Source organism: Pongo abelii, chromosome 23 (assembly GCF_028885655.2).
Source record: "Pongo abelii isolate AG06213 chromosome 23, NHGRI_mPonAbe1-v2.0_pri, whole genome shotgun sequence".
Classification (NCBI taxonomy): domain Eukaryota; kingdom Metazoa; phylum Chordata; class Mammalia; order Primates; family Hominidae; genus Pongo; species Pongo abelii.
In genome coordinates, this window is record NC_085929.1 from 38,444,553 (window position 1) to 38,583,784 (window position 139,232).

General features: G+C 43.7%; 1 protein-coding gene, 1 long non-coding RNA gene and 1 pseudogene across 3 annotated transcripts; 2 read left to right on the forward strand and 1 right to left on the reverse strand.

The window, feature by feature from the left end:
* Positions 1 to 47,034: 47,034 nt before the first annotated feature.
* LOC100435125 (small ribosomal subunit protein eS17-like) lies at positions 47,035 to 47,475 on the forward strand (annotated as a pseudogene).
* Positions 47,476 to 50,817: 3,342 nt separating this feature from the next.
* Positions 50,818 to 121,366, forward strand: SLC5A1 (solute carrier family 5 member 1). Of its 2 annotated transcripts, XM_024239879.3 has the most exons (15): positions 50,818 to 50,952; positions 57,414 to 57,485; positions 75,447 to 75,551; positions 76,458 to 76,517; positions 76,984 to 77,088; positions 90,486 to 90,591; positions 91,698 to 91,778; positions 93,081 to 93,301; positions 93,542 to 93,677; positions 94,863 to 94,970; positions 100,180 to 100,330; positions 107,730 to 107,898; positions 110,397 to 110,612; positions 113,162 to 113,267; positions 118,335 to 121,366. In XM_024239879.3, the coding sequence occupies exons 1-15, from the start codon at positions 50,818 to 50,820 to the stop codon at positions 118,556 to 118,558; spliced, it is 1,995 nt and encodes a 664-aa protein (XP_024095647.1). In that variant the 3' UTR covers positions 118,559 to 121,366. The 2 variants fall into 2 exon arrangements, with proteins under 2 accessions (XP_024095647.1, XP_054399338.1); XM_054543363.2 differs by lacking the exons at positions 50,818 to 50,952; positions 57,414 to 57,485 and adding an exon at positions 68,570 to 68,628.
* On the reverse strand, positions 51,642 to 68,517 carry LOC129052645 (uncharacterized). Its single transcript, XR_008517736.2, has 4 exons — positions 68,235 to 68,517; positions 67,353 to 67,829; positions 61,861 to 61,914; positions 51,642 to 51,844 (listed from the first exon to the last, which is right to left on the reverse strand). It is a non-coding gene; the product is annotated as an uncharacterized LOC129052645 (long non-coding RNA).
* Positions 121,367 to 139,232: the final 17,866 nt, after the last annotated feature.

Genomic DNA, 139,232 nt, shown 5'->3' on the forward strand with positions numbered 1-139,232 from the left:
AAGAAAATTAGCCAGGTGTGGTAGCATTCACCTATAGTCCCAGCTACTTGGGAGGCTGAGGCAGGGAGATCACTTGAGCCCAGAAGTTTGAGGCTGCAGTGAGCTCTGATCACTCTAGCCTGGGAGATAGTGTAAGAGAGTGAGAGTGCCTGAACTCAAATTCCCCTCTTACTAGCTGTGTTAACTGGGACCAGTGCCTCAGTTTCTTCATCTGTAAAATGGGGATAATAATGGTATCTACCACTCTGGGTTGTTGTAAGGACTAAATGAGACCTCTCATGGTATGTTCAATAAGTATGAGTCATTATTATTAATTAAATACCACCGTTTGCCAGATAATATGCAATGGACTTTCAATGCAAAATTTTAATTCTCACAATAACCTATTGAGATAGGAATTTTAAAAATCCATGTTTTGTAGATGAAGAAACAGAGGCTCAGAAAGAGGAAGTCACAGAATCACACATTTACCGGTTGAGAGGTAGAGGTACTGGAAGTTAAGCCCGAGTTTGTCTGACTTTAATGCCTGTGCTCCTAACCATTGCACATTGCACTCCTCTGTAGATGTGACCTTGGAGTCCTGGCGTGGTAAAGTGAATCGGCTGCAGAGGCCTGTCAGAATTCAGAGGTCCTGCCTCCTAGAGCTTTAGCTTCCCTAATCCCGCAGAGACCCTCTCCAGAAAGGGTATCAGCAGCACAAAGGGTATCCCAAGATGAGGTGCACCCTGAGATCAGTCTTCCTTCCTCTGACTGGGAAGACTGGCAGTGGACTTGGGAGACCTTGTGAAATGTACAGCCTGGTGATCCACAACAACCTACAGACCAGAATTTTTATGACCAGTCATCACATTTCTCTCCAATATCTAGAACCTTTGGGTAGGATAAGAGACTTCAATTAAAACACAATCTTCCCCTTTGACCAATTACTCTTTAATTGTCTTCCCATTCACTAACCTCTGCCGATACCATGATAAGTAAGAGAAAATGACTTTTGAATTAGTTCATTGGTGACAAAGTCTTCTAAGGAAACAGTGTTTTATATATATATCCATAGATACACATGCACACACCTGCTCAGCTGCCCATGTGCAAACACGTGCCTGCCATGGAGTGTGTATCTACATAGGTCTACATATTCCCTAGAACACAAATAACCCTGCAAAGAACTTGCCACATGTGCCAGGGTTCTTATCTATCCAATTGTGCATACATAGCAAAAACAAACAAAAAAACCTAATACAACCACACACCCACAAAACAAAACCAAAATCCAAAGCCAAACCCCAAACCCATCAAATCCTCAGATGACTCTTAAGTTTGGAAGGGCAGACTAAGCAAAACATTAAGAATATTAGTTTCTGGCCAGAGGTGGTGGCTCACGCCTGTAATCCCAGCACTTTGGGCGGCCGAGGTGGGTGGATCACCTGAGGTCATGAGTTCGAGACCAGCCTGGCCAACATGGTGAAACCCTGTGTCTACTAAAAATACAAAATTAGCTGGGCATAGTAGTGCACGCCTGTAATCCCAGCTACTCTGAAAGCTGAGAGAGGAGACTCACTTAGAACCTGGGAGGCGGAGGTTGCAGTGAGCCAAGATCATGCCACTGCACTCCAGCCTGGGCAACAAAGGGAGACTCTATCTCAAAAAAAAAAAAAAAAAAAAAAAAAAAAAAGAATATTAGTTTCTATTCATTGAGTGCTCACTAAATGCTCAAAACTGTATTAAGCACTTTACATATACTGTCTCATCTAGTCTTCCTAACAACTCGTGAATCAGATATTAGCACTCCAATTGTTTCTCACAGAAGACTGAGGCTGTGGTAAAGTCCCAGTACCTGAAGGGATTATATGCACATCAGTCTTTTTTTTTTTTTAATTTTTTTATTTTACTTCAAGTTCTGGGATACATGTGCTGAACGGGCAGATTTGTTACACAGGTATACATGTGCCATGGTGGTTTTCTGCCCCTATCAACCCATCATCTAGGTTTTAAGCCCCACATGCAGTAGGTATATGTCCCTCCCCTTTCCTATTACCTCCTGACACATCAGTCTTTTTGATATAGCTTGCCAAGGTCACATAACTGGCAATTCACAGAAGCAAACTTTGATGTGCAGCTGTGTTCTGACTACAAAACCTTTGTTCTTAACCACTAGGATCTTAACCATTTGCGTTTTGTTAAGGAAAAAAAAAATCCAGTGACACTGGTTAAAGCACTGTAATGAAGACTTTTTTCAAGACCATCACGATAGGTATAGGAACAATGGGATATTGTAGTAGGAGGGAGAGAAATTGTGTTTAACTCTGAATATAGCATGAACAAGAGGGAATTAGTAGCCAAGGGGCAGGGTGGGGAGCCAGTGAATGGAAAATTACTAAGAGGAGGTATTGGGGGGAGTGGGATTCTGGCTAAACAGACCTAACAGGATTCCTGCTGAAGATAGGCCAGGGTGATCAGTCATTACCTGATGGATGGTAGAGGGTGAGGAACCTGATCAGATATTGAGGGTGATCAGGTATCAAGGGTACGGGTGTTTTTGCAAAACTGACTTAGTAGGATTCTTTGCTAAAACTGTATTTTATGAGGAAGTACACATATGTCGGCCTAGGAGAAGGTTCAGGAGCTTGATTAAAGTTTGGCCAAGGTTGGGCGCGGTGGCTCATGCCTGTAATCCCAGCACTTTGGGAAGCCGAGGCGGGCGGATCACCTGAGGTCAGGAGTTCGAGAGCAGCCTGACCAACACGGAGAAACCTTGTCTCTACTAAAAATACAAAATTAGCTGGGCGTGGTGGCGCATGCCTGTAATCCCAGCTACTCGGGAGGCTGAGGCAGGAGAATTGCTTGAACCCGGGAGGCAGAGGCTGTGGTGAGCCGAGATCGTGCCATTGCACTCCAGCCTGGGCAACAAGAGCGAAACTCCATCTCAAAAAAAACAAAAAAAAAGTTTGGTCAAGCAAACCATCTTTGTCAATTTTTATCTCAGGGTTAGAGAGAAGAAACAAATTTATTTTTACTTTTCTTATTATTTTTTGAGTCAGAGTTCACACTCCGTCACCCAGGCTGGAGTGCAGTGGTGCCATCTCAGCTCACTGCAACCTCTGCCTCCTGGGTTCAAGTGATTCAGCATCCTGAGTAGCTGGGATTACAGGCACACACCACCATGCCTGGCTAATTTTTTGTAGTTTTAGTAGAGAGGAGGTTTCACTATGTTGGCCAGGCTGGTCTTGAACTCCTGACCTCAAGTGATCCGCCTGCCTCGGCCTCCCAAAGTGCTGGGATTACAGACGTGAGCCACTGCACCTGGTGTGAATTTAATTTTTACTGAACAGCAGCGTGAGACATCTTCCACAGCCATCATCCTCAATTTAGAAGGAGCAGCTAGCTATTTTTAAAAAAATTGTAGCAAAATATACACTATATTAAATTTACCTAGTAAACCATTTTTTAAGTAAACAACTCAGTAGCATGAAGTACTTTCTTTTTAAAAATTATTTTCATTGATACATAATAATTATACATATTAAAGCTGGGCGTGGTGGCTCACGCCTGTAATCCCAGCACTTTGGGAGGCCGAGGTGGGTGGATCACAAGGTCAGGAGATCGAGACCGTCCTGGCTAACATGGTGAAACCCCGTCTCTACTAAAAATACAAAAAAATTAGGCAGCGTGGTGGCAGGCGCCCTGTAGTCCCAGCTACTCAGGAGGCTGAGGCAGGAGAATGGTGTGAACCCAGGAGGCGGAGCTTGCAGTGAGGCGAGATCACGCCACTGCACTCCAGCCTGGGCGACAGTGCGAGATTCCATCTCAAAAAAAAAAAATTACACATATTAAAGGGTTCATGTGGTATTTTGATACAGGCATACAATCTGAAATGATTAATTCGGGGTAATTAGGATATTCATCACCTCAAAAATTTTTTTTTTTTTTTTTTTTTTTGAGACAGAGTGTTACTCCAACACCCAGGGGCTGGAATGCAGTGGCATGATCACGGCTCATTGTAGCCTCAACCTCCCAGGCTCAGGTGATTCTCCTACCTCAGCCTCCTGAGTTCCCAGAACTACAGATGCTCACCACCATGCTTGGCTGATTTTTTTTTTCTTTTTTTTTTTTGAGACTGAGTCTCGGTCTGTTGCCCACGCTGGAGTGGAATGGCATGATCTCAGCTCACTGCAACCTCCGGCTCCTGGGTTCAAGTGATTTCCAGCTAATTTTTTTATTTTTACTAGAGACAGGGTTTCACCATGTTGGCCAGGCTGGTCTTGAACTCCTGACCTCAAGTGATCTGCCCACCTCGGCCTCCCAAAGTGCTAGGATTACAGGCATGAGCCATGAGCCACCGCGCCCACCCATGGCTACTTTTTTGTATTTTTTGTAGGGATGGGGTTTTGCCTTGTTGCCCAGGCTGGTCTTGAACTTCTGGGCTCAAGCAATCTGCCTGTCTTGGTCTCCCAAAATGCTGGAATTATAGGTGTAAGCCACTGTGTACAGCCTCACCTCAAACATTTATTGTTTGTTTGTGTTAGGAACATTTCAAATCTTCTAACTATTTTGCAAAATACAATAAGTTATTGTTAACTATAATCACCATATTGTGCTGTTGAACACTAGAAATTATTCCTTCCATTTAATTGTCCGTACCCATTAATCAACCTCTCTTTATTCCCCCTGCTACCCTTCCTGGCCTCTGGTATCTACCATTCTAGTTTCCACCTCCATGAGATACACTTTTCCTGCATATGAGGGAGAACATATATTTGTTGTCTGTGCCTGGCTTTTTTCATTTAACATAATGGCCTCCTGTTCCATCTATGTTGGTGCAAATGACAGGACTTTATTCTTTTCTGTGGCTGAATAGTATTTCATTGTGTATACATACTACATTTTCTTTTCTCATTTATCAGTTGATGGGCACTTAGGTTCCTTCCATATCTCACCTTTTGTGAGTACTGCTGCAATAAACATGGGTGTGCAGATATGTCTTTAATACGCAATTTCCTTTCTTTTGGGTATACACCAAGCAGTGGGATTGCTGGATCATATAGTAGATCTATTTCTTTTTATTATACTTTAAATTCTAGGGTACATGTGCACAACGTGCAGGTTTGTTACATATGTATACATGTGCCATGTTGGTGTGCTGCACCCATTAACTCATCATTTACATTAGGTATATCTCCAAATGCTATCCCTCCCCCCACCCCACGACAAGCCCCGGTGTGTGATGTTCCCCACTTTGTGTCCAAGTGTTCTCATTGTTCAATTCCCACCTATGAGTGAGAACATGCAGTGTTTGGTTTTCTGTCCTTGTGATAGTTTGCTCAGAATGATGGTTTCCAGCTTCATCCAGGTCCCTACAAAGGACATGAACTCATCCTTTTTTATGGCCGCATAGTATTCCATGGTGTATATGTGCCACATTTTCTTAATCCAGTCTATCATTGATGGACATCTGGGTTGGTTCCAAGTCTTTGCTATTGTGAATAGTGCCGCAATAAACATACGTGTGCATGTATATTTATAGTAGCGCGATTTATAATCCTTTGGATATATACCCAGTAATGGGATGGTAGATCTATTTTTAGTTTTTCAAGGAACTTCCACACTGTTTTCCATGGTGGCAATACTAATTTCCATTCCCAGTAGCTTTCCCCTTTCTTTGCATCCTGACCAGCATCTGCTTTTTTTTTGTCCTTTTGATAAGAAGCCATTTTAACTGGGGTGAGATGATATCTCATTGTGGTTTTAATTTGTATTTTCCTGGTGATTAGTACTGTTGAGTATTGAGCATTTTTTTCACATCTGTTGGTCATCTGTATGTCTTCTTTTTTCCTTTTTTTTTTTTTTTTTTTTTTTTTTTAAAGACAGAGTCTTGCTATGTTGCCCGTGCTGGAGTTGAACTCCAGCACTCAAACCATCCTCCCACCTCAGCCTCCTGAATATGTATGTCTTCTATAGAGAAATGTCTATTCATATCCTTTGAATGGTATTAAGTACTTTCATGAGGTTGTACAACCATCATTACTATTTCCAGAACTTTTAAATCATCCCAAACAGAAACTCTGTATCCATTGAACAATTCAACCTCCCATTACTTCCCCTTCCCCTAGCTCCTGGTAACCACTAGCCTATTTTCTGTCTCTGTGAATTTGCCTGTTGTAGGTACCTCATATAATGTTGAATATTTTCAAGATTCATCCGTGTAATAGCATGTAATGAGGTGTAATATGATTGGATCTTGCAATGAGGTGATCCTGAGAGGCATTATCTGACTGGATCCTGATCTGGGTTGATACCAGAGCTCCATCTGATTGGGTCCTGGATCCTGCTATGAGGTATCCACTTTTATTTATTTTTTTAAAGACAGGGTTTCACTCTGTCACCCAGGCTGGAGTGCAATAACGTGACCATAGCTCTGCATAACCTTGAACTCCTAGGCTCGAGCGATCCTCCTACCTCAGTCTCCCAAGTAGCTAGGACTACAGGTGCATGCCACCACACCCAACAAATTTAAAAAAAGTTGTAGAGAGGGGTGTCTCACTATGTTATCCAAGATTCTTTCAAACTCTTGGGCTCAAGTGATCCTCTTGCCTTGGCCTCCCAAAGTTCAGGCATGAACCACTGTGCCCAGCCAGTGTCTGCTTCTCAATTGAGTCCCTGCTCTTGGGTCTGAGCAATTAGATTCCCCCTATAGTTACACACTTGGTTCATCTGGACACACTCAGGTTACGTGACCTGACGGTCCGTGGCAACTGAAAAACAACTCACAACTTTGTTACATAAAAGTTGAACCAGATTGGGAAAAAAAAAAGGAAAAAAAAAGTTGAACCAGATTGGTCCAGTGTGGCTACATCTCAATAAGTGCATGTTGAATCAAAGAAGGAACTAAACCAGACTTGAAAAATTATAAAGTCAAGGCAAGTTTCCTTCTGTTTTTTTTTCTAATGCCTTTCGCCACCTCTGTGATGCCCTCTTTTCTTTCCCTCTTCTTGTTTCTCCAAGAAAACATTCTTAGGACAGGACCTAATGAGTGGAGCAGTAGAAAGAACCCTGGACCGGAATCAGGATACCAGGGTTTCACCCTGGCTTTGTCACTGGATAATCCTAAATTATTCTCTCAGGGATTATACTCCCCATGAGTAACAGAAGAGGGTTTGCTTGGCTAATCTTTAGGTTTCTTTCCGGTTTTGGCTTTCCAGATTTCAGGCTACACTCAGACTAAGATGAGAGGGTTATTTCTTCCAAGGGTATTTTGCAATGAAACACAGGACAGAGGAAGAAAGGGAGAATGGTGAAATTCTAGGCATCCTCATGTGGCTGGGAGAGGTATTTTTCAGTCATCATGCACCCTAGGAAAGTAGAGGTAAGGCAGATCCTTATCCCAGCCCCTGAAACCTGCCAACTGGTAAATTCAGCACTGACTCACACTCAAGGAAGTAGCAGAGGACACTGTGGAGCAATTCCTGGGAGCAGGGCCTCTTGCCTGATTGGTGTGAATCCCTGTGGGCAGCTGGTATGAATGGGTCCGGTCCTGGACACTCCCTGGGACTTCATTAGGAATTAGTAGGCCTTTTGGGTAAATTGGTCATTGGAGAGGCAGGAGAATTGGGGTTTAGTCCTGAGTCTGTCACTTGCCAGTTGTGTGGCTTGAACAAGTCTTTTCTCTCTGTGCATCAGTTTCTCCAAAAGGAGTTGGACGCTATGGCCTCCCTCCACACTTTGGCTACCTGAACCTTCCAGTTCCTCAGACACATCATGGCCTTTTCATGTTCTGGGCATTTGTTCACCTGGAACACTCCCTCAACTCCATCTCCTACCCAACTCACCTGATTCACTCCTTCATGGCATGTCCTTCAGGTCCAGGCTACCTCCATGTGAGAGAGTATTGAGTGGAATACAATGTGGAATGGTGGGGACTGTGGAAAACTGGAGACTATATTCCGCTGAAGCTATTCAAGTATTTAAAAATTATTTTCTATTGTAGTAAATACATATAATATACAATGTAGTATCTTTTTTTTTTTTTTCTTGTGAGATAGTATCTATCTCACTCTGTTGCCCAGGCTGGAATGCAGTGGCATGATCATAGCTCACTGCAACCTTGAACTCCTGGGCTCAAAGAATTCTCTCACCTCAGCCTCCTGAGTAGCTGGGACTACAGGTGTATGCTACTATGCCTCGCTAATTTTTTTTTCTTTTTGTAGAGATGGGGAGATGGGGTCTTGCTATGTTGCTCAGGCTGGTCTTGAACTCCTAGCTTAATGATCCTCCCACCTTGGACTCCCAAAGTGTTGGGATTATATGTGTGAGCCACTGCACTCAGGCTTCACACTTACATACTCTTAAACACTTCAAAATTCTTCAAATCTGTGTTCTTGTTGTGAGGTAGACCTAGAAGTCTCAAATGCTTGACCTCATGATCCGCCCACCTCTGCCTCCCAAAGTGCTAGGATTACATGCTTGAGCCACCATGCCCGGCCATGCTAACATGATACTTAATGGTGTTCTTATAAGATCAGGAACAATACAAGGATGCCCACTCTTGCCACGTCTATTCAACAGAATACTGGAAGTCCTATGGAAGTCCTGGCCAGAGCAATTAGGAAAGAAAAATAAATAAAAGCTATCCAATTCAGAAAGGTAGGAATTAAATTCTCTGTTTACAGATAACATGGTCTTATATATATAAAATCCTAATGACTCCACCAAAAAACTATTAGAACTAATAAATTTAGTAAGTTGCAGGATGTAAAATCAACATATAAAACTTAGTAGCATTTCTATAAGCTAACAATGAACTATCTGAAAAATTGATAAAACTGTCCCATTTACAATTGCTACAAAAAACAAAACACTAATAAATTTAACCAAGGAGGTGAAATATCTGTACACTAAAAACTATAACATTTAAGTGTTCTCACCACAAAAAATTAAATATATAAGACAATGGATATGTTGACTAACCTGATTTAGCTGTTCCACAATGTGTGTGTGTGTATGTGTGTGTATATATATGTGTATATATATATCAAACAACATGTTATACACCATAAATACATACAATTTCTATCGTCAATTACATCAATAAATGAATAAATAAATAATCATAAAGACCAGAAGATATTGGAATAACATTTTCCTTTTTTTGAGATGTACTCTTCCTCTGTCTCCCAAGCTGGAGTGCAGTGGCACTATCTTGGCTCACTGCAACCTCCACCTCTCAGTTTCAAGTGATTCTCCTGTCTCAGCCTCCCAAGTAGCTGGGATTACAGGTGCACACCACTAGTAGAGACAGGATTTCACCATGTTGGCCAGGCTGTCTCAAACTCCTGTCCTCAATGATCTGCCTGCTTTGGCCTCCCAAAGTGTTGGGATTACAGGCGTGAGCCACCACACCCAGCTAGAATAACATTTTAAATGGATGAAAAAAAGGAACCACCAATTCAGATTTTTTTTTTCTTTTATTGTAATTATTATTATTATTATTATTATTATTATACTTTAGGTTTTATGGTACATGTGCCCAATGTGCAGGTAAGTTACATATGTATACATGTGCCATGCTGGTGCACTGCACCCACCAACTTGTCATCTAGCATTAGGTATATTTCCCAATGTTATCCCTCCCCCCTCCCCCCAACCCACAACAGTCCCTGAAGTGTGATGTTCCCCTTCCTGTGTCCATGTGTTCTCATTGTTCAATTCCCACCTATGAGTGAGAATATGCGGTGTTTGGTTTTTTGTTCTTGCGATAGTTTACTGAGAATGATGATTTCCAATTTCATCCATGTCCCTACAAAGGACATGAACTCATCATTTCTTATGGCTGCATAGTATTCCATGGTGTAGATGTGCCACATTTTCTTAATCCAGTCTATCATTGTTGGACATTTGGGTTGGTTCCAAGTCTTTGCTATTGTGAATAATGCGGCAATAAACATACGTGTGCATGTGTCTTTATAGCAGCATGATTTATAGTCCTTTGGGTATATACCCAGTAATGGGATGGCTGGGTCGAATGGAATTTCTAGTTCTAGATCCCTGAGGAATCGCCACACTGACTTCCACAAGGGTTGAACTAGTTTACAGTCCCACCAACAGTGTAAAAGTGTTCCTATTTCTCCACATCCTCTCCAGCACCTGTTGTTTCCTGACTTTTTAATGATCGCCATTCTAACTGGTGTGAGATGGTATCTCATTGTGGTTTTGATTTGCATTTCTCTGATGGCCAGTGATGGTGAGCATTTTTTCATGTGTCTTTTGGCTGCATAAATGTCTTCTTTTGAGAAGTGTCTGTTCATGTCCTTCACCCACTTTTTGATGGGGTTGTTTGTTTTTTTCTTGTAAATTTGTTGGAGTTCATTGTAGATTCTGGATATTAGCCCTTTGTCAGATGAGTAGGTTGCGAAAATTTTCTCCCATTTTGTAGGTTGCCTGTTCACTCTGATGGTAGTTTCCTTTGCTGTGCAGAAGCTCTTTAGTTTAATTAGATCCCATTTGTCAATTTTGGCTTTTGTTGCCATTGCTTTTGGTGTTTTAGACATGAAATCCTTGCCCATGCCTATGTCCTGAATGGTATTGCCTAGGTTTTCTTCTAGGGTTTTTATGGTTTTAGGTCTAACATTTAAGTCTTTAATCCATCTTGAATTGATTTTTGTATAAGGTGTAAGGAAGGGATCCAGTTTCAGCTTTCTACATATGGCTAGCCAGTTTTCCCAGCACCATTTATTAAATAGGGAATCCTTTCCCCATTTCTTGTTTTTCTCAGGTTTGTCAAAGATCAGATGGTTGTAGATATGTGGCATTATTTCTGACGGCTCTGTTCTGTTCCATTGATCTATATCTCTGTTTTGGTACCAGTACCATGCTGTTTTGGTTACTGTAGCCTTGTAGTATAGTTTGAAGTCAGGTAGCGTGATGCCTCCAGCTTTGTTCTTTTGGCTTAGGATTGACTTGGCGATGTGGGCTCTTTTTTGGTTCCATATGAACTTTAAAGTAGTTTTTTCCAATTCTGTGAAGAAAGTCATTGGTAGCTTGATGGGGATGGCATTGAATCTGTAAATTACCTTGGGAAGGATGGCCATTTTCATGATATTGATTCTTCCTACCCATGAGCATGGAATGTTCTTCCATTTGTTTGTATCCTCTTTTATTTCCTTGAGCAGTGGTTTGTAGTTCTCCTTGAAGAGGTCTTTCACATCCCTTGTAAGTTGGATTCCTAGATATTTTATTCTCTTTGAAGCAATTGTGAATGGGAGTTCACTCATGATTTGGCTCTCTGTTTGTCTGTTATTGATGTATAAGAATGCTTGTGATTTTTGCACATTGATTTTGTATCCTGAGACTTTGCTGAAGTTGCTTATCAGCTTAAGGAGATTTTGGGCTGAGACAATGGGGTTTTCTAGATATACTATCATGTCATCTGCAAACAGGGACAATTTGACTTCCTCTTTTCCTAACTGAATACCCTTGATTTCCTTCTCCTGCCTAATTGCCCTGGCCAGAACTTCCAACACTATGTTGAATAGAAGTGGCGAGAGAGGGCATCCCTGTCTTGTGCCAGTTTTCAAAGGGAATGCTTTCAGTTTTTGCCCATTCAGTATGATATTGGCTGTGGGTTTGTCATAAATAGCTCTTATTATTTTGAGATACGTCCCATCAATTCCTAATTTATTGAGAGTTTTTAGCATGAAGGGTTGTTGAATTTTGTCAAAGGCCTTTTCTGCATCTATTGAGATAATCATGTGGTTTTTGTCTTTGGTTCTGTTTATATGCTGGATTACATTTATTGATTTGCGTATATTGAACCAGCCTTGCATCCCAGGGATGAAGCCCACTTGATCATGGTGGATAAGCTTTTTGATGTGCTGCTGGATTCTGTTTGCCAGTATTTTATTGAGGATTTTTGCGTCAATGTTCATCAAGGATATTGGTCTAAAATTCTCTTTTTTTGTTGTGTCTCTGCCAGGCTTTGGTATCAGGATGATGCTGGCCTCATAAAATGAGTTAGGGAGGATTCCCTCTTTTTCTATTGATTGGAATAGTTTCAGAAGGAATGGTACCAGCTCCTCCTTGTACCTCTGGTAGAATTCGGCTGTGAACCCATCTGGTCCTGGACTTTTTTTGGTTGGTAAGCTATTGATTATTGCCATAATTTCAGCTCCTGTTATTGGTCTATTCAGAGATTGAACTTCTTCTTGGTTTAGTCTTGGGAGGGTGTATGTGTTGAGGAATTTATCCATTTCTTCTAGATTTTCTAGTTTATTTGCATAGAGGTGTTTGTAATATTCTCTGATGGTAGTTTGTATTTCTGTGGGATCGGTGGTGATATCCCCTTTATCATTTTTTATTGCATCTATTTGATTCTTCTCTCTTTTTTTCTTTATTAATCTTGCTAGCGGTCTATCAATTTTGTTGATCCTTTCAAAAAACCAGCTCCTGGATTCATTGATTTTTTGAAGGGTTTTTTGTGTCTCTATTTCCTTCAGTTCTGCTCTGATTTTAGTTATTTCTTGCCTTCTGCTAGCTTTTGAATGTGTTTGCTCTTGCTTTTCTAGTTCTTTTAATTGTGATGTTAGGGTGTCAATTTTGGATCTTTCCTGCTTTCTCTTGTGGGCATTTAGTGCTATAAATTTCCCTCTACACACTGCTTTGAATGCATCCCAGAGATTCTGGTATGTTGTGTCTTGGTTCTCGTTGGTTTCAAAGAACATCTTTATTTCTGCCTTCATTTCGTTATGTACCCAGTAGTCATTCAGGAGCAGGTTGTTCAGTTTCCACGTAGTTGAGCGGTTTTGAGTGAGATTCTTAATCCTGAGTTCTAGCTTGATTGCACTGTGATCTGAGAGACAGTTTGTTACAATTTCTGTTCTTTTACATTTATTGAGGAGAGCTTTACTTCCAAGGATATGGTCAATTTTGGAATAGGTGTGGTGTGGTGCTGAAAAAAATGTATATTCTGTTGATTCGGGGTGGAGAGTTCTGTAGATGTCTATTAGGTCTGCTTGGTGCAGAGCTGAGTTCAATTCCTGGGTATCCTTGTTGACTTTCTGTCTCGTTGATCTGTCTAATGTTGACAGTGGGGTGTTAAAGTCTCCCATTATTAATGTGTGGGAGTCTAAGTCTCTTTGTAGGTCACTCAGGACTTGCTTTATGAATCTGGGTGCTCCTGTATTGGGTGCATATATATTTAGGATAGTTAGCTCTTCTTGTTGAATTAATCCCTTTACCATTATGTAATGGCCTTCTTTGTCTCTTTTGATCTTTGTTGGTTTAAAGTCTGTTTTATCAGAGACTAGGATTGCAACCCCTGCCTTTTTTTGTTTTCCATTTGCTTGGTAGATCTTCCTCCATCCTTTTATTTTGAGCCTATGTGTGTCTCTGCACGTGAGATGGGTTTCCTGAATACAGCACACTGATGGGTCTTGAGTCTTTATCCAATTTGCCAGTCTGTGTCTTTTAATTGGAGCATTTAGTCCATTTACATTTAAAGTTAATATTGTTATGTGTGAATTTGATCCTGTCATTATGATGTTAGCTCGATGTTTTGGTCGTTAGTTGATGCAGTCTCTTCCTAGTCTCAATGGTCTTTACATTTCGGTATGATTTTGCAGTGGCTGGTACCGGTTGTGCCTTTCCATGTTTAGCACTTCCTTCAAGAGCTCTTTTAGGGCAGGCCTGGTGGTGACAAAATCTCTCAGCATTTGCTTGTCTGTAAAGTATTTTATTTCTCCTTCACTTATGAAGCTTAGTTTGGCAGGATATGAAATTCTGGGTTGAAAATTCTTTTCTTTAAGAATGTTGAATATTGGCCCCCACTCTCTTCTGGCTTGTAGGGTTTCTGCCGAGAGATCCGCTGTTAGTCTGATGGGCTTCCCTTTGATGGTAACCCGTCCTTTCTCTCTGGCTGCCCTTAACATTTTTTCCTTCATTTCAACTTTGGTGAATCTGACAATTATGTGTCTTGGAGTTGCTCTTCTCGAAGAGTATCTTTGTGGCGTTCTCTGTATTTCCTGAATCTGAATGTTGGCCTGCCTTGCTAGATTGGGGAAGTTCTCCTGGATAATATCCTGCAGAGTGTTTTCCAACTTGTTTCCATTCTCCCCATCACTTTCAGGTACACCAATCAGACGTAGATTTGGTCTTTTCACATAGTCCCACATTTCTTGGAGGCTTTGCTCGTTTCTTTTTATTCTTTTTTCTCTAAACTTCCCTTCTCGCTTCATTTCATTCATTTCATCTTCCAGGGCTGATACCCTTTCTTCCATTTGATCGCATCGGCTCCTGAGGCTTCTGCATTCTTCACGTAGTTCTCGAGCCTTGGTTTTCAGCTCCATCAGCTCCTTTAAGCACTTCTCTGTATTGGTTATTCTAGTTATACATTCTTCTAAATTTTTTTCAAAGTTTTCAACTTCTTTGCCTTTGGATTGAATATCCTCCCGTAGCTCGGAGTAATTTGATCGTCTGAAGCCTTCTTCTCTCAGCTCGTCAAAGTCATTCTCCGTCCAGCTTTGTTCCGTTGCTGGTGAGGAACTGCGTTCCTTTGGAGGAGGAGAGGTACTCTGGTTTTTAGAGTTTCCAGTTTTTCTGCTCTGTTTTTTCCCCATCTTTGTGGTTTTATCTACTTTTGGTCTTTGATGATGGTGATGTACAGATGGGTTTTTGGTGTGGATGTCCTTTCTGTTAGTTTTCCTTCTAACAGACAGAACCCTCAGCTGCAGGTCTGTTGGAGTACCTGGCCGGCCGTGTGAGGTGTCAGTCTGCCCCTGCTGGGGGGTGCCTCCCAGTTAGGCTGCTCGGGGATCAGGGGTCAGGGACCCACTTGAGGAGGCAGTCAGCCCGTTCTCAGATCTCCAGCTGCGTGCTGGGAGAACCACTGCTCTCCTCACAGCTGTCAGACAGGGACATTTAAGTCTGCAGAGGTTACTGCTGTCTTTTTGTTTGTCTGTGCCCTGCCCCCAGAGGTGGAGCCTACAGAGGCAGGCAGGCCTCCTTGAGCTGTGGTGGGCTCCACCCAGTTCAAGCTTCCAGGCTGCTTTGTTTACCTAAGCGAGCCTGGGCAATGGCGGGCGCCCCTCCCCCAGCCTCGCTGCCGACTTGCTGTTTGATCTCAGACTGCTGTGCTAGCAATCATCGAGACTCCGTGGGCGTAGGACCCTCTGAGCCAGGTGCGGGCTATACTCTCCTGGGGCACCGTTTCCTAAGCCCGTCGGAAAAGCACAGTATTCGGGTGGGAGTGGCCCGATTTTCCAGGTGCCGTCTGTCACCCCTGGAAAGGGAACTCCCTGACCCCTTGCGCTTCCCGAGTGAGGCAATGCCTCGCCCCTGCTTCGGCTGGCGCACGGTGCGCTCACCCACTGACCTGCGCCCACTGTCTGGCACTCCCTCGTGAGATGAACACGGTACCTCAGATGGAAGTGCAGAAATCACCCGTCTTCTGCGTCGCTCGCGCTGGGAGCTGTAGACCGGAGCTGTTCCTATTCGGCCATCTTGGCTCCTCTCCCAGATTTTTTTAAATAAAGATAGGGTCTCACTATGTTGCCCAGGCTGGTCTCAAACTCTTGGTCTCAAGCGATCCTCCTGCCTCAGCTTTCCAAAGTGCTGAGATTACAGGCATAAGCCACCATGCCCAGCCAACCCACAATTTTATATCCAGTAAAAATATTATTCAGGAAGAAGGTGAAATAAATATATGCTCAAGCTACGGAAAAGTTACAGAAATTTGCCAGCAGACAGATGCTTGGCTCACTGCAACCTCCGCCTCCTGGTTTCAAGTGATTCTCATGTCTCAGACTCTGAGCAGCTGGGATTACAGACGTGTGCCACCACACTCGGATAATTTTTTTGTATTTTTAGTAGAAACGGGGTTTCGCCATATTGCTGGGATTACAGGCGTGACACCTGGACAACAGAGCAAGACTTCGTCTCAAAAAAATTTGTATATATGACTTTTGTATATATATAAAATATATCTGTATATGTAAAATTATAAATTGTCTAGGGAGTTGCAATGTATATGTATTTAACACAGATTACACCTATAACATAAAAGAAAAAGAGTAGATAAATCTATATGGTGGTAAGTTTTCTATCCTTTACTAAATTAAAACAGACTGTGAAAAGTATGGTATGTATATTATAATATCTAGAAAATTCAACATAAAAAAAGATATCAATTCTCCCAAATTCTCCCAAAAACATTACCTATAGATTTAATGCACTTCCTCCAACATTTTATATAGACAAAAATAACCTCATTCAAAAATTTATAGACACAGACCCTAGAATAGCTAAAACCAAACAAAACAAAAAACCAGTCTTAAAAGAGAACAAAGTGGGAAGAAACACTCTACCTGATATGAAGGCCTAACTATATAGCTAAGTAATCAAGGGGGTGTGGTACTGGCAGAGGTATAGTGTAGAGATTAATGTAACATAACAGACAACCTGAAAATAGGCCCACATAAATATGCCCAATTGATTTTTGACAATGGTGCAAAAGAAGGAAAGATAGCCTTTTACACCTCTTCAACAGATGGTGCTGGAGGAAATAATAAGCTATTATAACAAGGTTACAGAATACAAGGTTAATATACAAAAAGTTAATCACTTTCTTATATACCAGAAAACAAGTAAAATTTAAAATTAAACACATAATACCAATTTATATCAGCACCCCAAAATGAAATACTTAGGTATAAATCTAACAAATTATGTACCAAGAACTGTATGAGGAAAAGGACAAAACTCTGAAGAAAGAAGAACTAAATAAATAGAAAGACTCAATATTGTCAAGATGTCCAATTCTTCTAAGCTTGATCTATAGATTCAATGCAATCTCAATCAAAACCCAGCAAGTTATTTTGGGCTATCAACAAACTGATTTTAAATTTTATATGTAGACAAAAAACCTAGAATAGCTAACATAATATTGAAGATGAAGAGGACTGGCACTATAAAGCCATAGTAAACAAAACAGTATAGTGTCATGTGCTTCCACTTATATGCATTTTTAAAGCACTAAAAACTGGGTGAGCACAGTGGCTCACGCCTGTAATCCCAGCACTTTGGGAGACCGAGGCAGGCAGATCACTTGAGGCCAGGAGTTCAAGACCAGCCTGGCCAATGTGGTGAAACTCTGTCTCTACTAAAGATACAAAAACTAGTCGGGCATGGTGGCGTCCCGAGTAGTCCCAGCTAGTCGGGAGGCTGAGGCATGAGAATCGCTTGAACCCCGGAGGCGGAGGTTGGAGTGAGCCGAGATAGTGCCACTGCACTCCAACCTGGGCAACAGAGTGAGACTCTGTCTCCATAAATACATAAATAAAGCACCAAAAACTTTATCAATGTGTGTATGTGTTTTATGGATAGACAAAGACAGAAATAGAAGGTTCATGGGTGCAAACATATGTAGAAATGCAGTATAAAATGACCATAGGGATGATAACTGGTAACTTCAAGATAATAGTTACCTCCAGAGAGGGAGAAAGAAAAGTTCAAAAGCAGAATGTTAATTAAAGCTATACAGTGGAATTAATTGTTAAAAAGGGCAGAGAGATCTAAACTAAAAGGCACACACAAATAAGTAAAATACAAGGAGTGTGATAATGTCAGAACAGATGAAAACAGAGACAAAGAGAGAGAATAATGGACCTGAGAAGCTCCAGGAAGATTTCTTGGAGGGGGCAGCTTGGAACTGAGCCTTGAAGGTGGGTAGGATTTCCGAAGGCTGAAATTGGATGAGGGAGAGATGAGCAATGGCACAGAGATGTGGACAGAGGCAATTGGAGAACACCAGGTCATACCAGCTAAGGTGAAGGTGGGAAGAAAAGCAGGTGAAGGGGTCCTCCCATGGGTAAGAGGAGTGTTACACTCTTTTTTGCTGGAAGGCTTCCCAGAAGGTATTATGAGCAACCTGAAGGCCAAGACTCAACTTTTCATGACCCCATTGCACATATGATAGTACTTTACATATACATATACCAAACATCATAAAAGGATTGAATGAAAGCAATGTCATCTAAGGGGAAAGAGGAGTTTAGGATTCCTAGAGTCTTGTAATAGAGTCGGATTGCAATAACCAGATTATTGTCTCTATTGTGCCTCTTACAAAGAACTCATAAGAGGGAACCTAGGGTGTAGCAGAAAGATGAGGGAAGTCCATACCTATAAAGCTGGGGTTAGGATTTTGAGCCCCGCCCTTTCTAGTGTAACACACTGCCATGATCTTAGAAGCACTGCAAGGAAACAAAATTATTTGTAACTGTTTGAAATCTCATAGAACTTGAGATAGGATAGTCAGTTACATCATCTATTAAAATTGTGGGCCGGGCCCAAGGCTCCCAGCATCTTGGGAGGCTGAAGCGGGAGGATTGTTTGAACCCAGGAGTTCAAGGGCAGCCTGAGCAACATAGTGAGAACTCATCTCTACAAAAAATTTTTAAAAATGAGCCAGGTGTGGTGACATACACCTGTAGTCCTAGCTACTCGGGAGGCTGAGGTGGGAAGATCACTTGAGCTGGGGAGGTTGAGGCTGCAGTGAGCCGAAATCATGCCACTGCACAGCCTGGTTAGTGGAGTGAGACCCTGTCTCCAACCAACCAACCAACCAACCAACCAACAAACAAAAACTAAAAAGAAAAAGAAGGCTGGGTGTGGTGGTTCATACCTGTAATCCCAGCACTTTGGGAGGCTGAGGTGGGTGGATCACCTGAGGTCGGGAGTTCAAGATCATCCTGACCAACATGGAGAAACCCCGTCTCTACTAAAAAAAAAAAAAAAAAATACAAAATTAGCCGGGCAAGGTGGCGTATGCCTGTAATCCCAGCTACTCAGGAGACTGAGGCAGGAGAATCACTTGAACCTGGGAGGTGGAGGTTGCAGTGAGTTGAGATTGTGCTATGGCACTCCAGCCTGGGCAACAAGAGTGAAACTCCATCTCAAAAAAAAAAAAAAGAACTGCTTTTGTCATATCCTATAAATTTTGGTATGCTGTGTTTCCATTTGCATTTGCCTGAAAGTTTCCCCTTTATTTGAGCCATTGATTGTTCAGAAACATATTATTTAATTTCCATGTATTTGTGAATTTTCTGAAATTCTGTTATTGATTACTAGTTTCATACCTCTCTGGCCAGAAAAGATACATATTTGATAGGATTTTAATCTTAAATTTGTTAAAACTTTTCTTATGACCTAGCATGTGCTCTATCCTGAAGAATGTTCTATGTGCACTTCAGAAGAATGTGTATTCTATTGCGGATGGGTGGAACATTGTGTACATTTCTATTAGGTACTTTAGGTATATAGTGTTGTTCAAGTCTAGTGTTTCCTTATTGATTTTCTGTCTGGGTAACCTATCCATTATTGAAGGTGAGGTACTGAAGTCTCCTACATATTGTTGCATTGCTGTCTATTTTTCCCTTCAGATCCCTTAATGCTTCTATCTAGGTACTGTGATGTTGGGCACATATATATTTATAATTGCTGTATCTTCCTACTGAGTTGATACTGTTGTCATTGTATAACGACCTACTTTGTCACTTGTGACAGTTTATTTGTTTTTTAGATGGAGTCTTGCTCTCTCACCCAGGCTGGAGTGCAGTGGCATGATCTCAGCTCACTGCAACCTCTGCCTCCAGGGTTCAAGTGATTCTCCTGCCTCAGCCTCCCGAGTAGCTGGGATTATAGGTGCCTGCCACCATGCCCGGCCAAATTTCGTATTTTTAGTAGAGATAGGGTTTCACCATCTTGGCCAGGCTGGCACAAACTCCTGACCTCAGGCGATCCTCCTGCCTCAGTGTCCCAAAGTGCTGGGATTACAGGCATGAGCCGCTTGTGACAGTTTTTGACTTAAAAGTCTATTGTGTCTAATATCAGTTCCCACAGTTGATCTCTTTTGGCTACCATTTGCATGGGTTTTTTTCCATCTCTTCGATTTTAACCTGTATGCTCTTATATCTAAAATGAAACTCTTGTAGATAGCACTTAGTTGAATCTTGTTTTGTTTTTTTAAGTCCATTCAGCCACTATATGTCTTTTGATTGGTGAGTTTAATTCATTTACATTTAAAAGTAATTATTGTTAGGTAAGGACTTCTGCTGTCATTTTCTTGTTTTCCATTTTGTAGATTCTTTGTTTCTTCTCTCTTTCTTTGTGATTTGATGATTTTTTTGGTAGTGATATGCTTTGATTATTTTCTCTCAATATTTTGTGTATCTGTTATAGGTTTTTTGTGTTTACACTGAAGCTTGCATAAAATATAGTTATAACAGTTTATTTTAAAGCTGACAAAGTTTTTTTTTTTTTTTTTTGAGCCAGAGTCTTGCTCTGTCGCCCAGGCTGGAGTGCAGTGGCGTGATCTCGGCTCACTGCAACGTCTGCCTCCCAGGTTCAAGCAATTCTCCTGCCTCAGCCTCCCGAGTGGCTGGGATTACAGGCGCCTGCCACCACGCCTGGCTAATTTTTATATTTTTAGTAGAGACAGGGTTTCACCATGTTGGCCAGGCTGGTCTTGAACTCCTGACCTCAAGTGATCTGCCTGCCTCGGCCTCCCAAAGTGCTGGGATTACAGGCATGAGCCACCGTGCCCGGCCGACAAAGTTATTTTTATTCCCTTTTTAATTTTTATACTAGAGTTAGAAATAATTTATACATCACCATTACTTTATTATGTTATTATGTTTTTGACCATATATTTACCTTTACTAGCAAGTTTTGTACTTTCATATGCTTTCATGTTGATGTTTAGCATTTTTTCATTTCAACTTGAAAAACTTTATTTAGTACTTCCTATAAGGCAAGTCTAGTGGTGTTTAACCCTCTCAGTTTTTGTTTGTCTTTCCTTCATTTTTATAGGACAGTTTTGCTGGGTATGGTATTCTTGGTTGGTAGGTTTTTTTTTTTCCCCCCAGCACCTTTTATTTTTGTTGTTGTTGTTTTGAGACAGGGTCTTACTCTGTTGCCTAGGCTGCAGTGCAGTTGTGTGATCATGGCTCGCTGAAGCCTTGATGAAGGCTTGACTTCCTGGGCTCAGGTGATTTTCCCACCTCAGCCTCCTCAACATCTGGGACTACCGGCATGCACCACCACATCCAGCTAATTTTTGTATGTAGATATGGGGTCTCACTATGTTTCCCAGGCTGATTTTGAACTCCTAGTTTCAAGCAATCCTCCCATCTTGGCCTCGTAAAGTGCTGGGACTACAGATGTGAGCCACTGCACCCAGCCAGCACTTTGAATATGTTATCTCACTCTATTATGGCCTGCAAGGTTTATGCTGAGACATACTGACAGTCTCACGGGGATTTCTTTTTATGTGAAGAGTCACATTTATCTTGCTGCTTTCAAAATTACCTCTTTGTCTTTGAGTTTTGACAATACAATTATAATGTATCTTGATGTAGAACTCTTTAGGTTTAACTTATTTGGAGAATTTGGGCTTCATAAATCTGGATGTCAATTTTCCCCAGATTTGGGATTTTTTTCAGTGATCATTTCTTTAAATAAGCTTTTATGCTTATTTCTCTTCTCTTTTTGGAGGTGCCATAATGCACACATTGGTTCCCTTGATGTTATCCCACAAGTTTCACAGGGTTTCTTTACTCATTTTCATTCCTTTTTTTTGTTCCTTTGGATAATTTCAAATGACCTGTCTCCAAGTTTGCTGATTCTTTCTTTTGTTTGATTAAGTCTGCTCTTGCTGCTCTCTATTGGATTTTTCAATTCATTCATTGTATTCTTTTTTTTTGAGACAGAGTCTCACTCTGTTGCAAAGGCTGGGACTGCAGTGGTGTGATCACTCCAGCCTCGACCTGCTGGGCTCAAGTGATCCTCCCACCTCAGCCTCCCAAGTAGCTGGGACTACAGGTGTGTGCCACCACACTCAGCTAATTAAAAAAATTTTGGGGGCCAGGCACGGTGGCTCATGCCTATAATCCCAGCACTTTGGGAGGCCGAGGTGGGCAGATCACCTGAGGTCAGGAGTTTGAGATCAGCCTGACCAACACGGAGAAAACTGGTCTCTACTGAAAACACAAAATTAGCCGAGTCTGGTGGTGCACACTTGTAATCTCAGCTACTCAGGAGGCTGAGGCAGGAGAATTGCTTGAACCCGGGGTCGGGGGTGGAGGCTGCAGTGAGCTGAGATCGTGGCATTGCACTCCAGCCTGGGCAACAAGAGCAAAACTCCGTCTCAAAAAAATAAAATTTTTGTGTGTGTGTGTAGATGAGATTTCACTCTGTTGCCCAGGCTGATCTGAAACTCCTCAGCTCAAGTGATCTTCTTGCCTTGGCCCCCCACAGTGCTGTGATTACAGGCATGAGCCACTCACTGTGCCAGGCCCATTTTTAAATAAAATTTAATAACAAGGAAAATCTTCATTAAAAAGTGCTGAGTAACAAAAACAGGCTACGAAACTACATGTATACAGTTTGATCCCCAAATATGTATACTTGGTGTGTGTGTATGTACAAACAATAACATAAGTAAAACCTGTGAGGAAAATTATTAGTAGTGTTTACTTGGATGCTAGATAACTTAAAAATACTTTTCAATAATATTCATACTCCACACCACATAGAAACACTCAGGATAGTTTGAAATAAGTCAACATAGAAAAAGCAGAGATGAGGCCAGGCATGGTGGCTCACGCCTGTAATCCCAGCACTTTGGGAGGCCGAGGTGGGCAGATCACCTGAGGTTGGGAGTTCGAGACCAGCCTGGCTAACATGGCGAAACCCCATCTCTACTAAAAATACAAAATTAACTGGATGTGGTAGTGCTCATCTGTAATCCCAGCTACTTGGAAGGCTGGGGCAGGAGAACGGCTTGAACTCAGGAGGCGGAGGTTGCAGTGAGCCGAGATCCCGCCATTGCATTCCAGCCTGGGCGACAGAGTGAGACCACGTCTCAAAAAAAAAAGAAAAAGCAGAGATGAGATACAAAGTTAGAACAGGGAATTTTGACATTTTGGGTTTCTGGGTCCAGTCACATACAAATTCACCCCCATCACCCTTTTGCACAATTTTGTTGAGTATGCAAATATGTTACCCACACTTGGCTTTTTGTTTTGTTTATCCTTATGTAGGTTTAAACTGAGTTTCTATCACTTGAATTAAACTTGTGTAATTTTGAACCATCAAGTTTGTGGTGATTTGTTACGGCAGCGTAGAAAACTAATGCACCTGCCCGCCCTCCAGTTTCCCCTCACTTCCTTCTTGGAGCAGCGGGATGTTCAAGATGCTGCTTTTGCATTTGTGAATCACGATGTGGACTGTGATTGAGACCTGGTTTACTCTTTAGGACTATACACAACACTAGAACAATTAAAAAATGGAAAAAATGAACCAGATCTTCTGGTTAGATCATTTTGGATTGCATGATGCACATAATTCAGGTAAATTTTTTCATCAAGTAGAATGAGTTTTTTTTTTAAAGGAAGCAGCTAAATTAATACTGAATTGACAAAAGTTCACTATTTTTATACAATTTAATATTTTTACTTTCAATATGATTATTTCTAAATGTGATTTATTTGTTTTTCATCAGATGAATCACATTTATGCTCACTTAAAAATTTTATCCTTACTGGAATTGCTTATTTTTACCCTAAATTTAGTGATTGCTTCTGTTTCATGCCAGGTGTTCTGTGGATGGAATCTGAGGCCAGCTAGCTCAAAAACCAACCTCAAAAATCCTGTGGTCCCAACTGTTGGTGGGGAGTGGCCGGGGCTAAGGTGGGAGGATCACTTGAGCCCAGGAGGTGGAGGTTGTAGTAAGCCAAGATTGCGCCACTGCGCTCAGCCTGGGTGACAGAGCAAGACCCAGTCTCAAAAAAAAAAAGAAGTAGGGGTGCAAAATGAACAAGAAAAACATAGTCCCGGCCAGATGCGGTGGCTCACGCCTATAATCCCAGCACTTTGGGAGGCCACGGCAGGTGGATCACCTGAGGTCAGGAGTTTGAGACCAGCCTGGCCAACATGGTGAAACCCCGTCCCTACTAAAAATACAAAAATTAGCCAGGCATGGTGACGGGCACCTGTAATCTCAGCTACTTGGGAGGCTGAGGCAGGAGAATTGCTGGAACCTGGGAGGTGGAGGTTGCAGTGAGCTGAGATTGTGCCATTGCACTCTAGCCCGGGCCGACAACAGCAAAACTCCATCTCAAACAAACTATAATCCCTGCCTTTCAGGAGCTTAAAAACCCAAGCACGTACTTAATGGTCATGGGTTTTTTTTTTTGAGATGGAGTCTCGCTCTGTCACCCAGGCTGGAGTGCAATGGCATGGTCTCAGCTCACTGCAACCTCTGCCTCCCTGGTTCAAGTGATTCTCCTGACTCAGCCTCCCGAGTAGCTGGAATTATAGGTGCCCACCACCATGCCTGGCTAATTTTTGTATTTTTAGTAGAGACAGGGTTTCACCATGTTGGCCAGGCTGGTCTCGAACTGCAGACCTCATGATCCGCCGGCCTCGGCCTCCCAAAGTGCTGGAATTACAGGTGTGAGCCACTGCACCCGGCCATGGGGGGTTTTCCTTCGAGGATGAGAAAAATGTTTTAGATGGAGATGGCAGTTTCACAGCACTGTGAGTGTGCTAAGTGCCACTGTTCAGTTTACAATGGTTAGTTTTATGTTATGTGCATTTCACCTCTTTTTTTTTTTTTTTTTTGAGACAGAGTTTTGCTGTGTCACCCAGGCTGGAGTGCAGTATCATGATCTTGGTTCGTTGCAACCTCTGCCTTCCAGGTTCCAGTGATCCTCCTACCTCAGCCTCCTGAGTAGCTGGGACTCACCTCATTTTTATAAACAAATAAATAAAACATGCACACAGCACTGGACCAGGAGATGACCAAAATTAAATTCCCCACCCACGTAACTTCTTCCCAACCTGTTGACTGGCCCTAAAAGTTTCATGGGCTTCATTCATTGTTCAACGTGTCATTTAAAAAGGATTAAAAAGTGAATTTATTTCACCATCAAAAGAACACTCTCCCATCTAATGGCTAAGCCTGATAATTCTGCATTGAGAAACTCATTCATTCATTCATTCATTCATTTATTCAGAATATCCACTCTGCCAGGCACTGGGGTTGCAGACTTGAGTACAACACCATCTCTGCTTCAGGGGCCCTCTCGGTCAATCAGGGAAAGTTTACATGTGACATGCACACACGGTTCCCCGTGCAGGAATGCTTCCCTCTTACCCTTTGCTAGGCAAACTCTTGCAATCCTTTAATCTCAGCTTGAGAGCTTGAGTGTCTTCCGAGACACTTCCTAACCTGCACTACACCCCTAACCTAGATATCTCAAAGATCCCTGTTCTCATCCTTCCTAAACTTCTCCTAATTTTCAATTCACATGTATTTGTGTAACTATACTTTTAATATCTATGCTCCCCACTAAACTATAAGCTTCATGAGGACAGTGCCAGGCTATCTTAGCCATCACTGTGCCTAACACTGGGCTAGCACATAATAGATGCTGAATAAATATTAGCTGTGTGAATAAATGAATTAAAATAATGAACATAAACCACTATAATGTGATAAATGCTGTGATAGTGAGGCAAGGTGAGGCAGAACATGCTGAACTTGTTTAACATGTCTTGCTGAAGGAGGTAGAAAGAGAGGCAAAAGAGACAACCATTAAGAGAGAATATTTGCACTGAGTCTTAAGGGGTAAGTAGGAGTTTCTGAGTCAACACAGTTGGGAAAAGGTATGAAGATGTCAGAGCATGTGATATACGTATTCAGAGAACTGGAAGTGCTTGTGGTCTGCATGGCTGGGCAGAACAGCAGGAGATAAGGCCAGAGATGTGGGTAGAAACTGAACCACCAGGGAGGTTGGGCAGTTTGCTAAGCATACTGGAATTCATCCCATCGATCACTGAGGAGTGAGCCAGAAAAGCAAAGGTTTCTAATCTAAGACTCATGGATGGACCCCCTCAGAGGGGGTTTCAGACATTCATTTACCCCTAAAACTGTATGCACAATTGTCATATTTGTGTTTTCTTGCAAAGAGGGCCCATGGTTTCTATTAGATTCTCAGAAAGATCAGTGACCCCAAAATAGGTTAAGAACAACCACCAGCCAGGCACAGTGGCTCACACCTGTAATCCCAGAACTTTGGGAGGCAGAGGTAGGCAGATCGTTTGAGCCCAGGAATTCGAGACCAGCCTGGGCAACATAGTGAAACCCACCTCTACAAAAAATACAAAAATGAGCCATGTGTGGTGGCACACACCTGTAGTCCTAGCTACTCAGGAGGCTGAGGTGGGAGGACCATTTGAGCCCAGGAGGTAGAGGCTGCAGTGAGCTGTGATCATGCCACCACCACCTTCCTTGGGCATCCTAATTAGAAAATCCCACCCCCACCCCAGTCTGTGACTTTCATAGTACTCATAACAAAATATAAATGTATTGTTTATTTATTTGCTTACTTGTTTATTGTCTGTCCTCTCCACTGTAAGACAAGCTCTGTGAAGTCTAGGACTTTTTCTTATTCACTGCTCTATTTCCAGTGCCTAGCACACATGGCGTGGAACTTACAGAAGCTCAATAAATCCTTGTTGACAATAAATCTTATTGTAGGTATTTTTTTTCATTCTGGTAAAATACACATAACATAAAATTTACCTTCATAACCATCAAGTATCCACTTCAGTGGTATTAAATACATTCATACTGTTGTGCTACCATCTCCACCACCCATCCACAGAACTCCCTTCATCTCACAAAATGGAAACTCTGTACCGTTTAAACAATACATATTAAAACAATAACTCCCCAATCTCCCACCCCCGCCCTGCCCCAGTTGCCCCTGGTAACCACCATTCTACTTTCTATCTCTATGAATCTGACTAACTCTAGATACCTATTATAAATGGAATCACATAGTATTTGTTCTTTTGTCACTGGCTTATTTCACTTTGCATAATGTCCTCAAGGTTCATCCATGTTTTTTTTTTTTTTTTTTGAGATGGAGTCTCACTCTGTCGCCCAGGCTGGAGTGCAGTGGCGTGGTCTTGGCTCATTGCAAGCTCCGCCTCCCGGGTTCACGCCGTTCTCCTGCCTCAGCCTCTTGAGTAGCTGGGACTACAGGCACCTGCCACCACGCCCAGCTAATTTTTTGTATTTTTCGTACAGACGGGGTTTCAACGTGTTAGCCAGGATGGTCTCGATCTCCTGACTTCGTGATCTGCCCGCCTCTGCCTCCCAAAGTGCTGGGATTACAGGCATGAGCCACTGCGTCCGGCATCCATGTTAAAGCATGTGTCCAAATTTCCTTCCTTTTGAAGGCTGAATAATATTCCATTGTATGTATATACCACATTTTGCTTATCTATTCACCTGTTGATGGACAATTGGGTTGCTTTCACCTTTTGGCTACTGTGAATAATGCTGCTATGAATATGGGTGCATAGGGATTTTTAGTCCTTTTTGAAAGCAAGCTAATCACAGAATTGGTGGGTGGATGGACAGATAACATGGTTACATGGATGGATGATAAATGAATTGATGGGTAGGTGGTTGGATGGATGGATGGATGGGTAGATGAATAATAGATGGATAGATAAATGAAAGCACTCCAAACCGAGAATTAGGAGAGCTGTTTCCTGTCCTGGTTGTGATACTTTTCACATGTGTGACACACCAGGCATCAGAGATACTGTGAGGTAACAGTGATCCCATTGTAACAATGGCAGTAGTAGTGAGTTAAAAGGGGTTTCAAAATATTTATAAAGATGAGTAACTCTGTGATAATTCATGATCACAGTTGTCATGTGTCAGTAAAAGGATTGTGTACTAGGACTTAAGGTATTGCTGACTAAGGAGAATGGGGTTTCCCTGTGTGATAACCCTGGGAAAGAAGAGAGTGACTCATGTTGGGTAAAACCACATTGAGTACCAAATATAGAACAATTGGAACATTAGTCAAAAGAACATAAACAGTATCAATGAAAATTCAGGAGCTTGCGCCACAGAGGATACTGGCAGTGAATGAGTACAAATGCCAAAGAAGCTTGTATAAATGAAGAGTGCAGAGAGAGGAGATCTTGAGGATATTGAGCTCTGTGCTGAACTGGCCCACAGGATTTGCTCAAACATAGTCTCACCATCCATGGCAACTATAAGAACCAATCTCAACAGAAAAAGGAAAGAAAGCATAAAACTCATATCGAAGGAAATACAAATGGCACACAAACATATTGAAATATACCAAATCTCTCTCTAATAAGATAAACACAATCAAAACTACAGTGAGATACTATTTTTTACTTACTAGACTGGAAAAGATCATTAACAAATTCATGACACATTACGTTGTGAGAGGAAACATGTACTCTCACACATCACTGTGGGGAGCATCAATTGGTACCACTTGTAACAGTAATCTGAGAACATCTATCAAAATTATATCAAGAGAATGAGAAGATAAGCCACAAAGTGGGAGAAAATATTTGCAAAATATGTACCTGACAAATGACTGTTATCCAAAATATGCAAAAAACCTCTTAAAACTTAACAATAAGAACATTAACAACCTAATTTAAAAATGAGCAAAAATCTGAATGTCTAGACACCTCACCAAAGAAGATATATAGATGGCAAATAAACATATGGCGAGATGCTCGATGTTATGTAATTAGAGAACTACAAATTAAAACAAAAATGAGATGCCACTATACACCTATTAGAATGGCCCAAATCTAAAACTTGACAACACCAAATGTTGGCAAGGATGTAGAACAACAGGAACTCTCATTCACTGTGAGAATGCAAGATGGTACAGCTACTTTGAATAAAAGTGTGGCAGTTCCTTACAAAGCTAAACACAGTCTTTCTATGCATACAATCCAGCAATCGTGCTCCTTAGTAAATGAGTTAAAAACTTATGTCCACACAAAAACCTGCACATAAATATTTATAGCAGTGTTATTCATAATTGCCAAAACTTGAAGCAACCAAAATGCAAAATGTCCTTCAGCAGGTGAGTGGATAAATGTACTATGGTATATCCATACAACAGAATATCATTCAGTGCTAAAAAGAAATGGTCTATTAAGCCACGAAAAAGCATGGAAGAACCTTAAATGCATATTACTAGGTGAAAAAAGCAAACTGGAAAAGGCTACATACTACATCATTCCAACTATATGACATTCTGGAAGATACAAAACTACAGAGGCAGTAAAAAGATCAGTAGTTGCTAGGGGCTAAGTAGGGAGGATGGGGTGAATAGACAGAACACAGAGGATTTTTAGGGAAGAAAAGCTACATTGTGTATGATTCTATAATGATGAATGCATGTCATTGTACATTTGTCAAAACTCATAAAATGTACAACAGCAAGAGTGAACCCTAATCTAAACTACGGACTTTGGGTGATAACGAAGTGTAAATGTAGATTTATCAATTGTCAAAGGTACCACACTAGTGTTGGATGATAGTGGGAGAGGCAGGGCATGGGGTCGTCAGGGGTATATGGGAACTCTTTTTACTTTCCACTCAATCTTGCTCTGAACCTAAAACTGCTCTAAAAGAATAAAGTTCATTTTTTAACAATTATACATTCACATATCCTTTGACCTAACTATTTTACTTCTAAGAATGTATGCTACAGGCTGGACATGGTGGCTCATGCCTGTTATCCCAGCACTTTGGGAAGCCAAGGCGGATGGATCTCCTGAGGTCAGGAGTTTGAGATCAGCCTGGCCAACATGGTGAAACCCCATCTCTACTAAAAATACAAAAATTAGCCCGGTGCGGTGGTGTGTGCCTGTAGTCCCAGCTACATTGGAGGCTGAGGCAGGAGAATCACTTGAACCTGGGAGGTGGAGGTTGCCCTGAGCCAAGATTGTGCCACTGCACTCTAGCCTGGGCGATAAGAACAAAACTCCATCTCAAAAAAAAAAAAAAAAAAAAAAAAAGCAATTTATGCTATAGATTGGCTCATGTAAGGGCAAAATGACCTATACTCAAAGTTATTTATTACGGCACTATTTGTAATTGAAAAAGATTAGAAACAATATAAGTATCCATCCATAAAGCACTAGTATATATTCTAATACATCCATTTAATTGAATAATACTATCCAGCTATTTTTAAAAAGGAAAACTCTTGTGTATTGATATGGATTGATCTCAAAGATAGTTTGTTGGATTCAAAAAGTAAAGTGTGGCCAGGCGCAGTGGCTCACGCCTGCAATCCCAGCACTTTGGGAGGCTGAGGCGGGCCAATCACCTGAGGACAGGAGTTCAAGAATAGCCTGGCTAATATGGCGAAACCACGTCTCTACTAAAAATACAAAAATTAGCCAGGCGTGGTGGTATGCACCTATAGTCCCAGCTACTTGGAAGGCTGAGGCAGGAGAATTGCTTGAACCCAGGAGGCAGAGGTGGCAGTGAGCTGAGATTGCGCCACTGCACTCCGGCCTGGGTGACAGAGCACGACTCCGTCTCAAAAAAAAAAAAGTTAAGTGTGCAAAGCAACATATAGTATGCTAACATTAGTGTAGAACATGAGGAGGTAGAGGGAGAATATAAGTACATACTTGCTTATATGTACATTTAAAAATCTCTTGAATACACAAGAAATTGACAAAATTGATTGCCTTCAGGGAAAAAATTTGGATGACTGAGAGGCTTTCTCTCTATATATGCCTATGTACCTTACGAACCACGTGAATGTATTATTTACTGCATCAATAGATGGTAGGAGGAACGGAGGGGAAAAATGATAAAAAGGAAAAGAAGAAGAACGAACACAACTCTAGGATCACTGGCTATCCAAGCAGTAAGGGACCTTACTTACAAGCAATCTTCTAGCTTGACTCCATAATACATTCACTGACTCCACAAATACATCTTGAGTGACTCATATATGCCTGACACTTCCAGGTGCTATAGATAGCAAGATGCAAATGTATAGGGGTAAACAATCTAATGGAGAAAGACCTTACAGTTTATCAGTAAGAAACTGAAGCCCAGAGGAAGAACAGGCCTTGGCCAAGATAACCAGAGACTTGGTGGGAGAGCTAGGGCTGAAACCCAGGTCTACAGTCTGTGATTTTATTACCTATTCTGGGCTTAAAGTACAGCAAAGGAAATGGACTTGATAATGCAGTCAATGTTTATGAGCATAATGATAACTGAACCACAAAACTGGCTTTCCTCTCCTACATCTACTTTCTAATCATCATAGTCACAGCCAATGGAAAGACCTTTCAGTACTAATTAACACTATTTCATCCTCTATCTACAGAAACTATTATTTAGGAGTCACTATAAATAAATACGCATGCACACACACCTTTCTGAATGATGGTTCATCTATCCCTGCTGAGACACGAAAAATGGTAAGACAAAGCATTAAGGCAGATACTCAGAGAATGATCTTCTGTTTGGGAATAGGGAAAAGAACCGAATCCACTGTCAACTGTCTCTGATCCCTGGCATTTTCTAAGGGTCTTAGTCAAACTCCTCAACAGGGTTTTTCCAAGTTTGGGAAATCTTACCAGGAAGTAAGAAAAGAAAAGAGAAGTGTCATTCTCATTACCTTGAATGACAAAGAGCAACAATCAACAGCCTAGGGCGTAGCCTAATGTATCCAATTAACTTTGATTTCAGTATTACATAATACACATGAAAATGGAATCATATACACACAAACACATATATAAACACTCCTATAAATATATGCCCACTTAGACACATACACAAATATCAACTCCAAAACAGAATAAAAGTCTGAGATGATGAAAAGCCGTCAGTTCTAAAGCCATGATTATCTAAAATATGAAATCATAAAATCTCTGTCTTTGGAGTGATTCTATTATTGGAGAAGGGGCTGCCGATTGAACTCCAGCTTCAAATTGGCTCTAATGGGTAGGGGTAAAGAGGAATAGATCCTTGCTGAGATATCAGTTGCTGATGGGAGAGAGAAGATGATTCAGGGTTGTGCTTGAAAAGAGCAAAGAAGTCAAATTGAGATTTTTTTTATATGGACTTAGGCTGTAAGTCCCAGCACAGGGCCTTTTTTTCCCCCCTTTTTCTTAGAGATAGGGTATGGCTCTGTCACCCAGGCTAGAGTGCAGTGGCACAATCATAGCTCACTGCAGGCTCAAACTCCCAGGTACAAGTGATCCTCCCACCTCAGCCCCCCAAGTAGCTGGGACTGCAGGTGTGTGCCACCATGCCCACCTAATTTTTTTATTTTTTACTTTTTGTAGAGACAGTCTTGCTATGTTGCCCAGTCTGGTCTTGAATTCATGGCCTCAAGCAATCCTCCTGCCTTGGCCTCCCAAAGTGCTGGGATTACAGGCATGAGCCACTGCGCTCAGCCAAGCCTCATTTTTAATGGAAGACCACTTCTTCCATTGGCAAATGGGCAAGGCCCATTTTCTCTGCTTTCCAAACAGAAGTCATCCTGGGTCTCAGTTTAATCTCTTGTTTTGACTCATCCTGAGTCACTCACTGCTTGCTTCCCACTCCTAGTCCTTGAGAAAGCACCTGGTCTGCAATGGCTTCCTTCAGTGCAAAGTATACTCCAAAGTCATTGTTCCATGTGAAAAGGCTATGGGTTCTATGGGGCAAAGGCCTCTTTAAACTGCAACTGTTATTAACATTGTGATTACCCCCATATATGCCTGATATGGGAGAACTGCCTGTACTTCTTGAGCACAGGTAGCTGCTGGTGAGGGGCCTTGAGGGCCAGTTCCTTTAATACCTGAGTCAGGTTTTGGATTTCCACAACCTCCAAGAATAACAGACTCTTCACACATAAAAGGGTTAAGCGCATTCAACCAATCCCCTCATTCTGCAGTGAGGAAACTGAGACCCAAGGAGTAAGAGTGACTTGTCCACGTTTATGCCCTGGTCTCTGAGTTCCTAATCCAATGCTCTGCCATCTCGAAAAACATTGTTCATCATGCCTGTAATCCTAGCACTTTGGGAGGTCGAGCTGGGCAGATCACTTGAGCCCAGGAGTTCGAGACCAGCCTGGGCAACATAGTGAGACCTCATCTCTATTTTATCAAAAATAAAAATAAAAGAAAACATTGTTAAAAAAAAAAAAACTCCTGCAATTTCTTCTAAATTTTAACCTACATCTACCCTATGACTCAGCCTTTCCACTCCTAAGTATTTACTCGGGAAAAATGAAAACATATATCCACAAAAGACTTGTACATCAATATTCATAGTAGTTTTATTCGAAGTAGCCAGAAACTAGACACAACCCAAATGTTCATTAGCAGGTAAGTGGACAAACAAAATGTAGTGTATCAACTCAATAGAATACTACTCATCAATTAAAAAACAGAACAAGCTACTGATGCATACAATGTGGATGAATCTCATAGATACTGAATTGAGAAAATAAGTCAAACATAAAAGAGTACACACTGTATTATTCCATTTACATGCAGCTCTATAACAGGCAAAACTAATTAGTCTACGGTGATAGAAAACAGAGTAGTTGTGGGAGTCAGGAGAGGGATGATTGGCTGCAAAGGGGTATGAGAGAACTTTCTAGGGTTCTGTCAATGTTCTACATCTTGACTGAGATGGTGGTTATGTGGCTATATTTGTCAAAACTCACCAAACTGGGTATGGTGGTTCATGCCTGTAATCCCAGTACTTTGGGACGTTGAGGCAGGCGGATCACCTGAGCTCAGGAGTTCAAGACCAGCCTGGACAACATGGAAAAACCCCACCTCTACAAAAAAATACAAAAAAGTAGCCAGGCGTGGTGGTGTGCGCCTCTGGTCCCAGCTATTTGAGAGGCTGAGGTGGGAGAATCAATTGAGCCCGGGAGACCAAGGCTGCAGTGAGCCATGATCACACCACTGCACTCCAACCTGGGTGACAGAGGGAGACCCTGTCTCAAACAACAACAACAACAACAACAAAACCCACAAAACTATATATTGAGGAAAACATTCTTGTGTATTGATAACTGCCTCATTTTTTTCCCAGTGGCCACTAGTATTCCATGGTATACATGTGCAATAATTGATTGTGACATTTACCTACATATGGGCATTCAGGTTGTCTCCAGGTATTTTGTTTTGTTTTGTTTTTTTTGAGAAAGAGTCTCCCTCTGTTGCCCAGGCTGGAGTGCAGTGGCATGACCAAGGCTCACTGCAGCCTGGACCTCCTGGGCTCAAATGATCCTCCCACCTCTGCCTCCCCAGTAGCTGAGACTACAGGCACATGGCCACCAGTCCCAGCTAATTTTTTAATTTATGGTAGAGATGAGTCTATGTTGCCCAGGCTGGTCTCAAACTCCTCGGCTCAAGCGATCCTCTTAACTTGGCCTCCCCAGGTGTTCTTCGAGAAGAATGACAACTCTGTTGGTGAAAATACATGTGAACTAAATTGCAGTGAACTGAACTGAACCAAACTGAAACGTGGACAGTACCAGGTTGGCAAATATTTAAAATGATTCTTTAAAAATCACACAAAAATATGCTAGCATCACTAATCATTAGGGAAATGTGAATCATAACCACAATTAGATACCTTTTTACACCCACTAGGATGGCTATTTAAAAAAAAAAACAAACAGAAAACAACAAGTGTTAGTGAGCATGTGGAAAAGTTAGAACGCTTGTATGCTGCTGGTGAGATTGTAAAATGGTGCAACCACTGGAAAACAGTATGGCAGTTCCTTGAAAAATTAAAAATAGAACTACTATAGTATCCAGCAATTCTACTTCTGGGTATATATACTCAAAAGAATTGAAAGCAGGAACTCAAACAGATGTTTGTATACCCATATTCAAGATAGCATTATTCACAATAGCCAAGAGATGGAAATAATCCAAATGTCCATTGACAGGTGAACGGCTAAACAAATGTGGTATATACATACAATAGAATATTAGCCTTAAAAAGGAAGGAAATTCAGATACTACAACATGGATGAACCTTAAGGATATTAGGCCCAGTGAAATAAGCCAGACACAAAAAGACAATTTTTTTTTTTTTGAGACGGAGTCTCACTCTGTTGCCAGGCTGGAGTGCAGTGGCAAGGTCTTGGCTCACTGCAACCTCCACTTCCCAGGTTCAAGTGATTCTCCTGCCTCAGCCTCCCGAGTAGCTGGGATTACAGGCACCCACCACCACACCCAGCTAATTTTTTGTATTTTTAGTGGAGATGGGGTTTCAACATGTTGGCCAGGCTGGTCTCAAACTCCTGACCTCGTGATCTGCCCGCCTCAGCCTCCCAAAGTGCTGGGATTACAGGCATGAGCCACTGCACCCAGCCTAAAAAAAAAAAAAAGACAAATTGGTATGATTCCACTTATATAAGATACCTAGAACAGGCAAATTCATAGAGACAGAAAGTCAAATAGTGGTTACCAGGGACTGAGGGGAGGGGAGAACAGAGAGTTATTGCTTAATGGGTACAGAGTCTCAATTTAGAATGATGGAAAAATTCTGTACATAGATACTGATGATGATTGCACAACAATGTGTATGTACTTAATACCACTGAATTTTAAAATGGTTAGAATAGTAAATTTTATCTTATATATATTCTACCACAATAAAAAAAATTCCATCAAAATGAGTGTCATCTGGGACAGTCACCCCACAGGGCAGTTTGATGACATATATCAGTCTTAAAAATAATCAAGCCCTTTGATTAACATTCTGTACTAGGAATTTCTCATAAGAAAACAGATGAGTGTTAGAGGAACATTCATCTCAGCAATATCTACAGTAATACCTCTAGCTGCCCTAAATGTCCCAAAATACAGAATTTATTAAGTAAATATAAATATATTGTATTTATATATACAATTTATATATATTCTAGTATACAATTTATATATATTCTAGTATACAAATACTAGAATAATTTGTGGTCATTTAAAAATATGTTGTAGATCTACAAAATTCAATGCACAGTGCAATCCAGTTTTGCAAATATGTGATGCTTATTATTAATGTATGTAATATATAGCTATATTATATTTTATATATTTGTTTCTTTGTTTTTTGAGACGGAGTCTTGCTCTGTTGCCCAGGCTGAAGTGCAATGGCGCGATCTTGGCTCACAGCAACCTCTGCCTTCTGGGTTCAAGCTATTCTCATGTCTCTGCCCCCGAGTAGCTGGGATTACACGCACCCACCACCGCGCCCGGCTAATTTTTGTATTTTTAATAGAGAGATGGGGTTTCGCCATGTTGGTCAGGTTGGTCTCAAACTCCTGATCTCAGGTGATCCACTTGCCTCGGCCTCCCAAAGTGCTGGGATTACAGGCATAAGCCACCGTGCCCGGCCCTTTATTTTATATATTTTAAAGTCTGAAAGAACATATATTCCAAATGTTAACAGTGACAATTTCTCAAATGTGGTTTTAAGAATAAGACTTTCAGCCAGGCATGGTGGCTCACACCTGTAATCCTAGCACTTTGGGAGGCCGAGGCAAAATTTTTTGAGGCCAGTTGTTCAAGACCAGCCTGGAACATAGCAAGACCCCATAAAATTTTTTAAAAGAATAAAGCTTTTTTATTTTTGGCTTATCTATATTGCCTTCTTGGGTTTTTTTCCAAATAGAATAATATATTTCAGGCATAATTAGAAAAAAACAAGTGAATTTGGGCAGAACTCATATCTAACCGTTCTTTATAAAGCTGGATGTCAAAGAGGCTATCTGTGAAACAAGAGGTGACTCTACTGGCAAGTTTTGCTTTAGTTTGTTTTTTTCTTTTTTCTTTTTTTTTCATTCAACAAGAGGGTAACTTGACATTTGGCTTACCAGTTCAAGGCTGCAATTTTTATAATGCATTATACAGAGATGTACACCTCCATAGTATAGGTGTAGATGGGAGATGACAGTAGCAGGTGATTTTGTATTCTGAGTTTAATGCGTTTAGCAGTATCATCTTCTTCTTTTTTTTAGAGAGAGAGATGGGGTCTCACTCTGTCACCCAGGCTGGAGTGCAGTGGCAGGATAGTAACTCACTGCAGCCTCGAGCTCACCTGTAATCCCAGCTACTTGAGGGTTGCTCAAGTAATCCTCCCATTTCAGCCTCCTGAGTAGCTGGGATTACAGGTGTGTACACTGCTCCTAGCATTATCTTTGAAGAACCAAGAAAGGCTTTACAGAGGAAGCAACAGTAAAATGTACATTTAATATATAAAGCCTTTCTGACATGACAGAATGAATGCATGGGCAAAGGCAGGGGAACCTGAATGGTCCAGTCTGGATGGACATTTACTATATATTCATACAATTCAATAAACAGTTATTGGACATCTAAGTGCCACACATGCTCCTCTAGGCACTAGAGGTACAGCAGTGAAGAAAACAGTCCCTATTCTGATTCTAATTGTGAAAGATAGGTTTTAAAAAGCAAGCAAATGAGAACATGATATGTCCGGCAATAATAAGTGTTAGGAAGGAAAATAAAGCAGAATAAGGAGGTAAAGAGGGCCAGGAAGAAGAAAGGTGACCAAGGAGGGTCTTTCCTGATGGTGTCAAAGGAAAGAGGAATTAATTGAGCCACATGGATTTCTGGGAGAAAGGCCTCCTAGATAAAAGAGCAAGTACAAAGGCCCCTGAGGGCGAAGCATGAAGGGAATGAGAATGAAGGTTGGAGAGACAGACCTAGGACTGTGTGATTAAAGTCCTTGGATGCCAATTAATCTAGCCATAGGAGTTCTTCCAGGAATATAAAGACCAGAACACTGGACTAGGAATCAAGATTTCTGGAATTAAGTCCTGAGTCTGCTACTTACTTGCTTCGTGTCCTTGGACGAGTCACTTCAAGTCCCTGGGACTCAGTTTCCCCATGCATAAAATGCCAGCAATCATCTTTACTTATCTTCAGGTGAGGCTCAAAGAAAGGTGAAAGATGTGGAAGAGTTTAGAATGTGTGCCATTCTCTTCAAGGGGGAAGGAGTATGACTGTTATGCCCATACAAGGGCTGGGAGAACAAGGGACCCTCACCATGTGGAAGGAAGCACTCTAAAAGGAAGGTATTAAACAAGGGAGTTGGCTATCCTAAAACTGGGAAAAAAAAGAGGTATCTTGGGTACCCTGAAAATCACTTTGGAGCCCCCTCCCAGGGTCAGGCAGTATGAGAGGGACTGTCTTTAGAAACCTCCTTCCAAAAAAATGCCTACATGACCTGAAGGTGACTTGAAGCTCTCTCAACTGGCCACTTTGTGTTTGTGAGTGTGTGTGTGTGTGGGTGTGGGTGTGTGTGTGTGTGGGTGTGTGTGTGTTAAGGGACAGTCAGAGCCAGGACAAGTCCAAAGTGGTGAGGGAAGGAAACAGAGTATACAGGACAGTGGAGCAGGTCCAGGTAAGAAGGTGAAGTTCCGGACTTTGCACCAAACCTTCTCTCCCTTAGACCAAAGCAATGGTTCTCTAAGAGACCATTGTTAGAAGAAGAATAAAAGAGCTATCATTAATCAATTCCTTGCTAGCATTTATACAGCACTGCAGGAAGTGCTTTGCACACATTATCTCCTTTAATCCTCACAATACCCCTATGACATAGGTGCTGTCATCCTCAGTTTGTTGATAAGGAAACTGAGATTTAGAGAGATTAAGTAACTCGCCCAAGATCGCACAGCTAATGAAGGACATAACTAGATTTTGAACCCATTGCTCATAAATGCACATTAAAAATGTGCGTTGGCCAGGTGTGGTGGCTCATGCCTATAATCCCAGCACTTTGGGAGGCTGAGGTGGGTGGATCACTTGAGGTTAGGAGGTTGAGGCAGCAGTGAGTGGTGTTCACACTCCAGCCTGGGCTACAAAGTGAGACATGTGTATGTGTGTGTGTGTGTGTGTATGTATATGTGTATATTTTTTACATATATACGTATATATTTATTTACATATGTGAATATATTTACATATATTTTTTCAGACAGGGTGTCACTCTGTACATACACATACATATACATATACACATACATATACACACATATGTGTATATATATGCCCAGAGAGGGTGTCCTTGGGGAAAGAAAGAATAAAAAAACATCTGAGAAAGAACTCAAAACTCTGGCTTCCAGTCCTTGTTTCACCTGACTCACTGTGTCACCCTAACAAGTCCCTTCCCCTCTCTGCTTCTCAGCAACCTGCCTCCACCATCTTCCTAATTCCTCAGCCCATTGGCCTTTAAGCTTCTGGGATTCCTGCATCATGCTACTGGGGCCTCTTGCCACATCTCCAGCTGTATCAGACTCAGGTTCTGGATGGAACCTGAAGCCTTGATGGCCTGTGGGTGGAGGAACTGAGAGGAGACTCCGGGGAGTTGTCTAGATTTCTGACACTTTAGATCTCTCTCTGTGACCTTTTGCAAGTCCCATAACTTGAGCCTTATTGACTAGTGGGTTGGTACTTTGAGAAGTCAAGAAGCCACACACTCCCCTCTCCGGAGGTACACAATTTAGGCAATAATCTAAGTCATGCCAACATACCTCTGCTGCAAAAAATGCTTAAGGGAGCAGAGTAGCTAACACGGTTATTGTAGTTTCCTGACTATCCATGTGTAACAATATACACGGATACTCAGCTACCTCACAGAGGAGCTCAGAATCAGCTCACCACCCCAAGGAAGCCAGCTGGTCTGCACTTCCAAAATCTGCTTGCCTCAGTCACAACTTGCTCAGCATCTTTTGAAGACCAGGAAATTAGAGAGTACTTTGAACATAATCCCTGGAAAAGCCGCTAAACATGGCATAACTCATCCCCTACCTTTCACAAGTGGGACGGGGAGGCCCAGGGAGGCCATGTGACTCAGCTGGAATCAGAACTCAGGCCTTCTGACCCCATGCTGTTTCTTTGGCTCTTGCACGCGTTTCATCCCTTAGCCAATTTCTGGACCCCATGGAGTATTCCTTTGGAATGCTTCTTCTAGGCCAGGCCACATCATCCCTCCCTGGATTACTGCAACAGTCTCTTCTGGTCTCCCTCCTCCAAGTCTCTCCTTCCTTCACTCCATCCGGCATAATGAGCCATGTCACTCTCTGACCCAAAATTGTCAGGGGCTCCCCACATCCACTGAAGAAAACCCAAAGGCCCCAGCCTGACATTCAAGGTCCTCTACCACCTGGTGCCAACCTGTTTCTGGCTTCCCATCCCCCCACCTCCTCTCCTCACACATCCTTAGTCCAGCTCAGCTGGACTGGTTGCTGTTCCCAGGATCTCCCTTCTCCTGAATTTCATCAGTGCTGTTTCTTCCAATGAGTTTGCAGGACTACCTTGCCCACTGCCCCATCTGCCACCTTTACCTGTCCGAATCCTACTTGGCTTGGTTCAAATGCCCTCTCACCCCATTAAACTTCCTCACACTCCACTCCCAAAGGAAGAAATTGCTCCCTTCTCTGGACCCTCAAAGCACTATTCTGACCCTATTATGGGTGGATCTATATTAGGCCTTAGTATTTATGTACCTGTTTCCTCACCTAGCAGGATGCATTAGCAAAATACATAAACAACTGGTCTGTATGCTTCCCATAGGCCCAGTATGGTGCCTTTTGCTCACTGATTCATTCTTTCTTTCAGCAACAATTTCTTGAACAGAGGCTGGATGTGTTGCCTCACACCTATAATCTCAGAGTTTTGGGAGGCCACGGCAGCAGAATTGCCTGAGGACAGGAGTTTAAGACCAGTCTGAGCAAGATAGCAAGACCCCATCTCTCCAAAAACTTTTAAAAATTAGCCAGACATGGTGGTGCACACTTGCAGCCTCAGCTACTTGGGAGGCTGAGGCAGGAGGATCACTTGAGCCCAGTAATTCAAGACTACAGTGAGCTATGATCATGCCACTGCACTTTGGCCTGGGCAACACAGCAAGACCCTGTCTCTAAAAAATAAAAATAATAATTATTGAAGAGAGTTTTGGAGTCTGATAGACCTAAGTATGAGTCTAAGCTCTCTCACTTGTTAGTAGTATAAGTTTGAACAAATTAACCATTCTAAGACTTAGTTTTCTCCTCTGTAAAACAGGGGTCACAGTATCTATTTCACAAATTTATTGTAATGACTAATGATATAACATATGCACTGTGCTAAGCATATACCATGTTATCTCATTAGTATGTAATAGTATGAATAGTATTAACTACTAATATTGGCTTATTAATTGGATAATATTATCTCATTAGCATGTAATAGTATTAATAGTATTAACTATTACATATTGGCTTACTAATTGGATAACATAACAATCCAATTAATAAGCCAATATTACTAATAAATAATCATGCTCCTACTATGTGCCTGGAATTTCGAAGGGGCAAACTGGAAGAGCCAAACAGAAGGCACAACATAAGGAGCACAGAGGCAAGTTGGAGCACCACTGTACCCTGAAAACAGCTGGTGCTTGATAAGTTATTTGCCAAAGGAGAGGGAACCTGTGGTGGAAAGCAGAGCCCCCCGGGAGTCTCTGCCACTGTCATGACCTGTGACCTTGAGTAAGCCTCACCTCTTTCCTGGGCTCAGTGTCCTCAGATGATCCACTCATCTGCCCCAGTTCCGTAATTCCAAGACATAGGAAGTAACACTGGGCCTTTGGATGATGTTCCTTCATTCATCCAACTCAGGCAGGAGCATGTTTTTACCTGCTCAATTCAGGAGTTTGGCCTACAGAGGCTGGTACCACCCTCTGAAGAGGTCACACCTGTCTCTGAAGCAAGAAACACTAATCACTCTACAAGGTCCTGCCCCGTCATCCAGGCTGGAGTACAGTGATGCCATCATAACTCACTGCAGTTTCTAACTCCTGAGCTCAAGTGATCCTTCTGTCTCAGCCCCCTGAGTGCTGGGATTACAAGTGTGAGCCACTGTGCCTGGCCTGGTTTTTGTGTTTCTGGAATCCCAGCCTCACTGGCATGTTGACTGAAGCATGGTCAGCTGGCAGTGTGGGGGATGAGGCTCGCAGGTGAGTGCCGTGGTGAGGTCCTCAGCAGTGCCTGCAGGCCTGTGGGCCACCTCCTCTCAGGAGCTGCTTCTCTGCCTCATCTTACATTGCAGAGGGAGCTGAGTTCCATGGGGTAACAGTCACACTGAGACATGGCTCTCAGAGAGCCGACTTCTGCAGGTGCTGAGTGACATCTAACCTTCCCACTCCACCTGCTCTCATCCTGGGCTCTGAGTTTTCAGAAAATCAAGGTGTTTGGCAGACGATGATGCCTACATTACACTGCTGACTTTTGCCTGCATTTGTTATAATTAATGACTCACTGAAATGCCTCTCACTTTCGTACAGCTGGGTCCAAGTGTCAAACTGGAGGTGAAGTGGGAGAAGGGCTAGAGGGATGCTGGCTTTGGAGTAGCCTTAGAATCGGGACTAAGGCTTCACTTCTCCTTGCTGTATTCCCTCCTCTTCCTCCTCTCTGCACTAGTGGTACAGGCTTTGGTACAGGGAGTTGAGCGCCAGCTTGGCCATTTACCAGCCGAGGGATTTCGGTCAAGTAACTTAACCCTTTTGAGTCTCAGTGCTCTTGTCGGTAAAATGGGGATAGCAATAGGGTCATTGTGAAGACTGAAGCTGTACCACTTGTCACAAGACACAGTTCATATTCTTTTTTGTGTCTGTCTCCTGCTCTGTGAGGTCAGGGCCCCAGCTCAAGACTCCATCTTTTAGTCTAGATAAGGTGACAATAATAAGAAAGATAAAAGTGAATCATTTTATTGAGCATTAAATATGTGCTTGTCAGTGTGCTGAAACATTTTGCATATGCTCTCTCATTTATCTTAGATGTTATTATCTCCATTTTGCAAATGAGGTCCCTAGAAGTTAGATAATGTATTGTGAGGTTACCTAGATAATGAGAGGGTGAGCCAGAATTGCAGCCAAGTGTGCCCAACTGTGAAGCCCCTGCTGAGTCTACTCGGTGATGAGTGTCCAGGAAGAAGCTTGCTTCTCTACCAGAAATGATCATGTTCCCACTTTGTGCTTTTAGAAATGGTGGTGAGCAATAGAAAATGTCATCCCTGGGCCTGGCAGATATAGCAGGGGATGAAACTTAGGATGAAGTAAGGTTGATGTGCAACTATCCAGGGCTTATTGTCCCCAGTGAAACAGAGAATAGATGGAGGCCCAGAGAGCTTCAGGAGCCTGGTTAGAGTCAGAATTGGCACCAGGATCCTTCTTAAGAGACAAGTTGGTCAAATTCTGCCAAATTTGACAGGTGTGGAGATAGTTTCAGAGAGGGAAATGACTTGCCTAAGGCCAGAGGAACTGGCTCTTGAACCCAGGCCCCCGACTTCCAGCCAACACATTCTTCCTGTTGCCCCAGATTGAGGACAGTGTTGAGGCAGTTCCCTGTGAAGGGCTCTGGGGAAGGTAGGCTGGGTGTCTTGCAGCTTCTTACCCCATGGCTCCTCTCTGAAGCCAGTCTGGGATTTGAGGTCTAGAGGATAAGGCAGTTCCAGTAACCTGGGTTCTGGTTCCAATCCAAAGCTGACATGCATGGCAGGCACTAAGTAAGCCTCTATTACGTCAGATTTGATCTCCAAATTTGATCTGAGTAGAGGTGATACTCAGAGAACATAAAGGACTTGCCTAAGGTCACTCAGCATGTCAGGGGTTGAGCTGGGGCTCAGATCCACCAGAGGTCAACCTCTTATTGACTTCAGCTTTAGAGGAAGGGTCAGGAGCTCTTTGTCTCTTTCAGATTTCCATCCTCCCTCTTCACTGCCCCCATGCCTAGACATCAGCTCCCAAGGGTAACCTGAGGCCAGCTCAGTAGTTTCATTTTCTGGCCCCTCTCTTTACCTGGTAACTTTTCGGCTGTTACCCCTGGGCCTGGATTCACCCCCTCCGGCAGCTCCTTCCCCCACTTCAAAGCATCTCCAATTCTGCTTTCTCCAGCAAATCCTTCCCCATTCAGATGTCTGATTGTAATAGCCTGAATAATGGCTACTCAAGGATATCAAGTCCTAATCCCTGGTACCTGTAAATGCTACTGTATTTTGAAAAAGAATCTTTGCAAATGTGGTTAAACTAAGATTTTTTTTTTTTTTTTTTTTGTCACATGGAGTCTCATTCTGTTGCCCAGGCTGGAGTGCAATGGCGTGATCTCGGCTGACTGCAACCTCCACCTCCCGGGTTCAAGTGATTCTCCTGCCTCAGCTTCCAGAGTAGCTGGATTCCAGGCACCTGCCACCACGCCCGGCTAACTTTTGTATTTTTAGTAGAGATGGGGTTTTGCCATGCTGGCCAGGCTAGTCTCAAACTCCCGACCTCAGGCGATCCGCCTGCTCTGGCCTCCCAAAATGCTGGGATTACAGGTGTGAGCCACCGTGCCCGGCCTAAACTAAGAATCTTGAGATAAGGAGAGATCATCCTGGATTATCTAGATGGGCCCTAAATGCCAACAAAACTGGCTTTATAAAGGAAAGGCAGAGAGAGACAGACAGACACAGAGAAGACGGTGATGTGAAGATAGAGGCAGATTGTGACTCCACTCATATGAGGTACCTGGAATGGTCAAATTCAGAGAGGCAGAAAGTAGAACAGTGGCTTCCAGGGGCTTGGAGGAGGGGGAATGGGAAGTAAGCATTTAACAGGTACAGAGTTTCAGTTGGGGAAGTTTTGGAGATGGATGATGGTGGTGGTTGCTCAACATTGTGAGTGTACTTAATGCTACTGAACTGTACACTTAAAAATGGTTATTATGGTAACCTTTATGTTATGTTTACCCACCAGCCCCCACAGAGACAAAGATTGGAGTGATATGGTACAAGCCAAGGCATGCTGGCAGCCACTAGAAACTGGCAAGGAAGGATTGTCCCCTAGAACCTCAGTAGTGTGGTTCTGCTAACACCTTGCTTTCAGCCCAGTGAAACTGATTTCATACTTTTGCCTTCCAGAACTATGAGAGAATAAATTTCTGTTGTTTTATGCCGCTGAGTTGATGGTAATGTGTTACAGCAGCCACAGGAAACAAATATAGCTGTGTACTACCTAACAATGTTTCCGTCAATGATGGACCATACATGCAACAGTGATCTCATAAGATTATAATGGAGCCGAAAAATTCCTGACATTGTAGCTGTCATAGTATGGCAGCACGACACATTTCTCACATGTTTGTAGTGATGATGCTGGTGTAAACAAACCTATCGTACTGCCAGTCGTATAAAAGTATTAGAAAAATGTGGAACCAGCCCAAATGTCCATCAACCAACGAGTGTATAAAGAAATTGTGGTATATATATATATATATATATATATATATATATATATATATATGATGGAATACTACTCAGCCATAAAAAGGAACAAATTAATAGCATTCACAGCAACCTGGATGGAATTGGAGACTATTATTCTAAGTGAAGTAACTCAGGAATAGAAAACCAAACATCGTATGTTCTCACTCATAAGTGGGAGCTAAGCTATGAGAATGCAAAGGCATAGGAAAGATACAATGGACTTTGGGGACACAGGAGAAAGATGGGGAGAGGGGTGAGCAATAAAATACTACAAATTGGGTTCAGTGTATACTGCTCAGGTGATGGGTGTACCAAAATCTCACAAATCACCAATAAAGAACATACTCATGTAACCAAATACCACCTGTTCTTCAAAAAACTATGGAAATATAAAAAAGTGCATTTGCACATTAAAAAAGTATAACACATACAATTATCTATAGTATATAACACTTGATAATGGTAACCAATGACTATGTTACTGGTTTATGTATTTAGTATGCTTTTTTCATTGTTTTATAGTATACTCTACTTATAAAAAAACAGTTAACTGTAAAACAGCCTCAGGTAGGTCCTTCAGAATGTATTTCAGAGAAGGCATTGTTACCATAGGAGATGACAGCTCCTTGTTTGTTATCGCCCCTGAAGACCTTTCAGTGGGGCAAGATGTGGAGGTGATTCTGACCTTGTGTAGACCAAGGGTAATGTGTATGTTTGTGTCTTCGTTTTTAACAAAAAGTTGAAAATGTAAAAAAAAAAAATTTAATAGAAAAAAAGCTTATAGAATAAGGATATAAAGAAAGAAAATATTTTTGTACAGTGGTACAATGTGTTTGTGTTTTAAGCTAACTTATTACAGAAGAGTCAAAAAGTAAAACAAAAGATTTGTACAGTTAAAAAGTTATAGTAAATTAAGTTTATTATTCAAGAAGAAAAAGTATTTTAAAAATAAATTTAGTGAACCTAGGTGTCCAGTATTTGTAAAGTCTACAGTAGTGCACAGTACTGTCTTAGACCACATTCACTCACCATTCGCTTACTGACTCACCCAGAGCAGCTTCCAGTCCTACAAGCTCCATTCATGGTCAGTGCCCTATACAAGTGTACCATTTTTATTTATTTATTTTTTTGATACAGGGTCTTGCCCAGGCTGAAGTGCAGTGGTGTGATCATGGCTCATGGCAGCCACGACCTCCCAGGCTCCCTCCCTCCCTCCCTTCCTTCACACCACCATGCCTAGCTAGTTTTCCTTCCTTCCTTCCTTCCTTCCTTCTTTCCTTCCTTCCCTCCTTTTCTTTTTCTTCCTTTCTTTCCTTTCTTTCTCTCTCTCTCTCTTTCTTTCTTTTTATTTCTCAGAGACGGGGTTTCACCATGTTGCCCAGGCTAGTCTTAAACTCCTGGGCTCAAACAGTCCTCCCACCTTGGCCTCCCAAACTGTTGGGATTGCAGGCATGAGTCACTGCTCCTGGCTCCATTTATTATCTTTTATACTATATTTTTACTGTAACTTTTCTGTGTTTACATACACAAATCATTACCATCGTGTTATAGTTGCCTACAGTATTCACTACAGTAACATGCTCTACAGGTTTGTAGCCCAGGAGCAACAGGCTAGACCATACAGCCTAGGTGTGTAGGCTATCCCATCTAGTTTGGGTAAAGACACTCTATGATGTTCCCACAAGGATGAAACTTCCTATGACGCATTTCTCAGAACATATCCTGTTGTTAAGTGACATATGACTGTATGCTAATCGATAGCCTGCTTCTCTGGGCTTTCCACAACTGAACTCCCAATGAGAAAAAGGGAAAGAGCTCTTTTACCAAGGACCCGCCAACATGTGCCGCGTTCGCACCAAAACCGTGAAGAACGCGGCCCGGGTCATCATAGAAAAGTATACACACGCCTGGGCAACGACTTCCACACGAACAAGCGCGTGTGCAAGGAGATCGCCATTATCCCCAGCAAGAAGCTCCGCAACAAGATAGCAGGCTATGTCACGCATCTGATGAAGCGGATTCAGAGAGGCCCAGTAAGAGGTATCTCCATCAAGCTGCAGGAGAAGGAGAGCGAAAGGAAAGACAATTATGTTCCTGAGGTCTCAGCCTTGGATCAGGAGATAATTGAAGTAGATCCTGACACTAAGGAAATGCTGAAGCTTTTGGATTTCGGCAGTCTGTCCAACCTGCAGGTCATTCAGCCTACAGTTGGGATGAATTTCAAAACGCCTCAGGGACCTGTTTGAATTTTTTTCTGCAGTGCTGTATTATTTTCAATAAATATGGCACAACAACAAAAAAAAAAAAAAGGGAAAGAAGAAAAAATTATAGCAGCTCCCTTCATCCCTCATCTTTGCTGGTGTCTCATTGTCAATGAGGCCCCTTCACACCCATCATTTGAGAGAGTCATTGTGTCAATGCTGTATTACAGATGTTCAAAGGGAGGGTTGCAAATGCCAAGTGAGCTGTCAGTGGTCTACTCCTTGTTGGTAGCTGAGCTGAGAATCAAACTAGCCAAGTAGGTTCTCTCTTCAGCCCCTTTTTTCCCAAAACTCACAGACTCTGAACCTAGGCTGTTGATTTCTTTGTGTGACGAGAGTTCAGGAGCTGGCCATTCCACTGTGGGGTCCTTTGCCAAGAAGCACAGTTTAGCCAGTGAGAGGTGGACATTGTACCATTGGGTCTTCTGGGCAGAAGCTCCCAGGATGGTAGGAGAGGTGGAACCCCCAAGGGTCCTGGACAGATGAGTGTGGAGGGAGGAAGAAGAGACAGGACAGTTCCCACTTAGTGATGAGTCCTTACCCTGCATAATGCTGGGTTCTCCCTGCCATCTGTAGACACTAGTGACCTCAGAGTCATTTGAATATTTGTTCTTTTTCTGACAGTCAGGTATGGCTGTGGCTCTGTGGGCATCTCTTTTTAAATGTAGAACTCTCGTCTGACCACTGATTGTAAACCTATGTATACTTGGATAGGAAGGGGGCTGCTTCCTGCTCTCAGCTCTCTTTCCTTATCAGCCTCATCTTTCCTATGGCCTGAGTGTCTGGCTGGCTTTTTTCTTTCTTGGGTGTTCTGCTAACAAGGTCCCCTTTAGTGACCAGATCCTGGTTTTGATTGGCACCAATGAGGGCAAGAGAGAGTCCAACAGGATCCTACCAGTGAGCAGTGACCCAGCAGCTGAGGCCAGCTGCATGGGAGCAGGTGGGCATCACACTGTGTTCTCCTAGAAGCATCCATTCAGGGGAAGTCGGGCTTGAAGTGTCCCTTTAGAAGAGACCAATAAGGAAGAGAGATGGCAAAAGGGCCTCAGGCAGCCTGGGGAATGACTGTGGTAGGCAGTTTCTTACAGGTGACATGCTTTTTATATATGTTTATTTGTAGCCCCAGCTAGTCCCTCCCTAAATATTGTAACCCCTTCCCTACTCCTCATGCTTGTCATCTCCTGGAATGTCCCTCACTCCCACCTTACTTGGCCTATTCCTCCTTTTCTTTCAGGTCCCTGTTCAAACCAGAGCTTTCATAGATCTTACTCGAACCTCACCTTATCCCCAGGTCAAATTCCTTGGTAGGCATTTGGGGTATTAGTATTTCTCCTTCAAAGCATGTGTCACAATGGTAATTTCACAGGTAGTTGTCTCATCTTTGATGCTGATCTATCTCTGTCATTGGTCAGGAAGCTCTGTGAGGGCAAGAGCTGTGTGGGTCTTTTCATAGCTGTATTCCAGGGTCGGTACATATAATCTGGCACATAGAAGCTTCTCTTTTGTTGTAAGAATAAATGAATGAATGAATAGATGCATTTTCTGACCTCTACCTGGGCACCATCCTTTCCTTTCTTTTCCCATTTATGTTTGGCTCTACTAAAAGATCAAAGAATGACTCTGTCCCTCCTTTGAAGTCCTTTAGTACTTCCAGTTCTCTCTCCTGCTCGCTTCACTTTCTATGCCTTGTACTTTTGGAACTTGGCATGGTCTGGCTGCCTGCACCTGCACCTGGGTTCAGGGCTGGACTTTTCCTGTGGGTGGGTTCACTTCTAGACTAGAACAGAAGCTTCCTAAGGGCAGGGACTCTTCCTGGGATACATCCAGGTGAAAAAACTTGGCTGAATGCAGGAATGAATGAACACAGGCAAAAGGCGAGTTGCTCCAAGCTGCAGCTGACGGCTGAGCTCTAAGTCTTGGGAGGCATCCACAGCAGAGAGCCCCTGCTTTCAGGTTCCTTGGAAGAATTCCTGCTTCCTTTGGGCAGGCATCATACTGGCCCCAGGACATAGCCTTATATAGTTTGCAGTCCTGGGGGATGTGTGGGGGAAATGGGGAAGACCTGTGGGGATGCTGTCCAAATAATGATTCTTTGTCTGCAGCTTCAGTGGGAAGAACAGGTGCTGATACAGAAGGAGAGGAGGCAGACCTCTGAAGCATTGAGGGCAAAGGAACAAGATGCTCACATTTAGGCAGTGGGTGGTTGTCTAGCAGTGGGCAGGGAGGGCCTGAGGCAGACCAGAGCCTTGGCAGGGTTTCTGTGGTCCTCCGCCTCCCTGCACCTCCCCATCAGAGCAAGGCCCCCCTCTTTGGGAACAGCCACTTTTGGCTGCTCTGTGGCTTCTAGAGCCAGCCCCTGAGAATATCCTGCAACCCTCCCTCTGAACCCTGGCATGGGCTGCAGGGCCAGCTCTGCTGCTGGTTTCCTGTATGACTTTGGGCAAGTCATGCCTCCTCTCTTGGTCATCTCTGTTCTGAGCCCTGGCTTGCGGTTTAGACATGTGTTTCCAGATGGGTGAGCTGAGTCCCCAGGAAGGTCAGGGTTTGATGAACTCCTTGGAAAGGGTTCTCTAGTATCTTCCCTTCTGCTGCCTCTGGAGGGCCCTGCATCAATACTGGGAGAGGGACAGGGCAAGGAAATAGCTCCCGGTGAGATCCCTTCCCCCAGTCTCAGTTTCTTCCTCTTTACAGTGGGGGTAACAGTGGACCTGGGGGCTGCAGGCTGTGGAGGGGGAGTCAGGAATGTGGGTGGGTGGGTGGCTGTCCTCGTGGCCAAGAGATTAGGATTGTGCTGGTTTTTTTCCAGCGACACCCAGCAACTCTCTGTCCAATCAAGGATGTTCTCCAGGGAGAACAAGACGACTGATTCTTCAGAAGAGTGCTGCACCCATTTTACAAGCGGACAAGCCAAGTCCTTAGAAGGCATGGGACTGGTCCAAGGATGGGTGGCAGGTGATCTGAAGCCTCTAGGCCCCTAGCCCCAGGTGGCCTGTTCCCTCAATGGAGCCACTCCAGCTCTGGCAAGGGCAGGTGCGGTGGCGCTGCTGGTGCCTGCTGTGGGAGTACAGTGGGCCTTTGTGCCATGCGGGCACCACCCCCTGGCTGGCCCCTCCCTATTCGCAGGACAGCTCTTACCTGCCGGGCCGCCGCCCCAGCCAACAGCTCAGCCGGGTGCTCCTTCCTGGGCTCCACGCCCGGAGCTGTTTCCCGACGGTGCAGCCGCAAGGCATCGCAGGGGCCCCGCGCTACTGCCCTGCTCCCTCAAAGTCCCAGGTCCCCTCCCCCGGTGCTGATCATTAACCAGGAGGCCGTATAAGGAGCTAGCGGCCCTGGCGAGAGGGAGGGACGCAACGCTGCCACCATGGACAGTAGCACATGGAGCCCCACGACCACCGCGGTCACCCGGCCTGTTGAGACCCACGAGCTCATTCGCAATGCAGCCGATATCTCCGTCATCGTTATCTACTTCGTGGTAGTGATGGCCGTCGGACTGTGGGTATGCAGCGGGTCCTGGGATGCGGATGGGGAGCGTGCGCATGGAGGAGGAGCAACGGCCTCGCTGAGCTGCAAGCGGCAGTAGGCTTAAGTGTCGGTGGAGGGGAGAGGAAATGACTTGGAAGCACTTTAGGAGCACTCAGAGGCACAGCATTAAGGCAGGAGGGCAAGCAAGGATGAGCAGAAGTGAGAAGGGTGCCCAGGACAGCCTGCCCGGAAGGACCAAGGAGGATACTTGAGCCTGTGAGCAGAGAAGGAAGGTGGGGGTTTGAAGAGACCGCTGGAAAGTGTAAGGGGCAGGGAAGCGGCTGCTTAGAGCTACAGGGAGGGCTCTGGGGCTTGGGAGATGAGCCTCTAGCAGGTAACTACTGTCCTACCTTTTAGTCATCCAGTTTCAGATGGGAAAGAAATGGTGTGAAGTGGGAAAGCCACAGCCTCTGCCAGCCCCAGAGATGGGGATGCTGAGGTGGCAGACAGCAGGATGCTGACCATGCCCCCCTCCTGGGAGAGACTAACCCAGAGGCCTTGTGCATGAGGATCCCAGGGGCTGGAGCAAGTTAGAGATGAGAAAGATGGGTGGAAAAGGAGGAGGAGGAGGAGGAAGACCTGGGGGTGACTTGGCACTGGGGAGAGGGAAGTGTGTGTCTCCTTTTGGGACACTGGGGACACAACAAACCAGAGAAACTTGTTCTCAGCCACCTGGAACATGGACATTTCACTTATGACAGACTGTGGCACGCCCAACAACTAGAGGAGGAGATGTTTGAAAAGTGTGCAGGACCGACTGTGGTGGCTCACTCCTGTAATCCTAGCATTTCGAGAGTCCAAGGTGGGAGGATTGCTTGAGTCCAGGAGTTCGAGATCAGCCTGGGCAACATAGTGAGACTCTGTCTCTACAACAAATAAAAAAATTATTAAAAAAATATTTAAAAAGTTTGCAGATGTTCCAGCCACTCTCGTGATTGTTGTGGAGGTAGAGGTGATAAGCCCAGGGAGGCTGCTGTACTAGCTGATGATTGTGTTGAACTCTTTTGACTTAGAGGAGAGGGAGGTAGGCATGAATACTTCTGTGGACACAGAGCTTTTTCAGGGACAAAAGGAAGTGTCTTTTTTTTTTTTTTTTTCCCTTCCCCAAAGGAATTGTAGAAACTAGATGTGGCAGAATGCCTCCCAAGAGTCACATGGGGTCAGTATGGCTGACTTTTCCTCAATACTCTCAGCTTCCCAGACATAGTGGAAACTGACCAACTAGGAGCCAGGATACTCAAGTTCACTACTGGCTTTCACATGGTTCAAATCATGCAACGTTGGGTAACTTCCCTCAGCCTCCAGTTTACTCAACTGTAAAATAGGTACACTCTTATCTATTCTAATGACTCCCCCATGGTTGTGGTGAGGATACGCAGAGGTGAATCTGAAAGCTGTTTATGGACTCTAGGATTAAAAAAAACTACTGTTGTCATTTACCTTCAATGGTATGATCTGGGCTCTGAACAATGTTTATCCTTTTAAGTAAAATGGGCAGCAGTGGTCAGGTGGGTAGTGTATTTTTACAAAAGCCACAAGACAGGGAAGGCCAGAATGCTAATCCCCGTTTTACAGAAGAGGAAATTGAAGCCTCATGTGGTTGTGATTTGCCTAAGGTTACAATAGATGAAATTGTTCCTGAAACTCAGATCTCTTGACTCCTGATTTTTTATGGTACCAGGCACTCTGCCACTGTGACTGACTTCCTCCTCGCACTCCACCCCAGCTTATAAGTGCTGGAGCCAAGGTGTGAGCCCATCATCTGCTGGCTATACAGTACTGCGTGTTTCCCGGACAATCTCTGATAATATCGGTTCTCTTAACCAATCTCATTTTAGCCCTGCCAGTCCAGTAGGTGTTTATACTTTTTAAATGGTGTTTACATGTTTCAAGTATCTGTGAATCAGTATCACTTGTCCTGCTAAATGCTACTTAATAGCCTGTTTAGTATTTGTCTATGTTTAATCTTCCCCCATTAGACAGTGCCTCTGGACCCTGGTCATTTAATGCGTTGGATTTCTTCCAGTTTATCCTCCTCTGTCTGCTATTAAAGTGGCAAGAGTGGCTTGATTCAGGGGTGGCCATTCTGACTGCTTCACAATCTCTGGGCTGCACAGGCAGAATGGTCCAGGCCCATTGTGTTTCTTCAACTTAGAAAAGACCCACACAGTCAATGTCCCTCTGTCACCTTCTCCATGTCTTCCAACATTATTTGGTTCTGTTTTGTTCTTTTACAATTCTGCCTCCTCCAATCATATTTTAGGATTTCGCTCCTTACTTCTTCAGAGTTAATTTCCATTTTTCTTTCACCACTTATCAGTTTGTTTCTTAGGGAATTTTATATCCTTTTAAGCTGGATCTCTGACCTTATTCTTCCTGGAAGGGTTCATCAAGCTATCCTGAAATCCCCTCAAGCCAGGGGTTGTTCAACTCTGGCCCACGGGCCAAATCTGTCTCACAGCCTGTTTTCGTATGGTCCATAAGCCAAGAATGGTTTTTACACTTCTCAAGGGTTGTGAAAAAGAAATAATGACACAAAATATAAAGAATTTGCAGCAGAGACCCTGTATATTCCACAAAGCCTCAGTATTTACCATCAAGCCCTTTTTCTTTAAAGAAAAAAATTTACTGACCCGTCTTATGCAGTCATTTGAACTGATAGCATCATTGAATGATTGAATTGGAATGGTCCTTAGGGGAGCCCAACCTTTCTGTTTTACACATGAGGATCAGAGAGGGGGACCAGAAGTCATTCAGACGAATCAGTCCCAGAGCTGGGACAAGAATCAATGTCTTATGATGCCAAAGCCAATGCTCTTTCCACTGTTCTACCTTTCCCACTCCCCAAGACACTTGTCTTTCTGGGAATACTCTCTCCATGGTCCTTACTATCATTGCATTGTTGTGACAGTGTCCTGGTGGTGGTGGTGCTGAATTCCTTTGCTCTTTTTTTTTTTTTTAAGTTGATGTTTTTCTTTAGATCATTTGACAAAATCATCTTGACTAGCTGTCAACAGCCTTCACCTGAACACTTTCAGTAGAAACTCTCCCAAGTGGCTTTATTTCCATCTCTGGACAGCTCTGACAGGGAGGATATTCCTTTTTGGCTCTGGGCTCAGACCTGATGTCCTGGAACTTCTCTCATTTTGTCTGGTTGTGTCCTATGTGGGTCACACCAAGCATCACGTCTGTCCCACTTTACATTTCAGAAGACAACAGGCCACATTTGAGGCTTCTCTTCTCCAGGCCCAACATCCTCAGGTTCTTAAGCTGTTCCTCATCTGGACAGAGGCCTAAAGTTCTTCCTTTCTGCTCAATGATATTTGTATTCCGTGGAGATAGAACCCAAGTAAACCCCAAACCACAACATTGTAGGTCAGTAATTGTCCTTCTTTTACCCCAGCAGCTTGGAGTTGTGAGTTCATTCTCTTCTAGTTGTAGAGTGGACAGGTGAATGTTAACACTGTGGTTTACAAAGTGGTGTCTGGAACTTTAAAGTTCTCCTTTGAGCATCTCGTGCTCACAGAACAATGATTTTCTGTGCACAAAGCATTATGCCCAAAGCATTATGTGAAATTAAAAATTTGTAATATGGTGACACAAAGTAAAAAAAAATTGTAATGGCTGTGAACAAGGCATAAGTGAAGTCATCTGGGTGTTCACAGACTTTCTTTTGGAGAAGGGAGGAGGCTGTAGGGAAGGAGGAGGTTTCCATGGGGGAGTGTCAGGTAGGGTTTCATGGGGGAAGTGGATTTTGAGGGGCCTTGAAGGATGAATAGGTAGAGTCTGGGCTTGCATAGATGAGGGGATGAAAATTCCAGAGAAGAAAAGACTTGGTGCATACACACCTCTCTTCACCTTTTGTCCATCCCCATCATCTTTCCTGAATTATTTCAGCTCCCCACTCTAGTCTCTGCCCTCATATTCTTCCTCTAAGCTCTTCATTTCTGAGACCAACTGGGGATATCAATCTTCTTCAACTTCACAGTGACCTTCAGAATGGCTTTCTTTGGTCAGTTGCTACAGACTGGGTCCTTGGGAATTTTTTCTGTTTTGGCCCTTAGCTACCTTTTCTGATTCTTAGGTCTCTTGCTATTCCCAAAAAAACTACTACAGAGGACTTCACAGTATCTCCTATGGGAGGAAGAACCCTGCCAGGAGTCCAGAAGGACCCAAGCCATGCTCTCCCGGGTACTGCCCAGCACATGGGGGTGCTCAAGAAATCTATGTTGACTGATGGGACACAATAATGGCCCTGCTTCCTAAAGGACTAAGTTCAATACATCGTTGCAGACTGAGCACCTAGCAAAATGTTATCTGTCTCAGGCATGTTTGATGAATAAATTACAAGTGTCTAAGTGCCTGAGATGTCACCATCAGGGGTTAATGCCTTTGCAATAGTGATTTGGAATAGTGATGCTTTTTAGCCTCAGTGGTCACCTATGAAAATGCAGACATCGGCTGAGCGTGGTGGCTCATGCCTGTAATCCCAGCACTTTCGGAAGCCGAGGCGGGCAGATCACCTGAGATCAGGAGTTCAAGATCAGCCTGGACAACATGGCAAAACCCTGTCTCTACAAAAATTAGCCAGGCGTGGTGGTGTGTGCCTGTACTCCCATCTACTCGGGAGGCTGAGGCATGAGAATTGCTTGAACCCAGGAGGCAGAGGTTGCAGTGAGCTGAGACTGCACCACTGCACTCCAGCCTGAGCAACAGAATGAGACTCCATGTAAAAAAAAAAAAAAAAAAAAAAAGGTGCCACCTCTGACAGGGTTAAGTCACTATCAGCTACTAACATTATTAGCAAGTGTCCGCTGAGAGAAGCCAATCATAGAAGAAGAGGGAAGATGGCCAGGGGCCAGGAACAGAGGTGCTGACCCCATTTTCTGCTGGAGGACTGGCCCTGGGTCTGAGCTGGACCAGAAATAATCCGAAGGTTTAGAGGCAACATCCCAAGGGATCTGTGGGAGGAGCTGGTCATCATATATTGAAGATACATGTCATTTTTCTCCTCATGAACCCTCAGTGGCTCCCTACTGCCTATGCAATAAAGTCTGCACTTTTTAGCCTGGCGTTTGAGAGTGGGTGTTCTGCCCCACTTCTCACCACTCTCTCCATTCAAATGCCTCTGCCAGGCTCACCAGGTAACACTGTTCGCCATTCTCTCCTTCTCCACGCTGGGTGAGGTTCCACCTCTAGATCTGCTGTTCCTGGAATCTTACCACATTCCTCCCTCTTCTCTATTAAAATTCCACTCTTTCTTCCATCAAGATTTGCTGAAATACTGCTCTCTCTGTAAGCCTTTCCTGGCTCCCTGGTCTGACAGAGTCCTCTCCTTCCCCTATACTAATACAATAGTCATGATATATTGGCTAGGTGCGGTGGCTCACTCCTATAATCCCAGCACTTTGGGGGGCCAAGGCGGGCAGATCACATGAGGTCAGGAGTTTGAGACCAGCCTGGCCAATATGATGAAACCCGTCTCTACTAAAAATACAAAAATTAGCTGGGCGTAGTAGCTCATGCCTGTAGTCCCAGCTACTCAGGAGGCTGAGGCACAAGAATTGCTTGAACCCAGGAGGCAGAGAGAGGTTGCAGTGAGCCAAGATCATGCCACTTCACTCCAGCCTGGGTGACTTGAGTGAGACTCTGTCTAAAATATATATATATATATTTTAATCATTATATGTATATATATATATATATATATATATATATATATATATATGATGATTCCAGCAACCTGCTACCTATACCCTCAGAGAGGAAAGACTTGAATTTGTCTGGTCTTTTAATTAATATTTAGTACAAATGCCTTGCATTCTTAGAGCATTTTTTCACTTTTCTGGTAACAAAGATATAATTCACATCCCATGTGGTACTTTTTAAAACTATGGTATTTCTTTTTCTTTTTTTTTTTTTGAGATGGGTGTTGCTATGTTGCCCAGGTTGGTCTTGAATTCCTGGGCTCAAATGATTCTCCCACCTCAGCCTCCTGAGTAGCTGGGATTATAGGCACATGCCACCATGTGGCTGTAATCCCAGCTACTCAGGAGGCTAAAATAAATATAGCATTCATTAGGCACCTCAATATGCTTGTAAGAAAGGCATAAAAAGTTCCATTCCCGCCGTTTAACAGACAAGCAAGCAGATCCAGGTGGAGTGACTTGCTGGAAGCGATACTGGAAGCTAATTTCGCACTAGCTCTAGAGTAAGCTGTATGTATCTTCTGAGCTTCAGTTTCCTTGTCTGTCAAATGTAGGTTCCTGGCTCCTTCATCTAAGTCTTTTGAGGCTGCAGGGGAAGAAGGAATGTGAAAGTGTTTCAGAAAGTGGAGTGGGTAGAAGAAGGTGCACATATGGGGAGGTATGTCCTTTTGGTTGGCAAGGGCACTCTTCTAGTTTTCGATTACATTTTTGACCCTTTTCTCCTCAGGCTATGTTTTCCACCAATCGTGGGACCGTTGGAGGCTTCTTCCTGGCAGGCCGAAGTATGGTGTGGTGGCCGGTAAGTTTTCTCTGAAATGCTATTTGCATAACTGCTTAACTGATACTCCCTTTAGGAACTCATTTTCTTCTTGGCTTTGGGTGGTGATGATTCTAGGATTCAAGGATCCCAACCAGATACTTGACAGTGAGTCTCATGCTCATCGGGTCTCCTGGGCACCCTTAATCTCTTGTAGTAAGGGAATAGCCTTTAAATAAATCACCCTTAGAGTCCTTCAATAAAATACAAAGTTGGTTCAAAGCCTATCATTGGTCCATAAATCCATAACCAGAATATCAGTTCTCAAATGCGCTGGCCCAAGGAACGTTATCACAGGGGTCAGAGGCTGTCCACTGCTGACATCTCACTTGCCCTTTGCCCCTCCATCTGCCTTTATCCCAGTAGCTTTGTGACATAGGAAGAGTGGGCAGCAGAGAAGCTTCTGGAAGAAGGAACAACTTGTATTGACCTGGGTTGATATACTTGAGACAGAGAGGGTTTGGGTTGTCACCCACAAGAAAAGTAGGAGAAAATCAGAGCTCATAAAGTCTGAAAACATATTGGATAGAGGAGAGACTGGTTTTGGGCATTCCTGGGGTTTAGGGGGCTTTGAAAGGAGTGGTTATGACCTGAAACAGGTGAAGATTCAGAAACTCTGGAAACAGACTCTGTTACTGAAAACTGAATGAGGCCCAGAGAGAAAAACAGTTTGTGTGTTGGCTTGAGGATAGAAGCAAGGGACAATCAGAGGAAAGGAGCAAGGACTCCAGGACTGAAATTACAAGAAGAGTCAGTTTACGTAGGGATCCGGGCTGGGAGGTCCCCGGAAGCCTGAGTCATGCTTGAGGCAAGCCAAGGCAACTCATCTGAGTAACATGAAACCATGAAACTGTACCTTATGTAATTGTGGGCTGGTTGGTGGCCCAGGATTCCCTTTTTATGTGGCACCAGGGTTTGCCACGTTTCACTCACAGCTGTCTGTGTGGAGATGCGACGGTAGGAAAGCTGTGAAGCTCAGGGGCTGAGCTTCAAAGGGGAATTCCCCACTCTTTGGCTATTGGCAGCAGAAATTACACCGAGAAGTGAGGCCCCAGGTACACAGCCCAGTGAGAGACTCTTGTTTTGGAAGAGAGTTTGATCACACCTACCAGGACTACTGGCAGAGCCAGCTCCACGGGAGCAGCTCCCTTAGATTCAGAAAGAAAAATTCCAAAGGGCAGGGAGTGGGAACTGCACAAGGAGCCACAGGATTTGGCTTGTTCCAGCTTTGTGACATTGGGCAATTCATTAATCTCTGAGTCTCTGAGAGTCTCCTCTGTAATGTGGAGCTGGTCAGATAAGGAATCTCAAAGGCTCTTCCAGGACTAAAATTCTAAGTTTCAGCTAGGCACAATGACTCACACCTGCAATCCAGGCATTTTGGGAGGCAGAAGTGAGAGAATTGCTTGAGCCCAGGAGTTCAAGACCAGCCTGGGCAACATAGCAAGATCTTATCTCTACAGAAAAATTAAAAACTAGCTGGGCGTGGTGGTGTGCACCTGTAGTCCTAGCTACTTGGAAGGCTGAGGTGGGAGGATCGCTTGATCTGGGAAGGGGAAGGCTGCAGTGAGCCATGATTGCATTACTGCCTTCCAGCCTGGGGGACAGAGTGAGACCCTGTTTCAAACAACAACAACAACAACAACAAAAACCCCAAAAAAAACAAAAATAACAAGAACAAAAATCCCAAACCCAACAACAACAAAACAACAACAAAATAGTTGACAAACTTTTTCTGTAAAGGGCCAGATAGTAAATATTTTGGCTTTGCTGCTATGCAATCTCCGTCAGAACTACTCCACTCTGCTGTTGTAACACAAAAACATCCAAGGAAAATGGATGAATGAATGGATGTGGCTGACTTTATTTGCAAAAATAGGTGGAGGGCCAGATTTGTTGTTTTGAGGACACACACACACACAGTCTCAGAACAGAGCCTGGCACACGTTAAACCCTCGGGTTTAGCTCTTGTTCTTCTTTGCAATTGAAACCTATTGAAGGACTGTCATATCACTTATCTGATTGAATCCTCAATGATCTAGTGAGGTAAGTAGAGTGAAGATGATGATTAACCCCATGAGTTGCCCACGTTTACACAAGATAATGATAGAGCTAAGACTTCCTCTGATCTTCTGGTTATTCAGGTCTCTTTCTCCTTGTCTTTTGAGATGGAAATTTATGAGGCCAATTGGTGTGGCCTAAAGATTGGTCTGAAAACCAAGAAATTATTTCATCTGGGGCCGACCAGAGACCCTGATGAAAATTTTCCCTGAAGAAAGAGGACAGGTTCTCAAACTTCAAGTCCTCTTGGGTAAAATATATCTGATTTTATCTTTATGTTTCTAAAACCTAATGATCAGATCAAAGTCCAGCCACTTATGATGTCACCAGCGGGGCCAAAGGGTGTCTTAGAAAAACCTGGTAGTCCCAATACATGGGTGGGGAGCTCATGAATTGGAGAGGAAGAGAGGGAACCAGGCAACTGGACATGAGAGAGGCAGGGATGCACTCCAGGAAGAAGTGAGAAGGAAAGAGAAGTACTTGACTCTTCATAAGCCTGGGGGAAGAAATTCCTGCCTCTTCTGGCCCAGGTCCATTTGGCCCTCTCTTCCTGCTCTACTTGCTTTTTACCTGCATGTGCTCTTATTTATCCCAGTGCCCTGTGATGAGAGCTAGGCCTACGCTTTTCTTAATTTTTTTTAGGCCTCACAACACCAAGGCCTTGCACTGCAAGAAGGCACTTGACAAATATGGGCTGAATTAAAGAGAAAAGAGGGAGAAGAGGGACATGTCCCCAGACCCTCATGCTGGTCCCCCTTGGTGGTGTCACCTGAGGCCTGAGTCTATATTCTGGCCTCTGGTGCAGGAGCCACACAGTATAGACAGTGGTAAGAATTCAGGAGGTTACGAGGGTGCTGGGTCTAAGTCAAAGCCTGCCTCCAGCAGTGCTCCAAATTTCTGTTTTTATGCACAGAGAAAAATTGTTGTTGTTTAGGCTCATGGGAGTAAAACTGGAAAAGCAAGCCCTAATCAGAGTTCCCAATTTCAGCCCACACTGGACTTCTTGGTAAAGTTTGGTGTGGCTATGTTTCCTCACTCTCAGGCCATTTGTTTTCTCAGTTTGAGTCGAGGTTTTGCGAAACTTGGCAGTTCCCCATTGGCATATTTTGGGTGGGAGCTTCTAGGTTATCACAGCAGTGTCTGCTTTGCTCTCTCTTCTTCCTCCTTCTTATTTTTCCTCCCTTTTCTTCTCTTCCTATTACTCATTCTCCTTTTCCTATTCCTCCACCTTCTCTTCCTCCTTTTTATTCTCCTCCTCCTTTTCTTTCCCTCCTTCCCTTTCTTCCTTCTCTTTCCCCTCTCTTCTCTTTTCCTCTTTCTCTCCCCTTCATCCTTCTCTCTTTTTTTTTGGTGGAACCACTTCCCTCCCATTCTTCGTAGCTTAGTCTCTCCTCTGAGGAGCTTCTCTGATTAATACACAGCCACTCACCACTCCATGTATTCTTGGTGTTTCTAGGCATCAATTGATTGATGTGTAACCAAGTCCCTGCCATCTAGTTAGTACCTAAGCATCTGGCTTCTCCTTTCTCACTGGCTGCCTTCCCAGAATTTTCTTTTCTTTTCTTTTGGATGCTTTTAGCAGCTTTATTCATAATGCCAAAACCTGGAAGTAACCAAGATGTCCTTCAGGAGGTGAATGGTTAGGTAAACGGTGATACATTCAGACAATGGAATATTATTCATATAAGATACAATAAGTCTTTCTGAGTTTGTCTTCAAAGGGTTTAACCTATTAACTTCCTTATCCTTTGTTCTCAGACTCAACTTTCTTTTTCTTCCTTGCCCCTAGTTACTGTAAACAGCCTACCCCCTTCCCGTCAGCTCTAATCAATAACTCACATCTGTTCCCTTGGTTACCTGTACTCATTGTTCCCCCAAAAACTGCACATCTCACACAGTCCACCTCTGTATCTCACGTCCCCCCTCCCCTTTTATATTTAGAAAAATATATACAAGTAGCCAATGGGGTCAGCTCAGATTGTGCGGTCCGACCCCAGCCCATGGGGGGGTGACACAGAGATAGGGACTGTATTAAGGATAAAAACCCCCTGGTCTCCTTTGTTCTCTATGCTCTTGCCATCTTGATTGATGCAAGTGGCACCCTTCTGCAGAAGTAAATTGCCTTGCTGAGAAAATTAAACTTTTGCCTGAGTGCTGGTTTTACTTCGCGGCACCAAGCATTTATTCCTAAAGCGTTTTATATCCAACATTCAGCACTAAAAAGACACGAGCAGCCGAGCGGGGTGGCTCACACCTATAATCCCAGCACTTTGGGAGGCAGAGGCAGGGGGATTACCTGAGGTCAGGAGTTCCAGATCAGCCTGGTCAACATGGCGAAACCTCTTCTCTACTAAAAATACAAAAAAATTAGCCAGGCGTGGTGGTACGTGCCTGTAATCCCAGCTACACAAGGGGCTGAGGCAAGAGAATTTCTTGAACCTTGCAGTGTTGTAGGAGTTATTAAGAAATTATTTGGCTGGGCACGGTGGCTCATGCCTGTAATCCCAGCACTTTGGGGGGCCGAGACAGGCGGATAAAGAGGTCAGGAAATCGAGACCATCCTGGCTAACACGGTGAAACCCCGTCTCTACTAAAAATACAAAAAATTAGCCGGCCTGGTGGCGGGCACGCCGGTAGTCCCAGCTACTCGGAAGGCTGAGTCAGGAGAATGGCCAGAATTTTCTAACAGATTAGTGCTTGTGTAGACAGAGAAAAAAAATACTTTTTTTTGTAATCTGTATTTCTGGTTGGTAGAAGTTGGAATTGGCAGAAAGGTGGTGAAACTATCAGTTAAAATGAATTCTTTGTATTATTCATATTAGAAATATATCTGGGATTAAATTAGTTAATACATGTAAATCTCTTAGGACACTATATAGTTAATGCTATCTGAGGGATGCCTATCATGATTATTATCATTATAATTGTTTCTCGGCTGGGTGCGGTGGCTCACGCCAGTAATCCCAGCACTTTGGCAGGCCGAGGCGGGCAGATCGCCTGGATTGGGAGTTCGAGACCGGCCTGGCCAACATGATGAAACCCCATCTCTACTAAAATTACAAAAATTAGCTGGGCGAGGTGGCAGGTGCCTGTAATCCCAGCTACTTGGGAGGCTGAGGTAGGAGAATAGCTTGAACCCGGGAGATGGAGGTTGCAGTGAGCTGAGATCGCAGCATTGCACTCCAGCTTGGGCAACAGAGCAAGATTCCATCTAAAAAAAATAAAATAGTAATTGTTTCTCATCTCCAGCTTCTCCTCCTTAAGCTGTGAATTGAATCATTCATCTATTTATGTAGTAATATTCTCTCATTCCACAACTGCATGTTGATACCTACTATGTGCCAGATGCTATGTAGGTGCTGGTATATATCCGTGTGCATGTGTGTGTGTATGTCCCTCACATTCTTACAAAATATATGTAAAATTATCAATAATAGTTAAGTGCTCAGAAGAAACTGTATTTGAGTCAAGGGTGAGGTTCAGTGGGAGGGAGAAGGGTCTTCCTTATTCAACACAGGCTCAAAGAGGGCCTTTCTGAGGATTGAGCATTCAGGTTGAGCCTTGAATGATCAGAAGGAGCCAGCCATGTGAAGATTCTGGGATGAGTAACCCAAGTGGAAGGAACAGAATGGCCAAAGGCCCTGATGTAGGAAGAAGCTTGGGATATTTGAAAAACTGAAAGGGGGCCAGTGTGGGGTAGAGATGGTATATATATTTATTTATTTGAGATAGGGTCTCACTCTGTTCCCCAGTCTGGAGTGCAGTGGTGCAATCTTGGCTCACTGCAACCTCCACCTTCCAGGTTCAAGCAATTCTCCTGCCTCAGCCTCCCTAGTAGCTAGGATTACAGGCTTGTGCTACCAAGCCTGGCTAATTTTTTTGTATTTTTAGTAGAGACGGGGTTTCACCTTGTTGGCCAGGCTGGTTTTGAACTCCTGGCCTCATGTGATTTGCCCACCTTGGCCTCCCAAAGTGCTGGGATTACAGGTGTGAGCCACTGTACCCGGCCAAGATGGTATATTTAGATCAGGTGCTTTGAGTGAGTGACCCTGAATTGCTGGTGATTCCAAAGATAGGCTCATCTCGATGAGAGGATGGATTGGTCTTCAGCCTCCTTAACCTCTAAATGCCATGGAAGACCTCACCTGGCTTTTGTGCCAAAAACTGGTGGGAAAATGTCAGTGGTTTCCTGATTTCTTGCCCCTTTGTTTCTTTGGGCAAGGAGAGAAGTTCATGAAGGTAATGAGTGAAAGAGGACCATTGTCCATGGGAATAGGAGTTGGCTGAGTAAATAGAGACTGTGATGACTCTGGAACAAAGCCTGTGCCTAAATATTTACTAGAGTCTCAGAAATAAAATACTCTGAATATAGGAGCTCCATCTGATTTTCTGTCCCAATCCAGGAAGTGTGATCCTTGAGATGGCAATGGTCCAAGATTAAATCTTTTCAAACTTCCTCTGTGAAAAGAGAGCTTACTAAGAGAGACACTAATCATGATTAAAGACAAGTTCCTGAGAAGGTGAAGAAGGAATATGAAAACATGACACAGATGAGCACATGCCATTCCTGAGTTTACAGTGGGATGGGTAAGAGGTTCTCACCCCACTGTACCCCTTCAGGGACATTCAGAAGGGAATGTCCTGGGAAAAACCAGAAAGTCAGTGTGTGCCACAGCCTCTCCCTGTGCCCCTGGGACTTGAGTCACCTTTGGCTATAAGACCTTGGGCAAGTCACTTCAATCTTCTGATCCTTATTCTCATCTGTAAATGAAGATCAGAATAATACCAACCTCACAAAACTGCAGTGGGCATTAAATAAGAAAGAGCAAACGAAATACATGGTCCAACCCTTGGCCCAAAGGTGGTGCTTACAGCTTTTACAGAAATTACAGTAAGCATTCTCCTCTCCCTTTCTTATTCTCCCAGGATGGGGCTCTCAAACTGTGGTACCCAGACCACCAGCATCAGCAAGACCTGCACTCTTGTTAGAAATGCAAAATTTCTAGCCTCAAACCAGACCTACTGAATCACAAACGCTAGGAAATGGGGCCCAGTAATCTGCGTGTATTTTTTTGTTGTTTGTTTGTTTGTTTGTTTTTTGAGACACAGTCTTGCTCTGTGGGAGTGCAGTGACATGACCATAGCTCATTATAGCCTTGATCTCCTGGGCTCAAACGATCCTCCCACCTTAGCTTTCTGAGTACCTGGGACTACAGGTGCGTGCCACCACGCCTGGCTAATTTTTTATTTTTAGTAGAGGTGAGGTCTCGCTATGTTGTACAGCCTGGTCTCGAACTCCCAAGCTCAAGCAATCTTCCCCCTTTGGCCTCCCAAAGTGCTGGGACTATAGGTGTGAGCCACCATGCCTGACCAGTCTGTTTTAAGTCCTCCAGGTGATTCTGATTAGGGTTGCCAGATTTAGCAAATAAAAATACAGGATGCCCAGTTAAATCTGAATTTCAGGCAAACAATACATACTTTTCTGTCTTTTTTTTTTTTTAGCATAAGTATGTCCCATGCAATATTCGGGACGTACTTAGGCTACAAATGTATAATGAATATATTATCTGTGAATCTGCATATTCAAGATAGGCAGACTTAACTGTGTATCTTGTATTCTGATTATGTTAAAGTTTAAGGACCACTACTGGAGGATATCCCAATGGAGGAGTCCAGCACAGCCTAGAGAAGGCATGGAGAAGAGGCCTTGGGATCTCCTGATATCCCTTAAAGAGAAGGACAAAAGCAGGGAGCAGGAAGCCATCTCCAGAATTCTGGACATTCTGGGTCTTAGATGGTTCATTAACAAAGAAAAAGGTTTCCTGAAATTAGCTGAGTGCATTTTCCATTTGGGCTATGATGACCTTGTTTCCTCAAGGAGAAAATGATGACTCTGTTTCTTTCAGGAAATTCAGGGTGATCTATAAAAACATGGGCTGTGTAAAAGCATCAATATTTCTTCAGAATAGCATGTCTTTGTGGAGCAAAATTTTCTTAAATTTTGTCACATCATTAAAGTCCAGTAACACCCTTTAGGGTAGGCCAAAAAAGATTCTTATCCTTGGTTTATAGTGTAAGAGACTGAGGCTAAAAGCAGTAAAGTGACTGCCTCAAGGTCACATAATTTGCTATGGCGGAACCAGGATTAGAAGCAGGTTGGAAAGTTCACAGCGTGCTTTGAAGGAGTGGAGGAAAAAGATGTCCATGCCATTTAATTGTACTTTCAAGTATGATTATTGATACAGGATCCTTTTTAAAAATCCCCTGGCTACCTCTGATTGTGAAGCCAGTTGTCCATTGCCCTGGGCAATTCTTTTCATTGTTTTCTGAGATATGATCTCACTCTGTTGCCCAAGCTGGAGTGCAGTGGTGTGATCACAGCTCATCAAAGCCTAGACCTCCTGGGCTCAAAGGATCCTCCTACCTCAGCCTCCCAAGTAGCTGGGACTACAGACAGTGCCACTGCACCCAGTTAATTATTTATTTTTTTGTAGAGATGGGGTCTCACTATGTTGCCCAGGCAGGTCTCAAACTCCTGGATTCAAGTGATCCTCCTGCCACGGCCTCCCAAGGTGCTGGCATTACAGGCGTAAGCTACTGCACCCATCCCCCAGGACAATTCTTGATGCCTGGATTTGTGATCCTGAGTGTGCAGATGCAGCCTTACTGTCCTTAGGATGTGAAAGTAAAGATAAAATTAATGTGTAAACGTGAATCACTTTCTTCCTCTGGGCTACAATTTTATTTTCATTGGAAAATTACAAGGTCAGCTGTGATCATTTCCAAGGTAATTCCAGCTCTAACATCACATGAGCTGGGTTAAGATGTCAATTTTCTATTTCCAGGCACACAAAACATAACTGTAGTTAGCACTCAGTGACATTTTCACATCTTTTTCTACATCCCCCCAAAAAACACATAACTTACATGCCTACTTTGCTTTCAGTCCTCAGGCTCTGCTAGTGAATCTGAGACAGCTCTGGAATTGTCGTTCCTTATTCTTAAAGATTTTAAAGGATTGTGTTCTGATTATAAAATTATACAAACCCCTTGTGAAAAAACTGGAAAAGTATTTTAAAAATGCACTCATTGTTTTGTCTTCCCAAGATAATCATTGTTAAATTTGGATATATTTATGTATACACAGGTACACACACACATACACACACACATATACACACCTATGCATATATTTAAACATTTTGGGGCTCATATTGTATATAGGTTTGTATTTCCTCATGTCATAACAAATTCTTCAAAGCTATAATTTTAATGGCTGCACAATATTCCATCATATGGCTGGGTGCAGTGGCTCATGCCTATAATCCTAGCACTTTGGGAAGCCAAGCTGGGAGGAAAGCTTGAGGTCAGGAGTTCGAGACCAGCCTAGTCAATATAGCGAGATCCCATCTCTACAAAAATTTTTTAAAAATTCCATCATAAATATGAACTTGAATTTATCCAATTGTTTTTCTATTGTTGGGCCCTTACGTGGTTTCCAACATTCCTCTGTTGTAAATGACATAGCAATGAACATACTAATGAAATCCTTATATCTAAGTCTTTGTCTGCATCTCTGATAATTTGCTTAAAACCGAGTCCTAAAAATACGGTCATATAAGTGGAAGGAGACAAACTTTTAAATGATTTTAATGTGTACCAACCAACAACTTTCCAGAAAAATGGTATCAATTTATATCTCTACCAGAAATATGTGGAAGAGCCTATTTACTTGCCAACACCAAGTATTTAACATTTAAAAAAAAAAAGCCTATTTGATGGACTAACCTGTAAGGTCAGTTCCCCTTATGGTCTTGTTCTTATGAACACCGAGCTTGTGGGTTGCCAGACTGACATTTCACAGAGCCACTTCATAGTCTCCAGTATACCCTGCTGTTCTTATGGGCCCTGGGTAGGCCTGGCAGGCTAGGTTTATTGCCTCTTCTTCAGGAGAGAGTGGTCCTTGGCATGTCCCTGAGAAGAGTCCTGACTCCATGCCCCAGTGGGAACAAATGCAACTCTCAGACATTTGGTTGCTATGGTTTCTGTTGTTTCCCCAAGTGGAACATTCAAGGATTTGATATCACTTACTCACTCAGCAGATCTTTACTGAGTCCTTGCCGTGTGCAAAGAATGTCCTCTGTTAAGTGGAAGCAGGACTGGATTGCAGAGAGCCTGGAGTGCCTGAAATTCCTCTTCTGAATTCATGCCACAGCTGAGAGGCAGAGGTTACAGTGAGCCGAGATCATGCCACTGCACTCCTGCCTGGGCGACAGAAAAAGACTCTGTCTCAAAAGTGGGCTCTTTGAAGGCTAGAAGGTATTTGGGGCAGCAGACTTGTGTGGAAGCAGTTATCAAAGTGGGGATGTGACACGCACTAGGAGAGGGGAACAGACAACACGTGAGGTAAGAGATTGGAGGGTGGAGATCGGCTCTGGATGGTGTCAGTGGAGAGGGACTGGGCTTTATTTTGCAGACGAGGGAAGTGTTTTTATAGACAGAGCTTGATGAAGAGGGCATTCCAGGAAAAAGGAAAATGTCATAAACAAAAGCAGGAGGCAGGAAAGCACAAAGCACATCTTGGAAATTGAGCCAGTGTGGTTTTGCCAGAGTGGAGGGGACATGGCAGGGCATGGCAGGGCTGCTGAGATTGGAGAAGGTGGAACTGACTTTATTGCAGACAGCCTGGAGTGCCTGTAATTCCTCTTCTGAATTTCATGCCACAGCTGAGAGGTTGAAAAGTGCTCTGGTCAACAACCTTTGTTGTCTCTGGTGGTTGAGATCACCTCTGAGAACTCTCACAATCCCATCTCTTGAGGAAATAAATTGTTTGTGGAATGATTTCCCACTGAGCTTTTGAGTGGCTTCAGTGGATTTCCAGTCGAAATATCTTTGCTTTCATAACTTTGCTGCGGCCTGATGGTATCCTGGAAGTCTTGATTCTACCAAGCCTTCCAGTTCCGGGGTCTCCCTGGTGAGATCAAAGTTTCCTTCACTCCATGTTCTATATGTTGGCATGTGGTTGAAGTGAAAATGCCGCCCACTGGGCAGCACAGGTGCCATGGTAATATATATCTCTATCTCTATCTCTATCTCTATCTATCTATCTATCTATCTATCTATCTATATGTATTTTTTTTAAGAGATGGAACTTTGCTCTTGTTGCCTAGGCTGGAGTCCAATGGCGCGATCTCGGCTCACTGCAACCTCTGCCTCCCAGGCTCAAGCGATTCTCCTGCCTCAGCCTCCTGAGTAGCTGGGATTACAGGCACCTACCACCACATCCGGCTAATTTTTTTGTATTTTTAGTAGAGATGGGGTTTCACCATGTTGACCATATCTGGTCTTGAACTCCTGACCTCAGGTCATCTGTCTGGCTCATCCTCCCAAAGTGCTGGGATTATAGGTGTGAGCCACCGTGCCCAGCAGGTAACAGATCTTTAAAACTCTGGCAGTTAAGCAGCGGATTTTGGAGAGAGCCTCTTTCACTTTTTGTCCTCCAGATCTTAGCATTTTTTTGGGGGGACACGGTCTTATTCTGTCCCCCAGATTGCAGTGCAGCAGCATGATCACACTCACTGCAACCTTGAATTACTGGGCTCAAGCGATCCTCCCACCTCAGCCTTCCAAGTAGCTAGGACTACAGGTACATCCCACCATGCTCAGCTAGTTTTTAATTTTTTTGTAGAGACGGGGTCTCGCTATGTTACCCAGGCTGGTCTTGAACTCTTGGCCTCAAGTGGTCCTCTCACCTCAACCTCCCAAAGTGTTGGTATTGCAGGCCTGAGACACCACACCACCAGGCCAGATTTTAGCATTCTAATTGTATAGTTACAGACTGCATCCCTGCTTCCAAAGAGCGATGAAAACAAGTTTAAGGAGGAAACAGTGGCTTTCAATACACTCTAGGGCAGGCTTCTTGAACTTTGTTGGGCATAAGAATCACCCGAAGAGCTTATTACTCTGATTTCAATAGGTCTGGGTGGGCCATTAAATAGAATAACACCTGTCTTTGGTTCGAGAGACAGATGTAATTCCTGCCAGCTTCTGACTTCTAACATTAATTGTCAGTAGCGGCTGGCTGCGGTGGCTCATGCCTGTAATCCCAGCACTTTGGGAGGCTGAGGCGGGCAGATTACCTGAGGTCAGGAGTTCAAGACCAGCCTAGCCAATGTGGTCAAAACCTGTCTCTACTAAAATTAGCTGATCATGCTGGCGTGCAGCTGTAGTCCCAGCTACTTGGGAAAATGAGTCAGGAGAATCGCTTCAGCCTGGGATGGGGAGGTTGCAGTGAGCTGAGATCATGTCACTGCACTCTAGCCTGGGCGACAGAGTGAGACTCTGTTTTAAAAAAAAAAAAAAGTCAGTAGGGAGAAATGATTTTGCCTGATGTTTTTGGTTTAGGTAGTTTTCCCTTTAGAGGAGGCACAAGGGGGAAACATTAAATTTGTGCCAAACCCTGGAGGGACTGAAGTAAAAAGAATTTAAGTGATAGAGCCACTGTCTTGTTAAGGCAAACCAAATTGGTCTTTTCAGGAATCTAAACTGCAACTGGAGGAAATCTGTTCTTGCTGAATGTTCCAAATAACAGAGAGGCAGATTCTTTAATAGTGATGGCAATTAGAGGGACTGGCCTAGGTCCTCCGTACTGCCAAGAACTCATGGCTGAGTGACAGGTTTCAAAGAGGATTTGAAGGTGGATGATGTTAAAATCTTACGGGAGGGGCAGCTTGCTTCATTCTGGATGGCTGATGTTTGGAATAGTCTATTCAGGTCTGAGGTCCACTTTGGGGACAGAGATGGGGCTCAGGGCAGCAGAGAACAACAATGGTGATGAGAATCAAGTCCATTGTCGATGAGGAACAGACACATGAGAAGAGGAACAGACACATGAGAAGAGGAACAGACACATGAGAAGTCTGGGGAAAATTTAAGCAGAGAAACCATCCCTGTCCTCAGATATTGGAAGGGCTAACTTGTGGAAGAGAGATTTGACTTGTTCTGTTGCACTATGAAGGGTGGAAGCAGGACTGATGGGTAGACTTCAGCTCAAATAAAGAATGACTTTTTAACAACTAGAGTTGTTCTACCACAGATTCAGCTGCATTGTAAGGTAGCGAGTTCTCTGTCACTAGAGGTATGCATTAAGAACTGACCATCACTTGGGAGGTGTTGCAAAGGGGACTTAAGCTGTGGCATCCACAGACCCATTCCACTCTGAAAGATTCAATGATTGGTTAATTTTTCCATACAACTCCCCTCCCACCAACCTTCCAGGATAGGACATCTAGGTAGTAAAATGTGATTATGAATTCCCTAAAATCAAAAGAATAAATAGGCTTTCTGCATTTTGTGATGTGACATTATGTTATTTTCCCAATTCCCATGCTCTCAGACATGTTGGGTTTGGTCAGACTCAGTTCATCTTGCACAACAAGCAGCAAAAGTATCCACATACTTGTAGTGGTCTTTCGAGTCCCATCAGAGGGTGAGGAGGGTTGGTAAAGTAGTGAGAGGTGAGGTCAAGTTGGGGAAATTTTAGATAAAGTCTGAAATCCTGAATTCACAGGAACATGGGGGAGAAATTCTAGAGAAGGACGTGATGATTCACGGCACTGGGTCACTCCCTGCATGGGAGTGGTGCCCATTCTCAAATGGGCATGAGCGTGGGTGAGGAGTGGACAGAGAAAATGTTTGGGAAATTGGCATGATGAACGCATTGTTGGTGAGTTCCAGCAACAGGAGTGGCAGCGTAAAAACCTGGCAGGGGAGTATAGGTCATAAAACGATGGTGTCTGTCTTAGTTGGCTCAGGCTGCCACAACAAAATACCACAGACTGGGTGGCTTAAACAACAGGAATTAATTTTCTCATAGTTCTAGAAGTCAAAAATCGAGGTGCCTTCAGGGTTGGCTTCAGGGGAGGCCTCTCTTCCTGGCTTGTAGACGGCTGCCTTTTTGCTGTATCCTCATATATGGCCTCTTTACTGTGCATGTACAGGGGGAGAGAGAGAAAGAGATTTCTGGTGTCTCTTCTTATAAGGACACCAATCCTATCAGATTGGGGCCCCACCCTTATGAGCTCATTTACCCTTATTATCTCCCTAAAAGCCCTATCTCCAAATACCATCACCTTGGGGATTGGGGCTTTAACATATGAATTTTGCAGAGAGGACACAACTGTCTATAACAGTATCCATTGTAGCTCTTGCTAAGTGTCTTTGAGGGTGAAGTAATTATCCTCTTGGGAGGAGAAAGGAGGGAAGGGACAATGATTGAGAATCAGCTGTGTCAGTCACAACTGGTTCATAATTTCATTTGACTCCTGCACCAACCCTGCCATGAGAGAAGACGGAGGCTTGCAGATGTTCTAATCACCCAGATAGTAAGAGGTCAAGAAAACATTCGAACTTGAGTTGTAAAGCTCATGCTGTCTTTGCACTTGAGAGAACTTTACCTTGAAACCTTGCTATATTCCTAAGACAGTGTTTAGGCCTGTAGCTGTCAGGAAGACCACCTGACAGGCCCTTTTGGGTGTCCAGGAGAGTCTCTGAATAGGTCAGTGTTATGATCAGAGTTGTGCTTTAGGGAGGTTGCTTGGCCATGTGGGTGGTTGGGGAGGTGACTGACGGAAAGGAGAGAATAGAGATCCTCTAGCAGCCCGTTACTTGGTCCTGTCGAGAGATAGTGACAGGCAGCACAAAGGCCATCTAGAAAGAGCTAGATGGCTATAATATTGTGAAGGCAGAGTCAGAGTTTTGGTAAGTGATTAAGTGTAGGTCATGGGGTAAAGAGAGGGAGTCCAGAATAAGGAAGGTTGTTCCCCTAATAGAAATGAATAGAACCTGGGCTCAGGACATTCTGATACCCCGAACTCTCCTGGCCTCATTCCACTCTCTTCTCAGATAGTGAGTGGGGACTTCAGGACAGCCTGACATTGCTTAAAGTACAATGTCCCTGTTTGGGAGAGATATTGGAGAGGACTTTTTGAACTTATGACTCATCTAATGCAGTTAATCATTTCTGGTAATTATGTCCTTAATAGTACAGCATTAGGCTTAATTATTTATCAAGCAAGAGGTGATAAATGAAAAGATAGTGGGTCAGGGCAGGTAGGCCACTTGCAGAATGAAACTTTTGATTAAAAGTGGACTGTTAGGCTGGGTATGGTGGCTCACATCTGTAATCCCAGCATTTTGGGAGGCCAAGGCGGATGGATTGCTTGAGACCAGGAGTTCAAGACCAGCCTGGGTAACATGGCAAACCCCCGTCTCTACAAAAAATACAAAGATTAGTCGGATGTGGTGGTGCGCACCTGTAGTCCCAGCTACTTGGGAGGCTGAGGCTGGAGGATCACTTGAGCCTGGGAGGCAGAGGTTGTAGTGAGCTGAGATGGACCACTGCACTCCAGCCTGGGTGACAAGAATAAAACCCTGCCTCAGGAAAAAAAAAAAAAAAGTGCACTGTTATCCCCCTCAAGCTTTGAGCAGAAGGAGGTAGATGTCTCTAAACAACCTGCCGTCCCCTAGTTTCCCCTTCTTAATGAATGGCGTCCACCCAGTTACTCAAGTCCCAAATCTAGGAGTTACCTTTGATTATTCTGTCCCACATTTCCCACATCTAACCTATCAACAGAGCCCGCCAACTTTGTTTCTAAAACATACTTCCTAATCTCTACGCTTGCCTTTGTCTCAACTGCTGTCACCCTAGTCCAAGCCACTGTCCTCTCTCACCTAAGCCAGGGATAGTCTCCCACCTGGTTGTTCTATTTTCTCCCTTGCCCCTAACACTGCAATCTATACACAACTTAGAGCAATTTAAAAAAGCAAATTAGGTCCTGACCCTCTCCTGCTTAAAATCCTCCAGTGGCATCTCATCTCACTTAGAATAAAACTAACTTTGTTTTTTGAGTCAGGGTCTCACTCTGTCACTTCAGCTGGAGTGCAGTTGCACAATCATAGTTCATTGAAGCCTGGAAGTCCTGGGCTCAATTGATCCTCCCTTCTCAGCGTCCTAAGTAGGTAGTACTACAGGCACGCACCACCACGCCCAGCTAAGTTTTTACATTTTTTTTGTAGTGGCAGAGTCTCACTATGTTGCCCAGGCTGGTCTCCAACTCCTGGTCTGAAGCAATCTTCCTGCTTCAGCCTCCTAAAGTACTGGGATTAGAAGCATGAGCCACCACACCCAGCCTAAATGACTCTATTTTAAAATATTAAGATCACAAATCATTATCATACATCAACCTTCTTTTTGCTTCTCAACTACGCATACCTTTCCCACTTGTGGGGTGCCAGGAGGTCTTTGCTTAGGTGGAATGCTATTCCTGTGGTCTCTGAATGATTGACTTTTTTGTCATTCAGATCTCAGCTTAAAGGTCTGAATTATATAATTCTTTAATATTAGAGAAAGTGCATAGAGAGACCTTCTCAGACTCTTCAATCTAATCACTCTATCACACTCTCTATTCTCTTCATAGCACTTACCACTCTCTGATCATTGTTTTTGTTGCTTATTTATTTATGTTTACAGTATTTGAATATAAGCTTCTTGACAGTAGGGATTTTGTCTGTGTTATTCACAGCTGTTATTAGTGTTTGACACGTGTAGTAGATGCTAAGTTAATATTTGTTGAGCAGATGTATTAATGCACCTGCACCAACCACTGTCTCCTCATTGTCATTCTGAGAACTTCTTCTGGCTAAGCCTTCAGAAATCTCCCTCTCCCCTGACTTAATATTTGGCACTAAGCACCAGCTGCCTTATACTGGGAATAGGGGCTGGTACAGTTAGAACAGTTTCTTGGCATAATCTGTCTTTTGGGAAATAAGCATTTTGTTCCAGGTTTGGACCATCTCTGGGACATTAGATAAATAACTACAAGCCTCTCCCCAACTGCTTAGCAAGAATGGGGATAATTACACTTGTTTGGTTCTTATCAAATGCTGCTGCACCTTCTCCTCTTGGATACAGAAGGACTTTAGAACTTTCTGGGGTTCTTTTTGGCCTCAAATGCAATTGAATTGCTGACACAGTATTATGATTGGTTAGTGCAAGATCCCTCTCTTGCTTTACCTGATATTTTCTTTTTTTGTCTCCCACTCACAGTCCTATTCTCCTTTCCCCTTCCAGTCTTCCACTCTTGGGTATTTGATATATATGCTTCCAATCTGTCTTCTATAATCTGTATTTAGACATGTGCGTATCCTTGAAAAATGCAGTGTTTTGTGCATGTGTCCGTGTGGTCCCTAGAACCTTTGTAAAAAATATCAATACTATATGATCTAGAGAATTATTATTATTATTAATATCATCTCTTGTTACTTGGGAGTTCATGGAGTCACATAATTTAATAGCTAGGAATCACTTGCAAATCAGCTCCATGCCCCTCCTCATTTGACCAGGTGACTAAGGTCCAGAGGCTTCCTTTCTTTCAAGAAAATTGTCAGTGTTTACTGAGAGCTTGTATTGGGCAAGACCCTAAGCCACCAGGCATGCTGGGGGATGTGGAGATCAAGGGCTCATGCTCCTAGGCACACAGCCTTGAAGGAGATTTTTAGGGAGGCCTGGTGGCTGTGGGACTTTCCATATCTTCTTCAGGATTGGACATGGGGCCCACAAAAGACTCACAGATGATCTGGTTTGGGGATACATCCCACTGCTCCTTCTCCAATCCTCTCCTTTTCATCTTTACTATTTTCCAAGTTTCCACATCTGCCTTCTGAACCAGCTGTCCCTGATGATTCCAGCACAGTTGTGCTTCCCAGCCCGCCTCTGCTCTTTCTTGTCCTTCTCTTGGCTGACATGTCTCCTCTCTCTTTGACCCACTCTGAGTCTCCTGGTGGAGCACAGAGCCCTCACCTGACTTTCTTTTGCTTTTCCAGATTGGAGCCTCCCTCTTTGCTAGTAACATTGGAAGTGGCCACTTTGTGGGGCTGGCAGGGACCGGAGCAGCTTCAGGCATCGCCATTGGAGGCTTTGAATGGAATGTGAGTAACACTGCAGCCATGGTGCACTGGGGCTGGAAGGAGCCTTAGCAGTCAACCAGTTCAATCTATGCTCAGAGGAGCCGAAGGTGTTAGGGAACCCTTCAGGGTCACCCCAGGGTGCAGACAGAGGAGGGGCATGACTTCAGGAGCCTCAGGGCCCTGCTCCCCTTCCACCAGAGTGGCATGAGAAAACCACTGGTATGACAGCAATACTATTTTTTCTGTTTTCCCTTCACGTGGAAAAGCCAAGGCCCTTCTAGCCATGTTTGAGGTTTGGAAATGCTTACCACCAGATTTCCCTTATTATTATTATTATTTCTATTATTTTATTTCTAGAGACAGGGTCTTGCTCCGTTGCTCAGGCTGGAGTGCAGTGATGCAATCATAGCCTACTGCAGCCTCAAACTCCTGAGCTCAAGCGATGTTCCCACTTCATTCTCCCAAGTAGCTGGGACTACAAGCATGTGCCACCATGCTTGGCAAATTTTTTAATTTTTTGTAGAAGCAGGGCCTCACTATGTTGCCCAGGCTGGTCTTGAACTCCTGGCCTCTAATAATAATAGTAGTAGTAATAATAAATGTAATCATTTATTATTATTATTATTAAAGCTCTCTAAATGGCATTTTACTCTATGTAAACCAGGGAAGAGGTGAAGGAGAACCCAGTGCTCTAGCTGTGGCCCAGTGCTGTGATGTTGATGAGCAGCCTCCTGGGCTCCTCTCTGCTGTTTTCTAGCTGCTATTTCCATGGGTTAGTTAGGCAGCAAAGGCCTCCTCCAGTCTCTAATGGCTCCTTAGGGGAGAACATGCTGGGTAATTTTTCTGCAGCAGCTGAGGGGCCCTTCAGGTGGCAGGGATGGGCTAAGGTTCCTCCTAATTTGAGTCCACCTTTTGTGTTCATTTCAGGCCCTGGTTTTGGTGGTTGTGCTGGGCTGGCTGTTTGTCCCCATCTATATTAAGGCTGGGGTAAGTATCTGCTCTGTTATTTCATTTTCTGCTGGCAAATGCATCTGTCAGCTTGGTCTTCCTAGAGGGCAGAGGAGACATTATGGGATAAATGGCAGAAAAATCTGTGGATTGGCTTTCACTCCCAGGTTATGAAATTCCCGACTGTCTGCAGTGGCATTATGTGTATATATTCCTCCTCCTCCAGGGCGAGGGTCTGGCTCCTTAGTAATGCCCAGTGACAGGTTTATTGGGCTGGGATAACACCTAGCTACTCCTACAGTGGTAGGGCATATGGGATTAAAATGAGCAAACGGCTGGAGGTCAGGTGTCATCTGGCCACCTCGCAGACTTCTCCGGCCAGCAAAGGTTATGAATCCTTGACCACACTTCTGTGGCCCTGATATTAGGATGGTGTCACTGTTCTGTCTGCTCTGGGCCCTCTGGTCACTGTGGCTGGCAGTGACCTCCCTCGCACCCCATGCAGGTGGTGACGATGCCAGAGTACCTGCGGAAGCGGTTTGGAGGCCAGCGGATCCAGGTCTACCTTTCCCTTCTGTCCCTGCTGCTCTACATTTTCACCAAGATCTCGGTGAGTCCACTGCCCCACGGGGCTGGGCTGTCTCAGAAGCTGCCACTCTCATTCCTCATCACATGTTGCCCACCAAGAGGCGGCTCTATACATTTCTATTAACTTGGCCCCTTAAGCTTTCTTGCGCCTTGGAGTAAAGTCCTATTTCTGCATCGAGGAGCCAGTGGAATTCAATGGAAATCTGTCCTCCACTGTGGTGCAGGTTGAAAACACAAACAGGTTTGTGAAGGTTCAGGGAAAGCAGTTCTTAATAGAAGATTAAAAGGGAGTTAGGGATGGAACTCCCTATGATCCAGCAATCTCGCTATTGGGTATATATGCACAAGAATTGAAATTAATATATCGAAGAGGTATCTGCACTCCCATGTTCATTGCAGCACTATTCACAATAGCGAAGATATAGAATCAATGTAAGTCCCATTAACGGATGAATGGATAAAGAATACGTGGCATATATACACAGTGGAATACCACTCGGCTTAAAAAAGAAGGAAATGCTGTCATTTGTTGTGAACGTGCTGTCCATGTTCATAACATGGATGAACCTGAAGAACATTATGTTAAGTGAAATGGCTAGGCACAGAAAGACAAATACAGCATAGTGGAATCTAAAAAAGTCAACTCAGAAGCAGAGAGTAGAATGGTAGTTACCAGGGTCTGGGGGTGAGGGGGTGGGGAGGTGGGGAGATGTTGGTCAAAGGATACAAAATTTCAGTTAGATAGGAGGAGTAAGTTCAAGAGATCTATTGTACAACATGGCGACTACAGCTAATAACAACGTGTTTTGAAAATCAGAGAAAGATTTTAGCTGGGCTTAGTAGTGTGTGCCTGTAGTCCCAGCAATTCAGGAGGCTGAGATGGGAGCCCCAGGGGTTTGAGGCCACCCTGGGCAAATGTAGTGAGACCCTGCCTCTTTGGAAAAAAAAGATTTTTAAGTGTTTTCACCACAAAAAAGATAAGTATTTGTTTGAGGTAATGTATATGTTAATTAGCTCAACTGAGCCATCCCATAATATATGGTTTAAAATATCATGCAGTACATGATAAATATATATAATTTTTATTTGTCAATTTAAAAAAGGGGGGGAGTTAGGGATATCTAAGGGTTGGCCCCAACTTTAGAGGCAGGCATGGGCCTTTGTGCCCTGCCAGGGTAAAATCTGACTCTATGTGACATTTCTCATGCACTTAAACACAAGCAGCCAGTGCCAACTCTGGAAGGCACTCTGGAAGATTCTGTCTTCTTTCATGGACAGAGAAATGAAAACCCTGGAGTTGGAATGAACTTCTCTTGAATCAGGAGTAGAATCCAGGTCTCCGATTCTCAATTCACTGTCCTTTTCCCTGCACAAGGCTCCTGCTTTTTCTTGGAATCAGCTCTGTGGGCCTTTAATTGCTAACTCTCTGGGGGATTTTTACTCTCTCTGAACCCAACCACTGGGGCTGCCCCTCTACCATTTAGCCTGCTGTCCTTGCCAATCTGGAGCTGTAGGTCCACCTTGCAGAGCTGAGATTTCTCAAGGATTGGAGGGCCACTGGGGTACCTTTGAAAGCTGGGCAGAGCTCTTGGCTGGCCTACTGGAGCAAACATTGTGTTTCTCTTCTCCCCTCCCCTCCCCTCCCTGCCTCCCCCCCACCTCCCCTCCTGCCCTCCCCTCTCCTCCCCTGCCTCCCTCCCTCCCCTCCCCTCCCCCCTCCCTCCCTCCCTCCTTTCTTCTTCATTCTTCTTCTTTCTTCTTCCTTCTACTTTCTTCGTCTTCCTTTTTGTGAGATAGGGTCTTGCTGTATTACCCAGACTGCCAGACTGGAGTGCATGGCATGATCATAGCTCAGTGCAGCCTCTATCTCCTGGGCTCAGGCGATCCTTCCACCTCAGCCTCTTGTGTAGCTGGGGCTACAGGTGTGTTCCACCATGCCCAGCTAATTAAAAAATTCTTTTGTAGAGACAGGGCCTCACTATGTTGCCCAGGCTGGTCTCAAACTCCTGGACTCAAGCAATTCTTCTGCCTCAGCCACCTAAAGTGTTGGGATTATAGGCATGAGCCACTGCGCCCGGCCTTGTGTTCCTTCTTTACTTCACGTTTTCTTCCTTGAAAGTGTTCAGGTCAATTCCTCTTGATGGTAAAACAAAACAAAGCAACAACAAAAAACACAAAACAATCAGGAAACCACTAAACTTCTGAGATATCTTTCTGACAGCCCAAAAGATGGTAGGAAGAGAAAAGTTTGCTTATAGATTTTAGTGTGCATTTTTTTTGTCCCCAAGGTGACTGTCAGTCTGATAAAGGTTAAAGCAATGGTATGAAAAGAAAAGAAAAGAAAAGAAAAGAAAATGTAAATGATAAGGAATAAGAGAAAGAAAATAGAACTTTAGTAAGAAAACTACCTTGGAGAATAATTGAAGGAGCTGGCTCCTAGTCTGTTCCCCTGCCCACTAGTGGGTGACCTGGGGCAAATGTCATAAAAGCTTAGCTTCTTTATGAGTAAGATGGGGATAATAATTCTTGCCTTGCCTAGATCACTGGGTGTTGGTGAGCATCCAGTGAATTTATCTGAAAACACAAAGTGTTCTTGAAATGTAAGATATAATGTTAACGAGGCCAGTTGCAGTGGCTCATGCCTGTAATCCCAGCACTTTGGGAGGCTGAAGCATGAGGACTGCGTGAGACCAGGAGATTAAGATCGGCCTGGGCAACATGGCAAGACCCTATATATACAAAAAATAAAAAATATTAACCAGGCATGGTGGTGTGCACCTGTTGTCACAGTTACTCAGGAGGCTAAGGTGGGAGGATCACTTGATCCCAGGAATTCAAGGTTGTGAGCTATGATCGCACCACTGCACTCCAGCCTGGGTGACACAGTGAGATCCTGTTGCTAAATAAATAAATAAATAAATAAATAAATAAAGATATAATGATAATGAACATGGTTAATTGAGAGCCTTCAGCACTCTCTGCAAGAAGCTCTCTGGGTTGCAGTAGGGCAGAGAGAGAGAGGTGGTGTTTTCTGAGATCACATAGGGAGTAGCTCCAGCTTTTCCCCTTAGCCAGCAGTTGCAAAGTGCTCATCGCTCTATCAAAAGGGTTGTCTCGTTGCCTATGATCAGTTTTTCTCTCTCTTGTTGTTCTCCCCTATCCAGCACCAAAGGCGAGATTGGTCCAATCTCAGTATCTTGCAAAAGATCTGCCCTGGGTGAGATGTGAGTTGGATTGGATCTGAATTGAGCCATCTACTCTAGCTAGGTAGGGTTCTGAAAATACAGTTGCTAGTGTTTCTGTTTTCCTGATTACTTAAAGTTGAGACAACAGCAACATTAAATAACATTTGCATTTTTTTTTATTATGGAAAATTTCAAACATACATAAGCAAAGATAGAATAGGATAACAAGCACTCACGGACCTAACACTGATCACTTAGCTTTAACAATTATCAACATTTTGCCATTTTTGGTTCATCTATCCTCTTCCAATTTTTTTCCCAGCAGTATTTTATTTTATTTTATTTTTTCCAACTTTTATTTTAGGATCAGGGTACATGTACAGGTTATATGGTTAAATCGCATGTCACGGGAGTTTGGTGTACAGATTATTTTGTCACCCAGGTAATAAGCATAATACCCGATAGTTTTTTGTTCCTCACCCTTCTCCCATCCTCCACCCTCAAGTACGCCCCAGTGTCTATTGTTTCCTTCTTTGTGTCCATGTGTACTCAGTGTTTAGGTCTCACTTATAAGTGAGAAAACATGCAGTATTTGGTTTTCTGTTCCTGCATTAATTCAATTAGGATAATGGCTTCCAGCTCCATCCACGTTGCTGCAAAGGATGTAATCTCATTCTTTTTTATGGCTGCATAGTATTACGGTGTATATGTGCCACATTTTCTTTATTCAGTCCACCACTGATGGGCATTTAGGTTGATTTCATAACTTTACTACTGTGAATAATGCTCAGCAGTATTTTAAATCAAATCTCAGATCCCATGTGATTTCACTGTAAATTCTTCAGAATGTACCTTTGACTTTAAAAAAATATAACCATTGTGCTATTATCATATCTAACAAAATTTACAGTAATTTCTTAATTTAGGTAGTTTAATACCTGGCCCATATCAAGATTTTCCTAATAATCTCAAAAATGTTTTCTTACAGTTTGTTTGAATCAGGATCTGAACAAAGTCTAGATCACTTCACATTTGGTTCTCTCTTTAAAGGGAATATACATGTATAGGTCTTCAGCCTACTACAGTTATTTTTCCCTTTTACATTATTACCTTCCTGTCCTGGCCTACATGAATACACATTTTTTTATTGGGTTATATGTCTATTTGTTGTTCAGTTGTAAAAATTCTTCATATATTCTGGATGCTAGACCCTTATCAGATATATGACTTGCAAAAATTTTTTTCCCATCCTGTAGGTTGTTTTTTCACTTTCTTGATAATGTCCTCTGATGCACAAAGGTTTTAAATCTTGGTGAAGTTCAATTTATCTATTTTATCTCTTGTTGCTTATGCTTTTGGTGTCATTTCTAAGAATCCACTGCCAAATCCAAGGTCATGAAAATGTACCCCCTTGTTTTCTCCTTAGAGCTTCATAGTTTTAGTGCTTATATTTAGGGCTTTGATCCATTGTGAGTTAATTTATGTATATGGTACGGCCATGTGCCACCATGCCCAACTTCATTCTTTCGCATGTGGATATCCAGTTCTCCCAGTACCATTTTTTTGAAGAAATGATTGTTTTCCCACTGAATGGTCTTGCACGTAAGTTTTTACTGAACCTGCTGAAAACATGCTCTTGCTGATAATGCTGTTAAGGTTTTGTCTTGGAGTTGGGGGCAACACCTAGGAATAGTGCTGCCTCCTTGTGTAGCTTCCTGACTCACACTGCTTCTGCCCTTGACCCATGCCTTTGTGCTTTCTCCACTAATGTCATGACTCAGCCTCCTTTACTTTCTCCTCCTCTGCTTCAGGGTTGGTATTTTTTGTTTGTTTGTTTGTTTCATTTTTTTAGATGTAGTTTCACTCTCGTTGCCCAGGCTGGAGTACTGTGGCGTGATCTTGGCTCACTGCAACCTCCACCTCCCGGGTTCAAGTGATTCTCCTGCCTCAGCCTCCTGAGTAGCTGGGATTACAGGCATGCGCCACCATGCCTGGCTAATTTTTGTATATTTTTAGTAGAGACAGGGTTTTACCATGTTGGCCAGGCTGGTCTCGAACTCCTGACCTCAGATGATCCACCCGCTTCGGCCTCCCAAAGTGCTGGGATTACAGGTGTGAGCCACTGAGCCCGGCCCCCGGGTTGGTTTTTAGTTATAAGATGAAAGGCCTGGGCTTTCCCATTTTATTTGATTAGAGACCAGTGTGCAGAGCCTGGACTGGAAAATGCTGGGAGGGCTAGAGAAATCGGGCTTTGGCTTCCTGAGAAAGGGCAGTGTGTCTGTCTAAGAAGAGAAAAGGGAATGTGATCAGGAGGGTGAGGAGGTCACACTGCAATGAGCAGGAGGGTGGTACCTGTCTACTGTGCACGTAGAGAAGGGTGCTGGGCCTCCCCTTCTCCCAGGCAAGTGTCCTCCAAGTCCACAGTTCGAGCAGGTGAAAGTCTGTGGACTGCAGTTGCCATGGTAAGAGCACTCTTTGTCCTCAGAGCTGGTGCAGGGGTGGCAGGGGTGGTCATATAAATAAATTAGGTGCCCAACCTCTCTCCCTGCCTTCTCTATCGCCTCACCTATTTTTCAAGTTACTGATTAAACCTTCTTGGACTTGGGAGCCCCCAGGGAGCCGAGGGACAGCCTCTTTCAGCTCAGATCTGGATGGAGCCCATCCCCTAGGAGCTCGCTTTTTCTAAATTTGGCTTTTGAATTGTATGTGTTGTGTGCTGCTCCCTCTCTGTGTGATTTTTGAGGCTCCTTACCCTCCTCACCCTCCTCACCCTCCTGCTCACATTCCCTTTTCTCTTCTTGGACAGATGCACTGCCCTCCCTCAGGAAGCTGAAGCCTGATTTCTCCAGCCTTCCCAGCATTTCCCAGTCCAGACTCTGCACACTGGTCTCTAATCAAATAAGACTGAAAAGCCCAGGCTTTTTATCTTATAATTAAAAACTAACCCTGAAGGAAAGGAGGAGAAAGTGAAGGAGGCTGAATCATGATATTAGTGGAGGCCATGACCAACATTATACTTACTCCATCCATTGTCCAAGACCAGGGATCCCTTGACAAATACATAAGAAGTTTGATATCTGCCCTCTATTTAGTGCCGGTCTCTTCATTTAGTCTCCAACAGGTGTTTTACTTACACCCTCTCCAGTTCTCAGAAGAGTACAGCATGGGTAGGGATTTCTATTATTTATTTGTTTGTTTACTGAGATAGGGTATTGCTCTGTTGCCCAGGCTGGAGTGTAGTGGCATGATCATGGGTCAATGCAACCTTAAACTCGTGGGCTCAAGTGATCACCTCCTGAGTAGCTGAGACTACATCCATGTGCCACCATGCCCAGCTATTTTTCACTTTTTTTTTCCTTTTTTTTTTTTTTTTTTAGAGATAGGGTCTCACTATGTTACCCAGGCTGGTCTTGAACTCCTCGCCTCAAGTGATCCTCTTGCCTTGACCTCCCAAAGTGCCGGGATTACAGGTGTGAGCCACCACATCTGGCTGGGATTTTAATTTTATTTTCCATTTTATGGGAGAGAAAACTGAGTCTCAGAGAAGTTAGGTAATTTCCCCCCAATTACACAGCTAGTATGCGGCAAAGCCAGAACTAGGAGCAGGGTCTCTCCAGTGCCAAAGTCTGTTCTTAGTGTTCTGCCCTGTGCTTGGATGGGATGAAGGCATAGAATGAGGGGATGGGATAGATCATGTGGTCTTATGTCCTGCGCTTTCATTTTACAGATGGAGAAACTGAGGTCCAGACAGGGGAAGGGACTATGAGGGGTTAAACAGGAGCAGAACTGGGATGAGAAGCAGATTTCCTGACACTGAATCTGAACCTTTTGACATTATATGCCCCCTACCTTCTAAGTCTTTCATTCTTCCAGTACAGAGTAGGTTAGAATTCAAGACCCTGGGAAAAATGAAGAGAGCCAGTTAAATGAACCTCACAATATAAATGAGTTGCCAAGAGTAGGATTTGAGAGGACTGTGAGGAGAGAACATCAGCTGCACACTGGGTATATGAAGGATCTGAAGGAGGGACATCTGGGCAGGGGGTAGGGTAGGAAGGGTTGCAGACAGGCAAGGCTTTGTCTTCGTAAATTCGGCTGGTTTTAGGTTCAACATGGGTCACAGAGCATTGAAATTTTAAAAAGAATTACACCGATATCAACTGTACCTGCTAGAAGCTCACTTCAAGACACACAGGAATGCAGGGCTCATGGACAAAGAAAATAACTGTTCATTAACAAAATACGGTGATGAGGCATTTATATTCCACACAAACCGAGATTCACCAATTGTATGTGTGTGTGGAAGGGCACGGATGGTTTGTGATGGGTGAGAAGAGAGGAGGGATGGTGTGAGATTCCTGTCCAGAGAGCGAACAACCAGGGACCTGCCACGAAGGCTTGGGGAGAATGTAGGGATCCAGTGGGGTTGTAATTAATGGGAGAGAGGAGAAAGTACAGGGCATTGTAGGTGCAGAGCCCAGATGTGGCCCAGGCCATTGGCAGCTGTGATGTGGAGCCTTGGCTGTGGCTACCATCTTTTGGTCATGTATTTTTGGGCTCTGAGACTCAGAACTGATTGTCCTTCCATGAGCTCCTGAATTTTATTGGCTCCCTGGAGCACCTGCCTTATCAAGCTCTGAGAAGCATTCCATTCTGTAAAATTTCCCGGCATGTGCATCTTATGCAAATGTGCACAATCCCTGGAGATAAAGCCTCAGATTTTATGACTTACACGTGATGACTGAATGTTTATGTCCCCGTTTGTGTTTCCTAGGGCTGTTATCACAGATCACAGCTATAATAAATGTTTACAGCAATTCTGCTGTCCATTTTGGATCCTTGGGTGAAAAGAAGAGCTTTTGCTTTTGCTTAAGATTTGAATGCTCATTCCCAGGGCCACTCACTTTCACAAGTGGAAAGAGAAATTTGAGTAATGGGGCTTCATCATCTGAAACCGCGAGGCTAGGCAGGATTTATCGAATGCTCGAATACATCTTGGTTACGACCAGAATGGACAGCAAACACACACATATAAAATCACTGGATCTCAAAATATCAGAGCCAAGGTGAAGCAACATGCCCAAAGCTCCCAATCAGGGACTCAGTTACTTGCAGATGCTTTCCAACTGGGATCTGTATTTTTATTCCCCATGAGTCCCATGGACATTGTTCAGCCACATTTTCAAAGTGATGGGAACAACACCCCTGGGCTAAATCCAACACATGATCTATTTTTGTAAGTAAAGTTTTACTGGAGCCCAGCCAAGCCCATTGTTTGTGTTGTCTGTGGCTGCTTTTATGCTTTAATGACAGAGTGTGACAGAGACAGTAAATGCAAAGCATAAAACATTTACTCCCAGGCCCTTTACAGAAAAAGTTCGCCAATTCTTGACCCAGAGGACCATAATTTTTTATTTCACTTCCAGTTGGTTTTGCTTAGCAGCATTGGAGAAATTTTCTTCTTTCCCTTCCGCCTCCCCTTTTCCTCTTTCTTTCCTTCCTTCTTTCCTTCCCTCCCTCCCTCCTTTCCTTCCTTCACTTCCTCCTTCTCTCCTTTCTGTCTCTCCCTCTGTTACTTTCCCTTTCTTTCCTTCCTTCCCTCCCCCTTCCTCTCTCCCCCTTTTTTCACTCTTTTCCTTTCCCTTCCTTTCCCCTTCTTCCTTCCTTTCGTTCTCTCTTTCCTTCTCTCCCTTCCCTCTCTCCCTTCCCTTTCCTTTCCCTCCCTCCATCCTTTCCCCTACTCTCTTTTAAGGGCTAACATTAACTTACGGAAAGAGCAATCTGGGATAAGCTGTGAAACAAATGGTCTCATAGGATTACAGGACAGTTCTTTTATATCAAAGCTGGTGCTGTATTCCCTATATAGTCCCCTATTTTTATGATAAAAAATTTAATGAAATACTTCAAATATACAGTAATGCAGAAAGAATATAGCAAACACCCTTATATCCACCACTCAGATTTTATAGATCTTAACAATGTATTATTTGTGGAAAAGAAATAAAACATAACAGATATAGCCAAAGACCTATTTATACCCTTTTCTTGGTCTCATTTTCCTCTTTCCTAAAAGGTGAATGCTGTCTTGAACTTTGTATGGATTCTTCTAGTCTATGTTTTTATATTTTTACTACATATATATAGGTACCCGTATAGCCATAAAGAATATATTCTGTTTTAAAATTTCTGCTTCCTGCACTTTTGAAACTGTAGGAAAAATGTAACATTGGATTTAAAAATCTTGGGGTGGGAGATGCGCACTGTAACTCCAATACCAATAGTTTCATATTTTGGCCTTGCTCAAATTGTGTGTATTCTTTCACGAAGTTGCAATTAGAATATGCGCACCATTTTGTTGTCTTCTCCCCACCCCTACCATCAAATTGTAAATGTTGTTCCAGTTTCAATTTTCGTCATTATTATTTTTAGGGACTGCAGAACATAACTGTTGACATATAATTTTTAGAAAGCCACTTAAAAATCCTCTGATGGACAAAAATCTCTTGACAGTGGTCACTTTTGGGCTACTTTTACTTTTCAGTGTGTAACTTCTGTGGTTTTTTATTTATTTATTTATTTATTTTATTTTATTTTTATTTGTTTTTTTTTTTTTTTTTGAGCAAAACTCTGTCACCCAGGCTGGAGTGCAGTGGCACGATCTCGGCTCACTGCAACCTCTGCCTCCCAGGCTCAAGCAATTCTCCTGCCTCGGCCTCCCAATTAGCTGAGATTACAGGCCTGCGCCACCACACCTGGCTAATTTTTGTATTTTTAGTAGAGATGGGGTTTAACATGTTGGCCAAGCTGGTGTCTCAAACTCCTGACCTCAAGTGATCCGCTTGCCTCAGCCTCCCAAAGTGCTGGGATTACAGGCATAAGCCACTGTGCCTGGCCTGTGGTGTTTATTTTAACCCCCCACACATACATTATTTTATTTGAGATTTTATTTTAAAAGTAAATTTAAAACTTTTTCTTTGTTGTTAAAAAAGACCTTGCTGGCTGAGCATGGTGGCTCAGGCCTGTAATCCCAGCAGTTTGGGAGACTGAGGTGGGTGGATCACAAGATCAGGAGATTGAGACCATTCTGGCCAACAGGGTGAAACCCTGTCTCTACTAAAATACAAAAAAAATTAGCCAGGCATGGTGGCACGCACCTGTAGTCCCAGCTACTCGGGAGGCTGAGGCAGGGGAATCACTTGAACCGCGGAGATGGAGGTTGCAGTGAGCCGAGATTGTGCCACTGCACTCCAGCCTGGCGAAAGAGCAAGACTCTGTCTCCAAAAAAAAAAAAAAAAAAAAAAAAAAGACCTTGCTCTCTGTAGAAAATATTCCAGAAAGCAGAAAGGAGGTCCCTTACTTTTCAATGTTGTTTCGAGCATCAAAATAATGCATGTGCCTAAATGTCCTTGGTAAACTGTAAAACTCTCTGAACATGAAGAAAAGAAAAGAAAAAAAAAAAACAAAAACAAAACAACAACCCTAGTGGGTTTGTTTGGCAGCTAGGAAGGACCAAAGACCAAACACTAATGTCAGAGCACCCAGACTAGAGTGGCCTTGCTCAGCTGGAGTCACCTACATAAGCTTAGCTAAGGTATTCCCAGCCTGGCCTTTGGCATGCCAAGGGCAGAATTCATCTCTGAAGTTAGAATGACTCATGTGAGGAAGAATTTGTCCTAGGTTTCTTCAATTCACCAGGGAGGTTTCCTTAGAATCCTTTATCTGTACTGTTAGAAGGAAATAGAATATCATAAAAACAAGATTTCTATTAGCCCAACACTTTTCAGAAGTCTTTATAGAGGTCATTTATAGCATTATCTTATAACTTATGTGTTACTTCTTTGTGACTAATGACAGCAAGGCACATATTAATGAGGGTATCACAGTCTACTATGGCGTGTTGTCATAAAGCATTAAAAATTAACTACTCTAGAAAATCAACCAAGGGCAGTTTAAAGGCACTATCAGCTTTGTAATCTTTTCCTAGCTTATTTACACTTATTAGCTAATCCACCAATTCAAACGTGTGTGCATTTAACAGAATTTCACTGCAATCAGTGAATGGGGCCCCTTGAATTTAAGTAACTTTATGTGACTGTGTAGAGGCATGAGAGGAGAGGGACCAGCATTATAAATATTCATTACAATTTCAAGTGGCCCAGTGTGCAGAGTCAGGAAGAAGTGGCCATTTCACTTTTGGCAAGACTTTTATGCACAGCAGGGCCCCCTTCCTCCTCTTGGGCTACTGCAGAGGGCAAGGCAGAACGGAAGCGGTCCAGGACCCGGGAGAAGAATGCTTTCCTCACTGCAGACCTTTCCCACTTCCAACCACTGAGAATCACAAGCCCCTGGAGCCAGGACTTCCTGCATAAACACAAGGACACTGAGAATTAGAGAGGGGAAATGTTTTGCCCAAAGGTTTGCAGGCCTAGAGTGGCGGCACTGGGGCTAAAATGCTGGTTCTTCTGACTGCTAGCTCCAGGGAGAGAGCAGTTTCTTTCTAACTCACCATCTCTCCTCCCGCCTCCTGGCTCTGCCTCCCCTCCTTCACCAGGAAAGATGGTGACATTGGGTCCCCTGGGTGAGAGAATCTTCAGGGGAGGTCTGGGCAGAGGGGAACTAAGGCATCAGGTCCTCAAAAGGCCCACCTTGGGGAAGGGGGTCGAATCACCCTCCAGGGCTCACGTGTTAGCTCAGAAGCATGGAGCTGGTATTAGATGTGCTCTTTGCTAACTAATGGAGGGAGGGAATAGGAGATTCTCATAGGAGGGACAGGCAGGTATGGTGGGAAACTTAAACACTGGAGGGCCCTCAGGAGCAGCAATGGGATAGGGACTGGGAAATGGGACCAGAGAGGAGATGCAAGATGTAAGAGGAGATGTGAGAAGTAAGAGTCCAACCCTGCTAGCCCATCCCCAGGGCTCTGTCTCAGCACTGTTTGTATGCCGTGAAATGTTAGGGTTTGTGCAGTGAAACAGTTCGTGCATTCATTCCATCTAGGGGAAGTCCAGTTTCTTCCACATCTGGAGATTTGAAAACAAAAGACTCAACTGGGCGCGGTAATCCCAGCACTTTGGGAGTCCAAAGCAGGCAGATCATGAGGTCAGGAGTTCGAGACCAGCCTGACCAACATGGTGAAACCCTGTCTCTACTAAAAATACAAAAATTAGCTAGGTGTGGTGGTGCATACCTGTGATCCCAGCTATGCAGGAGGCTGAGGCAGGAGAATCGCTTGAACCCGGGAGGCAGAGGTTGCAGTGAGCTGAGATCATGCCACTGCACTCCAGCCTGGGCGACAGAGTGAGACTCCGTCAAAAAAAATAAAATAAATAAAAAAGACTCACCATGATCATCCCTTAATACTACCTTCCCTGGTATTGTTTTGGAGATGACATGAACATGTATTTGGGGTGACCCTGGTGCTCTCTGCTGGTTTATATGAGCAACTGCACCATCCAGCCAGGTAGATTAGTTCATGTAGTTCATTGGGAGAAGGTAGTTCATTAGGAGGTAGGTAGTTCATTAGGAGATGGCCGAAAGAGACAGGAAGGAGGAGAAAGGGTGAAGGTGGAAGAACTGCATCAAGAATTAAGGAGTGAGGAGGGAGCAATTCTCCCAGAAATTACATGAAATAATCTAAATAAAACCAGCAAGTACCAAGCCTGCTATGTAAGAGGTGCTTGGTGACGTTCTGGTTGTGTCTGAGTCAAGATGGACTGCATCCGGGTTGGGGAGTTAAAATTACAAACTTGCTAAGTTTCTCCCCGCTCCTGGGTGGGGGTGGGGTTTCTCACTTATGGACTCTCCAGCACTCAGACTTGCTTTTGGAAACGAGCTCTGATAAACCTGTGTACACTGAGGTGCAAAAGATGGACAATAGCTCAGAGCAACAGTCTACAGGTGACTTGCAAGGAAACTCTAAGTGTTAATAGCTGTTCCTTGGCAAAAAGAGTTCAATAGTTCAGTGATTTTGTGAGATGTCATGTACCACGTTCCCTCCCTGGGGATGACTGTACATGGCATATATTAAAGGCTCAGAAAAGTTGTGTGGCAAAGAAACTGCCTTAACTCTGTTTAGCATTTTATAGACCTTTTTGACCATGGAATTCTTTTTCTTATGGAATACCTATTATCATCTTGAATAAAGCTTGCTTGGAAAATCAGGAGTAGAGAGACCATAGGCCCTGTAGGCAGCTGACCTCTCTCCCTCCTAACTCCGCCTCTCCTTTCCTTCCAGGCAGACATCTTCTCGGGGGCCATATTCATCAATCTGGCCTTAGGCCTGAATCTGTATTTAGCCATCTTTCTCTTATTGGCAATCACTGCCCTTTACACAATTACAGGTGAGTCCATTCAAATAAACCAGCACCTCAAACCCAGCTCGGGATCAGGCACTAGTGAAGGATAAAGGGAAGTAGGAGAGGTGGTTTCTCTTCTTGAGGAGGAGAGATACACTCAGGTAAGAGTTTGGGAGTGAGGTATTTGCTTAGTCCCAACTCATAGACCCTCCAAGTTATATGAGTGGTTTTGGAAAGCTGTGGTGTTGGCTGGGATAGTCAGGGCAGCTTCTCACAGGAGTGCATGCAGAGCTGGGCCCTGTGGGTTGTGGAGATGACTTAGCTAAGGTGGGAGAATCAGAGCAGTGGCAGGTGCAGAAATAAGTGAGCACAGGGGAGTGGAGGCAGGGTGGGCACGCAGAGGCTCCTGGCTGGAGGAGGGTGGCCATTGAAGGATCGTGGGGGTTTGTGGGGACCATACAGCTTGATAGTTCAAATGAGGTCACAGTATACTGTGTGTTTTGAACACAGTATACTGGGGTTTGCAAAGCCAGGCAGAGGCCTTGGATTTGATGTGTCAGGGACTGGGAGCCCCTGTAAGGAGGGAGAAAGGAAGTGACTCACACACAGAGGTATTAGAAGAAGACTCAAGTGGCCACCCAAGAAGCTGGTGCACAAATAGCAATTGGGGCTCCTTTGCAGAGGGGTCACTCTGCCTCCTTGGTGGGGGTGGGAGGGATCAGCTTTAGAACTTGCTGCTTGACTGGAGCCCCACAGCTTTGGGGACTAAGAAAAAGGTAGACATATGTCCCACCATCTCCACAGCCAGCTCTTTGCTCCTCCCTGCCTTGTGTGTGGAAGATGCTTCTTCTTACCACAGAAGAGTCATCTCCTTTGAGCCATCTTCTGGCTCAAAAGGGTCACACCAGACTCTTTCCCCTCAAGTAGGGAGAAACATTCGCCACTTCTATGACAGATGGAGCTGTGGGAACATGCTGAATAGCAGAATACTGTAACAGGACAAGGGAGGGAAGGAAGGAGAGGCAGGCAAACGACTGTGGGGATGTTCTCAGAAGGCCAGCAGGAAGTGGAGGGTGGAGAGTGGAGAAGGAAGCAAGTAGACAAGTCACCCTCCACACAAGGTCAGATGTGTTGTCTTCTTGCCTGCTTAGGGGGCCTGGCGGCGGTGATTTACACGGACACCTTGCAGACGGTGATCATGCTGGTGGGGTCTTTAATCCTGACTGGGTTTGGTAAGTGGGGCCAGGGCAGGCTGAGGAGGTGGGAGCAGAGGTAGAGGGCTTCAGGAAGAGAAAGGCAAGTCCAGCCTCTCTACCTGTTGCCAGACTAGGCAGTGAGCTGAGGTGTGCTCTGCCCTTCCAAAGGGAGGATCCAGCCCAGATGGGTTGTCATTGTGGGTATGCAGGGATTACACCCCAAATACAGCTTCCTCATCCCTGGAAGGCTGAGGTTGGGGCTGGTCCTGGATTTTCTGCTGCCCTCTCTCACCAGTCTGGGCTAGTGGTTGTGCTGTGAGCCTGTACTAACATGGTGTTCTGTTTGCAGAGAAACTGGACAAAAAAGGATAAGGCTAAATATCCATCAAGCTAAATCTATTCAAATGTTGCATCTTCAATCTTAGGCTACATCTTATCTACATTTTGATGTCAAATGTCCTTTCTTTTATGAATTGTTGATAGTGGGTGATAATGTTCCTTTTAATGCCCCTATTTGGCAAAATTAAAAACTTGGCTCCTCAGTGTTGGCCCTCCAATTTTTTGGTTTTTGTTTTTTGCAATTTTACTTGTCTATGAAATCTTAAAGACGAGACTGGAGAACCTAGGTAAGGGTACTTATTATGGGAGGATAGAAAGTACATTTTATTTCTAGGTGCTCAAGGCCCACTGTGTATCCCGCAAAAACTTGTATTTGCTCTCCACTCTTCTGTTTTCTAAGGACTTTCATTTGGTTCTCCCCAGCAGGCCTTGGGTGTTAGCCAGGCAGGCAGTGGAATGACTTATTCAAGGACACACAATTGAGAGGTGGCAGGTTCCGGATTTCTCACCCATTCCCTGTCCATCCCACCACACTGCTGGGTCCAGGAGTGGTAGGTGTGGGTCCAAGGTCCCAAAGGCCACTGTGTGTGTGTCTAGGTCTGTGTGTCTCTAGGCCTGAGTCCAAGGCTCCAAAGGCCATGGCTGATGGCAGAGGGTGAGGGAAAAAACAGAGTCTTTGTATGTGGTCCCAAACCAAGGTCTTTCTTTGATTAATAAAAGTCCCCTCCCTTTTATAAAGAGGTTTACAGTTGGAGCACTTTTACAAGTTATTGCTTTGGTCCTCATAACAGCCCCCAAGGGGGCTGGGTAGGGCTACTAATCTCATTCTATGGATGACAAAGCTGAGACCCAGAATGGGAAGGTGACTTGCCCAAGGCCACTCAGTGAGGGCTCTGTCTGTGGGTTGGGTCCTCTCAGTTTCTCAGGCATCTATGGAAAGAAGCTGCTATGAAGAGTTGAAGATTTCAGAATGTTCATTTCTGTACCGATGTTTTCCAGCTTTTCACGAAGTGGGAGGCTATGACGCCTTCATGGAAAAGTACATGAAAGCCATTCCAACCACAGTGTCTGATGGCAACACCACTGTTCAGGAAAAATGCTACACTCCAAGGGCCGACTCCTTCCACATCTTCCGAGATCCCCTCACGGGAGACCTCCCATGGCCTGGGCTCATCTTTGGGATGTCCATCCTTGCCTTGTGGTACTGGTGCACAGATCAGGTACCCAAGCTGGATGTGCGGGATAGACAGAGTCTTCCCCAGGGCCCTACAGGAACTCCTGTCTGTCTGTGGTTTGTAGGGTTGGGACAGGGAGGGGAGAGCTCAGGTGGTCTGTGAGTTGCCACGCCCCAGTGATACAGGAGTGCCAGGTCAATGACCCAAGATGGCGAAGCTAGGAAGTACAAAGGTGTCACAGGGTCTCTGGTCTGCACACCTCCCTTAATGGGCTTTTTCTGGCAGGTCATTGTGCAGCGCTGCCTGTCAGCCAAGAATATGTCTCACGTGAAGGCCGGCTGCACCCTGTGTGGGTATCTAAAGCTGCTGCCCATGTTCATCATGGTGATGCCAGGAATGATCAGCCGCATTCTGTACACAGGTAATAACTTCTGCTGGACCCACAAACCACTCTCCCTTTTTCTGTCTCCAAGTCACTTCTAAAGCTCTATAGCTTCCCGCTTCCTCCTTTTTTTTTTTGAGACCAGGTCTCACTCTGTCGCCCAGGCTGGAGTGCAGTGGTGTGATCATTGCTCACTGCAGTCTCCAACTCTAACTCCTGGGCCCTAGTGACCTTCCTGCTTCAGCCTCCCGAGCAGCTGGGACTACAGGTATGTACCACCATGCCTGCCTAATTTTTAATTTTTTTTTTGTAGCGATGGGATTTTGTTATGTTGCTCAGGCTGGTCTCGAACTCCTGGCCTCAAGTGATCCTCCTGCCTTGGCCTTTCAAAGTGCTGGGATTATAGGCATGAGCCACCACGCCTGGCCCTCTTCTTTATTTGTTATGGTCATATCCAAGCATTATTGTTCCTGTGCTAGACAGTGAGCAACTTGAGAGAACTTTTGGAGTTGTCTTCCCTGGTTTCTTACGTTGACAATTGTTTCCTCCTTTTTTTTTTTTTCAAATCTTCTAAAGTTATGACATACCTCCAGGTCACTTCTCCCTAATAATATTTGCTCAATTGTTGCTCAATCTCTTGCTCTCTCCCTTCCACCCTGAATGTTTCTTTGATTTGTTTCCTCCTTTGCCTAGAAATTGTCTTTCTTCCTTAGTCAGAGCTCGTCAATGTGTCAGGGCCAGCAGGGCGGGGCAGGCACCAAAGGATTCTCTAGAGAGCTGCACTCCTGAGAAACCATTTCAGGGCCTTGGAAAGGAATATCCTGTTTGAAACCTTGTTTTAAGAATGTGAATTTTGGCCGGGCACGGTGGCTCACGCCTGTAATCCCAGCACTTTGGGAGGCCGAGGCGGGTGGATCACGAGGTCAGGAGATCGAGACCATCCTGGCTAACACAGTGAAACCCTATCTCTACTAAAAATACAAAAAATTAGCCAGGCGTGGTGGCGGGCGCCTGTAGTCCCAGCTACTTGGGAGGCTGAGGCAGGAGAATGGCGTGAACCCGGGAGGCAGAGCTTGCAGTGAGCTGAGATTGCGCCACTGCACTCCAGCCTGGGCTACAGAGCGAGACTCCATCTCAAAAAAAAAAAAAAAAAAAAAAGAAGGTGAATTTTGGAAATATTTCCCCAATGTCTGCTTGCTGACGTGGCTCTCCATCTCTTCCCAGACAAAATTGCCTGTGTCGTCCCCTCAGAATGTGAGAAATATTGCGGTACCAAGGTTGGCTGTACCAACATCGCCTATCCAACCTTAGTGGTGGAGCTCATGCCCAATGGTGAGAGTCTTTCTTGGGAGGTTGGTAGGGTCTTTCTTGGGAGGCTGATTGGGTTTAGGCACCACCTAGATTCCTGTGGACCTTCTGGGCAAAGCCATTTCTTAGCCAGGGGGTTAGAAGGGAAAGCATCATTGTGGGTGTCCTCAGTTTGTGGACATGTCCTCTCTCAGTGGGAAGGAGACATATGACTTGGTTGGGTTCTATGAGTTCTGGGACTTGCCCATCCGTCAGGCTTGGAAAGGAGATGATCTGAAAACTTGTTAGAGAAAAACATGACTTTCCATACTTATACAGAAGGTCTTTCAAAGCTCTCCAACAGTGGATGTAAATTAGCACACCGATTATGGAAAACTGGATGGTGGTCCCTCAAAAAATTAAAAATAGAACTACCATATGATCTAGCAATCCCATGACTGGGCATATAGCCAAAGGAAATGAAATCAGTGTTTTGAAGAGATATCTGCTCTCCCATGTTCACTGTAGCATTGTTCACAGTAGTCAAGATGTGGAATCAATATAAATGCCTATCAATGAATGAATGGATGAATGGATAAAGAAAATGTAATATACAGTATATACGCAATGGGATACTATTCAGCCTCAAAAAGAAGGAAATTATGTCATTTATGACAACATAAATGAACCTGGAGAACATTATGTTTAGTGAAATAATTTAGACTCAAACAAATACCACATATTCTCACTTATATGTAGAGCCTTAAAAAGTCAAATTTGTAGAAGCAGAGAGTAGAACGGTGGTTACTAGGGGTTGGGGTGGGGATCTGGGAAGATGTTGGTCAATGGATACAAAATTTCAGTTAAGAGGAATAAGTTCAAGAGATCTATTGTACAACATAGTGACTATAGTTAATAGCAATGTATTTTATACTTGAAAATTGCCAAGAGTAGATTTTAAGTGTTCTCACCACAAAAAATGTTAAGTATGTAAGGTAATGCATATATTTGCTAATTAGCTCAATTGAGCTAATGTATAGATATTTCAAGATGTCATATTGTATACCCTCAATACACACAACTTTTACTTGCCAATTAAAAAATATTTTTAAAAAGCCCTCCAACAGATGTTAAAATGAAGGCTTGAACTAGGTCCAAGGGGTTTTACCTGGAGAATGAATTGACTTTTATGCTCTTCCAAGGAAACACATGGGGAGAGAGGCAAGATTTCAGCTCTAGAATGAGGGAGTCTGAGACAGGAGATGGATGGCATTCAAGGCGGCTTGTCACCATAAAGAATCTGTTTTCCTAGGAGGTTGAGTGAGTACTTAGCTGTGACTCCCGAATAGCTAGAGTTTTGTAGTTGACCTGTGGGATTACAGTCATGTTTCAGAAAAATCTCCTAATTCTGGCTCAAGGGATACAAATCTGGCTAGGGGGTTAGGTTAGGGGGTTTCAGGAGAACAAAACTTCAAAGTTATTACCTAGAAAAATTTAGAATAAACCTATAAAATTGTATTACTGAAAAGAAACTTAGAGACTAGTCAAATTCTTTCATTTTACAGTTGGGGAAATGGAAGCCAACAGAGGGGAGGTGAGTTTTCCAGGGCCAGGCAGGAACATGGTGTCTGGCATTTGGCCTGCTTAACGCTGCTCAAGGCTGGAATTGAGGAATTCGGGAGAGTCTTTTAAAAAATTAAAAAACTACAAACTTCATGCATGACTTTGGGCAAACCATTTGCATTCAAATTATATAAAAATGGGAATAATACTTAACTAGCCTACTGAGCTGGGCTGCTTATTCATAAGGTTACAATTAGCAGGAGGCACAGTGACTCTTCTAGAAAAGTTCTGGCATGGATTGCACTGGCCTCTGTGGAGTGTTTATGTTATTCCTTTAGGTGGGCAGACCCTCCTAGTGAGGACTAAACATTATGCGGGAGTGGACTGTGCACAACAGAAAGATGTGTGGCATGCAGAACAAAATGCCATGCTTCCCTGTGCCGTTGCTAGTCCCTCCGCTTGGCTGTAATCTGGCTCCAGGAAATACTGCATTCCTTTTTTTTTTTTTTTTGAGATGGAGTCTTGCTCTTATCACCCATGCTGGAGTGCAATGGTGTGATCCCGGCTCACTGCAACCTCCACCTCCCCAGTTCAAGCAATTCTCCTGCCTTAGCCTCTGGAGTAGCTGGGATTACAGGCACCTGCCACCACGCCCAGCTAATTTTTTTGTATTTTTAGTACAGATGGGGTTTCACAATGTTGGCCAGGCTGGTCTCAAACTCCTGACCTCAGGTGATCCACTCACCTCAGCCTCCCAAAGTGCTGGGATTACAGATGTGAGTCACTGTGCCCAACCTACCGTATTCCTTAATGACCTCCCTGTGCTAGACTAAATAGATATTTTCCATTCCTCACCTTACTGGACCCCTCAGTGGCATTCAGCATTATTGATCACTCATCCTTCTTGAGTTGTTCTCTTCTCTTGGATTCCATCATACTGTATTGTCCTGTTTGTCTTTTTAAATTTTCCCCATCCTCTCTGGGTGCTCCTTTTCATTCCATTTGCAGATTCAGCCTCCTCCACTCAGCAAGTAGGTGATCCTCCCACCAATCCACACCAACTTGTGTCTGTTTTGTCTCCTAATGCACATCTCTCTATTTTTACTTTTGTTACCCTAGTCTGGTAGACCATTATTTTTTGCCTGGACCACTGTAAAATTATGTTCAGCAAGTATTTGTTGAGTAATTAAATGAATGGGGTCTGATAAGAGTGTCATACAGTGGGGAAAGTTCTATCCCAGCTTACCAGTTTCAAGGCAAAGTAATCTTGAACAAACGGCAGAACTAGGGCTGAATGCCCTTCCTACTAACTCCTTGAAATGGACCTTTAACAACTGAAAAATGAGATAATTGGACTTAATTATCTTTTTAACTTCTATATCTCTGATAGTTTGTGATCTACGCCACACAAACTCAGAAAGAGCCATTAAAAAAACCTCCCAACAAATGACAAAATAGTTAGAATAGGCAGCCTTTATAATTCATCTTGCAAGGCTGTAGGTGAGACCGTAAATTATTTAAAGATATAAAACCTAGAGGAATGACAGAATTGTGTTCCCAAAAGATCTCAAGAGGCATGAATGCTGACTCAGATCTAACAAGCTGAAGTATAATGGAGGTGTAAGTGAAGTTCTAAACACTTGGGTCTCCTAAATGCAGTTAGATAGGAATATAGAGAAGAGAGAGTTCAAAGGAACATGAGTTGTCTTTGAATATATGAAAGATGGCAAAATGGATAAGGAGTAAGACCTGTTCTGTTGGGTACCATGAGGACTACATTTGATGCTATAGAGAGGTAGATTTCAGCCTACTCAGAACTGTCTGAGGGCAGGTTCCATGTAGGGTAGGAGATTTCCTGTTGCTATAGAGTTGGGCAGAGGAATGTTGTGGAAGGGATTCATCTATCAGATGGATGATAGGTCTAGGTGATCCTAAGGTTACTTTTACTCCTGAGACTGTAAAACTCTTGTTAGTGGGTCCTCAGCTTGGCCTGGCCTTCTAGCCTCAGCAGGTGTCCCTCTGTGCACTCCTGGGTATGGGAAGAATAATAGAGATTATAGCCAACCAGGCTTGCCATAATTGAGAAAACTTTAATAACAAGAGTTCTGTATTCCTATTTGGGAAGGTGTAGTATTCCGTATTCTGATTTGGGAAGGTATCCCTGTTTAACACATCAAGAAATGAGGCCTAGAGCTTGACGTAACTTGCTTAGGATCAGAGTTAGAAATACAGCCTTGTCTTTCAAAAAAAAAAAACAAACAACTTAATTGAGCTTAAATTCACTTACCCTACAATTCCCTCATTTAAAATGTGCAATTCAGTGGTTTTTAAAGTATATTCACAGAGTTCTGCAAGCATTGCTGAAATAAATTTTAGAAAATTTGTGTCACGCCATAAAGAAATCCTATACCTGCTAAGGAAATGAGCAGTCTCTCCCTATTTCACCTCAACCTCCCAGTCCTTGGCAACCACTAACATACTTTCTGTGTTCCTAGATTTGCCTATTCTGGATATTTCATATAAATAGAATCATATAATACGTGTTTTTTTGTGACTTGCTTCTTTTACTTAACATAATGTTTGCAAGGTTCATCTGTGTCCTAGCATGTATTTGTATGTCATTCCTTTTTATTGATGAACAATATTCCATCACATGTTTACCCATTTGTCAATTGCTTATGCATTTTGTTTATCCACTTATCATTTGGTGGACATTTGTGTTGCTCCTCCTTTTTGGGTATTACAAGTAATAATATTACAAACATTAATGTATAAGTTTTTGAGTAGACATATGTTTTCATTTCTCTTGGGTAGAGCGAAATGAAATTCCACCTAGGAATGGAATTGATGGGTAATACAGTAGCTGAATGTTTAACCATCTGAAGAACTGACTGACCCAGACTATTTTCTGCAGTGGCTGTACCATTTTGCATTCCTGCCAGCAATATATGAAGGTCCCCATTTCTCCACATCTCCACTCACACTTGTTATTTCTGTTTTTTAAAAATTTATTATTATAGCTATCCTAGTGGGTACAAAGTATTATCCCACTATGGCTTTGATTTGAATTCCCCTGATGTCAAGCATATTTTCATGTCATTATTGGTTATTTGTATAGCTTTGGAGAAGTGTCTATTCGGATCCTTTGGCATTTTAAATTGGGTTGTCATTTTATTATTGAATTTTAGGAGTTATTTATATGTTCTATATATTAGACCCTTATCAGATATATGATTTGCACGTATTTTCTCCCAATCTGTGGATGTCTTACTTTCTTGAGAGCCCCATCTTTTGAATCATAGTTTAAATCTCTTTCTGTTATATCATAAATATTTCAGGTGAGAGACCTTATAAAAATCCCCTCAGATGGAAACACATACACACACACACACACACACACACACCCCACCACCTTCACCATCACCACCACCATCATCATCGTCCAGTTGCAAAGTATTCACCTCAAGTATGTTGTGTCTCCGGCTCTTTGTGGCTGCTGTGGGCTTATAACGGGCTAATAAATTTAAAGCCATAGGACCACTTCTTAAAGCTTCTAGTCTTTTTGGAGAGAGAAATTGGATAACATGGCATGGTTTCAGAAGGCAAACAAATCTTGAGTCCTCATATATTTTTCAAGTACAAAAGAGCTGAAGGTGCTGTTATGTGCTACTCAAAAATCCTTCTCTTCCAGGACTGCGAGGCCTGATGCTGTCAGTCATGCTGGCCTCCCTCATGAGCTCCCTGACCTCCATCTTCAACAGCGCCAGCACCCTCTTCACCATGGACATCTACACCAAGGTCCGCAAGAGAGCATCTGAGAAAGAGCTCATGATTGCTGGAAGGTAAATGCAGCTTCCCCCAAGCCACAAAAGCTTGAATGATCAGAGAGGTTCCATCTGTGTTACCCCCTCAAGCTAGGGAAGGTTGACAGATGCCTGGGTAGAATGGGAATAATTTCTGTGGCTGGTTATATTTGCCATTCAGTGGCATTTAACTTTATTTACTTATTATTTTATTTTATTATTTTTAAATTTTTTATTTCCATTCATGTTTGGGAAACAGGTGGTATTTGGTTACATGAGTAAGCTCTTTAGTGGTGATTTGTGAGATTTTGGTACACCCATCACTCGAGCATTATACACTGAACCCAATTTGTAATCTTTTATCCCTTACCCCCCTCCCACCCATTTCCCCTGAGTCCCCAAAGTCCACTGTATCATTCTTATGCCTTTGCAACCTCATAGCTTAGCTCCCACTTATAAGTGAGAACATATGATGTTTGGTTTTCCATTCCTGAATTGCTTCACTTAGAATAATAGTCTCCAGTTTCATCCAGTTGCTGCGAATGCCATTAATTCGTTCCTTTTTATGGCTGAGTAGTATTCCATCATATGTATATATACACCATAATTTCATTATCCACTTGTTGATTGATGGGCATTTGGTCTGGTTCCATATTTTTGCAATTATGAATTGTGCTGCTATAAACCTGCATGTGCAAACATCTTTTTTGTATAACGACTTCTTTTCCTCTGGGTAGATACCCAGTAGTGGGATTGCTGGATCAAATGGTAGTTCTACTTTCAGTTCTTTAAGGAATGTCCATACTGTTTTCCACAGTGGTTGTATTAGTTTACATTCCCACCAACAGTGTAAAAGTGTTCTTTTCACCACATTCACACCAATATCTATTGTTTTTTTAATTTTTAAATTACAGTCATTCTTGAAGGAGTAAGGTGATTATTTTTTCCTTGCTAATTTGTTTGAAATTTTTTGTAGATTCTGGATATTAGTCCTTTGTTGGAAGTATAGATTGTGAAGATTTTCTCCCACTGTGTGGGTTGCCTGTTTACTCTGCTGACTGTTCCTTTTGCTGTGCAGAAGCTCTTTAGTTAAGTCCCACCTATTTATCTTTGTTTTTGTTGCATTTGCCTTTGGGTTCTTGGTCGTGAACTCTTTGCCTAAGCCAATGCCTAGGATGGTTTTTCTGACGCTATCTTCTAGAATTTTTATAGTTTCATGTCTTAGATTTAAGTCCTTGAATTATCTCGAGGTGATTTTTGTATAAGGTGAGAGATGAGTATCCAGTTTTGTTCTCCTGCATGTGGCTTGCCAATTATCCCAGAACTATTTGTTGACTAGGGTGTCCTTTCCCCACTTTATATTTTTGTTTAGTTTGTCAAAGATTAGTTGGCTCTAAGTATTTGGGTTTATTTCTGGGTTCTCTTATTCTGTTTCATTAGTCTCTGTGCCTATTTTTATATCAATACCATGCTGTTTTGGTGGCTCTGGCCTTATAGTATAGTTTGAAGTCAGGTAATGTGATGCCTCCAGATTTGTTCTTTTTGCTTAGTCTTGCTTTGGCTATGTGGGCCCTTTTTTTGTTTCCATATGAATGTGAGTATTGTCTTTCCTAGTTCTGTGAAGAATGATGGTGGTATTTTGATGTGAATTGCATTGAATTTGTAGATTGTTTTTGGCAGTATGGTCATTTTCACAATATTGGTTCTACCCATCCATGAGCATGGGATGTGTTTCCATTTGTTTGTGTCATCTGCGATTTCTTTTAGCAGTGTTTTGTAGTTTTCCTTGTAGAGGTTTTTCACCTCCTTGGTTAGGTATATTCCTAAGTCTTTTTTCCTTTCTTTTCTTTTCTCCTCTCTCTCTCTCTCTCTCTTTCTTTTTTTTGCAGCTATTGTAAAAGGGGTTGAGTTCTTGATTTGATTCTCAGCTTGGTCACTGTTGATGTATAGCAGAGCTACTGATTTGTGTACATTAATTTTGTGTCCTGAAACTTTGCTGAATTCATTTATCAGTTCTACGAGCATTTTGGAGGAGTCTTTAGGGTTTTCTAAGTATATGATTGTATCATCAGCAAACAGCGACAGTTTGACTTCCCCTTTACTGATTTGGATGCCGTTCATTTCTTTCTTTTGTCTGATTGCTCTAGCTAGGACTTCCAGTACTATGTTGAATAGAAGCTGGTGAGAGTGGGCATCCTTGTCTTGTTCCAGTTCTCAGAGGGAATGCTTTCAACTTTTCCCCTTTTGGTATTATATTGGCTGTGGGTCTGTCATAGATGGCTTTTATTACATTGAGATATGTCCCTTTTATGCCGATTTTGCTGAGGATTTTAATCATAAAGGGATGCTGGATTTTGTCAAATGTTTTTTCTATGTCTGTTGAGATGATTGTGTGATTTTTGTTTTTAATTCTGTTCATGTGATGTGTCACACTTATTGACTTGCATATGTTAAACCATCCCTGCATCCCTGGTATGAAACCCACTTGATCATGGTGGATTATCTTTTTGATATGTTGTGAGATTCAGTTAGCTAGTATTTTGTTAAGGATTTTTGCATCTATGTTCATCAGGGATATTGGTCTGTAGTTGTCTTTTTTTGTTATGTCCTTTTGGTATTAGGGTGATACTGGCTTCATAGAATGATTTTGGGAGGATTCCCTTTTTCTCTATCTTGTGGAATAGTGTCAATAGGATCGGTACCAATTCTTCTTTGAATGTCTGGTAGAATTCAGCTCTGAATCCGTCTGGTTCTGGACTTTTTTTGGTTGGTAATTTTTAAATTACCATTTCAACTTTGCTGCTTGCTAATGGTCTGTTCAGGGTATCTAATTCTTCCTGATTTAAGCTAGGAGGGTTGTATCTCTCCAGGAATTCATCCATCTCCTCTAGGTTTTCTGGTTTATGCACATAAAGTTGTTCATAGTAGCCTTGAATTATCTTTTGTATTTCTGTGGTGTCAGTTGTAATATCTTCTGTTTCATTTCTAATTGTGCTTATTTGGATTTTCTCTCATCTTCTCTTGGTTAATCTTGCCAATGGTCTATCAATTTTATTTATCTTTTCAATGAACCAACTTTTTGTTTCATTTATCTTTTGTATGTTTTTTTTTGGTTTCACTTTCTTTTAGTTCTGCCCTGATCTTGGTTATTTCCTTTCTTCTGCTGGGCTTGGGTTTGGTTTGTTCTTGTTCTTCTAGTTCCTTGAGGTGTGACCTTAGATTGTCTATTGTGCTCTTTCAGATTTTTTGATGTAGGCATTTAGGGCTATGAACTTTCCTCTTAGCACCACCTTTGCTGTATCCGAGAGGTTTTGATAGGTTGTATCACTATTATCATTCAGTTCAAAAAATTTTAAAATTTCCATCTTGATTCCATTGTTGACCCAATGATCACTCAGGAGCAGGTTATTTAATTTCCATGTATTTGCATGGTTTTGAAGGTTCCCTTTGATGTTGATTTTCAGTTTTATTCCACTGTGGTCTGAGAGAGTACTTGATATGATTTCAATTTTCTTAAATTTATTTAGACTTGTTTTGTGGCCTATCTTATGGTCTACCTTGGAGAATGTTCTATGCACTGATGACTACAATGTATATTCTGTGGTCGATGGGTAGAATGTGCTGTAAATATCTGTTAAGTCCATTTGTTCCAGGGTATAGTTTAAATCCTTTGTTGCTTTGTTGACTTTCTGTCTTGATGACCTGTCTAGTGCTGTCAGTGGAGTACTGAAGTCCTCCACTATTACTGTGTTGCTTTCTATCTTATTTCTTAGGCCTAGTAGTAATTGTTTTATACATTTGGGAGGTCCAGTGTTAGGTGGATATATATTTAGGGTTGTGACATTTTCCCCTTGGACAAGGCCTTTTATCATTATATAATGTTCCTCTTTGTCTTTTTTAACTGCTGTTGCTTTAAAGTTTCTTTTGAAACTTTAAAGAATATAAGAAAAGCTACTTGTGCTCACTTTTGGTGTCCATTTGCATGGGATGTCTTTTTCCACCCTTTTACCTTAAGTTTATATGAGTCCTTATGTGTTAGGTGAGTTTCTTGAAGGCAACAGATACTTGATTGATAAATTCTTATCCATTCTGCAATTCCGTATCTTTTAAGTGCAGCATTTAGGCCATTTATATTCAATGTTAGTATTGAGATGCTATTTGTTGAAATACTTCTCCCGTGATCTGGACCTTCAGGTTCCCCAGTGAGGGTCTGTGTTTGGGGGCGGATGATCTGCCTTTCCCACATTCACAGTTTGGGCTCTCACAGTATTTGGGCTGTCTCCTGGGTCCTGCAGGAGCAATCTGCTTCCTTCAGAGGGTCTGTGAATCCTCTTGGCTTTCCTGGTATATTCCTGCAGCAGTTCTTGGAGCAAAAGTTCATGATGCTAGTCTCTGCATGATGCTCTGTCCATCTGAGTGGGAGCTACAATTTAGTCCTGCCTCCTATCTGCCATTTTTTCTAGATCCTCCAGTGGCATTTAACTTTAAATTGGAGATCATTGAACAATGCCCCTCTGGAGTTAGAAGGGACATAAGAGACACCTAATTTACCCCTCAGGCTGTCATTTGGGTTGAGGCTCATCCTGCCTAAATCCAAACAGTCCGGACAGTGGCAGAGACAGGACTGGAATCTGCAGCCAACTGAGCCCTTGTCCAAGGCTCTTTATACTGCCCCACACTGTCCTCAGCCCCTCACACTGCAGCTCTCCACACTGGCCGTCTTTGAGGCCCACATGCCTCTGATGCCTTGACCCCTTGATGCAACATTTTGCAGAACGATTGTGAAGGTTCAATTGTGCTTGTGAATATACTCTGTAAAGTCAGTCTAAAACACCAAGCGCTGCACACATTTCTTGTTGTCAAATGGGCTAATAAATGCAATAGGGTCCTGAAAGCATTAAAGTATCAACACCTGGGTCAGGTGTGCTCATTATCATGATTATCCATGGAGCAGATGCTCTGGACAGAGGATCAACAGGAGCCTTGCTTGTTTTTCTATGGGGCTAATGCAGGTCAACCTCCTTAGGGCAGATGGACCAAGTCCCTGGGATGTCAGTCAAGGGAAAGTTTCCCAGTGAGTGCAGGAGGGACATAGGCTGCTACCTCATAGGTCTCATTTTCAAGATTGGAATGAAGGAAGCAAAGCAAACATGGTGGGCTACTTTCAATTGACAAGATACCTGGCACCCAAAGGAGATCTGACTGTGCCAGAGGATCTTTACTCTGAGCCATAGAAAGTAGCACTGTTACCTTGATTGATTTTTCCTTAGAAAGGCACTTACTGACTTTTCCAGTTATTTAGGTGGATCAAATGCAAAATGCTACAGAAAACGTTTTGTTGCCTTGTGTAGGGATGAATCCCATGGCCCTGAGACTATGTTGGGGCTCACATTTTTGTGCATCCTGTAACTACTGCCCTGGGGCTTGTCTCAGTCCTGGATGAGCTCACAGTAATGTGAAACCATTCCAAACTCTGCTGTGGGGACTGTAAGATCAACCAGGGGCTCAGATAAGGGGGTGATGGGTGTGGCATGAGTGGCTGGGAAAGGCTCCTGGGGAAGGGAGAACCTGGGCTAAGTCCATAATGGTGGGTGGGATATGGAAAAGGGGGACAGTGGAAAGGCATTCAGAGGGAGAAATGTGTGAGTGAAAACATTGCTTTGTGGAGGTCAATTTAAGTTGCAAGTAAGTGAGAAAGGGAATCACAGTCATCTTTCTAATTCAATGAAGAGCACAAGTAAGAAGAGCTTGCAAGGACATCTCCAGTCTTTTCAGGACTTGAAGTGAAACTCAGCAGGAGGAGAGGTGGAAATACCTGGTAGTGTTTCTTCCTATCTAGACCATTCCTTTATAAAATCATCTTGCCTAGTGTTTTTATTAATAACTTCATTATTATGAAGAAGAAGACAAAAGGGAAGAAGGAGGAGAAGAAGAAAACAATAATAATAGTTTTTACTATTTATTAAGTGCCTGCTATTGGCAAGGTTTTACCCTCAGTTAACTATCAGATTAGTTTTACTATCACTAATTCTTTTTTTATCAGAATTTAAAACTTCTGTTTATCAAAGACACCATTAATCAAATGAAAAGGGAGAAAATATTTGTTAAACATATATCTAACAAAGGATTTATATCCAGAATACGTAAGCAGCTCAATAATAAAACAACCAAATTAAGAAACACCCAAAACACTAACAAAGCACATTAAAAAAGTATTCAATGCCATCACTAGGCATCAGGGAAGTGGAGATCAAAACCATACACACTAGAGTGACTAAAATTTAAAAGATTGATATCAAATGTTGGTGAGGGTGTGGGTCAAACAGAATTCTTATGCATAGCTGCTAGCAATGCAAAACAGTACAGGTACTTTGAAAATCAGTCAGGCAGTTTCTCATAAAGTTGGATGTCCATCTACCCTATAATCCAGCAGTATCACTCCTTGTGTATTTACACAAAAGAACGAAAAAATATGTTTGTAAAAACACATGAATATTCTTGCTCAAGTATACTGCTGTAGATCTTAGTTTGTATTATACACATGATCATATATGGCCTTGTATTGAGGTCACTGGTGTGTATGTCATGTGACTCCCACAGAATATTCTCTCAGTGCATGACTGTGTTTGTATCACTACTACTATCACTAATTCTTATTCCCACCTTGCAACGTCAGTCCTATTCCCAGTTTACAGATGAAGAACTTGAGACTCAGAGAGGTTAAGAAATGTCTCCTATGTCACACAGAAATATTAAGAATTTGAATCCAGGACTATCAGACTCCAAAATTCATACCTTGTTCCCATACTCTATTGCCTCTCAAAATGAGATTCTCTTATGGTGGTGAGTGGGCCTAGGCTACTATTGAAAGTCAAGTGTGTTTCACTAATTCATAGGCATGAATGACTTTCCTATAGGCAAAAAAAGCTTCAAGCATACATTTTTAAATTATTTTTTCTTGCTGTGGTCATATTTGCTGCTGGTAGTGGTGGTGGTGGTAGTGTGTATATGTATGTATGCATATGTATAATACATAGCAATATATACTCATGTAGAGGGCCGGGCACGGTGGCTCACGCCTGTAATCCCAGCACTTTGGGAGGCTGAGGTGGGCGGATCAAGAGATCAGGAGATCGAGACCATCCTGGCTAACATAGTGAAACCGTCTCTACTAAAAAAATACAAAAAATTAGCCGGGCGTGGTGGCGGGCGCCTGTAGTCCCAGCTACTCAGGAGGCTGGGGCAGGAGAATGGCATGAATCCAGGAGGCAGAACTTGCAGTGAGTGGAGATGCGCCACTGCACTCCAGCCTGGGTGACAGAGCGAGACTCCATCTAAAAAAAAAAATATATATATATATATATATATATATATATATATATATATATACCATGTACAGCTACTTATTGACACTTTGTTGTGGGGGCTTTAATTTCAGGTTGTTTATCCTGGTGCTGATTGGCATCAGCATCGCCTGGGTGCCCATTGTGCAGTCAGCACAAAGTGGGCAACTCTTCGATTACATCCAGTCCATCACCAGTTACTTGGGACCACCCATTGCGGCTGTCTTCCTGCTTGCTATTTTCTGGAAAAGAGTCAATGAGCCAGTAGGTATCATCTGGGCATGTCCAGAAAAGTCATTCTGGCATAGAAGTTTCCATGTGGGTTTGCATATTCTCTGTGGGAGGGATTCTATTTCCCAGAGATCTTGAGCAGACACAGATGTGCTGCTGAGGGTTTGTAGGGAAAGCCTCCAGGGACCATGGGGCTCTCTGTTGGAGTGAGCTCCTCGGGAGTTGGTATGGGGGGGTCCACGTTCTCTCTGTCTCCTCTGTCCAAGATTAGATTTTCTTATTTTTTTTTTAATAGAGGTGGGGACTCACTATGTTGCCCAGGCTGGTCTTGAACTCCTGAGCTCAAGTGATCCTCCCACTTCGGCCTCCCAAAGTACTAGGATTACAAGCCAAGATTAGATTTTCTATATAATCTTGGTGATTTTGACCTGACTGCATGGCACTCCCTAGGAATTCTGTAGCCCCTAGGTGAGCAAGAGAAAGTGCTAGCACGAGGTACCTCCAGTGCTCTACTGTGAACTCGGCTTTCCAGCCAGCACCTCTCAGGGCCCAGTGAAGACAAAGTCCTGGTGCACAAGCAGTTTATACATAAAACAAAGTGCGTAAGAAGTAAGGGATACAATACAGCACATGATATAAGCAGGAAGGGATTTAGGAAAGGCTTTATTAGCAGGGACTGAAACTGTCAGGGAAGGCTCCTTGGACCAGCTGGAGCTAGAAGAATTTGAAGTTGGAGAGGGAAGACATGGCATTCAAGTCAGAGAACAGTACTGTCCAGACCTTTCAGGCAGAAGTAGGATAGGAGTGAGGGTGAAGGACTTGTATGGAATCTCACCTGGCTCAAGGAGAGTTTGTGAATGTGAAAGATGGAAGATGTGGCTGGAAAGGTAAGTCAGGGTTTCATTAACAGTGACCCCTTTGGTGGAATCTTTAGGTTTTTCTAAATATGAGATCATATCATATGTAAATGAGGCCAATTTGACTTCTTCTTTTCCAATTTGGATGCCCTTTTTCTCTTGCCTAATTGCGCTGTCTAGGACTTCCAGTACTATGTTGAATAAAAGTGGTGAAAGGGTATCCTTTTCTTTTTCCAGATCTTACAGGAAAGGCTTTCAATTTTTCCCTGTTCAGTATGATGTCAGCTGTGAGTTTGTCATATATAGCTTATAAACTTTATTGTTTTTGAGGTTTGTTACTTCTGTACCTAACTTGTTGAGTTTTTATTATGAAAAAATTTGAATTTTTAAAAAATTATTTCGTGGCAAATTTATTGATTTTTTTTGAGACAGGAATCTCACTATGTTGCCAAGGCTTATTTCTTCATCTAGAAGTCACTTCCAGATGCCAGCATAGGGTGAGGCACTAGCAACACAAAGTAAATGAAACCTGCTTCCTTCCCTGGGCAACCCCCTGGTTCAGATTGGGAGACAGAGAACTGTTGTGATTCCATGGCAGTGTGGTTGGTGCTGGCCTGGATCTGTGTCCACAGTGCTGTGGCCACAGCAAGAAAGGGTGCACCCACCCTGTGTAGCTTGTATTATTTAAACTAGAATGAGGTTACCAGGAAGAGAAGAGCCTGTATTCTCCCAGACAGAATGAGCTGTGCAAAGACCTGGAGACAAAAACACATGCCATGCCATGTGTGGGGGATAGCTGATAATTTGGAATAGAAAGTGTAGGGATACCAATGGCTAGCAAAGGGGCTGACCAGCACCTGATAAAACTGTGAAAGCTCTTTTGGGCCACCCTTCTAAGAGCACATTCTATTTTGTCACTGGCCTGCCAGACTCAAACCTAGTCCTTTAGGTGAGGACTTACCTAAGGGAAAGGAAAAAAAGGAGGGGAGGAAGGAGTAAAAAAAAACCCTGAAAAATCATCCCCTCATGTTTCTGGTTTCTTAAAGTCTTCCATATTCTAATATGCAGACCCAAAATTTAATGTAAAAACACAGTATAATTTTATGTTCTCAAACTAAAAATGGTTCATAAAATAAACTACAAAGAGGGCTAAAAAAGTGTTATTTATATTTTGATGGAAAAGTTTCTTTCTCCTTCGTCTTCCAAAGACCCAATTTCTTTTCCCATGTCTTTGTGAAATACAAATTACCTCACAAGTAATTACTTTTCATCTGAATATGCCTAAATCTGGAGATTGGTGTTGACAGTAGCTGCAGGTGGAGAGGCTCAAATTATTTTTCAAGTTAAAGGGAATTTTTGGAATCAAGCCTGTAGGTTGACATTCTATTCCAGTTATTAGACACTTTATCCCATTATATTATGGCTCCTTGTTTAATGATCGAGGTGAAATCATGTTGCTGAAACATGATAGACAGACACACTGAGTGTGTCTGTCTGAGTGCATAGCACTCCTAGCCATATTCTGAACTTCAGTGTTCTGGGTTCAGACAGCCTGGAGCTACCACTTCTCCTACCTCTGTTCCTTTGCCTCTGCCTATGCCCCTCCAAAGAATGTTAGAAAGGCCATCTGTTTTGTGTGTTCAGCATGAGTTAACCCAGGGTTTTCTTTCACAGGGAGCCTTTTGGGGACTGATCCTAGGATTTCTGATTGGGATTTCACGTATGATTACTGAGTTTGCTTATGGAACCGGGAGCTGCATGGAGCCCAGCAACTGTCCCACAATTATCTGTGGGGTGCACTACTTGTACTTTGCCATTATCCTCTTCACCATTTCTGTCATCACCATCGTGGTCATCTCCCTCCTCACCAAACCCATTCCGGATGTGCATGTGAGTATCCATTTAGGGGATCTGTCCTTGTTTCATGTTCACACTGTAATTTTCTTTAATTTTTTAAATTTTTAATTATTATGGGTACATAATAGTTGTATATAATTATGGGGTACATGTAATGTTTTGATACAGGCATACAATATAAAATGATCAAATCAGGGTAATTGGGGTGTCCATTGCCTCAATCATTTATCATTTCTTTGTGTTAGGAACATTCCAATTCCACTCTTAGTTATTTTAAAATACAGATTATGGTGGCTCATGCCTGTAATCCCAGCACTTTGGGAGGCCAAGGTGGAAGGATCGCCTGAGTCCAGGAGTTTGGGACCACCCTGACAACATAGTGAGACTCTGTCTTTAAATTATATGTATATAATAAATTAAGTATAGCTACCCTATTGTGCTACCAACTACTAGATCTTAATTCATTCTAATTGTATTTTTGCACCCATTAACCATCTCCATTCTGTCCTCCATTCCCTGCTACCCTTCCTGGCCTCTGGTAACCATCAATCTACTCTCTATCTCCATGAGTTTGGTTTTTAAAACTTTTAGCTCCTATATATGGTGAGAACATGAGAAATTTGTCTTTCTATGCCTGGCTTATTTTACTTAACATAATGGCCTCCAGTTCCATCTATGTTGTTGCAAATACAGGATCTCATTCTTTTTATGGTGGAATAATACTCTACTGTATATTTGTACAATATTTTCTTTATCCATTCATTTGTCAATGGACACTTAGATTGATTCCATATATTGGCTATTGTGAATTGTGCTGCAGTAAATATAGGAGTACAGGTATCTCTTTGATATACTGGTTTACTTTCTTTTGGATATATATCCAGTATTAGAATTGCTGGATCATATGGTGGCTCTATTTTTAGTTTTTTGAGGAACTTCCATAGTGTTCTTCACTGTGGCTGTGCTAATTTACATTCTCACCAACAGTGTTTGAGGATTCCCCTTTCTCCCCATCCTCACCAGCATTCATTATTGCCTTTTTGATAAAAGCCATTTTAAATGGGGTGAGATGATATCTCATTATAGTTTGATTTGCATTTCTCTGATGATTAGTGATGTTGACATGCCACAACATTCTTGGTCAGCCTCAGCAAAATTATACGTCTTACATTCACATTCACATGACTTGCCATTGGTTTCACGTGGAAGGATACATGCCAGGAAACATGGTGTGCCAGCAGGCTGATATCAAGCCCATGTCTTTAGTCAGAGTCCTCACAGTTGTCCACCCTTTATTCCAGGGCTTATTCTCTGAAACCTGCTCCCCAAGTGACAGCTCAGGTGTGCAAGATCACATGGGTGGTACAGGGCTACCTGGCTTAGAAGCCTATGTTCCAAATAGAAACTGGTATTTCTTTTGACAGTCCCATGGTCAAAGCTTTCAAAGGTCCCAGCAAAGCACATATCTAGTTACAAAAATCAGTCTACTCAGGGAAACCCAAAATATAGTTTGCCTCTTGATTTTTTTTTTCCAAATTAGTCCACCAAAAATTGACCATAAGATGTAAAACATTTCTAACAATATCAAAGTCTAATTGATCCAAGACTTCAAAAGTTGCAATTACTCTTCTTTAACTCTAGATGCCCCCATTGGTTTAGAATTCATTCATAGCTCTCCCAATTTAGATAAAGATGACCAATTATGAGCCATTTTTATTAGTAGTCTGGTAACCCAACACAGATTTCCAGGTTTCCAAGGGAACAGAGCCAGAAAGTTAACCCAAGGTCATATTTATTCCTAGAAAACAGAAGGATTTTGTTAATCCTTTACTTTACTCATGCATGCACAGACTATGGAATCCCTAAGAGACCTTCAACTTCATTGCCAAATTTTTAAGAGCTGTGACAAACCTAATGTCAAACAAAGACTGCTTTTATAGCAGCAGAACTGAATCACATCTATCGGCTGGACCTGTCACAGGCTTTCTTTGTGTTGTATCAACTGCTTCCTCATGTCTCAAGTCTTTGAAAGTATCACAACCCAAACACATTTCTAGTTCATGCCCTAGACCGAGTTCATGCTCTAGATCAAGTTTTTGGTTCATGCTCTTGACTATGTCAATAGAAACTGTGCCTTCAGTTCTACCATATTCTATTATGGCTCATGATTCTAGTTTCTTATCCACATAATGTGACATAGTGCAAAAATCTGAACTTACACTCCTAACCTGGACAAATGGCTGTCTTGTTGCTTCCTACTGCCAGTGCTAAAAGGAACAAATTATTTATCACACACACACGTAAAAGAGTTCATTCAACAAACATTTCCATATGAGGCAGTCTTTTGGCTCTGAATATGCATATATCGTAGAGGCTAGTATATACATGTATATTACTTTCATCTAAGTTACTAATGTTTTTAGAGATAATGTTATGGATGAGAATCGTTGTGTATGTTCTTCTTGGTACTGAGACGCCACATTCCCTTCTCTTCCTTGATGCATATCTCTTTGCCCCCCCCAACTTCTTGTCCCAAGATGCTATTTGGAACTTTCTGTTGACCTGTTCTGCCTTCTCTGCAGCTCTACCGTCTGTGTTGGAGCCTGCGCAACAGCAAAGAGGAGCGTATTGACCTGGATGCGGAAGAGGAGAACATCCAAGAAGGCCCTAAGGAGACCATTGAAATAGGTGATTTATGACCCAGAGCAGATCCTAAACCATAAAAGTTACTCCTACAACAACAAGACAACTTTACTGCAGCTCTTCCCTAAATAATTTTATCAGAGCTCAGATGTCTCCCCTCCAGGGCAGTGAGGCACAGGGTGGGGATGAGATGGATAAGTGGGTTTGGGGAAGTTAACTCTGAGTTCAAGGGGAGGAAAGGGTACAGAATCATTCAAGCTCCCTCACCCCTCATATTAAAAAAATTTTTGTGAGTACGTAGTAGGTGTATACATTTATGAGGTACATGAGATGTTCTGATGCAGGCATGCAATCATGCCTGCAAGCAAGCACATCATGGAGAATGGGGTATCCACCCCCTCAAGCATTTATCCTTTGAGTTGCAAACAATCCAGTTGCACTCTTAATTTTTTTTTTTTTTTTTTTTTGAGACCGACTTTCACTCTTGTTGCCTAGGCTGGAGTGCAATGGCGCAATCTCGGCTCCCTACAACCTCCACCTCCTGGGTTCAAGCGATTCTCCTGCCTCAGCCTCCTGAGTAGCTGGGAATACAGGCATGCGCCACCACGCCCGGCTAATTTTGTATGTTTTTAGTAGAGATGGGGTTTCTTCATGTTGGTCAGCCTGGTCTCAAACTTCTGACCTTAGGTGATCTGCCCACCTTGGCCTCCCGAAGTACTGGGATTACAGGCATAAGCCACCACACCCGGCCTTGCACTCTTAATTTTAAAATGTACAGTTAAATTTTCATTGACTATAGTCACCCTGTTGTGCTATCAAATAGTAGGTTAGTCATTCTTTCTATTTTTTTATTGTACCCATTAACCATCCCTACTCCATCCCCAGACCCTCACTACCCTTCCCAGCCTCTGGTAACCATCTTTCTACTTTCTATGTCCATGAGTTCAATTGTTTTGATTTTTAGATCTCACAAATAAGTGAGAACATGAGATGTTTGTCTTACTGTGACTGGCTTATTTCACTTAGCATAATGATCTACAGTTCCATCCATGTTGTTGCAAATGACAGGGTCTCATTCTTTCTTTATGGCTGAATAGTACTCCATTGTGTATATGTACCCATTTTCTTTATCCATTCATCTGTTTATGGACACTTAGGTTGCTTCCAAATCTTAGCCATTGTAAACAGTGCAGCAACAAACATGGGAGTGCAGATATCTCTTCAATATACTAATTTCCTTTCTTTTGGGCATACACCCAGCAGTGGGATTGCTGAATCATATGGTAGCTGTCTTTTTAGTTTTTTGAGGAACCTCCAAACTGTTCTCCATACTGGTCATACTACCTTTCGTTCCCACCAACAGTGTACATCCTCACCAGCATTTGTTATTGCCTGTCTTTTGGATATAAGCCATTTTAACTGTGATGAGATGATATATCATTGTAGTTTTGATTTGCATTTCTATGATTGATGATGTTGAGCACCTTTTTATGTGCCTATTTGCCATTTATATATCATATTTTGAGAAATGTCTATTCAAATCTGCCACCCTGCCTTGATTTGAGGAATGGCCGGGGATAAGAGAAGAGTTGGAGCTCTTCTGACATAGCCTGTGAACTGAGAGCAGATGGAACCAAAGCTATGGCCAGTTCTAGTGACATCAAGATGAGGGGATAGAAGCCCTTGGGATCTTATGTCGTACCGGCTTACAATATCAAATGTAGAAAATCAAATTTCTCTGGAAGACGAATGAAATAACGCTTAGTCAGTGCCCAGAGACTTATCCTGTAAGTTAATACTTTCTTCTACTTCAGTATTGCAACTTTTCCTCTCTATGTGGGAAACGTGCACACGTGGAGGATGGTTGTAGAGGTGTGTGGTGTGCAGAGCTATGGGGGCTCAAGGTCATATGTGCTTTACCTGGTGCTGAGCTGGAGGCCTCATATCACTCCATCTGAAGGAGAGCACAGGTGTAGCTCAGAACAGTTTCTCAATCTGGCCATCAGGAACATCATAGAATCCTAACTGGGGAAAGAGCCCTAGAGATCATTTGGTCTTATCACCTCATTTTATAGACATGTAAATTGAGGCTTAGGGAGGGAGAAGCTATGCCTAAGGTCTCAGCTTTGTTACAATCTGCTCTTGATCTCTGAGGACCTTTCAATTCTAAAACTTGTGACTGCAAATACTGGAGGGAGCCTGGAGCCACAGCAGCTGGCCATGGTGCTGAAAACAGCCCCTTCCTGCTTCCCTGGGGCAGGCAGGCAGCAACATGCCCTCTACTTCTCCTACCTCCAAAAATGTCTCCACACTGTGTAAGAATATCATAGATTTTAAAGGGACATGGGTTAGGAGTATTTTGAGTGTCAAAAGGTCTTATTGTGGAAGAAAAGATTATTTTTATGCCAGAAGGCAGACAACACTGGTGGGTGAAAAGAATTCATCCAATTTTAACTCAGAGTAAGGAGGCAAGATAGTGCAGAGATAGACTGTGAGATTTGGAATCAGGAAGAACTGGGATTTAATCATCATCAGTTCTCTTCCTAATACTCTGGGAAAGTGATTCCATTGTTCTAAAGCTCAGATTTGTCACATAAAAGTATTCTAAATGAAAACCCATGCCTCTTATGCTCTGCTGTAAGAATTAGCTATATTTACCATCATCATGATTGCTTTGAAGGAAGAGTTTTCTAATTGAGTTGGTCTGGACAGGGATGAGCAGTATGTGTACATCTGTCAAGAATTCTGTAGCGGGAACTTCCATACTGGCTAGAGATTTGACTTGGTGACCTCTGAGGTTCATGGCAGCACTCAAATTCTGTTGTGTCTTCATGAACTTAGGGTGAAATCAGACTGAACATCCTACCCTATTAAAGCACAATAAACTAAGCTATCTTGAGGGATTTTACAGACCATGAATGTCACATTCACCATTCTCTGAGAAACAGCAACACAAGGAAGCTTTGCAGGTGCATCATTGTCCCAGTATCATCATCCTCACCACCACCGCCACCACCACCACCACCACCATCATCGATAATGATATGATTATAACATGTTTTAATTATAAACACTTTAGTGATTCATTTCAGCAATGCATCATCCTCTTAAGGCAGATAATGCAAGTACAATTCTTCCAATTTTCCTTTCTTTCCAGAACAGAAGAATGTGATACAGAGAATTTCCTAAGGCCATTCAATTTTTTTTTTTTTTTTTTGAGACAAAGTCTCACTCTGTCACCCAGGCTGGAGTGCAGTGGCACAATATCAGCTCACTGCAAGCTCCACCTCCCGGGTTCACGCCATTCTCCTGCCTCAGCCTCCCGAGTAGCTGGGACTACAGGCACCCGCCACCATGCCCTGCTAATTTTTTTGTATTTTTAGTAGAGACGGAGTTTCACCATGTTAGCCAGGATAGTCTCGATCTCCTGAGCTCGTGATCTGCCCACCTTGGCCTCCCAAAGTGTTGGGATTACAGGCACGAGCCACCGTGCCCAGCTGGCCATTCAACTTTTTATTGACCCAGAAAGCCATGTATTTCTCACTTGAGGTCGTCAGTGATCCTAGCTTATTACTCCTTCTTCCCCACTCTGCTATTTTGGTGTAGTGAGTCAAAGGGGAGAGATGTGAGTGTGTGAGACGAAAGAGAGACTGGAAAGAGACCTACACTTTTTGACATCTACTGTGTCAAGGGACATGGATTAGGAGTATTTTGAGTGTCAAAAGGTCTCATTGTGGTAGAGGCTCTACCACAATAAGAGAGGCTCTACCACAATAAGAGAGGCTCTACCCCAATAAGAGCTAGAGGCTCTCTCATTAAATCATTAAATTCTTCATTAGTACAATGAAGAAGGTATTATTTATCCAATTCTTCTGATACCTGAAGATAAGGGAGGTGAATTAACAAGACCATAAAGCCAGGTTTTGGCCCCAATTCTGACTCATGTGTGAACTTGGTCACTGAGATTCTTTCCAGTTCTAAAATTCTGTGATGTTTTAAAGCTAAAATTCTGTGATGCTGGCCATGGTGACCTACATCTGTAATCCCAACACTTTGGGAGGCCGAGGTGGGAGGATTACTTGAGTCCAGGAGTTCAAGACCAGCCTGGGCAACATACTGAGATACTCTACAAAAAAAAAATTTAACTGGATATGGTGGCATGCACTTATAGTCCAAGCTTAGCTACTAAGGAGACCGAGGTGTGGGGGATCATTTGAGCCCAGGAGTTCATGGCTGCAGTGAGCTATGATTACCCCACTGCGCTCCAGCCTGGGCAACAGAGCAAGACTCTGTCTCTTAAAAAATAAAGATAAAATTCAATGACTTGTAAAAATGGGAAAGTGCTTTGCAGGGTCTGTGACCGTGGTGCTGAAAACACAGTGGGCTTGTTCTCTTATCTATTGAGTGGCAGAGTGGGCATTTGAAACCAGGTTTGTCTACCTCCAGGGCCACACCTGGGCTCAGAGGAGGGAATCAGTTCCCTTGGTGGGTATTCAATTTGAGCATCAGGGCCAGGTGTGGACAGTTTGATTAAGCAGTGTTGATATGTGACATTAGATCCTAAGCCTGGGAAGTATTGCTCATTGCTGCACCGCATCAGGAGCTGTTCAGACCAATTCTTACCACCTGGCTGGGTCTGTTGTGAAGCCTTAGAATGGACAGATGTAACCAAAGCACTCCTGAATCATGCCAGCCAGACTGCTTTCTGGTGATGTAGTGAACAGATATGAGATTTTGTGTTTCAGAGTTGAGTTTTCCTTCCTATGGCACAATTCCCCAGCCTATTCTTAATGTGCCTTTATTATAAACTATTATTTGATCTGACTGTTCCAAATCAAAATGAATTTGCATTGGGCCTGATAGAGATAAAACTTAGGCTAGCTGATCCTAAGGATGCAGATAGTAAGATCGTTTTGTCATTAAGTTTGTTGGAACATTTTCTACCGTTTTCATTCCTTAAAACAAGAAAATATGGGGGAAATTTGGGGAAATTTCTCATTTTTGGGAAATTTCTGCAGAATAGCAGATGCTTCATGTTGTGGCTTCTCCCCTGAAAACTTTTCTAGTCCGTCCTGCTTCTGTGTCCAATAATTCTTCTATGCCTTTGCCCAGAAACACAAGTTCCTGAGAAGAAAAAAGGAATCTTCAGGAGAGCCTATGACCTATTTTGTGGGCTGGAGCAGCAGGGTGCACCCAAGATGACTGAGGAAGAGGAGAAAGCCATGAAGATGAAGATGACGGACACCTCTGAGAAGCCTTTGTGGAGGACAGTGGTGAACGTCAATGGCATCATCCTGGTGACCGTGGCTGTCTTTTGCCATGCATATTTTGCCTGAGTCCTACCTTTTGCTGTAGATTCACTATGGCTGGACTCTTACTCACCTCCCTTTAGTCTCGTCCTGTGGTGTTGAAGGGAAACCAGCCAGTTGTAAATTTTTCCCAGGAGGATAAATGTGTATATGTGTAATTATAGGCTAGCTGGAAGAAAACCATTAGTTTGCTGTTAACTTATGCATTTGAAGCCATTGTGATGCAGCCATCTGTACCTACTGGAGCTGCAGAAGGGAAGTCCACTCAGTCACATCCAGAAAAAGGCAGACTAAGAATCAGAAGCCATGTGATTGATGTCTGATGTGAGTCTGTCTCAAGTAGATTCCGGGTGTCAGTGTGGTTTGTAATCCTTGAATATTGTTTTAAGAACTTTGGTCTCCCTGATTCCTGCTACTTTTCCTGTCTGTCCTCCTCCCCATTTTTTTTAAAGAAAGCTATTTTCCCCCCATCATATGCCTCTTGAGTTTTGCCTGGACTTTCCCTCTCAAGTGTGTCAATCAGGTAAACTGAGGAATGCATGGAAGCTGAGGATGGAGCTTGATGGGCTCCCTGTCCTGGGTGTTTGCTTTCTGAAGTGGAGGCCTGAGGAAGGTAGTACTTCCACAAAAGGGAGGGACCCGGGCCCCAGCCTCAAGCTAGTGGGGGAGGCAGATAGCCTGAGTCCAGGGGATTTTCTGGGCTTCTTAAAATGTCCATTGTGAGCTCCCTGTGTTTGGAATTCCACTCATTTTGGCATTCACAGGCCTGGAATGTCTTAGATTTTAAGCAATGCTTGTTGAATAAATGAATGACACAGGCATTTATTTATAAATCCTTGCTTTCTTTTTACGTGAGCCTGGCCCTTAGTTAAACTCTTCTTGTGGCTACACAAAGTACGCCCACTGGTTACTAATGACTTGGGATGCATTTGTCAAACTGATTATATCAGTTTTCTAGGGATGCCTTAACAAAGTAGCACAGACCAGATGGCTCAAGCAGCAGACATTTATTTTCTCACAGTTCTAGAGGCTAGAAGTTGGAGACCAAGATGTCAGCAGGGTTGGTTTCTTCTGAGGCCTCTCTCCTTGGCTGCAGATGGTCATATCTCACTCTGTCTTCCATGGCCTTCCTTTTGTCTGTGTCCTAAATCTACTCTTCTTACAAGGACATCAGTCATATTGGATTAGGACCCACCCTAATGTCTTCATTTTAATCACCTCTTTAAAGCCCCTACCTCCAAATACAGTCACACTGTGAGAAACTGAGGGTTAGGAATTCAGCAAGTGAGTCTTGAGGAGATATTAAACAAATCCACAACACAGATAAAGTATGCATTTTGGAGATTTCCAAGCCAGAGTCTCCCATGAAAAAGGTAAACTGAAGCAGATATTATGCAGCAAAAGGAAACAGAATTACAAACTGAACGTATGTAGGTGAGGCAAGGCAGGGTGGGGCAGGGCCTTTGGGTAGGCTGATCACAGGGTTTTTCAACAATAAATCAATGGGAATGCGTTTGTTGCTCCCAGGACCCTGGCACCTTGACTCTGGGACTATAGCATGTCAGCAAATACAAGCAAAGCCCAACACTCTGATTTGCATTTATGCCAATCTAAACTATCCGGTGTTTAGTTTGATTTTTTGAGTGCAGGTTCATTCAAGGACCAGGTTCCCTTGTGCTCAGGGTGAAGTAGAACCAGAAAACATTGTTATCCATCCCCAGAAGTTTTGGAAGAGTCTTGGTAGAAAAGCAGAAGCTGCTTTGACCGTGAAAATATTTGATTCCTATCAGTTTTTGGTCAGGAGAAGATATCCACCTAGACCAACCCGAGGAGAAGGCTCAGAGTACAGATATACCCCGAGCAACGTGATCAATGTCCTTGAACCTTCATTTTTCATCTGAAAACAGTTATAAATGCCTGGCTGACAGATTTAAATGTTATACATTGACAGCATTTATCAATATAACGTTTATTTAAATGAGTAGGTGCTCAATAGGTGTTGGTCTTCTAACTTGTCTACATCCCATCACCATTCCAGGATCTTCAGAATTGAAGGAGAGATGTTGTATCACTGTTAGAAGGCTGCTTTGGGACATTCTGCAGCAGGCAGGAGGGACTGTCAACCCCTACACCATGACCACCAAGTTCCTCACCTTGGCTGAGTCCCTAAATCTCTCCGAACCTCAGGTTCCTCCAAGCATAATGCAGACTTCACAGAGCTGCTGTAAAGATTAGGTGAGGTCAATTGATATTGCTTAAAAGGCCTGGTCCATAGAAGATGCCCAATAAACATTACTGCTTTCCCCCTCACCCTACTGCCTGAAAAAATATTACACCTGTGAGACTGACTTTGAGGACCAGTGGGGGTGGGGAGTTGTGCATATAAACTATTTAATGAGTACCAAACACAAAAGTCAAGCTTGTAAAATATCAGGCCTTGCCCCAGAAAGACAAATACCACATGATCTCACTGATATGTAGAGTCTTAAAAAGTCAAACTCAGAAGCAGAGAGTAGAATGATGGTTATCAAGGGCTGGGGGAGGGAGGGACTGGGGAGATGTTGGTCAAATGATACAAAGGTTTAGTTAGGTGGAATAAGTTCAGAAAATCAATTGTACAATATATCAATTATAGTTAATAGCAATATAACGTATACTTGAAAATTGCTGAGAGCAGTGTGAGTGTTCCACCACAAAAAAATGTGCAGTAATAGATGTTAATTACCTTAATTTAGTCATTTCACAATATGTACATATATAAAAATATGTTGTATGCCATAAGTATATATAATTATTATTTGTGAATTTAAAAAATAAAAATAATTTCCAAAAAAAGTGGCAGGCATTGGACATGTAGAGGACGGGCCAGAATTAAGCAGATGGGCCCTAAAAGTCAATGGGGTCAGATTTTTCTTTCCCTGGGTGCTGTAATGTGCCTCAGCCATACCTACACACCTTTGGTTTCAGAAAAGACTTTCGGTCCTAACACAGCTCTACAAATCTCAAAGGAGGAATTGGGGAAAAGGTTTCTCCATTCTTCCAGTGTTGGTGAGGAAATGAAGCCCCTTTAGAAGTTAACTCTAAATAGTGGTTTTCAAAATGTGATCTTCAGACCAGCAGCCGCAAAATCATCTGGGAACTTGTTAGAAACGCACATTCTCAGGACCTATTCCAGACCTACAAAATCAGAAATGTCAGAGGAGGGGGTGCATCCCAAAAATCTGTGTTTCAACAAGCCCTCCAGGGGTTCTGATGCAAGCTATAGCTGGAGAATCACTACTCTAAGCAGCCCTTAGTCTGGTTCTGAACTGCATGTGTGTGAGCTGCCAGCACTCTTGTGTGAAGAAGGTCCCTTTATCAGATGGGTTTTTGCTACCAGTTTTCCAAGCATGGGATAACATGGTATTAAATTGCCTGTTCTTTCACTGAGTGGCTCTCAGGACTTCAAAAGCTGGCTGGGTTAAGGATGCAACATGGGGCTCTGGGGCTGAATGGTACTTACCTGAGTCCCTTGGAGCCAGTCACACAACACTGGCCCCACTGACCTCATCCACACCTCCCTAATCCCATCCCTACCAAACTACCAAGACAATGCCACCTCACTGAAACAATTTCATCCATCAAATTACAATTTGGAGGTTAGGTGAGATTTTCTTTGGACAGGATAGGAAGGATGTTAAGAAACCCCTTTCTTCCAGGCAAGCTCACTTATGCTTTTCTCTTGAGGTTCACTTTTGTGAAGGAGGACAAGAAAACACAAGCTGCAGCACCTCTTTTAGGAGATGGTGACTTCAACACTAGGAAAGAGTGCGTTCCAGTGAGTTCCAAAGTAGGAATGTCACTGAGGGAACAGCAATGCCGGGCACGGCTACACAGAAGCAAAGCAGTGCTCTCAGGTAGGTCAAAGGCCCCAGGACCAACTTCACTCTGTAGGGACAGAGGCCAGGCTTTGCATTTTGAGAGATTCCTTTTGAAATAGGCATCTATATTTAAAGAAGTTTTTTTTTTTTTGCCTGATAAAGCATGATTTTTCAGTTCTATAAATTTAGGACTGATAGGCAGTCATTCATGGAGAATATCATCTTCTTTTTTTTTTTGAGACTAAGTCTCACCCAGGCTGGAGTGCAATGGCATGATCTCGGCTCATTGCAACCTCCACCTCCCGGGTTCAAGCGATTCTCCTGCCTCAGCTTCGCAAGTAGCTGGGATTACAGGCATGTGCCACCACGCCGGGCTAATTTTTCATATTTTTAGTAGAGATGGGGTTTCACCGTGTTAGCCAGGATGGTCTCAATCTCCTGACGTCATGATCCACCCGCCTCAGCCTCCCAAAGTGCTGGGATTACAGGCGTGAGCCACCGCGCCCAGCCTAGAATACCATCTTCAATTTGAGGAAATGAATAGTGCCCCTGAAATTATTGTAGCATAATTTATCATTTGCTCACCCTAAGTAGCTCAGTCTATTCTAACAGGGCATTGTACAGGCAGAATTACTCACCTCATGTCTGCTAGTGGCTCTGCAGTTGTTCAAGTTGCTAGATCCAATTATCAACCATCCTGGCCTCCTGCTTCCTGACTCATATCTTGTGCCAACTAAGCTCACCGTAGATATATTTAGTATTTGTCCAGAATCTCTGGAGAACAGGGAATCAGGATGTTATGGGGTTTTAATGTTTTTCTTTTTATCAAAGGAATACATTTTAATTTATGGGACTATAATGCAGGTTAATATAGCATCTGTATGGCATTTTTCGCATATGTAGCTCTCATCCCGTTTTCAAAGTGTCCTCATCACAACCACATGAGGTAGGTAGATGCTACAAGCACCAAGGTCCTCATTTTTCAAAAAAACAAAATATACAGTTGAGACAAAATAATTTGCCAAAATATACACAGCAAATCACTGGCAAAACCAGAAACCAAATCCAGGACAGTCTAGACATTTTCCACTATCCACTCCATCCAGTGGCTTTTCTTCCTCTCTCCCTTTAGCCTCTCAAAACTCAAAACGTAACACAAGCTTCATGTCAGATCCAGTCCTCTAGGGAACGCCAGCCAAGTGAAATTCTCCACTTTTCCCTCTCCTCTGCCTCGCTTCAGGAGACTGAGAAGGCACTACAAACAGTTTCCTTCCTTCCATGAGAACAAGCCATCCCTTTACCTTTTGAACCATGTTTATACCCAGGAACCACTCTCAGCTCCTTTCTAAGCTACCCTGAAACCAGTCAATACTAACATCATGATTTTTTCAATGGGATTATATAACAACATAATTGAGATTTCACAGGTGTAATTAAAAGAATTAAATTTAAATAAAAAGAATTTCTTCCTAAGAAAATGGTTCAACAAAAAATACACATCTGTCAGCTAGAAGTGTTAGGTGCTACCACTTGGAACAGAGATCACCTACCCTAACCTTTGTCAAACTGATTAGATCCTGTTCTGTGTTTTCTTAAGATTCTTTATTTGTCCAGTTTGTATCAATTTATCACAAGGCCAATGAACTGTATGTTTATTATTTTCTGTATTCTTGATGCTCTGGTATTTAGGGGATCTTGCAGGCTCAGGAAAAGACTGCTCTTCCCAGGGAGGTCAAAGCAGCTTCTGCTTTTCTACCTTACAGATAGCAATGTCTGCTTTTCTATCTTACAGACAGTAAAGGGCTTGCCTGGGAGCATGTCTTTCATATACAAACCAAGTCTTTCATATACAAACCAACCAATCCCAAGTCTATCACCCCAAATCACCTCCATACCCAACTTCCACACACCAAGCCAGTATTTCCTCTGCACTGAATAATCCTAGGGCCAGGCACCAGGCAACTAGAGACCAATTCAATAGCCCAAAGCCCATTGGAATTGTTCAAACTAGTCAATCCTAAACCATTTACTCTACCCTGTTCTGCCTTTCCCAAGGAAACTCCAATTAAGGTGCTGGCCCATTCCTTTACTCTTTTCTGCCTCCTAACGACACCAGTGCTTTCCCTGTGTCCCTGTGTGACATACGACTATCCCCTCTCTGGGATCTGAGGGTATAATAAACTTCTTCCTTTCAGACCTTGTTCTCTCCTCCTGGGGCCATACTAACTTGACCATATCTTACCCAACATCTACATGCTTAGAACAAATCCCTTCCACTTCCTATCGTTAGCTCAAAGGGCTGCAGGACACCGTCAGACAGCCTGTTGATCAGGAATTGCACCATCATTTCCTTAAAAGGCCATCCATCTCTTTCTCAACCTTTATTCTGGCCCCTTTACCTTCTCTTATTCTCTCTTTGTGCCCATTCTTCTCCCCTCATTCCTTATTTCCTGGTCCAGTTATTTTATGGACCTCAGTGAACACCACCAGTCTCCATCTTCACTTTTCGTCCCTTTTCTCCCCTATGCCCCACAGCCCTCTGAAATTATTCAAACTAGCCAATCCTGCTTACCTTGCTTTATGCATTTCTTCCCACAAAACCATAATAAATGCTCTTGCCCATGTTTTTCTCCCATTCCCCTGCCTCCTGAGCAACCCTGGGGCTTCCCCATGTAGATTTTTGTGATGTGGCATGCCCCTTCGCCTTGGGAACTGTAAGTTACAAACTGTCTTTTCAATGGCAGTTGTCTTCTGATCTGCTGGCCTCACCATACCTCAATAATGTAAAAACTACATTAAAAAAAGAAGTGGAGTTCTCTATGCTTCTGAAGTTAAGTTGATATCAATTTAAAAGAGATTGTGGTAACTTTATGATGTTAAATCTAATCCCCTTGTTCATCACAAAGGATATATCTAAAAATATACATAAAATGAAATGAGAAAATAAAAAGTTTACTAAAAAAAATCAACTAAACACAAAAGAAGGCAGTAATGGAGGAAATAAGAGACCAAAAAGGTATAAAATACAGAAAACAAATAGCAAAATGGCAGAAATCAGTTCTTTCTTATCAGTAATTTGTTTGAATGTAAATGAATTACATCAAAAGGCAGAGATCATCAGAATGGGTAATAAAAACATGATTCAAATGTGTTATTCATGAAACCTTCACTTTAGATCCAAAGACACAAATAGATCGAAAGTGCAGGGATGGAAAAAGAGACTCCATGATAACCAAAAGATAGTTGGGCTATATCAGAAAAATCAGAAAACAAGACCTTAAATAAAAACTGTTGAAAGAGGGCTGGGCGCAGTGGCTCATGCCTGTAATACCAGCACTTTGGGAGCCCAAGGCGGGCGGATCACTTGAGGTCAGGAGTTCGTGACCAGCATGGCCAACATGGTGAAACCCCATCTCTGCTAAAAATACAAAAATTAGGTGAGCATGGTGGTGGGCACCTGTAGTCCCAGCTACTTGGGAGGCTGAGGCAGGAGACTCACTTGAACCTGGGAGGTGGAGGCTGCAGTCAGCTGAGATCCACTCCAGCCTGAGTGACAAAGCGAGACTCCATCTCAAAACAAAACAAAACAAAAACTGCTAAAAGAAACAACAACATTATATATTGATAAAAGGGTCAGTTCATTAGGAAGATATAACAATTATAAACATATATTGATAAAGATCCTCTCAAACAAACTTTAGTCAGGCTCCTCTGAGCCCTCTGTTTGACTAGGCCCAAGCTTTGGGCTTTTGTGTTCATCTTTGCATCACCCAGTTTTAGCAAGAATCCTGTCAAGTTGATTTAGCCAGACTCCCCCATCCTCAATATCAGATCACCTTTGATATGTGATCATCCTCCTCATCTCCCACCATTCTTCAGGTAATATCTGATTACTTTGGCCTGTCTTCAGCAAAAATCCTGTTTAGTTAGTTTAGCAAGCATCACCTTATGTGCTTAGTAATTTTCCATCTACTGATTCGCCAATGCTCTGTTCCATTTTTCCTTGTTGTAAAGTTGAACCCAATCTCTCTCCCCTACTGCAAAAATCCATTGCAGTAGTCCCTACACCTATTGCAAGAGTGACAAATAAGGTCTGCCTTACTGTTTTAACAAGTGCCAGAATAACATTTTTTCTTACACAATATGCACCAAACAACAGAGCTTCAGAATACATGAAGCAAATACTGACAGAATTGAATAGATGATGATAGAAGAGTTAGGTAATTCTATAATAATAGTTGGAGACTTCAATATACCACTTTCAATAATGCACAGAACATCTAGAAAGATCAAGAAGGAAATAAAGGACTTGAACAACATTATAAACCAAGTCTATCTAACAGATATTCAGACGAGTCTACCCACCAACAGCAAAATGCACATTCTTCCCAAGTGCACATGGATATTCTCCAGGATTGACTATATGTTAAGCCATAAAACAAGTGTCAATAAATTTTAAAAGATTGAAGTCATCAAATTATCTTTTCCAACCACCACGGAGTGAAATTACAAATCAATAACAGAAGAAAAAACTCAAAAATTTACAAATACATGGAAATTAAATAACATGCTCTTAAACGACCAATGTGTCAAAGAAATCACAAGGGAAATTAGAAAATACTTAGAGATGAATTAAAATGAAAATGTAACATACCAGAACTTAAGGGATGCAGCTTAGGAAGTGCTCAGAGCACAGCTACTCAAGTATCTAAATATTTATACAACTATTTTTTTCCTCATCTTTAAAACAACAATGGACCGACAATTTTTAAAATACAACACACTGGGCAGGGCAAGGTGGCTCATGCCTGTAATCCCAGCACTTTGGGAGGCCAAGATGGGCGGATCACGAGGTCAGGAATTCGAGACAAGCCTGGCCGATGTGGTGAAACCTTGTCTCTACTAAAAATACAAAAATTAGCCAGGCATGACGGTGTGCGCTTGTAATCCCAGCTTCTCAGGAGGCTGAGGCAGGAGAATTGCTTGAACCCAGGAGGCAGAGGTTGCAGTGAGCCGGTATCACACCACTGCACTCCAGCCTGGGCACAGGGCAAGACTCTGTCTCGGGGCGTGGGGGAGGAGGGGGGAATACAACACACTGACAAGTAGTCTATTTTTAACTCAGTTTTGGATTGTTGTTTGCTAAGGCTATTGCTTGGGATAAATAAAACAAAGGGAGGAGAAGGAGAAACAACAGATACAAGAAATAGAAGCAGCAGCATAGGAAAATGAAAAGGAACAAGAAAATGATAAGAAGAAAAACCAGACTAGAAAAAAGGAAAAAGAACACGTAAGGGAGTCAGGAGGCCTATTCTAGCTTTTGACCCCTCCCTGATTCATGAAATTTGAAAAAGTCCAAGACTATCCCAACAGAAAACAAGGAAAAAGATACACAAATAGTCACCCCTCAAACTTTAATAATGACACAATGGTGCCACTCACGCCTGGCTCAGGCCCCAGCAGGAGGAGGGCGCCCTCTGGGAAGACTCCTCCTTGTCCTGGCTGCACCTCCACTGCTGCCACAGAGGTCCACCGTACAGCATCCACAGTTTCCTACCCAGCCCGGGCCGGCCCTGCAGTGCTCCTACCCGCCTTCCCAGGCCCCAGACTTGCTACTGCTGCCACCACTAGGAACGATGCCAATACAACCACCACCACCACTGCTGCCGCCCTCAATGCACTGGCCCGCCCTACAGGGCTCCCACCACCTGGCCACCGCCGCAGCACTGCCCCGGCCCTGGCAGCAGCCAGCCACCCTCCTACCTCTCTGGCGCTCTGCAGTCTCCATTGCTGCCACCACACCAACCACAGCGAGGCGAGCCGTGGTGTCCCTGGCTCCAGCCTCCAGCATGTACAGGTGGCTACTCCTTCTCCTGGCACAGAGCAACTGGGCGGGCAAAGCCAGAAAAGCCTAGAACAGGATGCATAGTAGTAGTGTAAGAGACTTACTTTGTCATGTTGGCCACTGGGTGGCAGGGGCTGGTTTCAGCAAAGGCACTCAAACCCACCTTCCAAAGTCCAGCCTCTCCTTTTGGCCCAAGCTGGCCAGGAACTGGGGCCTGGGGTGGGGACTGGAGACACCACAGTGCCCAGGCTTCCCACTCCACAGGAACCGCTGGACTCACCCGGGTTGTACTCCTTGGGGAGCAGGAGCAGCAGAAACTCAACCCCAGCCAGCCTTCCCCACCAAAGTGCCAGTTCCCGTTCCTGACACCTCCACCCAAAGGGCCCTGTTGCCCCATGGTATCAGCTACTGTGTGCCTGGGCATCCCAGGCGTCTCTGCTAAACAGAGCAAGAAGACGTGGGTCCAGGAAGCACAGCGGGTCTAGGGTCCCTACCATGCTCAGTATCCCCGCGGAAACACTGTGCGCCCGCCACACTTGAGCACAAACAGGAGGAGGTGGCCGTCTAGAGTCTGGAGTCCGGGGAGAGGACCGCTCCTCTCTTGGAGACCACCGCTGTCACTGACGTGTCCACCACCCACCACCGGCAGTGCAGCCCCCGATAGTGCCCCATAACTCATCCCCATCTAGGATACTGCAGCACCCGATGGCGCCCACAACCTGCCCCCTGCCACTGGCAGAGCAGCCCAGGTTAAAGCCCCCAAACCACTCCCTGATGTTGGCAGTGCAGCCACGGAAAGCGCCCCCAACCAGCCTCCCACCACGGGAAGTGGCTCCCGGGATAGCGCCCCCAAGCAGACCCTAGCCCCGGGCAGTGACGCCTGGGTAGGTCGCCCAACACCCCCCCGCCCCGTTGCCGAGAGTGCAGCACCAGATAGCGCCCCTAACACGCCCCCCGTCACTGGCGGTGTAGCCCAGGATAGCTCCGCCAACCCCTCACTTGACGTGGCAGTATAGCCCCTGATAGTGCACCCAATCTGCCACCCACTGCTGGCAGTGCAACCCAGGATAGTGCACCCGACACACTCCCTGCCGGCCAGTGCAGCCCCCATATAGCACCCAACCCGTCCCCCCACCCCTGCCACTGGCAGTCCGCCCCCAATAATGCCCCCAACACGTTCCTGGCTGTGGGCAGTGTAGCCCCTGGATATCGCCCCGAATCAGCCCCCAGCCATGGGCAGTGACGTCTGGGATATCACACCCAACAAGCTCCCCGCCATGGGCACCGATGTCCCAGATAGCGCCCCGAACTTGTGCCCTGCTGCGACCAGTGCAGCCGTGGATAGCCCTCCAACAAGCCTCTCTGCCACTGTGGGAAATGACGCCCTGGATAACGCACCCAACCCTGCCCCCGCCGTGGGCAGTGCAATACCCAATACTGCCCCTAACACGCCCCCCGCCACTGGCAGGTGTAGCCCACTATGGCGCCCCCAATCCTCCCCCTCGCCTCTGGCACTGTAGCTCGCCATACTGCACCCAACCCAACCCCCCGCCCCTCACCCCCCGCCGCAGGCAGTGCAGCACCGGACAGCGCCCCTAACACGCCTCAAGCCACCGGCGGTGTAGCCCAGGATAGGGCTACCAACCCCTGACTCGCTGCAGCAGTGTAGCCCCTGATAATGCACCCAATCTGCCACCCACCCCCGGCAGTGCAACCCCGGATAGCAGACCCAATACACTCCCTGTGGGACAGTGCAGCCCCTGCCATAGCACCCAACCCACGCCCCCACTCCTGCCACTGGCAGTCTGCCCCCGATAATGCCCCCAACATGTTCCTGGCTGTGGGCAGTGTAGTCCATAGATAGCGCCCCAAACCAGCCCCTAGCCATGGGCAGTGATGCCTCAGATATCACACCCAACCAGTTCCCTGCCATGGGCACTGATGTCCCAGACAGCACCCCAACCCGAGCCTCGTGCGACCAATGCAGCCACAGATAGGCCCCCAACAAGCCCCCACCCCACCACTGCTGCAGGAAATGACGCCTGGGATAACACCCAACCATTCCCGGCTGTGGGCAGTGCAACACCCAGTACTGCCCCTAACACACCCCCACACACAAGATGGCGCCCCCAATCCCCCCCTCGCCTTGGGCAGTGTAGTTCGCGATAGTGCATCCAACCCTTGGCCCCCGAGCTCGCGGCCCCTCGCCCCCAGCCGCAAGCCCCTGGATAGCTCACCTACTCCACCACTTTTCTACCACTTTGGCTGCGCTGTACTCTACCTCACTGCCACCAGCCACAGTGAAGCGAGCCGTGCTGCTGTAGGCTCAAGCCTTCAGCATGGGACCGGTGACGACTCCTCTAATCTGGGGTCGGAACAGACGGGCAGGCAGACATAGAAGAACCTGGAATGGCAAGACTCTCGCTTACTGAGGTTATGCAAATTAGGTTCCTGGACTACATGTTCTGATTGGATGAGAGAAAAATCTCTAGGTCTACTATGATTGGGCTTTATTTTCGTGTTGTGACTGCATGAGACGAAGTCTTGGGATAACCCATCAGAACATGATAACAAAGTCCAATCAGACTAGGCCTAGAGATTTCTCTTATCCAATCAGAACATGTAGTCCAGGAACTTCATTTGCATAAATCCCACATATAAAGGATGCCAAGTGAGGAGGCTCCTCATTTTAGGCTCTTCTGTGTCCAATGGTGTAGCTGCTCCATTCCCGGCTTAGAGGAGGAGGAGGAGGAGGAGACACTTGCCACACACGCTGGAGACTGAAGCCTGCCTTGGCTCGCCTCACTGCTGTGGATGGTGGTGGCGAGGAAGATGACAGTGCAGCCAGAATGGTAAAAAGGTGGTGGGATAGGTTCGTTATCCCAGGCGTACTGCCTGTGGCATAGGGGGCGGGTTGGGGGCCCTATCCAGGGTGTCACTGCCCATGTTGAGGGGCTGGTTGGATGTGCTATCTGGGGCATTACTGCCTGTGGAGGGGAGTGGGTTGGGGCCCTATCTGGGGTGCGCTGCCCGTTCCTGGGGGTGGGTTGGGGCACTATCCCAACCTGTACTACTAGCGGCAGTGGGGAGTTTTGGGGCACTATCTGGGGATGCACTGCCTGCGGCCAGGGAGCGAGTTGGGAGAACTGTCAGATGCTGCAATGCCCTTGTTGGGCACGGGTTGGGGGCGCTATTGGGTGCTACTCTGTCTGCAGTGGGTGGGAAGTGTGATATCCAGGGCATCATTGCCTGCATCTGGGAGCTGGTTGGGGGCACTATCCATAGCTGCACTGCCCACAGCAGGGAGCGGGTTGGGCGCACAATCTGGGGCTGCAATGTTGATGGTGGGGGACGGGTTAGGGTCACTATAGGGCGCTACACTACTGGCGGCAGGGAGGGGGGTGTTGAGGTTGCTATTGGGGCTACACTGAGGCAGAGGTAGTGGGGTTTATTGGGAGTGCTACCAGGGACTGGAATGCCGGTGGAGAGGGGGTGGGGGGTTGGTTGGGGGTGCTATTGAGGATACACTGCCCGTGGTGGGTGTGGGGGGCGGGTTGGGTGCTATCAGAGATCTGTACTGCCTGTCAGGGAGCCAGTGAGTATGCTAAATGGGGCCACGCTGGCTTGGGGGGCGGGGGCGGGTTGGGTGCGCTATTGGGGACTACACTGCCAGCAGCAGGGCGTTGGCTGGGTGCGTTAACCATGGTTGCACTGCCCGAAGTGGGGAGTGAGTTTGGGGTGCTAGCCATGGCTGCACTGCCGGAGGCAGGGAGTGGGTTGGGGGCGCTATCCTGGGCTGCTGCTCCCAGTGGGAGCAGATTGGGGCACTATCTGGGGTTGCACTGCTTGCAGTGGGGGGCAGTTTGGGTGCCATATTGGGGCATCACTGCCAGCGGCTGGGGTCTGGTTGGGGCCGCTATTCATGGCTACACTGTCTACAGCAGGGAGCGGATTGAGGTTGCTACCCTGGGCTGCGGTGCCCATGGCTGGGGGAAAGTTGTGGGTGCCATCAGGTGCTTCAGTGTCTGAGGCAGAGGCAGGCTGGGGTTGCTATCAGGTGCTGGCGGTGGGGGGCAGGGTGTTGGGGGCGCTATCGGGGGGCTGCATTGTCATCCTGGCAGCAGGCAGCGGAGGTGTCAGGACGGCAGTGGTCAGAGGAGCAGTCCTCCTCTCCCTGACTCAGGCTCTAGAGGGCCATCTCCTCCTGCTCAAGTTTCCGGGGGAATCCTGAGCACGGCCCAGCCCCCAGACCTGAGGTGGTTCTGTGCCCTCGCGCTACGTGTTGCAGAGACCACCTGGGACCCCCGCGCATACAGTAGCGGATACCATGGGGTGACCGGGCCCTGTGGGTGGAGGCATCAGGAATGGGAACCGGCACTTGGGTGGGGAGGGCTGGCTGGGGTTGAGTTTCTGCTGCTCCTGCTTCCTGAGAAATGCAGCCAGGGTGGGCCCAGCAGTTCCTATGGAGTGGGAAGCCTGGACACTGTGGTGTCTCCAGTCCCCACCCCAGGCCCCAGTCACTGGCCAACTTGGGCCAAAAGGAGAGGCTGGACTTTGGAGGGTGGGTGTGAGTGTCTTCACTGAAACTGGCACCTGCCACCCAGTGGCCAGCATGACAAGGTGAGGCTCTAACGCTACCACTGTCTGCATCCTGTTCTAAGCTTTTCTGGCTTTGCCTGCCCAGTTGCTCCTTGCCAAGAGGAGGAACCACCTGCTGCATGCTGGAGGCTAGAGCCTGCGACACCGCAGCTCGCCTCGCTGTGGTTGGTGGCAGCGATGGGGAGTGCCGAAGCGGTAGGAGGGCAGTGATGGAGACTGCAGAGCGCTGGAGCGGTAGGAGGGCAGCAATGGGGACTGCAGAGCGACAGAGCGGTAGGAGGGTGGCTGGCTGCTGCCAGGGCACGGGTAGGGCTGCGGCAGTGGCCAGGTGTTAGGATACTTATAGGATGGGCTGGTGCATTGAGGGCAACATCAGTGGTGCTTGTATTGGCATTGGCGCTAGCGGTGGCGGCAGCAGCAAGTCTGGGGCCCAGGAAGGCAGGTAGGAGCACTGGGACTGGCCCACCTGTCCCAGCCTGGCCTGGGGTGGGTAGGAAGCTGTGGGCCTCTGTGGCAGGAATGGAGGCATAGCCAGGGGAAGGAGGAGTCTTCGCCACTTCTGCAGAATCTGAAGGGTGCTCTCCTCCTGCGGGCACCTGAGCCAGGCGTGAGTGGCACCATTGTGTCACTATTAACAAAGTTTGTGGGGGTGACTATTTGTGTATCTTTTTGCTTGTTTTTACGGTAGTCTTGGACTTTTTTAAATTTCATGAATCAGGAAGGGGACAAGATGTATAATAGGCCTCCTGATTCCTGTATCTGTTCTTTTTCTTTTTTTTCATTCTGGTTTTTCTTCTCCTTATTATCATTTTCTTGTTCCTCTTCATTTTCTTATGCTGCTGCTTCTATTTCTTGTATCTGTTCTTGTTTCTCCTCTTCCTCCTTTTGTTTTCTTTATCACAAGCAATGGCCTTAACAAACAACAATCCAAACCTGAGTTAAAAATAGAGTACTTGTCAGCATGTTGCATTCCTCTCCACCCCTGCCTCCCAGACAGTCTTGCTCTATTGCCCAGGCTGGAGTGCAGTGGCAAGATCTCCGCTTACTGCAACCTCTGCCTGCCGGGTTCAAGCGATTCTCCTGCCTCAGCCTCCCAAGAAGCTGGGATTACAAGTGCACACCACTGTGCCTGGCTCATTTTTGTATTTTTAGTAGAGACGGGGTTTCACCGTGTTGGCCAGGCTGGTCTCGAACTCCTGACCTCCCTCATGATCTGCCCATCTCGGCCTCTCAGAGTGCTGGGATTACAGGCGTGAGCCACCTCACTGGCCCAGCATATTGTATTTTAAAAATAATTGGTCCATTATTGTTTTAGTGATGAGGAAAAAAATTGTTGCATAATTATTTAGATACTTGAGTAGCTGTGCTTTCATGATCCTGTTAATGCGTTGTAAGTAGTTATTCAAGGAATGAAAAAATGAAGCATTGAATAAAATATTGGCAGCAAACAGCCATTTCATGTCTGTCACATATTAGTCTGGAGATACTCAAGAGGCACAGGGGTAATAAGTTCCAATTTATGAGATCGTTAAGTGAACTATATTCCCTTCATTTTATTTCTCTGCCACCATTTTCAAGAGTATTGTCATTTGCATGAGCAAATTTGGTTCATCACCACATCTTTGCAACAGGAAAAGGAAGGGGAGGATCATGTGTATAATGTTTTTAAGCCAAGATTCTCTACCAAAAACAAGGCTTCACTAACTTTTGCCTTTAAGAGCCTGCAGTGTTGAGCCCTATTTTATTCCTAATAATACTATCTTTGGTATGAACTTTTTTTTTTTACTGATTACTCTAGAAATTTGTGCATCTTATTGACTACTTTAAAGAAACAATCTATATTGTATCATTTTTTTCAAGCCAACAGAAATGTATAAGGTCTGTAAGTTTTACACTTTTTAATTATTTTTGAGGCCATGAATATGTAAAATATTGTTGATATATGTAAAAATATGCATAAGTACCACTATATAGCTTATTTTGAAGAGATGGTTTCTAAATTTTTGTCCAGAGTAGATCGGTTGCAGTTTCTTAAGTGTGTTTCTCAATACATTCCCTCAACGTTTTAAAGCATTTACAAAAAATTTGAATACCATTAACTTCAGGTAGTCCTTTGTTTATAGGTTAATACTTCTACAGACTAAAGGCATCACAGCCTCCTTTAAGATTCAGTCATATTAATAAAATTTGAGAGATTTAGGGGTAGAATCCAACAAATTCAGAGGAAAATTGTTAAATTATATAGCTGTAGATCAGGACATGAAACCCAGGTTCTAAGCTCTAAGGGGGCCGTGAGCTACCATACCAAGTGCATCAGTGACTGGGCGTAGCATTAGCACACTTACAGGATGGTTGAGTGAGCTTTGGAGCCTAACTCTGCGAACATGAATTTTTAAACTGCGTAGTGCCTCAGTTTATCCATCTTTACAATGGGGACAGTACTAAGTTTTTCTTTTTCTTTTCAGTTGACTGAATTATTTCCCTAGTCTGTCTTGTCGCCACTCTTGATGGCCACATGAGAGGAGCTAAGGTTATTTCTGGGCAGCCTGGGACTCCTTGGGAAAAACAGAAGGTGCCACAGACCCCGTTTTAGGAGGAGCGTCTGTTTTCCTCCTGGACCCCAAGAAGTGTAAGCAGACAGGTCCCTCTCAAAACCTGGGGAAGGCTCTGCTTTGTTTTGCCTTGCTTTACCTGATGTTTTGGATGTGGGTGGACATCAGAAATTAGTAGGGGAGAGAGAGCTAAAAAAAATTGTGGATAAGAAGTTGTATTTATGGTAAGGAAGGTTATGAAGGAAAGAGATTTTGTGGGAGAGAGGATCTTGTATTACAAATTCTTGTTCTAAAGTAGAATGACTAATTATTTAGAAAAGAGGGAGGTAGGCCGGGCGCAGTGGCTCACTCCTGTAATCCCAGCACTTTGGGAGGCCAAGGCGACCGGACCACCCTGAGGTCAGGCATTTGAGACCAGCCTGACCAACATGGAGAAACCCCATCTCGGCTAAAAATACAAAATTAGCCAGGTATGACGGTGCATGCCTATAATCCCAGCTACTTGGGAGGCTGAGGCAGGAGAATCGCTTGAACCTGGGAGGTGAAGGTTGCAGTGAGCCGAGATTGCACCATTGCACTCTAGCCTGGGCAACAAGACCGAAACTCTGTCTCAAAATAAAATAAAAGATAAAAGAAAAAAGGGAAGTATAGGACAAGTCAGAAAGTCATAACATAGGAAAGAAAAACTTAGAACTGCTCTATCTTGTCTGGAAGTGCTGTGTATGATGTTTATATAAAGGAGCTTTAATTGGCTTCAAAGAAAATGAAAGCTCCCAAATATTTCATCAGAAAAATAGTTCTCATACTTTTTAGTTCATGTAACTTCAATAATCTTTGGGAAATAAAGGCTTTTAAAAGTTATTGGTAAAATGAAAATGTCTTCAAAATTTAGACATTTGGTTTAAATTAAGTCAGAGATTAAATTCGCTAAGTGCTTTAATGTCATAAACTGCTTCTTTGACTTTGGAAAATTGTTCAGTTTACCTGGTTTGGAGCCATTAGATTTCTAGCCGAGGCCAGTGGACAGGTGGAGTTAGCCATGCCTGCTAGCCTATGCTAGAAAGAGTCAGACTTTATCTGCAGTTCTGTCTTGTATCCTAGACTCCACACCTGGTATGTAGTTAAAATTGCTTACACTAAAAAGAAAAATTATGTATTTTTGACATGGGAAAATGGTTTTTTCAAAAAAAATGAGTTTTTTCTAACTTCGAAAGTTTAAGGATTATTTTTAGTTGAAAGAAAATGAAGTTTAAGCAAGTTATAGGAGGTTTATGAAACTTTGTAAAGAATTCTGTGAGCAAGTTAACTAAAATGAAAGGGTATTATTTAATTCTTCCATAAATTAAATATTAAACACAAGAAGCTGAAACAGAGCCAGAATCTGGGCCCATACATCAAAATAATAGGGTTTTTGGGAACATTGATCTGTTCTTTAACAAGAAAAAAATTATAAATTGTTATGAAAAATCTTACCTTGTAGTCAAATTAATTAAAACTGGATAGATTCATAAAATTTTATTAAAAAGTAACTTTAGCATTAAAGATGCACTAATGCAAAAATAAAATTTAGTTTTATGTTGAATTCTTTCTTTTGAGAAATCCAAGAACTCTCTCTTGGGGTCTGGATCGGGACCCCTTTCTGGTAATACCACCACTCCCAGCCCTCCCTTCCTTCCTAGCCTCCACTGGGAGGCGCTCTTCTGGAGGAGGAGCTGCCGCTGCCCCCCACCAGATTCAGCACAGAAGGCCAGGCCTGGGCTGCTGCTCTGCCCGCACCTAGCCAGGAAATGAGATGGATAAACACAGGAGAATTGGCCTGGATCGGGAGGGTGTTCTGAAAATCTGCCTTGGCTCTCTGGGTCTGTGGCCAGTAGCCACAGAAATGGAGACTCAGTTCCTTCAGCAATCTGTGTTCCTACTGTGTGTCTGGCACAGAGCGAGGCCCTGGGGGTGGGGCCCTGGAGGGGTCCCGGAAAAAACGGGACACCTCCCTGTCCTCCAGGACCTCACCCTACGTCACAGAAGCACATTTTTATGGAGGATTTACTATGCAGATTGTCTCCTTTAATTCTTAACCACAACCCAGTCATCAGTGCTATCATTATCCCCATGTGAAGTACACAAAAAACAAGGTCCAGAGAGGGGAAGGGATTTGTCCAAGGTCACACAGCTCATCAGTGTTGGAGCTGAGAGCTGAAATTCTCTTCTTTGAATTGAACCATTTATTAATAGGCATTGATGTTCTTTTTTTGTTTGTTTGTTTTGTTTTGTTTTTTTTTTGGAGACAGAGTTTCACTCTTGTTGCCCAGGCTGGAGTGCAATAGTGTGATCCTAGCTCACCGCAACCTCTGCCTCCCAGGTTCAAGTGATTCTCCTGCCTCAGCCTCCCAAGCAGCTGGGATTACAGGCATGTGCCACCATGCCTGGCTAATTTTGTATTTTTAGTAGAGATGGGGTTTCTCCATGTTGGTCAGGCTGGTCTCGAACCTCCGACATCAGGTGATCTGCTGACCGCAGCCTCCCAAAGTGCTGGGATTACAGGTGTGAGCCACTGGTCTGGCCTAGGCATTGATCTTCTAAAGACAAAATAAACCACGTTGTCTTCAAGCATGTTGAGTTTGCTGTTTATCACCACAGCCACATCACCTTTCTGTTTCATGAGTGTTTGCCTGGCATATCTGCCCAACATCTCTGTGTATTTATACTTCTGTGTGTCTTCTACAGTTTGTCCAATCTTCATTTCTAAACTCTCCTGTGAAGTCCATTGAAATGAAGTATGAGTTTCTTGTACTGTAGAAAGTTGTGCATTCCTTGGGTAGGTATTGTTTAGGTACACTGGCCTTGTTCTGTCTGCATCTTTTCTGGGTCACCCTTTGCTGAAAAGTGTCAGTCTTTGAGAGGAGGGGGGTGTCCTTTCCTGCCAGGTGGCTTTGTGTAGATGGAGACGCAGACACAGTGTTGTGTGACGGTGAGGGGTCACAGTGGGCTGTGGAGGTATAAAGGCGGCCCGCAGGCAGGTCCAACCAAGGTAGAGGTTACAGAAAGGACGAGCAGATGTGAGCAGGTCCCTGGGGCATTGTAAATACAGTGGCCCCTTCATCTACTCCCTTGGAAGATGGATTTGTTCCAGGATAGACCGTGTCTATACAAAGGCAGAACAGTCAGTAGTCCTAGGTGCCCCCAACCAGTCCTCAGTGCCCTCTGTGGGAGTCCAACAAAAAGAGCCTATGGGGACAGTGCTTGCCCATCTACTCATGTGGACGAGGACTGGGTGCTTTGTGAGGGGTGAAGAAGACAAGTATGGAGGAGTTCACGGAGTCCGAGGGACTGGACATTATCATATCCCATGGCTCAGAGCAGCACGCATGGGACATTCAGCATCTGTAAGGGGACCATGTAGCAGAGGCTGACAGTGGAGAGTGTAGTGCACACAAAGACACGCCAGTGTTTGGTGAGAGGGACTTGATCCAGATCAGCAAAAGAGAAGTGACTGATGTGCACAGTGGTGTGCAAATGGTGACTATGGGATAGCAATGGCTGGTGTCAAGCTGCTGGCAGAGAGCGCAAGACATGACTGAAACACCATCGGCCACAAGTCTACAGAGGTCTTGGAGCTGATCTGGATGCTTCCTTTGAAGCTGGTAAAGTTGTCCATTTATAACTATGATATTGGCTGCTGCCTTTTTTTTTTTTTTTTTTTTTGATGGAGTCTCGCTCTGTCGCCAGGCTGGAGTGCAGTGGTGCGATCTCGGCTCACTGCAACTTCCGCCTCTCAGGTTCAGGCAATTCTCCTTCCTCAGCCTCCCGAGTAGCTGGGACTACAGGCACACACCAGTACGCCCAGC

What these genes read in the sequence shown, in the direction of transcription:
- SLC5A1 (XM_024239879.3), top strand. Translation starts at nt 50,818, where the DNA reads ATGGACAGTAGCACATGGAGCCCCACGACCACCGCGGTCACCCGGCCT. An exon ending in CCATCTATATTAAGGCTGGG is followed by an intron (nt 76,518 to 76,983) that starts GTAAGTATCTGC and finishes CACCCCATGCAG; the next exon opens with GTGGTGACGATGCCAGAGTA. An exon ending in ACATTTTCACCAAGATCTCG is followed by an intron (nt 77,089 to 90,485) that starts GTGAGTCCACTG and finishes CTTTCCTTCCAG; the next exon opens with GCAGACATCTTCTCGGGGGC.